General features: G+C 45.9%; 2 protein-coding genes and 2 long non-coding RNA genes across 5 annotated transcripts in view; all 4 read left to right on the plus strand.

The window, feature by feature from the left end:
* The first annotated feature begins 8,514 nt into the window (after positions 1 to 8,514).
* LOC137468658 (uncharacterized) lies at positions 8,515 to 40,991 on the plus strand. 2 transcript variants are annotated; one of them, XR_010996087.1, is made up of 5 exons: positions 8,515 to 8,670; positions 22,282 to 22,492; positions 24,381 to 24,558; positions 33,047 to 33,145; positions 34,447 to 40,991. It is a non-coding gene; the product is annotated as an uncharacterized lncRNA (long non-coding RNA). The 2 variants fall into 2 exon arrangements; XR_010996086.1 differs by lacking the exon at positions 8,515 to 8,670 and having other exon boundaries at positions 22,090 to 22,492.
* A 2,077-nt stretch (positions 40,992 to 43,068) lies between these two features.
* PTGFRN (prostaglandin F2 receptor inhibitor) lies at positions 43,069 to 108,830 on the plus strand. The gene is made up of 9 exons (XM_068180545.1): positions 43,069 to 43,286; positions 71,506 to 71,871; positions 72,731 to 73,150; positions 76,051 to 76,434; positions 79,662 to 80,087; positions 86,837 to 87,256; positions 96,723 to 96,830; positions 103,756 to 104,061; positions 105,307 to 108,830. Exons 1-9 carry the CDS (start codon positions 43,223 to 43,225, stop codon positions 105,471 to 105,473), a joined length of 2,661 nt encoding a protein of 886 aa, XP_068036646.1. The 5' UTR covers positions 43,069 to 43,222; the 3' UTR covers positions 105,474 to 108,830.
* Positions 108,831 to 113,251: 4,421 nt separating this feature from the next.
* Positions 113,252 to 116,579, plus strand: LOC137468660 (uncharacterized). The gene is made up of 3 exons (XR_010996088.1): positions 113,252 to 113,303; positions 114,822 to 114,910; positions 115,927 to 116,579. It is a non-coding gene; the product is annotated as an uncharacterized lncRNA (long non-coding RNA).
* Positions 116,580 to 119,666: 3,087 nt separating this feature from the next.
* The window catches only part of CD101 (CD101 molecule), a 15,102-nt gene continuing 4,468 nt past the window's right edge, over positions 119,667 to 130,300 (plus strand). The window contains exons 1-6 of the mRNA XM_068180546.1: positions 119,667 to 120,249; positions 121,190 to 121,567; positions 122,350 to 122,766; positions 125,486 to 125,863; positions 126,635 to 127,018; positions 127,948 to 128,352. Coding sequence (XP_068036647.1) covers positions 120,198 to 120,249; positions 121,190 to 121,567; positions 122,350 to 122,766; positions 125,486 to 125,863; positions 126,635 to 127,018; positions 127,948 to 128,352 — 2,014 coding nt within the window. The 5' untranslated portion in view covers positions 119,667 to 120,197. The remainder of the gene's footprint in view (positions 120,250 to 121,189; positions 121,568 to 122,349; positions 122,767 to 125,485; positions 125,864 to 126,634; positions 127,019 to 127,947; positions 128,353 to 130,300) is intronic.

The raw sequence follows: 130,300 nt of genomic DNA on the forward strand, positions 1-130,300 counted from the left end.
CTCTTGCTTCCCCCTCCTTTTTTCATCTGAGGACCAGCTGCCTTGTTCTCACCTCCTGTGACACTTCTCTCCATTACTGTCTATTCTAGTTTTCCTTTCCTACAAAATGCCCACTCTGGATGGTTTATTCTTCCTCTTTGAATGACACTTCAGGACTCCACCTATGCCCGTCAGCCTAAGGGAGGAGAGGGGACTTCCAAGGTGTCCTCATGGTTTCAGAACATGGTTCCTCATGATCATGCCTACTCTGAGAAACCCCTCTCCGGGTTGCTTTGCTGTTGGCCTCCTTTGCCAGTGCTGTCAGGAACAATTCCTGGCTCTAGAAGGAACCTCTTGGCTGCCTTCTGCCATGGAAAGTGCACAGCCTGGGCCTCCTCCCCTTTCTGAGTCTCACTGAGCGCATGGTGAACCCTGGGCATGGAGCCCATGGTGCTGTGAGGCCCGGCTGAGGCGGTGTTTGATCCTGCCCACCTGCCTGTCACCAGCATTGACCCCAGTGAGGTGCCAGAGCCTCGCCTGCCTTTGCTTTGGGTGCTATTATTCGACAGTTTCTGCCTCGGGTGCGTTGAGATAGCAGGAAGAGATAACGCACAACGGAGCTGCTCATTGGTTGTGTTTCCCACACACTCTTTCTGCCTACATAAAAACAGCAGGCAAGTGTTTTGGGCTGCTGCCCGGCCTCCCACACGAATGCCTGCTTTCATTTCCAGCCCTTTGGTGTGGTATGGGGCAGGCGAGCGAGCACGGTGCAGAGGCAGAGGCGTGCGAGGAGAGACGCGCTTGGCGTGGTCACTGCTGTCCAGCGAGGGGAGCAGCTCTGAAACAGCACGGCCTGCAGGCAGCCCCAGGCTGCATTTCCCCGTGTGCCACTCCCTGGCTCAACAGCGGTGAAATGGGGACAGGCAGTAAGGCTGGTGCATTTGGACAGCCGGCCCACAGGATGAAATGTCTGGGACTGCTGGTCTTAGCAGCTGGGATTAGGCAAACCCCTCTTCCTCCGTTAAAGCCAGAGTGAGCTTTCCCATGAATAATGGCAATGAAGTAAAGGCAGGCTTGTTTGCCAAAAAGTTCCTATGGAAGGGTGCCCTGGTCTCCAGCTTTTCTTTCATAAAACATGCATGCACATTGTGTGCTTCCACGATGGGCTCTTTGCAAAGCCTGCGTCAGTCCCTTCCCCATTTGGCTGGCTGCCCCAGAGCCCCCTGTGCTTGTTTTCTGGAGGATCCTGCTGGGCAGCTCCTAGAAAGGGCACTGGGGGCTTGCCCTGCTCTGCCTTGGCTCTGTTCTTACTCCTGACTTATCTCACAGTGACTGACGTGTCCTGTCTCTAGAGACTTGCCCTGCCCTGAGCAGTAGGCACATGGCAAACGAGGGAGAGCAAGGGCAGTCTGTAGGCTTGGGATGCCCCTTTGATGCTCCTGTTTATATTCCTGCTGGGAATGGGATTTCTCCTCTTGTATGAGAAGGGAGTAGCTATCAGTTTGTGCTGGCACTGCTGTTTTCCTCCATCTCTGCTTTCCTGGAAGTTTTCCAGCTGTTAAAGGCACCACCTGAGGGAGCTGTGTCTCCGGGAATGGCTGTACTGAGGGAACTGTGTCTCCGGGAATGGCTGTACAGCACCAGGCTGCACCAGCAGCGAGGGCGACTGTGAGGCCCTGTGCTGCAGACACACCGGTCACTGTAGTGACCAATTCTAGCTGGCTTCAGTGATTTCAGCAGCCAGGGCCACTGTAGTACGTGGCAGAATGAGGATGTGGTTCCTGCTGCTCGTAGGAAGTGCTGGTATTTCAAACCCAAAATTCAGCTAGGAAAACCTCCAATGCTCTTCTGCTGACCTTACAGTTTCTACAGACTCTATTTTTCTTTTAGCCATTTATAAATTACAAAGCTTAAGACAAGACAAGCTTAGCCTAAAGCTATCCACTGCAAAAGAGGAACCAAGCAACATGGAGATTTTTAAAAAGCACTGTCAAGAAGGAAACTTGTCTGCACAGCAAGTGACTTGTAGGAGCCTTTAGGCCCTGTAGTGGAAATAAAATACCAAGTGTTGAAGGAGTTGATCAGAATCCAAAGTTTTCCAAAGGAGGGTGTGTTTAATAAGGAAGAAGGGGTGGAAATAAAAGGTGTCCCCACCCTGTTTCTTTCAGACATCTTGTCTTGCCTAGAAATTCAGGTCACAGGTGGACTGCCTTGTCTGATGCTGCAGAAAACAGCAAACATGTCCCTGACTGTTGCTGCCAAACTGCACTCTCTTATCAGTTTCATTCTTGTCCTTCTCGCCCCTCATCCTTGGCACAGGTACAGTTTGGCCGGGCTATGTTCTAGGGAAAAGAGGTTGGACATATATGTCCCTGAATATCAAATGTTACCTGCAGTAGGCCTCCCTGTTGATGTTGGGAACATCGCATCAGGAAAACTGGATTTCCCTTAAATTGGAAAACCTCCAAACTGCATCTCTGAAGAGCCACAGGTGCCAGGGTTAGAGGCAATGTCAACAACATGAGGAGAGGCATTTCAGGATTGCAACCACAGAAGAATCAGCTGTGAATCTCCTTTGTCTCAAAGCATCTGTGCTAGGGAAGAGCATCTGTGACAGAGCACCTTAGGCAAATGCAGGCGTGATGTCTTATCTAGAGATGAAAAAGTGCACCACGACCTGTAGGCACTAAAGCAGCTGTCTCAACTGACTCAACACATGCACACACATGCTAAGCAGCGGGAACTGCTGGTCCTCTCCCTCTCCTGTAGTTTTGAGGGACACGTGCTTCTGAAGGCCTCATGAGAAATGCTACAGAAGAAGGGTTTACAGGCCTAAATTGACCAGAAGGGAAGCAAAAGCTCTGCTTCTCCAAGGTGTGAAAGGAAGATGCCGCATCCTTTTGGAAGAAAATTGCTGCAGGAAGCCGGGATGGAAGAAGTGGTACAGATGATACTTCTCTGTGGGACAGGTGAGGCTTAGCCCAGCTCTGCAGACTGCACTGCAGGCGCTGAACCTCTGTGGGCTGAGTCTGGGGATGGGCATGGCTGCCTGGGCCTGGACACTTGGCCCATGTCCCACGTGGAGCCCGGCTGCTCTGCTCCTTCTCCCAGCTCCCAGTGTCATGTGGCTGCGTGGAGAGCAAGCGGGTGGTGTCACAGGGCAGTCGTGTCTTGGAAGCAGAAACTTGTCTGCAGATGGTGTGGTGGCACCCGGCCAGGAGCCCAGGCCATGGATCTCTGCCATGGGTCTCTTGGCAGCTTCGCAGGCTGAACACCTACCTGCTGCCACTTTAGGGTCAGCCTTTTGGTCAGGGACAGCCCAGAGTGCGCTAGGATGGATGCCCTACCTCAAATGCACCGCTGAAGACATTTCCTGGGGAGAATTGTACACACAAGGAATTCATGCTATGTCCATTTAACACCCAGAGCTGTGGGTTCTGGGCTACAGTCTCTTCCTTGGTTGGTGAACAGCATGGCTGGAGTGGGGGGGGACACAAGGCTGGACTCATGCTCAAGGGGCAGCTGGACCAGGGAACTGCTCAGACTCACTGGAGGAGAAGGGGAATTTGTGGGCTGGCCATACAATGAAGACAAGAGTTTGGGGATGCAGCACTTGTTAGCCAGTTTGTGGAGCACACCTCTAGGCAGGGAGGGCAGTTTACAGCACAGAACAATCTAGCAGCTTCAGAACAATGCCCTGTCCTGCAGGATTTGGCCCGGGTGCTTCATTCAGCAGGGCTCTCAGCTGTCTCCAGGGTTCAGAAGGGGAGGCTGCAGGAGCCCTGCCTGCAGCAGCCTGCTCGGTGCTGGTGTGAGTGTGGGGTGCACAAGAACGTGTTGGTGCTGTCATCTAGTGGGACCACATGAGCAAAACTCAGCCACGGCTCTGTGCCCTTCCTCCCATGCTTTTTACTCCTCCCTTGCACTAATTCACATCATGACTATTAGGGCTGTATTTTGTGGCCATAAAGCTTTTCCTTAAAATAGGCAATGTGAAAGCTGTTATTGTTACAGGCTTCACACACAGTTTATGTCAGGCTTGTTTATCACAGGCCAGGATTAAAGGGAGCTCATCCAAACTCTTGAACTCTGATGGCCCTCACATACTTACCCTCAGTAGAGTGTATTTTGTAGAAGAGAAGAGATCAGCCCAATGCACAAACAGTAATAGTTAACTGCCCATCTAATTTAGATCTCATTTTGCACCCAGAGAGATACAAGTGATCAAGACTAGAGACTTCTCTTAAGCCCTTGACTCCTGTTATTTGTATTTGAGACACAAATCACTATTTTCTGCTCGTGATCTTCACTACAATCAGTTTCAGGTTTTGGTTCCTCCGGCAGCTGCTCAGACATGTTCTAACCACTTCCACAACACATGGCAAACCTCCCTGTCTGCTCCCTCGAAATTTCCCAGAGGGTGCATTGAGAAAACTTGTTTTCTGGAAGACAAAAACCAATGTCAGAGGCTCAGAATTTGGGATGTGTTCAAGGTTGAATGGCAATGGAAGACTAGGGCCATGCAGCTCATTTTAGGTCTCTCCTGGCCTGTAATGGCTTTGTCCTGTATGTGTCTCCTTGTTCCTCACAAAGCAGAAGGAATCCTGGAACATCTGACACTGCTAATTCTGGTGGAGGAACTGGAACGGGGACCACAGTTGAGCAAGGGGCAACAAGGAAGTGAAAGCACTCTCCTCAAATAACCAGCACTGTCATGTTTTTGTTTTTAAAGATGCAGGGATTTCTTAACCTTATTTTAAACAGAATCGTAGAACAACCCACATGCTATTGTTCTCTACCCTTCCTTCTTACCCTCCTTTTTTGGTAAGCACGTTAATCTGCAGGTTATGTCTGTGTAAATAGAGAGAGTTTATTTTCTGAAGTATTCCTAACTTTATTTCTCTTACTCTGTTCTGCTGTGTAAATCACTCCTTACCCCCTGGCTAATTATTCCAACTCATGGTGTCAAGTGTGGAGGCTGCAGAAACTCAATGGTGCAAGCTGATGAAGCTGATGGTGAGTAGAGGAAGGTCTTGATGGGATTCTGTTTCCACACATGGGGATGGTGTGGAGGTCATGCTAAGGACCAAAAAAAAAAAAAAAAAAAAAAAAAAAAGCCCATAAATCTTTGGACTCATAGAATCATTTAGCTTGGGAAAGACCTCTAAGGCCATCGAGTCCAACTGTTAATCCAGCACTGCCAAATCAGCCTCAGCCGCTAAATAATGTCCGTAAGTGCCACACCTACACATCTTTAAAATACCTCTAGGGAGAGTGACTCCACCACATCTCTGGGCAGCCTGTTCTAGTGCCTGACCACCCTTTCGGCGAAGAAATTGTTCGTAATATCCAATCTGAACCTCCCCTGGCACAACTGGAGGTTGTTTCCTATCACTTGTCACCTGGGGAGAAGAGCCCGACCCCCACCTGGCTCCACCCTCCTTTCAGGCAGCTGGAGAGGGCGAGAAGCCCCGAGGAGAAAGTTCCGCAAGGCCAGGAGAGGGCACCTGGAAACAGCTGTTCCGTGCACGGCTCTGCTGTGGGCTCTTCCCTTTCCCCTTTTATTTTATTTTCGCCTCCCCCTCGCCCCACCTTTTTTTACACAAACCCTTGTGAGCCGTTTTCATCTTCCTGGGAGCTCGCAGCTCTGTGCCATCAAAGAGGAGCACAAAGCAACGCTCGGTGTGCGGGGCGCAGCGGGCTGCGCCTCTCCCGCCTGCATCCGCTCTCCTCCTGCCCCAAATTCTCTCCACGACTCTGCGTGTACGCCCATGCTCGCCCCCGTGTAAAACACAGGGGCACATGCAAGTGTATTGTCACCACGCAGCAATTCAGGGGCCAAAACTTGATCCTTTCCCCTGCACCGAAAAGCTCTCCCCCAAAACCTGCGGACTTCAGTAAAAGAGCACCTGCGCTCAAACCACGGTAGCGTTTGGAGGAAGGAGAAAAACGCCCCACCTCACTAAGCAAGAACATCAGGTTGGAAGCAGTGCCGGGCTTGGATGTCATTTTGAGCTGCCACTACACCCTGGCTTTTGGAACACTCGTTGGAACAGGCTGCTCGGGGAAGGGGTTGAATCATCATCCCTGGAGGCATTTAAAAGACCTGTAGATGTGGAGCTTAGGGAGCTGATTTAGTGGTGGGCTTGGCAGTGCTGAGCTAATGGTTGGACTCGATGATCTCAGAGGTCTTTTCCAGCTTAGATGATTCTGTGACTCTTATTCTTTGTGTTCATAATGGTTGAATGTTGCTCCCTGAAAATACAAGTTTTCTGAAGGCTGAAAACACTGAGCCATCAGACTTCAAATCAAAGGTGTCAAGCTGGAGAAATGTTCAGAGCCCTGCTGCACTGTGGGATGGCTGGGAGCAACACCAATTTCAGACAGATTATAAAGCTCCCGGCCATTTGTTTGGAGTGAATTTCGACACATGCAGTCACATTGCAACATCCTCACCTTGCTTTCCTCCTGGGACCATGAGCATCCCATGGTGTTTCCCTTTCTCACGCATGCAGAGATGGACTCTTCTCCTCCCCAGTCACCAAACGTGAGCTGTTTCCTCCTCACTTCTCATGAGTGCTTGCAGATTCAGGCACGTAATCTCTACCAACAAATGCTTTTCACACGCTCTGCTGTGTGGCTTTGTTGTGTACACTTACGCCCTAATTGTGTCACTTCCCTGCAACTGCCTTCCTCACGTGAGCACCCCCTCTTAGTCAATGCAGGACACAGTAAACATTTCATGTGCCCAGATAGTGCTCATATGACTCACATTACGTGTACATCTTCACTTATTAAGCACAAAGGCACTGCCTGCTCTGTGTTAAATTCGTGCTACAGACTGTGTGTATACAGGCACCTTGTCCATACAACTTCAAGTTTAAAAAAAAAAAGATTCGTTTTCTTTGCACAGGCACACACGTACTTTCCTCTCTCTGGAAAAGACAAGCCTTTGTTGTTAGGCTGTCTTTGCTCCTCTGGTCTTTCTTTCCCCCCTTGTTTCTGATTCTGTTTTCTCTAATGCCTGTCTCTCCTGCTTGTTCAGGCTGTCAACTAAAGCTGCAAGGTGCTGCAGATGTGCCACTCGAAATCATGTTTTGTCCGAGGCGTTTTCCTGGGGTGATGTGTGGCTTGTTAAAATGGGCTCTGTGTGTGCTTCCTCAGTGAATCCCCCTGCCCTGTTTTAAGGGTACAAATGCAGCATTTTGACAAAAACACTTTCCTCTTGGGGGATGCTCTGTGCTGTGCTCCAGTGGGAGCTCCCCTCAAGGAGGTGCATTATCCATCCGTGTAAGAGCTAAAACCTGGCAACTGCTTTTGCAGATCCCTGCTGTTGCCAGGATGGACTGGGTGGCTGTACCCAGCCTGCCTAAGCACACCTGTGCCCTGAGTGAGGTGTTGTATGGGTGAGGGGGTGTTGCTCATATGCAGGAGCTGAGGGAGAAGCAGAAAGATGGGATGCAACAAGCGGCAGCGACGATGGCGAGTGATGTGCGTGGCTTGAGTGGCCAGGAGGGGTTTCAGGGTGGCTTGCTGGCATCAGCAAAGGTTTGTGGCTTTTAGGAGGCCATGGCTTGTGGTAGGGGCTCCCTGTTGATGGAATGGGAGCAGGCAACCAGGCTGTGCTGCGCTGGAGCACCAGGGAAGGGGAGGTCATGGGGGTATCCCCTCACTCCCATGCTGTGTGCTCAGCACTGCCCACCAGCCATTCCTGGGAGGTCTCTTGCACCTCGCTGCTGCCTGGTTTGCCCAGGGCTCTCAAGGACCAGCCTTTCTGGGGCTCTTGCAAGTGATGGAGTGTCCCTGCCCACAGCTGCCAGTCTCTGCAGAGGGGCAGGGCCTGAGCCCTGGGCAAAGGGCATCAGCTCCACCCAGAGCTCAGCTACTTCCCCAGCTGTGCTCTGCATTTGAATAACAGCCTCCTGCTGCTCAGAGTGAATTGCCTCTGACTGAGAGACCAGAACTGTGAGGAGGTATGTGGATGACACTGAGAAGTGTTGGCTTTATGGGATTTGACTTGTGCAAAACCAGCTTATGGCTTTGCATACTTGAACAGCAGTGGTGACCTGTCCCACTGCCAAGGCAGCATGCAGCAAAAAGAGCTGTGCCAAGTGTCTCCATCCCTCTTCCCAGTCTGCACTGACCCCAAATGCATCCATGTGTTGTGAGAGGCTCCACTGAAGCAGATGAACAGATATTAACTCACCTGAAAGGGATGTGGTGCAATGTGATGTGGTGTGGGAGGGAGTCCTGAGTTTGAGGATGTCTCTGACTCCTCTGGGGAAGGCATGGCTAGGCTCTGTGGTGCCCCTAAGGGTGGCAGCATCTTGTGCCATGAGAGTGACAGTGGGGGTGAACCTTTGAGTAAAATGCATTCAAAGGTACTGGCTTGTCCCTGCAGTGCTGTGGCAGCAGCACCCTTGATACTCAACCCAATTTCCTCCTCTACTGGTCTCAGCCTGCTGGGTGTCTCACTGGGGTTAGGGTTCTAAATTGGTCATGTGCTCCTCAACTTTTTTGCTGTTTTGAATTTATTCTTTTCTCTTCATAACAGACATGAGGCAAGAAGCAATGTCCAGCAGATGTACTGTGCATCCTTCATGGTCTCCTTGGGACAGCTTCCTCAGAGAAGGGACACCAGTGCTACTTCCAGTTCTATCCCTGTTTTCATGCCTTTGTCCCAGCCTTATGGTGAGTCACAACAGTTAGTTATATTTATGTCTAACAGAGCCAGGTTTTGCATAAGCTGTTTTATTTTTTAGTGAGCGCTCTCATCTGCTCAGGTGATGGCAGCTGGCGCTACCACGATGGGGAGTATCTTCAGCTCGCTTTGCTCTGCCTCTCTTTTCTTGTGTACACTAAAACAATGGCTCTGGCTCCCCACCCCCAGCAGCTTGCTGACCTGGAGACCTCTGGGCATAAACAAAGCGCAGTGTTAGTGGAAAATCGGTGCAGCCCCCAGAAGGTCCTTAGGAAACACGTGAGCCCGGATGGAGCCAGCTGTTCTGTGTGGGAAGGCTAAAGGCTAGCCCAGATGATGCAGAGCAGAAAGGCGAGCCAGAGCTGGAGCACAGTATTTGTCTTGTGGCCGAGAAGATGAGTGGCTTGGGCTGGATGGGGGTCAATGATGCTCGGCTGTGTTTTGTGGAGAGACCTTCAAGGCAAACTGAAAGAGCTGTAGATGTCAGGTCTTGGCAAAAGGACGTTGGAAACCACACAGCCCCAGGAGGCTCATAGGGCAACATGTTGCTGTTTTAACCATTAGCTGAGTCTTTGCACAAGTTTCCTGCCACCTGCAGTTTTATGTTCAGCGGGAAAGGTACAAACCCAGTACACGGGCAGTTGCAATTGCTGTCTGGTATACAGCTTCTCCCTTTGCTTCTGGACTGGCATTGTGGGACAGAAAAGCATTCAGGTTACCCAAGGAGAGAAAATCTCTTCTGTACAGCCTGAGGAGGTGACTCAGATTTGAAAGGTTGTTTTTAACATAATCTTTCTTCTAGGGTCCCGCTTGGCTGTGACTGTGGGTACTGTGAAACACATGTGTTAAGCAGGGTGATTTGTTCGTGCTAACGGGGAGGCCACAGCTTTTTAGCCTCCTTAGGAAATCCAGTTAGGCTCTGCATGAGTGTTTTGGGGGTAATCTGGCTCACACACTGAAAGCCCTCCCTCATACCACTGCCATGGCTCTGAGGCTCAAAGCAGAGGGTGAGGCAGCATCCTCTTTGTGAAGTGAGTTGAAATGGTTCAGCTTTCCTTCAGAAGTTTCTGGGTGACCAGCCATGTTAACACAGCTGCAGCTGTGTCTCCACAGGGATGTTGTTTTTACAAGCTGAAACCAAGAACAATTCCCTCAAAGATGCACCGAGGATAAAAGTGATTATGCGGTAAAGACCAGTGTTGTCGCTTGAGCAGTGCTTTGGCTCAGACCTCTTCCCTCAAAATTGGAGAGCTGTAGGATCAAAGCTTAATTTAGGCTGAAAGGGACCCCCTGGAGGTGATTTAGTCCAATCCCCAATGAACCCCAAATGCAATGAATAGACTGTAAGGCATCATCATGTTTCTGAGTAGAGAAACTTTGAGAATAAATCTTGTCTTATTGGGGTTAAGTGGGACTTTTGTAGTAATATAAGAGGGGCCAGAGGTTTGGCTGGCTGAGGATCACATCCAGACTCTTGTAGGCCCAAGTCATCCTCCAGAACTGTGGTGGTGCTGGTCCAAGCATGATCCCTCAGTTCATTATGAATAATTCTGCTGCCTTCACCACTCTCAGCTATGTCTGTCTGGGACAGTGTGCTCTGTGCCCATCATCATGGTTGTGCTCTTCTGGCTTGGGCTGGATAAATAATGGCCTTTTTGCCCCTCTGCAGTGACTGTGTGGCAGTGCAGTGGAGGAGGCACAAGAGCTGGTTTGACCTCCTGGTGAAAGGGTGGTGGGAATGTGGTGTGTGGGGCAGGCATATATGGACATGGAAGCTGTGAGGAGGCCACCATTGATGTTCCATGGCTTTGCATGGGTGGTGGTTTTGCCTTGCTGTTGCTGCTCCCTTCTCCTGATGGTGTCCTGGCACCTCCCCTCCCACCCTTTTGCAGCCAGGGGAGGAAAGGAGAGTGCTTAGAAACCTGCCTCTTTGCAAAGAAAACGCTCCAGCTAGCTAGAAACAGTTGTGTCCTGTCTGACCCTTGGTAGGAGGTGCATCTCATTGCAGAGAAGGTTAATGCATCTGGCATTTCTGCTCTCTGGATCCCAGAGCACATATTCTTGGAGCCCAAACCCTTCCCCAGACCTCCCAGGTTTCCATGAGTTTGCAACTGTGCTTCCTGCTACTGGTTGGTGTGGACGTATGAAAGGAACAAATGTTAGATGTTATTTAGCACTTCAGTCAGGTCGTGCTGCAGCCAGGAAGCGCCATGGCCTGTAATGGAGAACATATGGGATCCCACACAAACACCCTCACTCGCTCCGTCCTTGTTTCCCTGCCTGTAAAATGGAAATAATAATTCAGTACCTCAGAGAAGAGCAGCGGGCCTTTCTTAATGAATTGGTTTGCATAATGCTCACAGGCTTTCATCCAGGAGGGGTGGCAGGAGAGCGTTGTGTTTTTAGTGGCAGCAGCGTTGCCAGTCTGTCTTCTTCCCTTGCTCCTAGTGGGAAGGAGATGCTGGGTGGCCTGTTTGGATGGCAGGCATTGGAGCACAGTGGCCCCTGACCACACAGGGACCTCTGGGGGCCCTGCTGTACCAGATGGGGACATCGCAGCAGAGTGACCCATGTGTGCCCATCTGCACAGTGGCTACCCCAGAGCCCTTGTGGTAACACTTCTCGGGGCAAGATCAGTCTCACCCAGAGGGGTGTTGGATGGTTTCTCTATCCCTGTAGCCAGCTGTGTCTGCTTCTTAGTGGTTGTGAGGAAAACTGGGTCCCTCCCATGCAGCTGTCCTTGCACATGCGTGCTCTACATCAAATGCTTGCTCCAAGAGATATGAGTAGCATGGAAAAAAAGTAATCTTGGAAGACAGGAATATTTCCCCAGATAGTAACATAAAGTAAAAGCCAAGAATCTCTTTGTTTATTTTTTCCTCTTCCTCCTCCTTTTTTTTTTTATGTGAGAGTTTTTATTTTGCCAAACTTATCTTTATCTTAGAGCCAGTTTTAAAAATTATTTTCCTTTTCCACATTGACCTTTCTGAGGCAGATGAAAGGAACAGCCATTAGAGAAGAGAGCTGGTTAAGCCAAAAACCCCTTCTGCTGTCTCTTTTTCCTCCTCATCCAAGCCACTGTGTCTTTATTTCCTCCATCCTTCACTCCCAGTGTTGATTTCTAGAGAAGGAGATGGGCTTCTTTCTGCTTCCTGGTTGACAGGCTCTAACACATACACACACACACACACACACACAAACACACACACACTTCCTCCCTGTGTTGATATTTCCTTGGTCTCTTTACTCCTGCTGAGTCCAACACACTGATGAAATGAGCTTCAGGTTCAAGACCTTTCAGGAATGAAAGTCTGGGCTCCTGTAACACAGGAAGTTCTCTCCAGTCTTCAGTGGTAGGGGTTGTAAGAAGCCCTCCTGGTGCCCAAATCCACCTGAAAAGCAGGGTGGCTGAGCTGGACTGTGACCAGTGGTGTGTGCATTTGGTCAGAGACTGTGTCTCCCACTATTTCAGCATGGCCTGAAATGCTGGAAGTGTGAGCACTCCACACAGAAATTTCCATAAAACCCCAGCTACTGCTGCTACCTAGCCAGGGAAAAGAAATGTCTGGGAGAGCTTCTGGGGCCAAGAGAGCAAAAGAGGGTCCCCAGCAATGCCCAGGAGGCAAGGATGGGGTCGGCATTGTGGCTGAACTCATCCTGCAACGCTGTGCTGTAGCTGGTGAAAATCTGTCAAAGCTGAGATGCACTGAACAAACCATCTCACCAGTAAATGAAGTGGCATTTTGCCAGAGAAATTTTTGCTCAGCAGAAACCGTGTGGCTGCATCTGATACGGACTCTGTAAATGGCCATTAGACTGTTGCAGATGAGAGTGATATAATTGAATTTAGGGAAAAGGTTTAGAAGGGAGTAAACTTTTTTTTTTTTGCATAGTTTCTGAGAATGACTTTTTTTTTTCTCCTTCAGTTGATAGCTGAAAATGTCAATAGGATGTAGTTAATACCTGGGGACAAAAATAAGAACTAAGGGAGGGCAAATGAGAAGGAAAACTAGAGATGTCCATCTTCACTAGAACTGGGCGTATGTAGCAATAAATGTTCACAAAATGTGCTTGTGAATAAAACATGCAGCCTGTCTTCCTTAGCGATTGTGACCCATTTTATTCCCAAACACTCTGCTGAAAAAGAATTTTCTACCCACAAAGATGTTCACGAAAGCAAGCTATCTTTTGGAGTAATGTGAATAAATATAATTAAATTCTCAGGCTGGTGTTTATTCTCAAAGCCAGGCTGAAGAGCCTTATCAGTTGCATAATAGGCTCGTGGAACAATCCGGCATGATTGCAAATAACTCGTGATGAGGAGGGCATGTCACCTAACCAGAAGCGACTTAGGATGAATTACATGACCAATGGCACAACATAAATGCTGAGTGAGGAGTAGGGTATTTTCAGCAGAAGGGTCTCATCTCAGCCATATGTTAAAATGCCTTCACACAAAGCACTTGTCACAGCCACTGGAGCAGCGAGCCCGCCCGTGAGCAGCCAGGCTGCCGGCTGATAACACAGGGACAGATAGCGGCGCTGAGTTTGTCAGAGGATTTATCTGCAGTGAGCAACTTGATCAGCTTTAATCATATGTGACAGCAATGTGAGGTCTGAAGTTGTGGTCAATCAGTTTGAATTAATCCCTCCATCAATGCCACTGAACTGAAGATCGGGGCAAGTTGGTGTTGTTTTCTCACTTAGCCCATTGCCAGCAGGAATGGCTCTCCCTGCCTGCAGGTGATCCCACCTTTCCTGTGCTGGCCTACATTTCTCTTTGTGAGCCTTCCCTGGCCATGGTATCAGGGGTGGAGATTGAAGTGAACTACTGGTTCACACAGAGTTTGTTCACCCCTGGCTATTGCAAAGTCCTCTCCAGTGGGTTTTTCATTTTTTTTCCATGTGCAGCAGCAAGTTGCATTTCCATACGCCCAAAATGCCTGGGCTTTCCCAGCATCTCCCTGATGGCTATTACACATTAAACTATAATTGCACTGTCAGGGAGTTTTCCTTTCTGATGGTCTGCCAATGCGTTCCTTTTCAAAAAATTATATCTATTGAGGTTAGCAGCTCGGGCAGGAAACAATCCAGACAAATGCAGGCTGCCCCATCTTCGGGCCAATTAATCTGAACCAGATATCCAGTGAGAGGGTGACGGCGGAAATGCTGAATGAGAACTGTGGGGAGCACAGGGCAATTTAGCCAGGCTGTAAACTTGCAATTGAGATGCTTGGCAGCATCAGTCAGTGATTATGGGCTCTGGAGAGGGCACAGGAGGACTCTGCTGCAGTGGGCAAGCGAAGATGGGGTTTACGGGCAGCAACTACAGCGCTGTTGTCCTTCGGGCATGCCAAAGCCAGTTCCATATTGACAAACTACTGAGCATTTCTGGAGGGAAGGCCAGTGAAGTGCTAGGTTGGAATAGCATTCCAGTGGGAATAACCTGTTGGCAAAGTGCAGGAGAGGAGCCTGCATTGCTCAGACCCAGGAAGCAGTTTGCTATGCAGCACAGCACTGGCTAAAGGTGCTTGGTGATGCAGAGAGCACCTGCATGGAGAAATTGATGGAATATTAAGAGCACCTCTTTTAAGGCAGAAACACTTCTAGGGAGCTAGGTGGCTGCCTGGATAGGGCAGTGGGGACTGCAGTGGAGCCCATGGGTAGGGAAGTTGTGAGCAGTTCATTCCTCTGGTCTGGAAACTCAGCAGTATGTACTGACTGGCAATTCCTGGCAACCCCATGGCAGGACAATAAATTAAGAAAACATAGTCTAACTTAAAACGTGGCAAAGCAAAGAGGCAAAGCCATGTATTTAATTTTCTTTCTTCCATCTATGAGGATTTAAGACCTTCTGGCTTAGAAGGAAATGAAAAATTGTTCTGAATGTTTCATTTTGACAATACTGAAATGAAATCTTTTGGCTGCCTGAAGAGTTGCCTGGTCATCCTCCCCCCAATTTTTTAATTTCCTTTTTTTTTTTTTTTTTTTTTTAAATAGCAAAACCTATCCAGGCTGTGACAAGCCCGTGAAGATTTTGGTGCCATCAGCTCTGCATATGTGTCAGAAAAAGCATTGTCAGTTGTATTCAAGTGCAAAGTCAGATGATCAAGGACATGTCATGGGATGGGGGCGTGAATTTCTCCAAGGAGCACCATGAAGTCTGTGATTAGGCTCATAGAATGTTAACCAAGTGGGGAGGAATGTGTATAGGAAAAGTTTGATAGAGAGGTCTAAGAGAAGGAGACTACCCTGAAATAACAATTGCCTTTTCACTACAAGCTGATTTGGAAAAAAAAGAAGGGTTTTTACTCATTCTCTCTCCCTCTATCCTACTCTCCTCTGTTTGATTTGTAGTATAATACAAATAGTGCAATATCTATAAACCCTCTCTCAGTAGTGCCATTCCTGACCCTACATGAGAAAAAAACCTCAAAGTAACAGAAAACCTTAGGCAAAAACGTTCAGGAATGGATAGCATGTGATATTTTGTATAGATTTTAGTCCTTCTAGATGAGTTATATGAAAATGAATTGGATGCAGCAGAGAGGTCAGCAAAAGCTGTTGTTAAAAGGTACTCTCTTTCAAGATACATATAAAACCCTCCATACAGATTCTCTTTATGAAATATACAGCTGAAATGATAGGAGCTGCTATCCAAATTGCAAAGGGTGCACACAGTGGGTCAGGAGAGGTGTGACCACAGGAGAGAGTAACTGAGTGCAAGCACAGGAGGCCACTGCAGAGCACGGGAGGGAGCTGCATCATTCTGTGCAGAAAAGCCACAAAAGTGTCAAAGAAGCAGATAAAGGAGGATGTAAGCAAACATCAAAGAAGGGCTTGTAGCACTGCTTTAGAGAGTTTTAGGGGAAGCAGTCCTGAAAGAGTGACTGGGAAATCTCTTTGTTTCCCTTCTGTTTTAAGGGAAAACAGGCTTTGCCGCTGCTTGCATCCACAGTTCTGCCAAGGAGAGAGGGAAGTGCCCTGCTGCAGGACAGGCAGGCTGTGAGGACACAGCACCAGGCGTGGGGGTTGCTGAGGGGCAGCCAGGGCGCTCGTTTTCTCTCTAATCCCCTGTTCCCCAGTTGCTCAAAATGCTTGTCTTTCAAGCAGTGGTCATTATTCCAGCCTGGGTCTGTGCGGGAAGGAGGCTTTCTCTGGAAAAGAAATGTGGTTTGACCAATTAGGAAGAAAGTAGTGATGTTCTTAGCAGATTTTTGGCCAAAACTCCAGAGAATGAAAGTCTGAAATTAGTCAGGGAAGTAACCTTTGCAATGAAGACCTCTCTCAGCTTATGTCTGCAAAGTTGACTTTTTCTTGAGCACATTTTGATTGCTTTAAAGTCATGTACTGTGTGTGCACTGTACTTTTTTCTGTGGCTTAGCTCTCAAAGTGAGCGTCTGAACAAGGCTTTGCAGTCTGCATGAGTGACTGATTTCCCTGCACAGTGACAAGTCTGGTTAAATGTATCATGGGCTGAGCAAAATGCAGACAGACCCAGAGCCTGACCCCCTGCCAAGGTTAGAGAGGGGCAGAAGACCCTGCACTGAAGCTCCTTGGTGGAGCTCCCAGGGTTGGGGCAACCACAACTTCTCTGGGTGACCTGTTCCAGAGCTTCACCACCCTCACAGTAAAGAACTGCTTTCAATATCTAATGTAAACCTGCCTTTTTTCAGTTTGAATCCATTCCCCCTTGTACATGCTCTTGTACAAAGTTCCTCTCCATCTTTCTTGTGGGGTCCCTTTAGGTATTGGAAGGAAGGATGTGGGGTGGACAAGAGATACAAAAGCCAGAACTCTGGGAGGTGGTGAAATACGAGGGGTATTCTGCTCCTTGGGCAAACAGACATGATGTCCACAGCTACTTCTGGTATGCAGCAGTGCTTCAGAGATATGCAGACCAAAATTCCTACTTTCCTTATGTTTTTCTTTGAAATAGATAATCAACAAAATTAAAACAAGCCTTCCGTTCTTTGCAAACTAGAGATGAAATGTTGATTGCAGCTCCCCACAGACAGCAGTTTTGTGCAGGTGGCCATCACCAGCCCCTGGGCAAGAGGGAGAAGGGTCTCAAGCCCCACAGAGGGATTTCTGGGTATGATAGGGGGGGCTGCCACAATCTCAGCCTGCTCTTGGGCTGTATGCAGAGGCGTGTGGGGAGGGAAGGTGGGTGCCCTCAGTGCCCCCCAAGAACCAGGGCAGGCTGCTTCACATTTTTCCTGCCCAATAAGTCAGCAGAGAAATCCCTACTAGGGCCAGTCTTTCTGGATTTCTTGACCTCTTCCCTTCCACAGCCCACTGCATCCTCCTTCCCCTGTGGGAAGGGGTACAGCATCCTCAGAGGGCTGGGTAGCACCTCAGGACCTGTGGGAGGTCAGCCTGGGGGCCTCTGTCACGTGCTGCAGTCCTGCTCTGGCTGCAGAAGAGAAAGGGTAACGGGAGCAGGCCGTGCCGTGTCTGTCATCCCGTGGGATGGGAAGCTCAGCCTGAACCAAAGGGGCCATTTAGCATTGTGAATTATTGAGTGCTTTGCAATGTGGAGGAGCTGAGTGAGTCAGCTGAGGTCGGGCAACCTGTGCTCCATTTTTAGAAACACGGGCTGACCAGGGACAAAAACACCCCTGCAGCCCAACAAAGCTGCTCTGTGAGGCTGGAGCCCCTTGCAGCCAGGTGGAGATGATGTGGGGGTAGATGGGAGGTGATGCTGGGGGTCTCACTGGTGGCAAAGGGGGAAGGGATGCACTCTCCCTCCAGGGATGGAGAGAGGAGACTGGGCAGTGAGCTGTGAGCACACTGCTGGTGCTTAATATTTATTAATGACTTGGAAAAGTGGGGGAAGCAGTGAAGCAGCAAGTTTTGCAGATGGCATGAAATAATTTAGGATAGAGAAGACTGTGCAGGCACCCAGAGGGACTTACCCAAGGTAAGGGGCAGGTGACCCTCGCTGCTGACACACACGGTGGGGAAGGCTGCCTCAACAGCACTGCTGCCTCTCTGGGTTCTCAATCAACCACAGCTGCCTGGGTGATGGTGGGGGGAGGCTGGGTGTCACCAAACACAGCTCACTGGGAACATCTGCTCAGTCTGCAGCAGCTGGCTGAGAAAAGAACAAAATGGCTGGCTATATAAAGAACAGCATTAAAGAAAAAAAAAAAAGCTATGCTGAAAATACCACCTTTCTGCTGTCTAGGCAGAGCAGGTGAATTATGGACTGGAGACATTCTCTTGTTGCATGAGTAACTGATGAAGAATGTAGAGCAAAATTGAGCAGAGAAAGTGATGGATGCATAAAGGCTGAAAATAGCGACTGTCTTGTTCCACCTGTATCAGGAGAATTGAGGTGAAGTGTTTGAAAAACAAAGACAAATCAGTTTATCCCCCTAAATGAGCCACAATCAAAGAGACATCCATGGACACTGATGGCCAAAATGGCTAATGTGGGCAAAAGGATGAATTCTTTTCTGCTGTGTAGCATCAGCCTGGGGGATGAGAGTGCAAGATACATTGTGCACACCAAGAGTCCAGCATGATTCAGGGTAGGGCTGTACATGTAGGTGAATCACAAACATTCCTGTTTTGTGCTGGGGTCAGGATTTGGCAGGGCAGGTTGACTGGGCTGTAGCTCCAGAGGGTTGCCCTCAAGGCTTCCTGCAGCTCTTCCCTGAGGCATGGCAGTGGTCACAGTGCAAAGGTGATGCTGAGCTGGGAGGGAAGGTGAGTGGTCCCCCCAGCAGGGTGAAACCATCAGCCAGCATGTGGGACCCATCTGATTTCTTCACATAAGAGGGCTGAGGTGCTGGGCTGTGCCACCCAGCAGTGGGGGAAAGAGGCAGAGGAGATTTGGGTTTACATTGAAATGTCTGCTAATTCTTACCTCTCCACCTATTCATTGGCACCCAGGACTGAGGTTTGGTCTTCCACCTGCACATGGGGTGCAGAATCTCTTTGCTCCATAGTTTTTGCTGCTTAGTGCCATTGTCTGCAAGATAAAGGCAATGTACAAAAGTTGTGCCTTGGCAGCTAATGGGGTAAAAGGTGGAAGGTGGAAATAGCTTGTCTCAGAGACATACATGTTCATACTGCTGGAAAGGAGCTGCTTCTCCCCTAGGATCTTAAAGCAGTGGGACTGTAAACAGCATTTGGTCTCTTGCACAGGTTGTCTTCACTCCTCCAGAGCAAGGCAGGGGGAGTCATCTCTCATCATGGACACTCGTGGCACCACTCGGTAAAATCCTTCCAGGGTGGTTAGCTAAATCGCTCAAGCAAGACAAGCCTCTGCCTCTGATACAGTTAGGAAATGTGACCTAGTTAAGCCCAGACGTTTTTGAGTGCGATGAAATGGAAGTGACTTGTGCTCGCTGAAAATTGACACCAGAAATAGAGCGCTTGCTGCTCGCCCGGCCAGCGAAGCACCGAGCCCACACCGTGTTTGGTGGGTCCTGCACGAGGCAGGACCCTGCCACAGCAACCCTGTCCTTCTCCGCACTGTGACAGTCCCACCGGGCACCAGGGATCCCCGCAGCCCCGGCCATTCCCCCTCTGCGCCTCGCTCTCCTCCATGAAATCCAATTAAAGGGTGAAATGAATTTTGGAGTCACTGCTACAGGCTGTGCATGTCTGTGCATGGAGGAGGGGGTGGAAAAGGCCTGTCTGCCGGTGCTGGAGCAGCAGAGAGCTGGCTCTGGTCTCGTTTTAAGCCCAGCCCCACTGAAAAGCTGCTGCTGCAGCTGCAAGGGAACTATAAACGTACCATGCAGTAACGTTATCGCTTTGATGGATGCTGGAGAGGGTTTGAATGCCTTTTTTTTTTCTTTTATGGTGTGGCCTTGTACCTTTGCAGCTTCCCTTGCTGTAACATGCCGGTTTCTTTTGTAACTCAAATACTGCCCCCTCCTCTCTTTTAAATGACATAATACCTTCGTTTGCTGCCCCTTTCCTGGAGGAAAAAAGAATTGCTTTACTATTTGGGGAAAAAAAAAAGCCTTTGTCCTATCCTCTTGCTGTGCCTAGAGCAAGTTTGTCTCTCTAACACAGACTGGCACAGAGGTGTCCAGAAAGGAACACCAGTGCACGCAGTCCAAGTGCCTGGAGCTCCTCTCTTGAAGAGGAACTGGCCTTGTGGGGACTGCAGGCTCCTTGGGAGGGAAAACAAACTTCTTGGTGCTGAAAGTCATTGGTTTTGGCATTTTCTTTCTCAGAAACAGTTTCCTTTTTGACAGAGCTACGCTTGGGGCAGTCCACTCAAATGCACTGCTGATGTCTTGGACCCTCCAAGGGGCTGACATGAGAGTTTTAGGAGTGCACCACAATGATGTGACCTCAATTTGCCATTTTAGAAGGGTTCTGCAAATGGCTGGACGGGCTGATGCAATGGATCCTTTCCCAGAAGGTTCCCCTCCACCCTCCCTCCAGCTTTCCTCCATCCCACCCTTTCTCCCCTGTGTTTTCCCCTCTGCACCCTCAGGCTGTGGAGTTCACTCCTGCCAATTCAGACAGAGTCCAAAAGCACAGAGGGGATTGCAAAGCCATCAGGTTCAGAGGAGAAAACTCCCTGAAGACTGTGAACGTTGCAGGCACAGCCTCTGGCTCGGGGAGTTGCTACGCTGTGGAGTGCCAGAGGCTGGGAGGGTCCTCTGGGGAAAGTCACGCTCCACGCCTTGTGGCTTTTCTGCACTTTTTCCCTGGACATCTGCTCCTGGCCACTGCTGCAGACAGTGTACCAAGCTGGATGCCCACCAGTCTGGTGAGGGGCGCTCCTTATTACACCCTACACTTCTGAAGTTCTCTGATTTTGTTTGTCCTCCTTATTCCATCTCTCTGGCTGTTTCCCTGATAGGAAGACTTCTTCTCTTTCCCACTTGGCTCTGGCCCTGTTCTCATCTTAGACAGTTTGTTTCAACGCTCAGGCCTTGCTTGGCTTCAGCTGTGGGTGACTCATTCCCTGTGCCTTGCCTCAGTCCCACCTCTTGGCTGTCTCTTGGACATCTGCTGTGCGCTGCATCATTCAAATACAGCCTGCCTGCCGACACAGCTCTGTGCCCTCACACAGCCCCTTGACAGCAGAAATTTGCCTTCCAGGGCACAGTGGGCTCTCCCGTGGAGAGCATCAACAGCTAGGCATTAGTGCAGTCCTCTCCTCAGCCTAAAGATAACTTTATCTCCCAACCAGCCTGGAGTCGCAAGTGCAGGAGAGGGATGGAGCAGCACAAGCTCCCGTTGTGCTCACCAGGCTGTCCCTGGGTACTCAGTTAAAGGATTTTTGAGCTCATTGGGTGTTAAAAGCCAGTATGCAGCCAGAGAACTGCTTGCATTGCTGCCCCACAGCTCCCTCCCTACTCTTGCACCCATGTCTGGAACGTGCCTCGCTCAGCATGCTCTGCCTGCCTCTCTTTCCTCATCGCCTGCCCTGCTGCAGGGCAGCACAACTTTTGTGATGAATTCCCTTCTCATGGGAGAAGAAGGAGGAGGAGAGCTGTTTTGCACAACCTGAGGCCCTGTGGAGAAGGGCTGCTTCATCCAAGCTTGTTTCACAAACTGGGTTCCCCGGAGACCCCAGTTCCTCAGGGGCATAGAGACCTCATTGTAGAGAGATGCATTTGTGCCGAAAAAGATGGATTAAGACTATGATTTCTTTTAGTCTTACTTCCAAGTTTGCTTCCATGCAGGGTTTAGGAGTAAGGTGTGCTGGTTATCAAGGCTATAAAATGTAACAAAAGTAGAAGGTTGACTTTCAGGCCAGTATCATTAGCCTAGACAAAATTTGATTAATGTGTTCTCTTTGTTCCCTCCTCTCCTAAAATGAACTCAGACCAGGCCAGTGCTTCCTTCATGGTGAGGGATTTCTGAGGTTCTGACTCCATGGAAAGTTTGACTGGCGTGGGTGTGTGGCCAGTTTTTGAAGACAGCGTTTGTTGAGGGTTTACTCAGCGCTTGGAATATAAAACTGAGCAAACTGAGCATATACATTCACTTGCTGAGCTAAGAGTAAGGGCTTTATGTGTGTGCTGTTCAGACTCCTAGGAGGTTCTCTGCTGGTGCAAACCCAAACCACCTGGCTGAGTTAAATACAAAGATATGCACTTAAGAAACTCCTGTGCAGATCTGCAGTTGAATAACAACTGTGCTGAGAAGAGACAAAACCCAGGTGCATTTCCAAGTGAAAACTTCCTCAGCTACTTAATGTCAACAATATTAATTCCTGTTATAGGTGCCTTTCACCTTGAAGCCTCTACAAATGCTTTGTAGGTCTGTGTGTACATTTGATCGTTTGCCCAGCAATGAAGAGGAGGCTCTGGTGTGGGATGTAGGAGCCATATTCTGTTATCTACAGTGTCCTTGGGCTCCTTCTCACTTCTGAGCACACAAAAGCAGTGTTGTTAGCTCTCTAATTTTTTCCTCCAACCTCCTTCCCCTGCATTTCTCCTCCACATCCCTCCTTGCATCCCTTGCTCCCACTCTTGCCCTTCTGTGCTGCATTTCCTGTTCCTGGACATTCCTCCCTCCTCTCATCTATGACTGCACTATCGCTCTGCCTTGGCAGTTCTCTGCAAAACTATCCTCCTAAAGCACTCCAGCACTCCCCCTTCTTTCCTCTCCACCAGGCTCCTCTGAACTTGAACTCTTGAATTTTGGTTGGATTTGCTTACCATGCCTGTTTTAACTTGCATGCAGCCTGAGACAGCAAAGATGTTTTATCCACGGTGACAAATTGCTGTGTAAAGCTACAGTGCTACATGAAGAGAACAATCACCCTAATGGTACTGCAATCTGAGAGACATTATATGCCAGGGAGAAGAGGTAAAGAAAACAAAGGTCAGTGGTGTTTCATTAAGTCTGAAAGCAAAGAAATGTACATAAAAGGTGTCTTTATCTAATGCTTTGCATCCAGACACTTTCTGAGATCATCTGCCCGGAGCCTCAAGCTCCGGAAGCAAGCAGAGGAAGGACAAACTTCCTTGTCCCTCAGGGGTGCTTAGAGCATACTGATTGTAAGAGCCACCTAGCAAACTTCCTCCAGGCTGAGGCTGAGGTTCCCACCTGCCAATTCCACCCATGGTTACATTTAAGCTGCTTTAAGTGAGGACTTCAATGTCCCATGCCTAACCTCACCCAGCTGATCCTCTGCCATACCTGCTCACTTTAATTTTTGTTTCTGGGCTGGGCTTCTTCATATTTCAGATGACCTTACAAAAGTGAGTACTGCATGAAGTGCTGGGCAGGTAGCAAGCAAGCTGCCCCGAGCTGCTGCTCGTCACCTACCTGACACTTGCACATCATGGTTTTCCACCCTTCTCCAAGCCCAAGCTTCATCTCTAGCTCTTCAACACAGAGAAGAGTCACAAAAAGACACCAAAAATGTAATTTATGATGTGTTCATGCAGCACCTTGCATTGCAGGAGTGAAGTCTTTATGTGCAATGCCTCACTTCTGCATTAAAACATTTGGATAATGTGTGATCTCTCTCCACCCCGGGCAGGAGCAGAGCTGATCTCAGTGCAGAGGGCAGCTTGGAGACTTTGGCCCATTTCTCCACAGACATGCTGGATGGTCTGACTCATGTGGCATGTGTCCATTAGAAACAGGCTTGGGATTGACCTCACCAATTTATTCAACAAAACGGGCCAGAAAGTACCCAGGGGGACAGCACCAGGCCTTGGCTGTGAGATCTTCTATTCAGCAAAATAAGGAAAACCAATTTTTTTGGTTATTCAGCTACTTAAAGGTAGCTGAATATCATCAGTGTGAAACCTTAGATTGTTGAACAAGATAGGCACATGAGGACAGTGGAAAATAGGGACCAAAAGGGACCTTTTGGACCATATTGTCCAATCCCCTGCTGCTTGGGGTAGCTGTGGTAAAGAGCTGCCTCATTTCTGCATTAAAACAAGTTGGGTTTTTTGTCCCCATATAATCTCCTGGAAGTCAATCCCAGAGATGTCCCAGAGACTTCTTGGACAGTCAGGTCCTTCATGTAATTTCCAGCTGAAATGTATTCCTGGCAAATTTATAGGCACTTGTTCTTCTGCCAGCACTGCCCTTTCACTCAAATAGCTCTTCTCTCTTACTGGTACTTCTGTCCAGGGTATTTGTAAGCAACAAATATATCTTTTTCCAGCCTGCATTTTGCTAGACTCAAGAAACCAAGCTCGTTTAGTCTCTTCTTGTAGAAGAAAGCTCTCTCCTCCCAGGTCATGGCAAGAGAGAGAAAGGCACAAAAAAAAGGCAATTTTAAATTAATTCATCTTTTATGTGGACATACAATATTCTGTACTTCTGTGATGACATTAAAATCTTGCTATTTCTATTAGAAATCCTTCATTTGACATGTCTTAGGCTCGCATTTGTCTTTCTCACATCTGCATGCTACTGCCAGCTTACAGACATTTGATCAGCTCGTGCGCTCAGGTCTTTCTCCTCCTCTGTCACTTCCAACTGATGAGCTCCCAGCTGGTAGCAGAAATTCTCATTATTACTCCCTCGGGGCATGACCTTGCATTTTGTACTATTAAATCTGATGCCATCTCTATTGCTTCTGTCCCTTTTTTGCAGGAAAACTGCTCTGATTAGTCACCATATAATGCCTTAGAGACGTAAAGACATATTCACTATATTTTTATTTTTAGAAACTGTTTGCTGTTTCAGTATTTTCATTCAAGCAATGATGCTGATGTCTCTCTGTATTACCACTTCTCTCTAACAGAAACTCCAGGCTGATGTGCAGAAGGGCAGGAAAAAATTGCCTTCCAGATGAAATATATGGCAAGAAGAGCTATATTTCCAAACAATTTCAGGGAAATAATTTTGTAAGTTATTTGTCACTCTGCTGCACAAAATGATCAGACACACTGTCCAATCAACAGCAAACCAGAAACTAACAGGTATGAAAATGTTCTGTTTTATCTAACTATTTTTCCAGTGATCCAGATTTACTGTGAGTAAATTTACTGCATCTTGCTGCTGGGATGCAGCTCTCATCTACAGAGCTGTCACAGTGATGGCTCCCAGCACTTTGGGTTTTAACCATTAAAACTATTTTTATGATGTTCAAAATACTTCAGAAACAACTGCTGTTATTGCCTAATTTTTGTGCCTAATTACTGTGGCAGTGGGCAGCTTATGAAGATCTGTGATGGTGATTAGAATTCATTTACTCTAACCTCTCATTTTCAATTACAAATAATGCTGTGTGGAGATCATTTTACCCAGAGAAGGTCTGGTGTAATTCAAAACACCCCCCACATCCTTAGGATGCTGCAGCCACTCTGAAGTGTCTGACACTGCTGGTGCTTTATGGAAAAATGTATTTCAGAAAATAGCTGGGGAGAGGTGCCCACAGAGGTACTGCAGAATTTTATTTTCCCACATCCAGGTTGTCTGGTGGATGTTTGTGAGGTGTTTCACAGGGCTGTGAGCTCTTTGATGGCTTTGAAGGTGTTTGAGCAGCACCCAAAGCCATGGGGCTTCCTGGCCTGAGGGGACCTCTGCAAAGTCCAGCTCTGTAAGTGAGTATCAAGAATAGTTTGATTGTTTGTAAACCAGAGAAGTCTGGTGTGTCTAGAGAGCTGTACTCCTGACAGGGTATTAAAATCAAAAGCATTTTCAATTTGTTCTTCTCACACAAATGAGGCGCATTCCAGAGGCACATGATGATTTGCCAGGGAGGTTTTCAGATGGCCAAAATTTGTTTCTCTTGAAAGAACCAAATTTCTTTTCCACACTGTGTTCTGCATGTGCTCTGAGGATGCCTCCTGTGTTGGGATGCTGTGGGGAAGAGGTGTCTGGAGGGGACTCTCACTGTGTGTCCATGTTACAGGCTTTGGTGGCATCTGCATGACCTGCTCAAAGCATCAGAACCTCTGTGCACCCTTTCAAGCTGTGCATCATGGGTTTGTGCCAGCAAAGATTGTATTTCTTGCCTTGTCCAGACATGCTAATGAGGCATTCTGACAGGGCTTACCTTTGGAGATGTGAAAGAAAATAGCAGAGGGAGATGGAAGGCAAAGCATCTTTTTGGAAGCACGAGAACTTCTGAAACATTAATCTGGTGAATAACTCCCTGCCAACAGAATTTCACTAAACCACTGATCTGAATCATGTCACAGATGGCATCGTCTTCCAGAGTGTTAGCAAAACACAGGGCTCAACCTTCAGTGCCCCTGCATCGCTATTTCTGATCCAGCACAACAACACGCCTGCAAAAGACAGAGCTTTTAGTAACTGCAAGTCAGGAAAAAAATAACCAGCTCTGTTTGGGATCTGAATAGCTGCCTTGCAGAAGGAGAATTGCCCATTTTGCTCAGTGCAGCAGTGAAGATGGGCTCACAGCATACAGAGCACCACATGCTCTGATAGACTGCTAGATCCGCTACGATGCGTTTTTATAAATGTAAAATCTTGACTGGCATTTCCGAGTGGAAGGTGTTAGGCTTGATAAAGTAGGACCAGCCATGGCACAAATGAAGGAGGAGGAATGGATTGCATGTCAGCCAGCAGCCTCCATTTATGGCATTTCATGGCTGCAAGAAGAATTTAGGCTTGAAACATTGTTTTAACTACTAAAACCAGCAAGACCTGATGCCAGGATGGATAAAGAGTAGTACTCCAGGGCATGTAATCTCTGGTGCCAGAAGCTACATATTATGTCAGCTAATGACGTTTTTGGCACCTGAATTTAGATGCTCATCCTGGCTGTGTATCACCTGCTCAGTCAGAAGAGATTAGTTGTCTCCACCTCCCTACACTTGATTTCTATGCAGGAGGACATGCCAGCTGCAGGTCAAATCCATGGGTGGGAGCTCATTTGGGTGACCAGGACCCTGAGGAGAGCCACAGCACACATCCAAGGCATGCAGCACCTCTCCCAGGCACCTGGAGCCTGGCAGCCTGACCTCAGCTTGAGTTTCACAGGAAGACGAGCTGAGATTTCCTCACCCTGCTTTCCCAAGGAGGCCTCCCAAGGGACTGGTACATGTCTCTGGGGCTTTGCCCCGTCATCTCCTGAGCTACCACTGAGAAATCCTTACAAAAGATGGTCAGCCTCTGTTAGACATCTTTCTAACTACCGCCACCCCCTCAAGGAAAAATATGTTAAAAGCACAATGCTAAAGATTGCAAAAGCAAGCCCTCCTCAAGCAGGAAGGTGGTGGAGGAGAGATAGAATGATGGACGCCTTGTGCAATCTAATTTTTGGGCCCCATGAGTGTCCAACTTGCCTGCTCCTTTAGGCCCTGGAGCCCTGCCTCTCTTAGTGCACAGACTGCAGCTGTGGAGGGGCTGAACAGCGAAGCATGAGGACAGAGGAGGTTCTTGCCAGTTGACCTATGCTCCTTTCTTTGGAGAAAATGGAAAGTGTGTAACAGTTGATATGGAGGCTGAAAGAAGACACTGTCTCACTGAGAAGACACCAGAGTTCTGTCCCAGAGAACTGGACTTTCTCCCTGCCTGTGGTGCCATGTACCTGTGGGTTATCATGGACATCACTTCATCAAGCATTTGTAGGTAATCACTGCCTCTGTGTGCTCTCATTGCCCAGTGCCCATCTTGAAATCAAAGGGGTGCAGTGACAGAAATCAGTGAGAGTCCTGCTCTGAACCTCCATGCATTGTGCCAGTGTGCTGGTCCCTCGGTGGGCAGACCCTGGGCAGCTCAAAGGAGGTGTCAGAAATAGCTGCTTTTTCTCACCAGGTGAGCTGGTGATTATAAATGCAGGAGCTGCTGTAAGCACTCCAGCGTTACAATGGTATTATAGAAGAACCTAAGAGGAAATTAATAGGACCAGAGTAACCAGATTTGAATAGCATGTCTTACAAAAGGCTGAGGAATCCATCAGCCCTAGGCAAGACCTCTCACAGAAGATGTCAGCCCAGCCAGTTAAAGTCAGGCAGCATTAGAAGAAACTGAAGATAATGCCAACCTGCATAACAGACACTGCTGCCACCTATCACAGTAATGAGATTTCATACAGAAAAGCCCATTTCAGTGGCTTCCAGAAGGATTTTCTTTAGCAGACAGCTGGGCACCTGGGCTGATTAAACACAGATACAAGTTTGAACAACTAGAACAGCCTATCACGTTTCGTTGCACCCAGGCAGTTCAAGATGCAGCAAACACATCCAGTCCATTTTAGCTCAGCTCTGAATGTATGCACCCTGTGAGATAACTAAACATTTAGTCCCTGCAATGAACACAGTGCAGCACACACATCAGAAGTCCTTCCATGGGAATGGACACCCCACTCAGGCCCCAGGGGTGGGAACAGCATCCTGCAACCTCTGCCATGAGACAGCAAGAGACAGTATGCATAGATTGGCTGTCACCCCATCCTGCAGGCTGATGGAGAAAAGCAGGACAGTGTCACTTGCTCTTGGTTAGAAGATAGGAGCTGCCATAGGGTTCGTTCTGTACTGAAGGAGTACGTGAAACCAGGACTTGGCCATGAGTGTGTCTACACTTGGATCTGAATTGTAGCACAGCTGTGATGCTTCCTGGCTGCCCAGAGCCTCAAGCACAGCCCTGTCCCTCCCAGCAATACGTTGGTGAGGTTCTTCTACCTTTTCACTGGTTTGAAAATCAGCCACTGCCAGTCTCAATTAAGGCACTGCCAGATGGAGCTGGGGCTGAGTTTGTGATTTTGATCTGCAATTGCCTGGTGACTTGTCAAAAGCAGTAAGGGTCACCAGGAAAAGAGCTGGAGTGAAACCTTGCAGACACTGGACTTGTAGGCAGGGAGCTCTTCAGACCTCACTTCTGCCCACAAAAAGATTTTGTCCGGCTCTCAGAGTGATCTGGGTCCCAGTTTCCTCCTTCTCCACACACTGCCACCCTGACTAATCATGTCAATCTCAGCAAAACTGGCTTCTAGCACCAAGCTTTTTATAATGTCCGACTTTACAGGGCTCAAGCAACAGTGGGACAATCTAGAGAAAAGAAAGGGACAGTGCAATTAATGAAGGGATACCAGAGACAGGGAAGGTTTAAACTTCTCTCCTTGTGAATCTTTGTAAAGCTGGAACTGAGACAAAGCCCTGATTCCTCAAATCTGCCAACACCTGGAAGTCACTGGCAGGCTCACAGCACAGGCAAAATGATTGCACTTTTGCTGTATTATCATCACCAATCCTACCAAGTAAGCAGTGATGGAAGAAAAGCATCATCCAAGGAACGGTGTCCGCCATGCATCTGTACGCAATATGGCTTTAATTGCACTCAAAGGCTGAAAATAAAGGCCAAGTAAATATCCTTTGAAGTCAATACAAAGATATCTGTTGACTTGAGTGGGCACTGGTTGAGGACCACAAGCTGCAGGAGGAAATCTGAATCACTGTGGTCCCATACAGAACTCTATTAAGGAATGGCTTTGTCTCCTTGAGAAGCCACTGGTGTCAGAGCCAGCAGAACTGGGAGCTCATGGCTGCCAAATCAGAAGCATGGATTTAGCAAAACCCCTATGCTGTGGTGTTCCCATTAATTTCTGATCTGCAGAGGAGTTGCATGCTGGTCCATAACTCTCGCCACTTACCCACACCATCCTGTCCCATTTGTAGGGAGTCACCCTTTTAGAACTACGATTTTCCTACTTCTAAAATGGGACCAGGTCATCAGCTGGGGCACCAGCTCAGAATCTGGCCTCTTTTAGATTTTTTCCTCTCCTTTATCTTGAAGAAATGGCAATCCACACTATTTTTTAAAACTGGAAAAACTATCAGATGAGATTCAATTAGCCTCTTTCCACCCCTTGCACATGCATGAAATAAAGCTTCTGTTATTGGAGTTTAGCTGACAATGCTTTTGTGCAAGGAAGGAAAGGCTCCAGTTAGTTTTTCTGTAACTGAAGCCATATGGAATTGAAACTTGTTGAATCAATAATGAAACATGTCTGTGTCACAGAGCAGTTTTGATTCCAAGACATACAATGGACTGTTTGCAAAGTCACATTGCTGGTTAAAAATACATTTACTTTTAATGGACAAATAATATAGGGACTCAGCTACTTAGGAGGATATGGTCTAGTTGATTGCCTGAGAAAGTTAAAAAAATTCCCAACCAGCCTGAGGTTCTCCGTTGACTCATTTTCATAAGACATTTAAGCACTGTGGCAAATGCTTGCCAGCCATTTAGGCAAGTAGCTTAAGATACATCAAGAAACACAAGGCAAAAATCATTTCAGTGTCCTAATTTCCCATCCATCCTTCCCAATACATGCACAGTAGCTGCACTGAGAAGCAGGTGAGTTGCTAATGCAGATTAAGTTGTCCTTTGAGAAGCCACTGCAATTAATCCACCCAGTAACCCCTGAACAAAGAAATACTTCCGTGACACATCAGTGTTTCCAGATTTGGAAAGGATTTAACCAATGCCAAACTGAACTTGCACAGCAAGTGAACTGTGGTGGAGAAAAGAGTGTGCAGCCTCCAAAGGAGGGCATGGAGTACCTAAGAGGGTAAATAACCTACTTGCTCAGTGGTAACTGGTTTTATTTTTAATTTTATTTAGATGCTTGGCAGTAAAGAAGGGTGTTGGAGGATGTCAGAGGTACTTCAGAAAAGCCTGCAGGTGACTAGAAATATCTTCACTTCCTGTTAGCATGCAGGTAGCATGCCCACAGCCACCTGAATTCTGATTATATTACGATACGAGGTATTCCCCCTCGTTTTGGTTCTTGGCCTCAGTGTCACATAGTTTTGTAATGTGAATGTAAAGTAGCATTTTGTGGAACTCAAAAAGCTTTGGTAATTCTTTTCAAAATGCTGAGCTTTTCTGAATGTCCTTTCTTGGCAGTGCTGGGCTGAGTCTGCCCTGACAACATCACATTTCATAATCTCTTGCTTCCTATGAGCTCTGGGTATGAGGCAAACATAAGACCCCTGTGCTCTCTGAGCAGGAGGAATGTTCCATGGTGGTGGGCTCTGGGCTGGCAGCTCAGGTTTCCTCCTCAGGGACTGAGGGAGCATATGCCTGGAGCTGGTTTTCTTTCTTTCCTCTCTGATTCAGTGTTGGGTAATTAAGGACTGAAAGGTTGCCTTAAGTGCAGCTTTGGGAATTGTATTTTTCTGCAGTGGTGTTCCCTCTTATCAGTTATTGCATTGCAATAGGGCCAAAAAATACGATGCAGATATGATCCTTTCTTGGAAAGGTTTAGTATTGCAACACAATAACCATGGAGGCAGATAAGAAGATACTTGGGATTGTGGTGCACTGTGGCACTGTAAATGGAAGTAACCTGAGCCAGAGTGCACTGGAAAGAGGCAGGCACTGGTGGCAAGTAATTCAAATCCCAGCCCAGTGCCTCCAGCACAGAATTTGAGTCCTGTAGCAAGGGAATCAAAACACCACAGGGGACAAAATCATTACTAACCAAAATAGCTGACATCATCCGTGGTGTATGGGAACCTGCCTGTTGGTAGGAGTATATATATATATACATATATAAAAATTTCCTGGTGTGGATTTTCCATAGCAATTTATCACTTTGGCAAAAATAAAAACCTCAACAAAACCCAAACAAATGAAGTGAAAAAACAAAAGCGTGCAATGTCTCATAATAAGTTCTTTCTGTTGTGGCAGCAGCTGCAGTTTCTCCTCTCAGATTTCTTTTCTGTTATTACCCAGAAAGAATCAGCAGCTGCTTAGGAAATATTCCAGAAAGATTCATTGAGAAGTTCCTGGCTGTTTTTCACACATTAATCTGACAGAAGTAATGTCTTCAAGGAAAGGAGTAACTCTCCTGGTCTTTGCTCTTCAGAAATTAGTGGGTTCTGATAATGTGGTTATCTAAAAGGAAATAACAGGAGGAAAAAAAAAAGAAATCACATGTCCTGGTGATGGGAGACAAGTAGGTTTTTTATGTCACAGAGGGGTGTGGGAATTGCTTAGGTTATTTTAATGGTCATGTTTGCATCTCTTCAAAAACTTTTGCACAACCAGACTGCTTCCTTAATGGGCGTATCCGGGGGCAACACCCATAAGAGGGATCGTTTGGAAGAGATGTAACACATGCTCCTCTGAAAGTAGGAGACCTTCAGGACATATTAACTCTGGAGTTATTTCGGTGCTGTCGTGCTCTGTGCTTTAGGACTGGAGCGTGCAGCCACCAGAGTCTGGATGGGGAAGCTGCTGGGGTGGAGCTCAGTGGCACAGTCCAGATCAGGGGCTCTGAGCAGGCACTCTCAGGGCTGAACTTCCCTTTTCTTTCTTGCGTGGCTTCTTTTAGCTGGCATGCCTCGTCGACAGGAATGTTCCTCCCCTAATGTGGATGCTGCAGGAGAGACAGTGCTGGTGCCTGACCCCATTCAGGGATCTCACAACTGGTTCTTATTAAACAGGTCAAGGGATAGAGATGGGCAATCGTGTCAATGCTCAGCATTCCCTGAAAATTTGGCTGGAAGCTGTCACCCTGAGCCTTTTCCCTGCCATTGCCCCGGATACAGGGCAAATCACATTCCCATTCCCTGGTCTCTGGTGCATGAGGGCGCAATTCAAATGTCATCTTTTGAACGATGTTTGCCCATCATTCAACATCAAAGTGTCTTTGCCCTTCCCCTGTCTTTCTGTGTCACAGGCAGCTCTGCCTCTGAACTCACTCCTGGCAAAAATCCAAAACTCCTGTCAGCATCCAGAAGTGGAGACATGGATCTTCACAGAGCATTATGGAGTCTCCAAAGAGCATGGATCTTGCTTCATGGAAAACTTAATGAAAAAGTTGCTCCTTCTTCTTCTGCTGTCATTAGTGACTAGGGGGGAAAAAACTCCCTACAAACCCCAAAAAGTAGCATATGATTCTTCCCAGAAGAAGGACTGAGTGAAAGCAGTTTGTATCTGCAATGTCCAGCACTGCAAAACACTGTCCACTGCAGTATACAAACTCTTGGGAATGTGGGAGAGATAATTGGAGGTTAATAGAGCTTTTACTGCTGGCTGCCTGGCCGATTATTTCTATGAAAAAATCCTGACATTTTTCCCCTTATTGAAGTGAGTTCATGATCATCTATATAAAAGAAAGCTGTATTCTGAGAACACATATGCATTTGCATATGGATGGTGTTCTCTTGGAAATTATTTGAATAAAAATAAAAGAAGAATGAAAACAGGAGTTTTCACTCAAGGGAAAAGTTAATGAACTCACTTCTCTTTCTTTCACTCCCTGATTAAATATTATGTTACCATTTTATCTTTGTGCATGAAGAGTAAAGCCCAATTCTGTATTTTGCCAGCTTCATTCATGAAGCTTTGTATTATTTTTACTGCAATAAAAAACTAAAAATTACTCTTTCCACACGAGAAGCAGAATGGAGAAGAGCAGTAATTCCCCACAGTATGAAGGAAGGAGAAAGCAAAAGACGAGACATCCTCTTTTGTTTGTTTGAATAGGCATGAGATGTGCTCCAACATGTGCTGGCAGGAGCAGCTGGAGAAGACTGGCTACAGAAGCTCATCAAGAAATGCAAAAGGCATGACCTGCTATCTAAGGTATCAGTGAGACCTTCCTTTCTGAAGAGTTTCTTTTCCTTTAATGCTCATTATTTCTGAGAGCCTGTGGGCTCAGTAGCAGATTGTACCAATGTTTTAAAGTTGACTACTTGATCATTCTAATTAGGATCCCGTGGATTTTCAGTGTTGCTAGCTAAGTGAATTTCAGTGCATTTTCAGTCAGATCAGCTGAGTATCACTGGACTTCTTGTTGTGCAGTGGCCAGTTAGCTCAGCTGAGCCAGTGTTACTCACAGGGGGTACCACCTCCTTTTAGCTGGCAGCAGAAGTATCACAACATTTGATAAATAAGCCCATATTTGTATGCCAGTGTATGATTCCAGATTTGGCTTGGCATTTTATTAGCAATTCAGAAGGCTATTGCCATGGATTTGCCAGTCTCTGGATTAATGAAATTTGCTAGGAGTTCCTATCTGAGACAGGAGAACACCTGAAAACTAGTGCTATGTCAGAGCAACTTTGTGGGGAGTGCCCATCACCTGCTAAACATGGCTGGTTTTCAAGCGTTCTTGAGAATAAACAGTGTTGATTTTAATCTAGAAATGGATGCTTTACTGAGGCTTAGTGCCTGAATGCCTTGCAGTCTTGTTTGATTGGTGCTGAGAAGTAAGCAGAGGTACGTGAAATCTCAGAAGTGATATTCACATGCAAACCTCATAATACACAGTGTTCTCAGGGCAGGGTGGGGGAATGTAAATTCCAAGTACGTGAAAATGAAAAACAAACAAACAGGAGAATGGGGAAAGGAGATTTGAAATTTAGAAGTGGACTCCTCTGTTCAAGGATTTCGTCTGTGCTGCTGCTACTGGCCCATTGCTCTAGGTAGCAGAAGAAAGGCTTCTAGCTGCCAGTCAACCATTTTCTTTTTGATAATTATTCACATTGCTGTAGAAATGGAAATTATCTCTATTTTCTCACTTCCCAATTGAAAACTGTAATTGCAGCTGCTCCCTCCTCCTTGTTTGGAAGTTTTGCATGCAGAGAGTCATCAGCCAGACTTCCCTTAAATCAAATCTTCCCATGCAGCCTGGGTTATAATCTAGTGAGCACAGCAGCTGCCTATTTGCAGCAAGGAGAAAAGCAGCACATTTCTCCAGCCACTGGCTAGGAAATTCTTGCTAAAAGAAAGGGGCTATGCCTTGTCTGATGCCTTTATGGAAATGTAAAGGAGTCAGCTTCCTGAGGGCTTTCACAGATATTGCTAATCATCTTAAATTGAAACAGGACTTCCAAAACCAGCATGTAAATCCCCGTAACACACCTTCAATTTCTGTCTCCAAGGCTACCCAGCTGTCCTGATCCTCCGTGACAAGCTCTGGAAATGCAGTGATACTTCCTTTTGCACTACTCCTTCCCTGCTCCTCAATCCCCCCTGCTCTGAAGTCATCTTGCTTGCATGAAACACCACTCCACAGCATGGTGGTGGGTGAGGAGCTGGCCTGAAAGCCCATGGGAAGTCTGAGTGGCAGGGAATGTACCGTCTCTCATCCCTTCCACCAAAGGGAAATGCTGTTTCCCTCAGGGATACAAGAAAATAGACAGAGCCCCTGTGCAGACTTGCCCAGCTTTGCTCACTCTTCTGTACAAGGGCTGGAGTGGAGGTCTCCTTAAAACAATGCTAATAGGATTTATTCATGCTGTTTTTATCAACCCTTCTATAAGACATGCAATTCATGAATAACAGCCACTACTCCCCAGTCACAGAAGTGTATTTTGTGGGACACAGTATGTGTAGGTTCATTGAACATTTTCCAGTGACTTTATATGCACACACTGTGCTCTCACAGAGAGCCAAAATCTGCCCTCTTCTGAAGTCCCTTGGGTCTAAATTAGTGAGACTTTCATATATCGTGATTTGAATCTGAATGTGTTTCCTTGCTTGCAGTCCCTGTGGTCACAGAGCAGGCAAAGGGACTTTGTGCTGTGGTTTACCTTGTGACTTCTGGGGTTTTTGGGACGTTCTGAAGAACCACATGATCAGCAGACACATTCCCTGTTCTGCCAACACAGGAGCACCTTCTAACAGTGCCCATCTTCCAGGATGCAAGATTTGCCAAGGCACAGGTGTATGGAGTGTCCTAGCAGAGAACAGGAGCCCTCAGCTGCCAGCCCAGTTGAAGGTCTGGGGTGAGATACAGCTTCTCTGAGTTACTTCTCTGACCATTATCCAAGACTCACAGAAGATGTGCTGGATGAGCTGATGAGCCTTTTGTACTGCAGATCTCCTCAAAACGCTGCAGGGTCAACAGCACAGTGCCAAACTAGAATCAATGAGGCCTTACGCAGACACTCAAGAATAACAAGTCAACCAGTGGATTTGCAGGCAGACTGTAACAGCTTGTTATCTGATGTCCCCTGGGCACAAACACTGAGACATCTGCAGTTTTTGACCTTTTTTTTTTGTCTCTGCTTGCTCAATAGCTAGTTAGCTGGTCATTCGATGTGAAAACAAAACAGAGGAAAGGAGAGCAAATTACAATAGGCAGGAGATGCTGGACTATTAGGATGTCAAAAGGACTGAAAATATATAAGTACAGAGGTTGCTTTGCTCTCCTTTATTATTAGTGCATTAAGCTCTCTGAGTTGGTTTTTGGAACTCTGTTAAAAGCAGGGTTTTCAATATGCCAGTTGTCACTGAACTTTTATGTTGGTTTTATTTTGCATGTATTTTGCATCTCTATTCTCTTTGCTTGGCACTGCAAGTTAGAAATTAACCTGAAAAATACACTTTGAGACTTCACTGACTTTCCCAGATTTTTTCTTTGTCTGAGAACACAAAGCTCTCTTCATAGCATCTCCTCTAGTCCCATCAAGGGGAGGGAAGTTCCCTAGAAGACTGACTTCTGGATCATGCTTTGTACTGAGATCTCAGTTCCTTGGAATGCAGTGACTGCACTAGCTTATATGTATGGGGGTGTGGAGCCTCCTTCCTGTTTCTAGGCCCTTGTTAATAAAGAGTGTGCCCACATTCTCAGACAGGGGCCTAATCACCAGCCTTAGCCTAATCTCTTAATTAATTCCTGTTAATGTAAATGGACACGAAAAGATTCTTTTAGCTGTAGTGTTCAAGAAATTAGAAGTCCTTTTTTGAATAGACAGTGTGTTTCTTCTTTCGTGGTGTGGTATAATGACAGCACTGTCATGCTGTATGAGAAGGATTTGCCACATCCTATGGCGCTCACTTCTCATCCCTGGACTATAGATTATTTTGAATCAACTCAGGATAATAGGTGACAGCTCAGTGTATATTATGTGTAGCATTTCAGTCTAGCACAGGCAGAGACCTCTTGGCCTCTTGTTTCCATAATTTCTGTGTCTCAGAATGGCCTAAAGTCAAGGTTGGGTTACACACCTGGTATAATAGAAGGCAACAATATGTGAAGTTCTGGGACCTGCCAAAGAAATGCACTGTTCCCGCTTCTGATTTAATCTGATTTATTCTCATCACATGGATGTCCTATTCATTGCAATCAAGGTCAGAAAAGGATTTGAGCCTGTTTCTGATGTGGGAAGACAGCAGTCCCACAGGTAAAAAACACAAAGAAGAGCTAAGTTCAGATTGACCTTACTGAAAAAAAGCAAGATCCCAAAATGGAGTGCAACTGGTCAGTATCGAGAGAGTGAATCTGGAGCAGAGTAAGAATTGTAGAATTATACCTGCCCATGTTATAAACAGAGACTCCCCTCTCTCGTGACTTCAATTTTGCCTTGGAGAATCCATATAAAAACAAATAAATGCCAAGAGAAATGTTTCTATTGTTTTCCTTCTCTGTATCTAATGAAATCTGTTCCTTTAAAACAGAGCAATATCCTCCCCTATGATTTTTTGCAGTCACATCGCAGAGAGAAAACCTGAAAGCAAAATTGACTCCTTTTGATTTTTCCTAGTTCAAGAGAAGAGACATGCCAGTGGGAAGGAGAATAAAAATCACACTGAGTAAATCTGGATTTTAAACTTCCTCTAATGATCAACAGCAATCATACAAATATTTATTTCTGGTTTTATAGTTTATTTGTGTTAAGGCTGACAGCAGATTTTTAATTTGATATTCAGTCTTCCTTATTAAAAAAATTGTATATTTTAGACTGGTTATTTAATTATTTACTTCTGCAGGAGTTCAGAGTGGAAGTTGTTGGGGAGATAATTTCGTCATGTACTGCTTTAGAATGTATTTTCTGCTCCCTAATTCTTTGGTTGTTGAGGTACTAGAGATCAAATCCTGTCTGCACTCAAGTTGACAAGAAGATGTCCAGTAGTTTGAATAGGGTGTTGATTTTATCCTTACTGTTCCTGCCATAGTGGGAGCTGCCATAACATCTAACATCAGATCTTTAACATCTCTCCAGCGCTTTGAAGTGCAGCCCCTCATATTTCATTCACCATTTCAAGCAAGAAGCAACAGAGGGACTGCAGCCCTGCTGCTGTAAGTGCAAGAGGGAGGCAGGAGGTAGGAGGATGTGTAATTTATTGCTTAACAGGTTGGATAACCTTTTTGCATGTGGTTTGCTCATGTGGCGACAGTGACATGATGTGCAACCCACAGCCGCAGGCAGCTTTTTGCAACCTGCCTGTTTTGCAGCTATTATGGCTCTAGCCTGTGAGACCATCAGTCATCTGGAGATATGCTGGTAAATCTGTACATATGCATGGAAATATCATGACACATGGGGGTTTTCCTTGTGTATTTAGTCCAACAAATTTCAACAAGAGCTCAGCACATAGCGTATTTATGAGTGCTTAAGTAGTTAGGAACCCAAGTTCAGGCAGTCAGATTTGAAAAATCTAGTCAGTCTTAGAAAGATGTGCTCTGTTGAAAGGAATCTAGCCTAAAGATGCTCACAAAGCTCGAGAGTTTATGTTGTAAAGAAACCTGTAGCATGTGGTGTTCTTTCTACTTTTCCTGGGTTTCATTATGCCTTCCTGCCTCACAGAACAGCTGTAACATTAAACCCATTGAAATTTGTAAAGTGCTTAGAAATCCACTGAAGGGAGGCTGTAGAGAAGTAAAAGGTACTCAATTTTCATTGCTGTTCTATCAAGCAAGAGAGTTTCCAGTGTGTTTTAATAATAAATAAGAATAAATACCTGCAAATGTAGAATCTGTTCTATGCTCATTAATAGGTACCTTTGGGTCTGTGGTTGAGGAGAATCTCTTTTAAGGAGAAGGTGAGTATAGATTTGAAGATCTGAATTCAGATTTCAATATCTTCTTTATGGCCTTGGCTTGAAGCATTGGGGTGTAGCTTTAGTAGCGTGTGAACATTATCCAGGTCTACCAGAATTTGAATAATAGTGGCAGATTGTTTGACCATTTTCTCCTGTCAGATTTCAACTAGATTTTCAAATAAATCATTCACCAATATTTTTTTCCTCATGGTTGGGTTAGCTCAAGAGCCAGCTGAACAATATTCATCAAATAAATTACTCACTTTTTCCTCATCAATCTGCAAATAATTTATTCACAAATACTTTTACATGAGGCAGCCAGCTCTAGCCAGGACAAATCAAGGTAATTTCCTACGCTTTTGATCACATGCCAGTAGGACTTTATCTTGGACAGCTCAATAGAGACAGGTTTTAATGCATAATACATAAATGGCTAAGCTGAGTTTTTCACAGTTCTTTGTGAGCTTTCTACTATTGCCCATATTTCTGTTCAGCTGCTAAAGGGGAATGACAGGGGGGCATATATTTTCTATCCAGGTATGCTCAGAAACATTTCACAAAACCGAGCGTGGGGCTCATGTCAGCCACAACCATGATGGGGCAGCCCGTTGGCTGGAACACGCACTCTGTTCACTGGAGCAAGGCAAAATTTAACAAGACTTGAGAAGAGGAAATGAAGACGAGTATTGTGCCTGCTTGGAAACACAAAGGGGACCTAGGGGCGGAGTGAAACCAAGCAAAGTGGAATTTCGCCAGCACGCTGGCGATAAAGTCCCTAGCTCTTGAGAAGAAGGTCCTTAAATGAGATGGCACATCCCTGCACAGATGTGTTCAGGACAACATTTGTGCTGTGGCTCCCTTTCCCCAGGGTTCTCGTGTAAACAGCTTGGAAGCCACTGAGAGCCCTCTTCCTGCCTTAGAGGCTGCTGTGTTGCTGACAGGGCAGTGGAGCATGGCCTTACCTGTCTGCCTGCCTACGCCTCTCGTTTGTTGTGGAGAGCTCCTGGCTGCCACATGCCAGGCAATGGCACCAAAAGATTTCTCCCCTGGTTAAGGTTTGCAGCCTGCAATCTGCACTGCATGAGAGGAGCACTTTTGCACCTCTGGCCCTAAGCAGGTTGCTGGGTCCTCATCAGGCTGGGTCCTTCTGCTGTTGATCAGCCCTTCTAAATGTGCTTTACTCTTGCACTCTGTGTTGGATGTGGGCCTTGTACATAGACATTTCACCCCATCCTCTGCTGCTCAGGCAACAAGGTGGGGAGAAAAAAAGTTGTTTATCCATGTTTGCCAAGAGAGAAACTGCAAAAGCTAGCAAGTGTATTTTGGGGGAGTGGTGCAAGCAGGGAGTGGTTGCGTGTGGGCTTCTTTAGGATCAGGGTGTGTTCATGTTTCATGAATATGTGCACGCATAATAGTGTGTTTAATGTAACATTCCAATCTTGATCCTTCCCCGAAATTCTGCTGGCTAACCTAGTTACCCCCAAATGAGAGACACTTTCAGCCTATACATTATGCAGAAGTGTAGGTATGAAGAAACATAAGCAAGCATTTTTACAGCATCATCAATAAATAAATATGTGCTATCTACTCAAATCAACAACATGCTAAACACTGAAAGTCAAATGGGATGCCTTCCTGAGAAACAAACAACTGACCATGTATTTACTCTGCAGCTCATGAATAAACATGGCAAATGCACAAAAACAGAGGAAGATATTTGTCTCAACTTGGAGAAAGCTTCTGGCTCAGACTGGCTCTCATAGCTGAATGATACAAAATGGAATTGGCAAGGAGGAAAAATGACATAATCACATACATGTAACAATCCATTGAAAGTAGGACACACAAAAAGGAGAAGAAAACAAGCTTTGAAGGAGAAGGTAGACTAACACAGCGGTCAGCTTCAGACCTGCTCCTTCTGGCATCTGTGCTGGCGATTTACCAGCCTTGGACAAACGGCTCTCAAATTGAATGAGAATCTCAGACACCTGCTTAAATTGCCACAATGTTCCAGAATGTATTTTAACACACCCTGCTGCAAGGCCATGTTCTGAGGAGAGAAGAGCATAGTGATGAATGGCAGGATAAAGATGCTTTCAGGAAAAACACAGATGCAGAAAGAGATTTGGAGACTCAACATGGGTAATGAACTCCACAGGCTTTTTGTACAGCCCAAGAAATGGTCTACTTCCATTTTTAGTTATGAGAGAAGGGAGAAAACAATGACTGAGAAATTGCTTTTACTCTGTGCACAGCATGTGTGTATAGACCACAATGACATTGTACCCACGTTGGGTGTCTGCAAGTCAAAAAAAAACACTTAGAAACACTTCAGTCCAAAAAATCTGCAGTGACCAAAACGAAATCTTACAATGTGAGGCTTCAAAGAAAACAATCTATTCAGTTAAACAAGAAGTGATAGAAGCACCATGTACAGTTACTTATCCATGAAAATGGGATGGGTGTGCAGTTTTGTAGGCAAAGGCATAACAAGTTCTGATGTCTCAAAGTTGAAGTTAGACAAATTCAACCTTGAAAGAAGCAATTTCCTAGCAGCAAGGATAATTAAACATTGGAATAAATTAGTAGGTGGAAGAAAGCAGTTGCCATTACTTGGAGTCTTTAAGACGTGTTGTATTTCTAACTCACTTTGATCCAGCTGCTGAGGAAAAAATCTATGGTTTTTGTATATGGGTCAGATTAATGGGTTATAGTGGCCCTTCACTCTGGAAGTCTGACTATATGTGGGGGAAAAGCAGTCCTTACTGAAGTAAAAGAGTGAGAGGTACTTGAGAACACAACCCAGGACTCAGGATAGCAGGGTTTCAGGACTAAAGCTTGATGAAGGATCAGGAGTTTAACCAGTGTGGTGGAAGCTGACTGGTAAGGGTGAGACATCTGACCTGCTTTCTGAATTTGATGTAAGGGATGCCTCTTGGTTTATGGAAGTGACATTTTCCAGTGAAGAAAAAGTGTGCTTAAATGCTAGCTAAAGGAGGAGAGCAGAATGACGGAAAACAGGCAGCAAGAACAAGCAGGGATATGAGGGAATTTTGGACATATTTGAAGACAGCCTTGTTTTGATTGGGCAGATTTTTCTCAGTCAAATTTGTGGATTCAGCCTCATTTGCTGTCTGGGAGCTGGGAGAACTTCAGTTGTGCACAGGACCAAGTGTCCTCGGGACAGCTCGTGGCTTCAGCTCTGCAAAGAGGTTGATCTACTCCTTGCAGGAGCTCAGGTAACTGTGGTTGGAGGGTGAAAGTTTTCCTCATCAGTTTTAGGAGGGTCTCATTTCATTCCTATCAGACAACACCCTCTTTCCCGTAAAGCATAATGGAAGGAATAACAAAGTCCAGCCGAAAATCCAGTCTGATAATCATGCTCAGTCAAGAACACAGCACACACTTCCTGAACCTTGCCCAAGCCAAGTCATGCTCAAGTGCAAGGTGCACTGAAGATGCTAGAATAAAACCTAAACCAGCCATCTCGTGCAGGAACAGCTGCCCCAAACCATGCATAGGCTCCAGAGATTCCCCAGAGGAAAATGTGTAACACGGATCCCTTTCTACCATGGAGCCTGGATAACAGACAGCAAGATGTGCCCAAGGAGAGCACAGATTTCACAGAGAACGTGGCAAGGGGACTAAAAGAGCAAATAACTGTCCGAGTTACTAGAGAGCCGCCCAGTGCCTCCACTCTTTGTTTTTACAAACAAACAGGAAATTAAATCCCTGAGCAAAAAAAAAAAAAAAAAATCTCTGAGCAGGCTGGGAAGGAAGGTGGTGGAGTTGGTAGCACAAATGCCATGCTGTAGCAGCCCCTTATTGAGTAAACTGGGATCTCAGGCAGGGGAAAAGAAACTGAGTCTCAAAAAAGGGCAGTGCTGCTTGTGGGGCTGCCTGGCACCGGACGGGGAGGGAGTGGTGACCTTGTCCACGAAGTACTTGGGGCACAGACACACTTGAGAGTGTCTGTGCCCTCCTGCTCCTAACCCAGGCCATGGGCAGGGAGGGCAACATCGCAGGAGCACGGGCAGGCCCACTGCTGCCGTGATGCCCGTGGAAGGGCAGGGGACACGATGGGCACAGCCGGCGCTGGCTTTTGAGGCTACACATGCATGGCAGGGGGCACGAGTGCCCCCCGTTCCTGGGGCGGTCCGCAGCCCAGCAGGCAGCCCCCGGCTGGGGCTGTGCTTGGGGACAGGGCCAGCAGGGACTGCACAGGTGTGCGGTGGCCCCGTGCGCAGGGATGTGACGAGAGGGGGCACAGGGGGCACAGGGGGCACAGGGGGCCCCGCGCCGCGGGAGCGGACACGAGGGGACGCCGCCGCCGTGAGGCGGGGCCGGACGGGCTCCGCAGCCGGGGCAGGAACGAGTGACCAAACAGTGCCCCGGCCCCCAGTGGTCGCTCCCGAGGGTCCAGGGGACACTCCAGCAGGGCGAGCCCGCCCTCCCCGCACCGGGGCTCTCCCAAGCCACGTGTGCGCGGCGGCGGCGGCCCCGGGAGGGAAGAAGGGAGGGAGGCGGCGAGGGCAGCGCCGTCCTCCGCCGGGCCCTGCTCGGCGAGGCGCTTCCCCGCGCCCCGGGGCCCGCGGCCCCGCTCCCCTCCCTCCCTCTCCCGCCTGAGGGGAAGGGGCCGGGCCGGGCCGGGCCGGACCCCGCGCCGCCCCCGCTACCTGCGGGCGGGGGCGGGCGCTGGGAAAGTTTGTCTCTGTGGTTGGCTGCGCCGCGCGGCGCGGCCGGTCGGGGCGGGCGGGCGGCTCCGTGCGCTCGCAGGGCAGCGAGCGGCCGGCCGAGGAGCGCTGCCGCCGCCGGTCCCCCCGGGCCAGCCCAGCCTGCGCGCCCGCGGTCCCGCTCGCCGAGGGAAAGGCGCCGCGCAGCCCTGCCAGCATGGGGCACCGCGGGGAGAAGGCGTCCTGCCTGCCTCTCCTCCTCCTCGTCCTGCTGCTGCTCGGTGAGCCGGGGGTGCGCGGCCGGGAGCGGCGGGGGTGCTCAGCCACCTTGCCCGCAGGTAGCGCGGCGGGGCCGGGAGGGAGCCGCCCGCCGGGCCGTGCCCGCCCGGGGAGCGGCGGAGCCCGGCCGGGCGCTGCCCTCGGCGGGGCCGGGCTGTGCCGCCTGCCCGCCGGGCTGTGCCGGGCCCTGGCCGCGGGCGGAATCGGCCGGCGCAGATCCCCCGGTGCCCGCTGCTCTCTGCAGGGGATCGCTGCCGGGAATTTCCCCGAAACTTTAGGGGGCCTCCCCGGAGCGGCGGTGGGTCCCGGGGTGCTGCCCGGGGGCTCCCCGCCGAGAGGGGCTCCCGCAGGCTCCGGGGTCCCGCGGCGCCCCGGCCGCGGAACGTGGCGATAGAGCCGTAGTTGCTCGTAAAGGAGCCGGTGCGGGGGCTGTGGTCGCGGTGAGGTGAGCGCGCTCTTTCGCTCTGAGACCTCACCTGGCGAAGGTAAAGCCGCTCGTTCGGGCGGGGACCCTCCTTCTGCCTGTCCCCCGCGGTGCCGCCGGCACCCTGCTCGGGTTCTCCGAGCACACGGGGTGCGGTGGAAGCAGCGCTTCCCCTGCGCCCTCCCCGCCGGGCTCCCGGGGTTTGCGGGGTTTGCTGCCTCTGCCGGGAAGTTCTCCCGCTAGGCGATAGCGTGTAATTGTGTAGGTGATGGTTTACGCTGCGTTCAGGTAATTGTGTAGCTGTCGTTAGTGTGACATGTGGCATTGTTCCTTACTGGTGTCAGTGCCAGCCCGGCAGCGTGCAGGAATAAAGACGAGCAAGCTCTACACAAAAGGGTGGGTGGTAGACTGTCGTGGGATTTTTTTTTTCCCTTTTCTTTTTTTTTTTTTTTTTTTTTTTTCCATTTTTTTCCCCGCAACGTTGTACTTGTAGCATTGTTGCTAACCCTGTTACAGAAGTAGCAATGAATGTAAAAGTAGAGAACCAGACGGCTGTTCGTGTTAGATAGCTCTGTCTAGTAGTGTTAGAGGGGCTTTGTGTCAGCTCTGGGCAGCCAGAAGGACATCAGGTGAGCAAGCATGTCCCACAAGTCACTCTACGTAGTTCATGATTCAGAACACTTGATTAATTGTAGGTAATAAGTGGGAGCCTTTTCCAGATTTCAGGTGGAAGACGTAACTAAACAGTGCCCCAGCCCCACACTGCCAACACTCTTCTTTAAACAAAACTCTGTTCGCTGGCTTAGTGTTTGCTTGTACTTTTGACTGCTGTGACTTTTTTTTTCCTTAAGTCTGCCAGAGCACTTTTCTCATTGTTTGGATGTTGAATCTTTCATAGCCAGGTCTGCAGAGCTGAGAGTTGCAGTTGAAAAGTCAGCTTCCTAAACCTGGTCTTGTCTCAGTCTTTTTCCTGAGGCTGCTTGCAGGCTATTGGGGCAGAGGGTGTTCTGTCTAGAAGATCCTACCAGACAGAAGTGTCCACTGTGCTTTCTCTTACTTGCAGCTGACGTTAGTCATCTCGTTTATCTTTACAATATAGGCATGCTGCCAGCTGGGGAAACAGTCATGAGCTGGAGAGCTCACCTTCAGTTTTTCTGTTTAGAAACAGAAAGGGAATAAGATTTTTCAAGAGAATGGTTTAATAGGACAAGCGGAAAATCAAGAGACTCAGATGCTCAAGGTCATGCAGCAAAAAGTAAAAACTATTAAGGATGACGCATGACAGGAAAGTTGTTTCCTTCTTAATTCAAGATGAAATAATTAGAAGAATTTAAAAGTATGCATGCAGAGATATATGGCCATTGTTCATGATCTGGTTTGTCTAGATGCTCTGAGTTGTCTTTTGGGGATTTTTTTTTTTTTTTTGGTAATTGGAATGGTGCTTTTAAAATTGAAAGTGTTTTTGTGTGCAGAAAAATCTCTCAACTGTATTCGTATTTGTAGTGTGTGTTGTAGAGTGCCTATCTTCTGATACCATTACTTGGTCACTTCTATGAAATATTCCAAAGGTTAAGAGGTTTGGAAAGTAGTCATTCTCTCACTCTGGATGGGAGAAGTACGCTTCTGTGTACCATTTCTAGCAGCTCTTTAATGTAGAGATAGGTTGGAGCTTTTGCTGCAAATATTGAGGAATTCTTGTGTAAGGGAGGTGGAGGGAAGGAGCTGAAGCATACACAAGTTTATCCCTTGTGAGTACTTAGACTTGACTGTTTTCTTCAGATATTTACAAAATAATCCAGCAAAAGGATGCAAATGGCTGAAGATTTTGGCTGTGACAAATGAGAATGTTTTATCATCCTTTCTTTTTGATCCAGTACAGTTATAATCTGTTTGGTAAGGAGATTGTGGGATCCTGATAGTAAGGCTTGATCGAGTCTCTCTTTTCTTCCCTCCTCTGGTGTGGTTATGTCCTGAGAAAGGAGGGCACTATAAGAGCATTTTGCTCTGTTTCATGTGTGATTTCACTCTGCAGCCAATCTACCTAATCAACCTGTGAAATGCTCTGGAAACCAAAACATCTCTCCTAGGACAAGACAGCCAAAAACCAAAACAAATATCTGATTGTTACCAGGGCTCCGACAATAAAATAAACAATAAGCATTCCACCTCCTGGATTTTTTTCCTGGTTCTTGTTTGAGGTTCAAGGTAATCATTTCAGTGGATCTGGAAAAAAAATGTTTTTGTTAAAATGCTATGGGGCATTTTAAGTGAGGAGAGCATGTACTCAGTAGATCCTGGGGGAAAACCACTGATAATGGGTTTCCCAGAGATGGCCTTTTTCTTTCTCACCTTTTAGACCTGTGTGGCACTCAGTGTCTGCTATGATGAAAGTCAGTTCCAGCATGCCAGAACCCCAGGAGCTGTGTGTTTAGATGAATGGAGTTGTTTCCTGCATCTCGTGTCTGAAATTATTTTTGTTTCTTTTCCTCAGAAGCTACAACAATTAGTCATTTGAATCAAGGTTTAATTCAAGCTCTGCAATAGAAGGCTTTTGGTAATTAGTGTAAGTTATTGTGATCATGCACTTCAAGGAAAAGCGCGCTTTAATCTTTTCCTGCATTTGCAGCTAAAGTGGGAGCATTAGAAACTGGGAGAGCCTCAAGGTTTAGGGCAGGGAGGCAATGAAAGAATGATTGCCTACGGAGTGTTCAAGGTATGCTTGAGTGGAATCTGCTCCCTCTTCCCTTGCTGGTGCCTGCTCACCTGCGGGTGAGCCCAAGGCTGGCCCTGGTGGCTTTTGCCTGCCTGTTCTTGGAAGGAGGCAGGCTCAGATCCTCACTGGTACTCACAGAAGGCTTACAGCTAGACCTGCCTATCTCTTGTGACTTAGGAGGTGGCTAAAAAGGCTTCCAAAGGGGAATTGCAGCCTGCTGATGCACTAGAAGCACGTAGTGAGTGTTGGAACTGGGTTGGTGGGGCCCTGAATGGCAGGTGGTGGTGCTGAGGAGGAAGTGCTTTCCCTGTGGCTTTGTCATGCTGATGTATTTTCTTGGTGTGTAGGCTGCGGGAACGTGTGGGAATCGAGGGGTGAGCAGTGTAGTGAGTGTTTGTTCCTTTACATCTTGTGTTCTTTAGGATTGGCAGATGATAGCTTAGTCACCTTCTCTGGCTCTCTTGCGTCTTTGTAGGTGCCTGTCTGGGGCTGCTTTTTAGGGAGTGTAGGTGCTTTTTCTGAAATTCTTCGACCTTGTTCCCCAGGTTTCTTGATGGCTACATTTCAGCCTAGCAACAGCTTGCTCTCTTTAGGTAGCCTCTGTTGTATTTGGCTCTAATCCCCAAACTGAGGTATAAACCTGCCTGAACAGGATTTGAAGTAAGCAGTAGGGGTCATTTAAAAATGCAGCCACATGCTTGATTAGAGGGGAATGTGCTTAAGAAATAACATATATCCATCCATCTAGTTATATAAACAAACATTCAGGGACATTTGAGATTTCAGCTTTCACCTTTAATGTATGCATGGGTTGATTTGTTTCTGTGTGGTTGTTTCTTCTTGTTGTGTGTTGGGGTTTTTTTTCCCCCATCTCCATAATCCTTGTCAAATACTAAGCTGCAAAACAGAAATGTATATTTTTTTTAGAAGGGAAATGGGTACATATCTGAATAAGGTATTTTTAGAAAGTGAGCATTTCAGTTGTTTGGTTTTAGTTGCCTTTCAGTGATATATTTTATGGTGTGTGAAGTTCTGTGTTTCAGAAGGAAGGGAAAGGGGACACATTGTCTGAAAATGTGAATTCTTTCAGATTATGTATAGGAGTCGATTGAAAGTTAAATTGGAAAGAACTGGAGGAAGACATTACTAACATGAGCTAGGTCAAAGTAGTGGTTATGTCCGTGTCTATAAAAGCTTCTAGTACTTTCAAAAGAAATATATTAGATGGAGTATAGAGTCAGTCTGTATATTGTAATGCAAATAAAAATATCTGTTTAATACCTTGTTTTTTACTTTTATTGGAGATGTTACCAGGCCTCTGATGTTTGTTCTGCTTTCTCAGATCTGTGATAGTAAGTGATAAAGTCTTATAGACTTTAAAGTTTTATAGAGACCTGTGAGGTGAAATTGTGTAGGCATACCGATGTTTCCATTTCTGTCCAAGAATAATAAGCAGTTTCCAGCATAACCCCAGTTCCTAACCTGCACAAGGTACCTCAAAACGGGATTGAACAAGGCAGGGAGAGACTGTTATAAGCAGGTTTGAAGTTGTTAGAGTTTCCTGTGCTAAAGAAGAAATGAGCTTGCAGAGAAATACTAGCTTCTCAATGGTTCTCAATTTTTCCTTTTTTTTTTTTTTTTCTTGTCAATTGATTCTCCAGAAAACCTCAAATTTCAGTTGTCTTTCACGTCTCAAATATCTACTGAGAGGAGGCTTTAAAAATAATGAGAAACTTTTAATACACCTTGTATTTTGCAAGGGGCAAAGGTGTAAAATCAGTTTCAGACCAAACTGCTTTTGGACAAACTGACAGGTAGCTGCTAAGGTGTCAAAAGTCTTGAATAATGTCTTTCCACATGATCAGCATATGTAAAATAGGATAAGAAGCAAGACAGAAATTAAGGAACTTAAAGTTTCTTAGGTTTTTTGAGTTTCATATCAGAAGCTGGCTTATTCATATATATGTAAGATGTCATAATTGTAAAGCATAACTGATTTCTTCTTAATGAAGTCTGAGACAGAAAAAAAGGGTTGGATTATTTTTTTCCCTCCGTTCCTTCCAGAGTTGGAAGTGGTTTCAAAGCTGGGTTTCCAGTGGAATCTGTAATCAACTTTGGCATTCTGACCGAGTTTAAAGTGAGTTAGGTAGAAGGTAGAACTGGTGTTGCTAAATGCCTTTGTTGAGTCTTGGAAAAGTTATAAAGCAGTGTAGTAATGCTTGTAGATTTGTGCTGATGTGACTGCCATGGGGACTGCTTGAAACCAGTGCTGGAGTATTGCAGTTTGTGCTCCTGTTCATTACCCTGGAATAGGCAAGTTGTGAGGAAAGAGGGGCTGAAGAAGCAGCCTGGGGAACAGTATCTGTTGTGTGCAGCAGTGGCAAAATACTGCTGCAGAAATATGAAGAATTGCTGAAGCAAGCTGAAGTATTTGACTAGTGATAATCTCCACGGCCAGATGGAATTTGCATGGATGCTCTAAACGATCTGAACTGTTAGCTGAGCTGTGGGAAGAAGAGGTAAGAAAGGCAGAGAATCCTGGGCAGGATTTCCTTTAAAAAAGAATCTGAGGGTGGTTTTTAGAATTAATTGACTTGTGAACTTCAGGAATGAGAACTAATTAAAGACTGGAGCTCCCAGGCAATCTGTCACAGCTGCCAATAAGCAGGGCTGGCAGCAATGCCTGTAGTATATCTGTGTGTTACTGTTTGTTATGAGTGCCATCTCTTAAGTGGTTTATTATTCTGCAGGAATTCAGGCATTCATGCTGAAATTTTCTGGGCTGGATGTCTACCACAGGTTGACTTTTTTTTTCCCCAGGAAACACTGCACCTCTCACTCTCTCTTTCCTTAAAATCCTCCAGTATTTCCAATAGTTCCACTTGGGAAGGCACCAGGGAGAATGCTTTTTTTCCTTTTTGATTCTTGCAGGTTCTAGCTATTTCTTCCTTGCCACTCTTGAACCAATAATAATCTCAGCTGCCAAGTTTAGAAGTTGTAGCACAACCATGGTTTAGAACAAGAACTGGAAATTTGGCTGGAGTGTTAACTCTGCATCAAGAATGTGGCTTTTGCTGTTCTTAGGAAAATGTCCAAATTTGGCCACATTGTAGACTTGGAAAAGCATCAGTTTGTAAAAGCTTAATAGGGAATTAGTCTCAGGTCCCTAGAGAAAGCATTCTGTCATTGCTTGTAAGGTGTCAAAGGATTACAACTGCAGTTGGGGATGGAGAAATGGAGCCCTCATTTTTATTCCGGTTTCAGACTTCTGTAAATGTGTGTGAAGGCCTTTCCCCCTGCTCCCCCGCCCTCCACTTCTGTTCTTTTTTTTCTTTCCTTTTGCCAAGTTGGCCAATGCTGGATTGATGTACTGGTCTGTGAGGATCACTGATCAGAGCTGCTGTAAGAGTCTGCTGCTTGTAGCACACAAAATATATATATCATCTTTCTTATATGTAGCTTGGAAAAAAAAAATCAATGTAAACTTTGTGTTGCTTTTAACTTTTGTTCTCTGGCTTCAGTTGTTCTCTTAGGCTTTTTTTCTCAGATATCCATCACCATTCTTTACTTCACACTGGCTGTAAAACAACTCCTGCTGCTGTAGCTGCTCTTATTCCACTCTTTCTGTTTAACAGGCTTGATTAGTCTGGACTTGCCTTTCTGCCTTTCTTAAAGACTGGTTTAGCTGTGCTGCTCAGTGCTTGCTTCGTGAGTGCAATTTGTGTGCTCTCATGCTCTTTGAGTCACTCTTTTCTCACCATATCAGTAGCCTTTGAAAAGAGTTTGGTGGAACCATTGCTGCGGGTCGTGTTGGTTAGCAAGAGTCCAGTTCCGACATAAAGCTGGCTCTGCTTAGGTTTGCCAGTCCTAAAAAGAATAATTGCCAGTGTAAAGGACTTTGTTTCCGTGCATGTTGCACTGCTGGCTCCGAGTGCAGAAATGTAGTGTCGTGTTTCGGTCGGCCTTTGATGCAGTGTGGCTGTGGGGAATCTTTGAGCGGGCTGTAACGCATTGTTCTCCTACACGCATTAAAATGATTGTTGCAAGAGAGGCATCCACAGGGACCTCTGCCAGCTCCTTATTGATGTGTGCAGTTTCATCTATTGACACGCTACCCTTCATTATTACACAGTGAATCCTGTGGCAGTGGAATTCGCTATTAAATCTGCCCCGCAAAAGAGAATTGGCAGAAGCTGCTTTAAAAGCAGTGTGGCTCCTGCATTTGCAAAGAATAGCTTCTAAATATGAAACAGATGCTGAACTGATGGAGGATGCTTCCTAGGTTTTCAGGGTACCAAACTTATTCATTTTGAGCAAAAATTCAGAGTTTGCTTGATTTGTGAATGGTAATTTAAGTTTCAATGCCCATTTTCCCCCTCAGAAATGCATGTCTAATCAGTACATGTATTTGTGCTTGAATGCAACTAGTAATACTGAGGTGAAAATAGGCAATTATTTGTTAATGGAAACTGTTAGAATAAGCAGTGAGGTGTTAGTCTTTCTGTCTGCACTGAAATCCTCTTCCTAGAGGGTGGTAGAGGTGATGTATCTACCTTTCACTTTTGCCTTTGCCACAGACTATTTCGTGCTTTCAGATCACCACCCGTAATATTTAGCCAGATAACATCCACCTTCCCCCAAAAGAGATGTTATGTTGTTTAGAAGCCCAGCAACACACTGTGTGTTGGGGAGGTGGTGTCAGTGGGTGATGTTTGTCTGTATGAAGAGCCTTGATGGTGTCCATGCAGTGTTCTTGCTCCCATCCAGTTAATACGGAGGTTTAAATTAATGCTGAGTAAGAAGTGTGTTGCCATCAGCCTTGTTCCTGTTTGATCTCAGGGCTTGGATCTAGACAAGGCATGCTGTACCTTTTGGCAAACAGAGCTTAAGTGCTTGGAGGTGGCCTCATCAGTGAGAAAATAAAGAGCATGACAGCTTATTGGAGACAAAATCATTCGGTGTTTGGAAGTGGGAAGTAACACTAGGCTGGGTCTTATCACAAAGCTGGGTTGAATGGTCACTAAAGCTATTGACTGAGCCCTGTCTGCTGGCAGCTGTATTGATGGGCACCTGTCAATAGTTGCAAATTTGCTGACATCCCTAGATCTGTGGGTTCATCTATTAAAAAAAGAAAAAGTTGAGAAAATAGCATGTATACCTGGGGTCACTGGGAACAGAAGTATGGCTGTTGCTTGAAATTAGAAGTGGGAGAAGGAAGGGGAGGAGAGATAACTGGAGCAGGGCATGCTTTCCACAGAGAAAGTGAAGTGGGGGAATAGCTTGTTTAAAATGGAAGAATTGGTTAAAGGTATGTCTGCATGAGATGGTGGTGCTGGGGCAGTTATCACAAAACAGCCTTGGTAAAAAACTGCCGGTTTCTCAAAGCTCTGCAGTTGAATCTTGAAATACCTTGGTTTTCTAAGCAAAGTTTTCTGCTCACCACTGGCAGGTAAATGGAATATCTAATTGTAGACTCCTGCAGAGTTTAAAACAAGTACTGAAGTATGATGCATGTGGCTGCAGGGTATGCTGTGGCATCTGAGTTGTTGCTGGTGTCTGCCTTTTAAGTCTGAAAGGGAGGGTTGAGGGGGAGGGTGCAGTTCTGTGAATAGAGTTACTGGGTGGGGATGTCCTTCCAAAATAGCCTAAGAACAAATGAGACTTCACATAGTATTCTTGTTCCTGCTTAGGACCAGAGGCCGCAGGCCATGTGCCTATTCCAGACTTTGCCTTATGAACCTCTAAGGATCAACAGAGATTGGCCAAACCTACTTAGAAAGTAGCTGTTAAATGTGTTTTGAAGTATTTTTCACTGATCCCCCTCTTGATGTGAGCTGTCAGCTTTTAGTTTGTATGTATATAGAGAGATTTTTCACCCTGTCTGATGCTGTAGAGAGACACTTAAACCTCTTTGTGCATCTGGGCTAGGGTAGTAACCTACAGGTGGATGCAGGGCAGTGCATGGGGCACTTGTGTACTCAAACTTGTAAGGTGGGTCCTTTCTTCGCTTTAACAATTCCTACCCCAGAATAAGAAATGAGTCCCCTCACCTGGACTTTGATGGAACATGCATTTGTCATCAAAGTAATGTGCTGGCTTTCTTCTGTATTTTATTTTTTTGGTTGCACTTCTGGTATTGGTGCATTGGGGTGAGAACACACTTTGCATGTGTGGGTTTGGCCCAAGTCCAGCATGAGTTCTGCTCTCACCTGAGTGGCAGTCTGGGCTCAGCACTAATCCTCCAGTGTCAGGGTTGCCTTGTTGCTGTGGGATCTTGATTGCAGTCCGAAGCGGGGCTTTGGTCAGGTGACTCTCATGAGTACACTGATGTTTCTTGGAATTAAAACTCTGCAACCAAGGTTGGCTCTTGAGTGAGCTCGGAATCCGGTTTCTGATACAAAACAGATATGTGCTGGCTGTGGCTGACACATGCACAAGGAGGGACAGCCCTGTCTGCCCTGCTTCTGACTGTTCTGTTTATCTGGGTGAGTGAAGAACTTCGACCTTTGAAGTTATTTGAATGTTTCTTGGCACTAGTTAACACCACCAATTCCTTCTGCCCCTCCCCAGCAATTTCTATTTTCATATTCATTAGAAACTTGAAAGGCTCATGAAGTGACATTTGTTTTCAATACATGAAGTCCAAGGAGATTTTTAACTTACGGTAATTAATGCCCTACCTGTAAGACCTCTGTATTGTCCTGAATGTATGTCACGAGATGATGACAGGAAATGATTGTTTCTGTGTCTTTGCAAGATCTCTAAATTCCTCACAAGCAATTTCATGTACCCTTCTCTTGTAATTTGATATAAAATTTGCTTCTGGTACATTTACCATGTTTCAGACACATCTTCAGTACTTCTTTAGAGGCAGTGATGTGTCTGGGTAAGTCAGGCTGGGTTTGGACTCTCTCTAAAGATGTGCAAAGGGGAGCAAACATGGCTTGCCTGTGTTCTTGTTCTGCTGTGGCATTTCTTGGAGACACCTGGTTCATGCACTGAGCGTAGCTGGGAAGGCTGGTGGGAGCTTCAGGGGACCTCTGGGTCTGCTTCAGCAGCCTGTGCCACAGGAGCCTGAGACTGTCTCCTAACTAGCCTGCCTGTACTGAGGAGGTTCTACTTTTCCTTGGAAAAGATGGCATGTGTGCTTTTATTGAAGTAGGTGAAGGGCAGTGAGTACCTGCTGGGAAACCTGAATAGCACTTGGACAGAATTCTGCTCATCTGGTGGTATACATTGTTGGCATTCTTAGGAGAATAGAATCTCTCTCTTGCCCTCTTTCACAACATCTGTTTCTGTGCATGAAGTCATCTTTTGCCTGCCTTTTTTTCTTCCATTTGAATCCACTTCTACCTAAATAGTCTTCTTTGCAGCATCAGAAGTGTGAATACCAGCAAGGATTTTGTCAGGTCATCTTGGGTATTTTGTTCTGCAGGGAAGTCAGTGTGAGTAGAAGCACTGGAGTGTACACTTGTGATGGGCAGAACTGTGAGAGGCTGTGGGATGTGAGCTGAGCTGTGTTTGAGCTCATTGAAGCAGAATGATAGCAAAAGTATAACAGTAGAGGATTTTTTTCTATAGGATCTTGGTGCTTGTGAAATTTTATAGAAGTTTCTTACTGTATCTGTTTCAGAAAAAGGGCATGTATGCCATCTCTTCTTCCTGTAACAGCTGGTCTAATGAAAGATCTCTAAAGAATATTGCCTTGTATTACTGTGGTTACATAAATACTGCTACTCTGCTACACAGTTATTCTGTGACTTGTAATTTTGAAGCTCTTGTCACAAGTCCCAAGTAATAATAAAACTGAGTTTAAAACCGAATGAGCTCTAAAAATGAAATAGTTGGCAGAACATTCTTTGAATTTATGGTGGGGGTCATGTCGGAATTCCACTGTCCATTTCTGTATTCCCCCTCCTTAGCATCATCTACCTCTGACTGTTACAGAAATTTTTTTTTTATTGAGATAGAATCTAATTGGAATTAGAGCTATGAAGATGGTGAAAGGACTGATGAGGAAGCTATACAAGCGCAGCTGAGGTCACTTGTTCTGTTCAGCCTGGAGAAGAGGGGACTGAGGGGAGATCTCATTGTGGTCTTCAACACCTTCATGAGGGGAAGAGGAGAGGCAGGCACTGATCTCTGCCCTGTGGTGACCGGTGACAGGACTCAAGGGATTGGCCTGAAGGTGTCGGGGGGGGTTTAGGTTGGATATTGGGAAAAGGCCACCCAAGAGGGTGGTTGGGCACTGGAAGAGGCTCCCCACAGAAGTGGTCACAGTGCCCAGAATCACAGAGTTCAAGAAGTGTTTGGCCAATACTCTCAGGTACATGGTGTGACTCCTGGGGTGTCCTGCCTAGGGCCAGGAGTTGGACTTGGTGATCCTCGTGTGTCTTTCCCACTTGGGACACTCTGCGACTCTGTGAATGTTTTCTTTCCTTGTCATTTGACATTTTTGGCATTTAAGGATGAAATAGGAACAAACATTTAATTGACTGACATCCAGGAGCCTGTGAAGTTAGGTTGTTAAAGTCTGTTCTCTTTTACTGACAGAAACTAGGGAGCCTCATTTTAAGCTTTTCCTGCAGGATGCTTCTTGTAACCCCAGTACTACCTCATGGACTTAGACTGACTGTGATAACTGCAATTGAACATTCAACTCTTGTGCATTTCCATAAAAATGCATAAATCCTGAAACAGTCCACAGTAATGATGTTAAATTTGTTATTGGCTTCTAGTGTTGACATTAAAGGATGCAGCTTTTGCCTCTGCTGTTGTTTCAGGCTCTCTGCAGATAACTTACAGCCTTGGCTTACAATACTCTGGGTAGGTTTCACTCAAAGTTTGAGCTGTAGAAATGTGTATCCTTCCTGCAGAAAATAGGGTTCTGCTTATTGAGTTCTGCTGCTTATTGAGTTCTGCTGCTTGTTTCAGGGATAACCAGTTGACTGACCATGCCTGTGACTCTTCCCTAGCAGTCAGCTGTGTACGTATCTTTTCTTTAAGCCAGTATCAGCTAGGAGTAAGAAGTGGTTTTGATGATTTACAGCACCATGCCCAAGAGCTTTCTTTTCCCAGAGAATTTGTAATCTGAATAATGTGATGTGAGTACAGCTTTGTTAGATTTGTAAACTCACATAATGATTAGAAGGGAAGAATGCATCTGCCAGGTGGATTAATGAAGATGGTTCTTTTCATCAGTAGAGAGATTTTTTTCAATAGGATCTCAGAGAATTCTGGGAGAACACACTGATTGTACTGAGCAATTGTAGGTGATGGACAGGTAGTGAATTTCTTGCATTGAATTGCTAAGAGATGAAAGTGAAGTTTGAGCAGGGTAGGCAGAAATATGAATACCTTAAAACTGCCCAGGGAAGATAATTACTCAAATATAAAACTGATTTTTTTTTTAAACACAATTCTCTGTGGTAAAGAGGATATCCTTTAACAATAAAGGCAAAGAGTGCTGCTTTTCCATCTAGGGACAGACTGGACTTCTTTACTTTAAGATTTGCTGGCAATCCCTTGTCCAAGGCTTGCTTATTCTTTGTGAAAGGAATAAAGATCTTGAAATAATCTGTGTTTTGTCTGGGGGAAGGCAAAACATGATCTAGTTGTGTGCTTTGTGCCCTGCGTTTTGACTCCAGGAAGGCTTAGGCTATAAAACTACAGACCGTGGAGGCATTTGTAGGCTGCTCTTACATTCCATTAAGGCAGGTGCTCTTCTGCTTGAATTCTTTGAAACGTCATAATTCAGTGTTGTGGATTTGAACAGGTTTAAGCTCCTGGGAAATGCTCTTCAGTTTATTAATCTCAAAAAACTTGTTATTTTTTCTGAAAAATTAAGTGGGGAGGCAGAAGGTGAGAGCAGAGTTGTATAGTTAACTAGAGCCCTGTAAATTCTGTGTGTACCTTCTATCTAGATCTTCACTAGCAACAGGAGTGCCTTTTAGGCACTTTATTTTCTTGTAACAGTAGTAATACTGATTGCTCTCTAATAATAAACAAATTTTCTATAGGATAGTGGTGCTGTTAGCATGACTTATGACTGTCATTCCAGCAAGACAGAAACCCAGTTGGTTATGTGGTGTAGTAAAATAAAAATTGAGCAGGGCATGTAAGTAGTACTTAGAAGTTTAATGTGTGAATTTATAAACAGTGAAGAAATTAAAAGGGAAATAAACAGTTTTGTTGTATTTATTTATGAAAGGCTTGTCAGGCTTATTGGTATGTATTGCTGACATTGGACATGGCTAGGTGCAGACCCGGGAGGAGGATACTTTATTTTTAAACCATCCATTGAGAAATCTGCGTACATGCATACCATGCTTCTTTCTGAAGGCATAACTACTTTTCTTTTGCCCAAGGGGGCTTAGATATAGCACTGACTTTTTAAACAATGCTATCTTTTCAGATATTATCATGAAGTATATGAGCAAGGAGAAATTATTGGTGCTGCAGAGGATTCAGTCTCTTTCTTTCTTATATTTTTATTTGTTTGGGTTTTTTTAATTTGTTTGTTTGGTTTGGGTTTTTTGGTTTTTTTTTTTTTGTTGTTAATACTTGTGTGATCAAGCTTTCAGTTGTATTTTTTTTTTTTTTTTACAGCCTGAATTAAGGGCTTAGGTGCAAAATGAACATCTCTCCAGTTTAGGTTGGTGTTGTAGAAATACATGTCACATTTCTGTTTTCTTATATATGGGTCTGTGTTTTGTGCTTGCACTTGGAGGGATATGTCAGTTCATGTGGTCTCTAGTGCTAAGGCTGGTGAACAGGTCTTTTTGGCTTGGCATGGCTTCCAGGATGTGTTCTGACACAGGGATCAGGGCTTGCTCTGCTTGTTGAACAGGAGTGTTTCATGCTTTGGCTTTGTGGGCCCAGTCAGAAGTACCTCTGGGGAGCATGGGCTCTCTGTGCAGTGAGTACATCCTTTGTTACCCGAGGGCTCTTTGCCCTCAAGTGGAGGGGACAATTCAGGGAGACAGCTTTCACTAGAAATCCCAGAGGTACTTAAAAGCTGCTACTAAGGCTCTTCCCTGATGCTTTAAAAGCATGGACTGCTAATGCCAGTGTTCCTGGCCAAATCCCTCTACAGCTCTCCAGGTGAATTTTAGCACCCTTGACTTTCTAAATTGGTGGTGTACCTTCCCCTTCTGTTCTTATGGCGTCAGACAGCTACTAGACATAATTTCAACTGATATTAATTAATTTTGTTTGCATCGACACAGGGGTTGGTGGAGACTTCTGTGGCTTAGTCAGCACTGCACTGTTGCTTTTGCAATGTGTACTTGAGGTGTTGTCCGTAGCTGTCGTGCTACACCTGGGCACCAGTGCAGGATCCACAAAATGGCTGCCATGCTGTCCATTGGGATGCAGAGTCTTTTGTTCTGCTGAACAATGTAGTGTGGGACAGAACTGTTCTTCCCAACGCAGCAAATGTGAGGATGCCTGGGGTGCATGCAATCTGCTGTCTGTTTCAGTGTAAGCTGATTATAAGTGTTAGTTACCGAATAATTTCAGCATATCCCAAGTTTCACCCAAATATTAACAGCTACTTATTTTGTGCGTAGGTTGTCTTGTTAAATAGTGTAACCTAGAATAGTTCTGCATGGAGACTGGAGCAGAAAAGAAACAATTAAGCGTTTTCCCTCTGGGTGTCTTTCAAAAATTGTATTCTCCTCCTCCTGCTATTTTAATGTCATGTTGGTTCTCTACCCGCCTTTCACTCTTGTTTCATGCTCAAAAGGATTCCCTCACTTCTGATTTTGGAGTTACTTGAAAATTCAGTGTTCTTTCATTCTTTTTTTGTCTCTGTTCTCACTGCTGGGCCCAGCCAAGTCACCAGCCCAGCCTCCACTGAGGAGCAGCAGTGATAAAAGGGTAGTGCCTCCAAGCTCCTGTTTCCTGAGGCTGTGGAAGAGCAGGGAAGGCTGACACCAAAGACGTATTTAGCCTCAGGTCTTGCCTCTGACAGGTGGCCACGAGTGGAAGCCTAGGGAAGAGCGAACACATTCATGGTCATGTGTAGCTTGGAAGCTTCCTAAATTAGAGGTGGTATCCTCATAGAATCATAGGATGGTTTGGGTTGGAAGGGACCTTACAGATCATCTATTTCCAACACCCCTGCCATGGAGAGGAACAGTTTCCACTGGGCCAGATTTTTCAGAGCTCCATCCAACCTGTCCTTAACGTGCTTGACCTTGGCTAATTCCTCCAAGAATTTGCTGGCTCATGGGTGTTACATCTGGCTACCTCTGAAGTTGGCTTCTGAAATGTTCTGGGTGTTGACACCTTTTAGGTAATCTTGTTGTGTTCCCTTTCATTTATCACCTCTGGTGTTAACTGTCCAATGCATAGCATGCCAATGACAGCAGCCATGCATCTACTCAGGGGAGATACATTTCTTGAGAGCAGGAATAACAGGAAGCATTTTAAGATGTGTATTTGGGCATGCTTAAGTGAAAGTGGGTAGCTAAAGGCTGAACCCCAAACTTTGCTAAGGCTCGAAGTGGTGCTATGCTGTGATAGTCTTTCATTACATATGCGTTTTCTCATGTCTAATGGCATCAAATTCTACCCAGAAGCTTAGATGTGTGTGGCATTCTGCAGTGCTACCTGTTCCTGTGTGTACCAGGGAGGCTTTTCAGGATTGATTGTTGAGACAAAAGACGATACTGCGGCAAATGCTGCAAGTTAATCAAAGCAGATAACAGTGATAACTTGTTGGCATATAATCTAAAGGGAGAAAAGACTTAAAATTTGTGATGGGGAACATGAAAAGACTGCTGGTCTTCTTTGGCCAGGTGCTGAATTGATGAACCTTGCTATTCTGCTTCTGGAGGTAATAAAATGCCTGCATTGAATTCAGGGCAGGGTTTTCAGAGGTGATGGAAGGCTTGGGACTGCTGTGAGCCTGGAACTTTAGAAAGGAGGCTTGGTTCTCCAGGAAATTAATGCTCAGGCATTTTTGATAATTCAGCCTCTTCATTTCAAGAACTACCTAACTTTTTTTTTTTTTTTTTTTTTTTTTTTTGCTTACTCTATAAGTCACAAGTAGAACTGTTTGTTTTTCTCCAGGATTGGGTAATTTGGAGTGGAATTTCACCAGGTGCTTGCTCAATGCTTTGCTGGTTTCTGGATCTATTTTGTGTTGCCCACATGCACATACCTGCCCACCTGTTCCAGAAAATCTCTTCTTCTGTCCAGTAAAATTAATCTTCCAGGAAATTAAACATCAGCCACATGCAATACTGTTTCCTTTCACATGTGAGAACAGCTTTCTAGAGGTAAGATTCAGGGCCACAGACAGCTAATTACACAGCTAATTTGCCTTCAAACTCTTAGAGGCACTGAATGCCAGGAAATTTTTGACTCTTGCATGCTTTTTTTTGGAAATTTTGGCTGTTAAATTTGTTGAGCAGGCATAAGCAATGCTGCAAAGTGTGGATGGATTTCAAATTCTGGCCACACATGTATTCATGGCTTTGGCTCACATTTGTGATTTAGGGAAGAGCTTCTATTTCCACACTGAAGTTCAAATGTAAACAGTCCTTTAAGCATCCTTTATGAGACACAGGTTCCATCTTCATTATCATTTTGATTGTTGACGACTGAATTTCTGAGGTGAGTCCCAGCTTCTGCACTTTGCTTTTTCCTGGGAAGCAATCTGAGTGTGCAGGTAGTATTCCTTGGGATGTAACTGACGCAGAAGTGTCACTCCAGGAGCATATCTGCTGTGCTTCAGGTGTCTTGGATCTTTGGTAGACTGCAAGCCCTGCCAAAGATGCAGTGTGATTTTTGGGGGCTTAGCACCAGCTGCCCTCTGCAGCCTTTTCTGTTTTTAAGACTGTGCTGGTGCCAAAGTAGACAGTTGTGCTAGTCTTAATTTTCTTTGTGATGCAGATTTTTTTTTCTGTTTAAATATTAGTGATGTAAATAAGGAGGCCATCTTGAGTTCCATCTACTAACCTAAAACTATTCTGAATTTTCAGAAGTCTTAATGAAACCAGCAATATTGATTTGAATGCTGTTTGTGAGGCTTTTTCCTGTGTTTCCAGAAGTGTCTTGTGTTGGTATTTGTCCCTTTCAAATAATGAAGAGTGCTGTGGCATGCCTGTTTTCAAAGCCAGCTGTTTTGCAGAGCCATCTGGGGGTAATTTTATTTAATAGTCTGTGTGGGGGTTGCACAGAGACCTTGACTGGAATCCCTGTGTGCCTTCTAGATGTTGTTTTATGTCCCTGACCTCTCATCTTTTTTCTTATCCAGACCTCTTTTCTTCTCTTGCTCCCACTGAACTGCTGACCCTCTGCTTTGGAAGATAGAAATGATTCTGTAATGGAAAATATCTCTTCCTGAGATGGGTAATTTCATGTGTCTCCTTTTTTTTTTTTTTTAATGCTGCAGATGAGACTACCTATCTTTTCTGGGGCAAGAGAGTCTCTCATTGTCTTTCCCATAGCAAATAATAAAAGCTCAGCAGCATCAAGTACTGTAAATACCTTGCAGTCCTGTTCTCAATTACAGAATTAGTTATGTAAATCTTATCTTAAAGGAGGAAGAGCCCTGATGTCTCTTAAATCATACTCTGTGTGCACGCATGTGTGCAATTCCTTGTTGTCCAGGAGAAAAATACCATGCAGGCTCCACAGAGATTAACATACTAAACACTGTTGCTCTGCATGACCTGAAATTGGCTTTTGGGTGCTAATTGGATCTGTAGGCTTTGAGAGAAGGGCTTGGAAAACACTGGCCTCCAGTTTTCCAGCTTTCAGGCAGCAGTATGGATACGGTGGCTGTGTAGGGGCCCAAGTGAAGTCCTCTGGGGGCACCAGTTGCTAGTGCACAAGTTGGGTAACTGTTCTCTGTTGGTTTCTGTCATCTTTGCCTGGCTGTGTATATCTTTGCATTCATCTTTATGTAAAGAAACTGTGATACAGTGAGCACTAAGCCTGAAACCAGGAATGCCTGTTATCTGTTCCTAGCTGATCCTGGTTTTTTAATTTGGTCTAGTGGGTTAATCTGTCCAAGTAGATCTGCTGCAAAAAGACCTGGCAAAAGCTGTGCTACTCCACTTACCTACACAGTCCTACAAGGCACAGGCACTCATTTCCATGCCATAACACCCATTCTGTGTGCATCTGCTGTTGGCATTTTTAATGTTGCTGCTTGCTTGGAGATTATTTACAGTGAAGATGAGACAGTTAGAAAATTAAATTACAGGCAAAAAGGATTGCTCTAAAACACTGAGCTCCATCCCCTGACTGGCTCCTGTGGCTGCAAATCAGTTGTCAAGCGTGGAGCCAAGGTGGGCCAGTGCCATATGCTGCCTTGTTCAGCAGTTCCAGCAGCCTGGCTGCCTAGCCACCTCGTTCCATAATTTCTCACAACAGCAGATGCAGGCAGAGTGAAGCTGCCCTTCAGGATCCCAACTGGAGAGCCTAGGAGCCCAAGAGTGTGTGTGTGGTGTGTCATTTGGAGTTGTGGCTGCTGACTTCTGTGATGGGCTCTGTTGCTGCTTTTGCTGAAGCCTCCAGGATGCCTTTGCTCATCTGGTGAAATACTTGTTAGGAAAAGAGTGCCTGTGTGTGGAGATTTGAAGTGAACCCCAAAATAATTCTTGGGGAGGTGGAGGTTAAGACTAGTAAAATCAGGATTATGAAAGTATTTGGCTTTTTAAATTTCATTTCCAAATCCCCTTTTGATTTAACTTGGCTTTAGACAGGACCTTGTCTGGTATGAGTGGGGTGTTGGGTTAAATTGCAGTGGACAAATGCCACCAAATTTAAGCAGGTAAAGAACACAAAAAACCACCAACAAAAACCTCCTGCAGCCTGCCCCCCTTCATCCCAAACACCAAATAAAAAGCTCACATCTAAAAGCAAGGCAAAACAATCACTCAAGATAACCATCCCCCCCACCAAAAAAAAAAAAAAAAACAACCAAACCTCCAAACACTGGTTTGTTCTTTTTCTTGCTTTGCTTTTTGCTTTTAGTATAATTGTTAACTAAAAGACTTTACATTGGTTTCAGCACTTCTTATATTTGTTAGCATTTTTAAAGTTTTTTTTTTTTTTGTATATTACCTAGCATTAACAATGACTTGGAAAACAAATGATTACTTCATGCTAATAAAAATCAATGCTTTCTGCTTTGGGAAAAAAATGGATGATAGTAATGGAAATTATTTTGGGGAGAGAAGGGAGTGTTTCAGGATTTCCTTTTTAAAATATATATACATTATATGAATTACAGACTTATGAAACACATGGATATTGCTATTCATGCATCTTTTAAAAAAGTCTTTTGACAAATGCTTTTTCTTAGCTTTCCAGCTTTATCAGCTCTGTTGTGTGCTATGTCCTGTTGAAAGACATGCTGGTAAAAAACATAGTAGCTTATGGAGTTCTTATGTGATCTTTCTAGGATTTAGAACTTTTTTTGTCTTAGGTTTTCACTCATTGTATGATTTTTAGTTAATGTAGATGCAGATTTAGAAATTATCTATTCTGATTGTTTACTCCAGTTAAATCCCCCAAAAGTTCAGTTTAATCCTAGTAGTATGCTGCATTCCACACAGAGCAAAGAAAATGGTTTGTCTCTGCCCAGAAGAAATTGCAGTATAGAACAAATGGATTTGGACTGCTATGCTCAGTTCCAACTGCTTTGGGAAAGATTTAAGATAAGAGATAAGTGCAAGTTAATGATGTTGCAGAACAGCACTGATTTTAATTCTGTATATTCCAGTTTGGGGACTTTGTCTTGCTCAAGTTGGCATTAGTAGTAGGTATTTGTTAACCTGTGTCCTTCCTCCCCACTAAAGGAAATGTGAAGATACTGTAGATACAGCATTTCTGGAAATATTTGCAGCCTGGTTTCCAGCTGTGCTCTTAAGCCTTGACTTGTGGGCCTTACTGCTTTGTCAACTGTTTTCTTTAGAATGCAACATATTGAACTTCTCCTCTGCAACACAAATTGCTTCTGAGGAAGAACAACAGAAAATCACCTGTCTTGTGTGGCAGACTAAATACCACTTCCAGAATCCCTGGACTTTTTGGGTCAGATGTCACCAGGTAACCTAAATGGGCTGCTCTGTCAGAGTAGGATAAAAATGGAGATCTGTGAGACAATTTGGAGGACAGTAAATGAAGGCCGTTAGCAGGGGCAGGTTTGTCTGGTGAGACCCAGGAATAAGTGGCATGTTAATTCTGGCATTTCATGGGGATTTTTCCCATTCCCTTTCTCTTTTGCTCCCAGATGCATTTTAGAGACTTGTCAGAAGTAGTTCTTAGATACAGCTTTTTATCTTGAACTGTCAGTCAGTGATAGGAAAAGGGAATAGAGATTATATGTGTTGGCATTGTTTGACATCTAGGGAATCTAAAACATGATCTTTAGTGTTATCTTTGCCTGCTAGGTGGTTTGGTGGTTGGTGTTTTTGGGGTTTTTTTTTGTTTGGCTTTATTTTTTTTTTTTTTTTTTTGGACTGCTGGTACCACAGTTCTCTCTGCCTGCCAAGAGCTCTCTGTTTTACAAGGTAGCTTCCTGTTTTGCACTCTTGGGAAAGGTTTGTATGGCTTCTCCTTTCCCTTCTGCCTGCCATATGCCTTAGTCTACCTTCCAGTATCAAATCTCTCCCCATGGCCAGGACTCAGTGGTGTACAGAGGGATCTGTGCTGTCTGCAGCCAGTGGTAGTGTTTTAAGCTCTATCTGCACATGCAACCTGGTTTCTGCCTCACAGCTTCCTCTGCAGTTTAATGGTCTCTTCTCCTTGTACTGTAGCATAAGTAATCCACAGAAGCACTTGCAGCAAATTCCTGTAGCTTGTTTTGGTACAGGATTGAGATGGGTGTTGTGCTGGAGTGAAAGATGCCAGTCAGCTTGTCCTCAAAAGAAAGGAGCTGTACAGGTGAGCAGTGCTTCATTCCCAAAAGCCCGAGATGGCAGGAGAGGCAATGCTGCCTGTTGCAGCTGCCTTAGGACTGAGACAAAAGGTGGCTTTCATTTTTGTGAGATGGTTCAGTGATTTTTTTTTTCCCGAAATTAATATTTTTGGGCAGTGATCAGATGAACTGCTGACTGTGTGCAGTGATTCAGTGTAATTCATATGTTGAAGTCTTGTTCTCTTGTTGTCCCTGGCTTTTTAGACAGTAAGATCTTCTGACTGCTGTCAGGGCTGGAACTCCTTTCCTATGGAGAAAGGCTGAGAGAATTGGGGGTATTAAGTCTAGAGAAGAGGACTCCAGGGAGATCATATTGTGGCCTTTCAGTACTTAAAGGGGGCTTGTAAGAAAGATGGAGAGAGACATTTGGCCAAGGCATGTAGTGATAGGACAAGGGATAGTGGCTTTAAACTGAAAGAGGGCAGGTTTTGATTGGATATTAAGAAGAAATTCTTTATGATGAGGGTGGAAAGACACCAGAGCAGGTTGTCCAGAAAAGCTGTGGATGTCCCATTATTTGAATGTTCAAGGTCAGGTTGGCTGAAACTTCCAGCACCTTGGTCTAGTGCAACATGTCCCTGCCCATGGCAGGGTGTTGGAACTAGATGATCTTTAGAAGTCCATTCCAACCCAAACCATTCTGTGGTTCTGTGATAACTGAGAACTGTGCCCTAGTGAAAGCCTCATGATTTGTTCAGGTGCTTTTGTAATCCCATAGCTTGGTGGCAGAGGGTGAGGAGATGAGTGGTGAAGAAAGCAGGTTGTTCCTGTGCTGCAAAGTTAACATTCACGTGCTTTTATGTGAATGTTAGTCCACATGGTATACACAGAGTTTAGCCGGGAAGGTACTTGCTTTTTCTCCCTGTGCTGGAGATGTGGCTTTTCTGAGATCTCAGATGGTATGGAGATAAGAGCAATCCAGCAGCCTTGCAGTTTGATAGCTTTTCTGAGGCTCCACTTAAGATGCAGTATGCGTTTCTTCATCCTGATAGAGATAATGGGTTTTAAGCAATTACACCCAGGCTAATTCCTTTTGATAAGAGCTCTACATTATCTAAAAAAAGAATCCTAGCCGCCTGGGAAAGAACAATGTAAATGTGTCTCTCACGGACTCTTTCATTTGCTCTTCTCTGATGTCTTCAGATGATAGGCTGCAGATCTTTCAAGCCATAAAAATCTGTCAGACTTTTTTTTAGGTAAGGGGGTATTGCAGTCAGAGAGGTGTAACACAACTGTTTTCTTGCAAGGTATGGAGGGAGCCCTGTGTGCCTCAGATGATCCCAGGCTAGTGTGGTGATTACAGCTTTGACATAAAGAATCACATTTGGTCGCTTTTAAAGGAGCCCCTTGTTTCTTCCCTGTGAAGGCTGGCTGGTTGTAAAGTCTGGGTTGCTTCTGCTGGTTAAGGCAATCTGAATTTTGTAAAGAACAGGAATAGCCTACCACTTAATTTAGCATGCATCCCAATCCCTGCTGTGTGTGTCTGCACTGGAAAGAAGGGTATGATGATGTCATGTGTTAAGCAGGAATGGTAAGGGATCTCACTTTACTTAGTTCTGGTTTTTTACTTCTCTTTTTGAGACTAATATGGAAATTTTGATAGTTAGCCGCCTTTCTGGAACTTCAAGAACTTTCCTTTTCTGCTTAATCTCTGATTTTTCCTCTCAGACTACACAGTGTAGCATAGAAAATTTAATTGACTGCATTTAAAAAGCAGAGGAAATACCAAAGTAAAATGTTTGCTTAATTGTGCCTCTTCTAGAAAAATCATGTGATTTATATTAAAAAAAAAAATCTGTAACAGTATTGAAATATTTTCAAACATTGTAGGTGTGATTGGTACAACTTACTCTTTCTCTCCCAGACAGTCTTGATGACATTCTTGATGTGTAGCTGCCTGATTATAATTGAAGCTGGGAGGACAGGCCAGGGGAAGAGGGGCAGATTGGAGATAAGGATTATAATCTCCTGTGCTGATATGCTTTGGCTCTCCTTCCCAAGAGGAGAGCCTGTGAATGTGTGGCATGCTGCCTGTCCCTTCACCTGCCTGCTCACTAGGGAGAGTTGCTGAATGCTTTCTATCAGGAGCCTGATAATTTCTTTTTTTGAAAATGGAGGAAGAGTATTAGAGTGGACATGACTCTGATGGGCTAAAAAAAAAAATAGGCAAAAATAACTTTTTTCTTCAGTTTGGAAAATGGCTTTACACATCACAAACACTGTAGTTAAGCAGTTCAGTACAGAAGTGAGAGGTCTGGGATTTTGCTAGAAATATCTTTAATGGTAGGGGATCCATTGCTCACACTCCAGTGTGGCACAGGAAAGCTTGCCCCTGCTCAGCCCATTCACTCCCACAGTGCTGCAGCAAGTGTTGCTTCGACTGGAAATAGATGGAGGAGTTCAGGGAGGGAGGACTGTTGCCACCATTTGCAAAGTTGGCTGCAGTATTTCTTTTCCCTGTCATAAACTGTTGTGAATTTGAAAGGGCTGCTGGGTATTTCCTTCCCAGACATGGTAATGTTCAGTTGGCAAATGAAACAACCTTTTGTTCGGAAAGCTCTTTTGAGATGAAAAGCGTCAGCAAAGTTGTCGCTGTGTCTCCCGTGACTGCCTTGGTTGAGGAGCTGGACTGTGTGTTCTAAGTCTTTCTGATGCAGAGGCTCGAGTGCTTAGTCTGAGCCAATTTACTCATTCGTTAGCTCTTACTTTTTTGACTTTAATTGGCTTCCTACTGCATGTCAGATTGCATTTTCCTTCAGCTGGCGGATGTGGAGGCGACCTTCTTCTCTGGGCTGCTATGAGAACATGTTTTCTTATTAGATAGATCTGTCTAGTGCAGGCTGGAGAAAGCACCTTGTGAAAGAGAGGGCTGAAGCACAAGTGTGTTCTTTGCAACAATAATACCTTGTCAGCCTTGTGGACGACTCCACAGGTTATTTTTCATCTTGTTCCTTCATAAGTGATACATAGATGCAAAATGTATATGGAAATGAAGCTCCTGGAAGATTTTTCCACGTCCCCAGCGCAAGGGGAAACCCTTAACCAGGCCTTTCCTTGGGGAGTTTTACAGCTTGTTGAGAGTTTAAACAGACTACCTGTTCTGTAGGTCCTGCACAATTTTGCTGCCTTGTTTTCTTAGTTATCCTAAAAATGACAGGTTACTATTTATAGTCTGATTGACTTCACAATCCATCTATTCAATCATCTGCTTTCCTTGTTCTCCTTTTTGGAAGGATTTCATTTAATGCCAGCAGTGTGTGCATGTGGGTGGTGGGACAAATTTATAAACCATTGCTAGGGAAAAAGTGCTAGCCCAAAGCTGCCTTGATTATATCTGAACTGTCTTGTCCCTGTCTTACTAACATGGCAGACCCCAGTGTATTATTATTCTACCTTGAGCCACACTTTGTCTGTGTTTCTGGTGGAGTATTTCTTGCATTCCCGTGGGAGAATCCTCTAATCAAGTGCTTGATAAATACCCGTGTGGGCTGTGTGGTTGTCTTACATTTGTTTCTGGTCCAGTCCTGTGAAAGGACCAGTGTTGCCTGGTGGTGCTGTCACCTGTTTCATGAACCCAAGGAATACATTCCATGCCTTGTGTTTGTGTGCTGCCCTCCTTACGGGGGCTCCTTTACATTTTGTTTTGGAAAACAGTTCATTGCAATTTCATCTGCTGGTCTGGTAACTCAATAAAATTTTGTATTTAACAGTTAACCTTGTGCTTAGGCAAATTTGATGTCCAGCACTAACTCAGATCCAGTTATTGAGTTCTTAGTAAATACACACCTTTGGTGGGATCAGTGATACCGAGAAATACAGAATTGTCAAAGTTCTGTTGTTTTCTGTCACTAGTGTATACATTGTTTTGTCCTCTTCCATCTGTTTCTGTAGTTAAATGGGATTCAGATGAATTCATTAAGAACCTGTCACCTTATATTAGCAGTGAAATATATTGGGTGTCATGAAAAATAAATGTTTCCAACAAATTTACATAGTTTTAAGCTCTTGTATCATGATTGCTCTGGGAGGGTGAGAGGGTGTATGCAAGTAACACGGGGCTCTGTAAGAATAAAATATTTGCAAAAGCTCCTCACTTATCTACCACAGTAATCTGGAGTTCACCTTTTGCTAAGAATGGTGTCTGTAGCACTGTCTGTAGCTACTTCTGCCACAGTTACATGAAATGTTAATCCCTAATGCACGGCAAAGAACACCTTGTTTAGTCTCTAGGGGTAGCCTTGCTGCAGGACTAGAGGCAGAACCTTGAATTCACAGCCTGCTGGGTCACTTGGAAATGCAGCTTACCCTTGGAGTGCCTGGCCTGTGCACACTCCTCCTCGCTTATGGGGAGGGCAGAGCAGCTGCTCTGCAGGAAGTTCTCATTCTCTCGTTTGGTGATGTTGCCTCTGCTCCTGCCTTACCAGAATCCTGGATTATTTTAGCAATAACAAATGTTATTGTTTGGAAAGTGTAAAATTCTGTTACACCTCATCCCTCTTCTCTCCTGCAGTCTGTTCCACTGCCTTCCTTCCAGCCCTGGGTTAAGCAGGAATTGCTTGTGGGACTGTGGTGTGGGGAGGGGGATAGTCCTTGGCTTTACAGATCTTTTACAGATCTGGTGAGGACTCCCTGTGCTCCTGTCTTTCACTTTGGTTTGCCTTTTCGTAGGAAGGTGCTAATCACCCCCTACCTTCATTTAGTGTCAAAGGGTCTTTAGTGACCTTGGGAGAAACTGAGCTGTCGGTGCTAATCTCAAACACAAATGTGCAGCCTTGCCACATTAGTCATGCCTTTGTCACCTCTAGATTGGATTAGTGCAGTGAACAGTATGTGGGTCTACAGCTGAAGACAGATGCAGAACAGTGTTGTCTGCTTGTTTTAGTGTCACCAGAGAGTATTTTCTAGAGAGATGTCAGTGCTTGAAGAGTGCCCTCAGTCAGGATCCTGAGCTGACTTCTCACAGTGGTTTGCTGGAAGCTGGTTTGACTGTCAGGCTTTAAAGCTTACCTGCTGCTGTTACTGCTTTCTCTAAGAGGATAAGTTGAAGGATTGAATGCAACTTAAGACTTTGGGAGGAAGTATATCAGAGCCCTGTAGCTTGCTTTATTTTTTGTTGATTGTTTTTCTGTATGGATGATTTTATGATTTTAGGGTGGTGCTTGTGTTAGGAGATGTGTCCTTGAAGACATCTGTCTGTGGAGCAGTACGTTGTCAGTGGAGGTTTTCCTCTCCAAGGCACATGTGAATGGTGCAGCAAAGTCCAGCTTCCTTATTAGGACTAGTCAATCACTTGACCAGGTGTACAATAACAGTCTTCTGGAAGGCACAGAAGGGGTAGGAGATTAACCCCAGTCTGCATTACAAATAAGTTTAATGAAGTACTAATGTTGAATTAGTAGGTCATGGCAGTGAGGAAATTGGACTATTATGACTGAGCCTGTACACGTGAACAGCCTGCAAAGCAAAGAGCATGGTAAGAATTCTGAACTGGGGAGGTAAAGGCAGTTTTAGTCCTTGGTTCAACTGTTTGCTGAACTGTAACTGCAAATAAAATTATGCTTTTTCTCTTGCAGTTATGGTCAGTGTGTACAGTACAGCTGCTTGTGTAGTTTTTAAATGCCCACAGAAATCTTATTCTTTAACACGTCCTTCTCCACACTGCTCTGGAGTGGACAAGCTGTGCTTTATAGCAGATTCCCCAGTGAAGGGTTTCTGTTCACAAGACTCTTCTGCCCACACTTGGACACCCATTGGCATGATGGGCCTAAGCCAGCAAATGGAGTCCTAATCTACAGCAAGAAGATGTGCACAGTGGTAGGAGAGAAAGGCTCAGCAAATATATTGGTGTTCATGTCACTAGCTGGTGGCTTTTCCAGTGGACTTGGTGAATTGTAGCAGATGTTAGATGCTGTACTTTGTGTGTTGGGGGGTTGTTTGTTTAAATTTGTCTTTTCCTCTGTGGTATCTCAGATCAATTTTTTGGCCCAATTGCTTTTGGTGTTGTTAGATGTCTTCTTGGTTGTGTCAAGATGTGTCTTTCAGTGTTCTGGCTTCTGTTCTACCTGGCTGTTAAAATATTTTGCTATGGATATGGTGGTGGTAGATTGCAGTAAGCTGTTTGGAGGCTGAGTTTAGGTAGTACCCATCTCTTAAGAGATTTCTCTGGCTGGAACTATGAATCAAAGCAGTTTGCTCTTTGGAGAAGTAAGGACCTGCCAAAATCCATGTGCAGCTGCCGGGGTTATTCTCTGGACTACAGAGCCAAATCAACCAGAAGAGTCTCTTGCTGTGTCTTTGCCAGGTCCTCTGGCTTGTTTAAGTGGTTCACACTTCTGCCTGGAGCATAACACATTGCTTTGCCAGCTTCTGCAGAAAACTGCTGTTGTCCTTTCCTTCTGGTGAGCCAGTCTCAGAAAACATGTTCTGAGCACTGTGCGTTCCTCTCCTTTGGAGGGAGCCATCTCTGCTCACGCTCCCAGCTTCTGGGCCCTCACCAAAGAGGAAACTTGTGGTTGCAGAAATTCACTCAAGCAAACTGTGTCCGTTATATACAGTTCTTCCTTTTAAATCAATTTGGAGGGCAAGGAATCACACCTGTGTCTGAGAAGCCAGGATCCTTTAGGGCAGCTGTGACTATGCTCATTTTTGGAGAACGTCAACTTAAAATTCTCATGACCCTCAGTCTAGGGGAGAATTGATTTCCTACGTCAGACTCTCTAGTGGTATCAGCAGAAGTCTTATAAAAATTCCTAATTAGGTTATGCCCTCATTGCAGTAATGAAAACCACTTATTAATGTTGTTTAAACATCTTACGTAGCACTTGCCTTGTAGTAGAGAAACTGTTATCCATTGGATCTATGGCTAATTATCTTCTTTTTTTTCTCTTTACAATTTTCTCTCAGTTAGTATTGTGTTACCTCATGTGGTATTAGGTAAGCAGCTAAAGAAAGATTGCCCATACTAAAAATGGTGTGTTTAGAGGCTCCTGCTTCAGTGAGATTAAATGTTAATGGGAAATACTGCTCGTAATAGCTCTTGCTTTCTGCAGAGTGGGACGCCCAAACTTGGCATATTTAATTTTTGGTGTTTTCCTGGTTGAAGCCTATCCTTAACTGTGTGCTGTTCTTCATTCTCCTGCCTAGCTTTCTGCAGAGGGCGCATTGTGAGAGTGCCCAAAGGTCCCCTCATTCGAGTGGTGGGCACGGAGGTGGCGATCCCTTGCAGCGTTAGTGACTATGATGGACCCAGTGAACAGAACTTTGACTGGGAGTTCTCCCGGGAGACTGACTTCGTGCGGATAGTGAGTACCTGGGATTCTACCTTCACCTCTGAGGAGTACCAAAAACGCGTGGGCCGCGGGGATATCAAACTGAGACGGAGCAGCAACGATGCTGTGGAACTTGTGATTAGGAACATCCAGCCAGCTGACCAAGGGAGATACAAATGTTCCACGCCCAGCACTGATGCCACCGTTCAGGGAAATTATGATGCAGAGGTCCAAGTGAAAGGTATTTCTGAAGAGTGAGGTGTGCTTTAAATTTGTTTTTGATATTGATTATAGTTGTACCCTTAAGAATGTTGGCTTTCTGTTGTTTATGATCATTGTGATTTTTTGTTTCTTTTCTTCTTATTATTATTCCTCTTTAATTCTCCTAAAGCCAGAATTTAAAATTTGGAAATATGATAGCAAAGGCAAGTGAGGTGAAGAAGTGAAGAGAGGCTGTTTATAGTAAACACCACTTTTTTTTTTTTTTTTTTCTGTCTAGTAAATATGTAAATAAAACACTAAGTGGTGGGTTTTCTGAAGATGTCTGAAAATATTTCATGTCCCTAAACCTCTGGGTAGAGAAGCTAAGTTCAGGTAAAAACCATAGACTGTCTTCTCTCTCAGTTTTAGTGTCATTCTGGGATCTTTCTGTATGAAGGAGGTAATCTACCTTTTCTCCTTTAGCATGCTGATACTATGGTCTTGTCCTAGCTTTGCTCTATCCCTTAACATTTTTCAGTATAAAATTTGGACACTATTTCTTTTCCCATGTCTTATCGTTTACTCATATGAATATCAAGTTTAATTTTGTATGGAAATAGTCAAAATGATGATGTTTGGATGAGAAAATAAAGTGAGTGGAAGGATAAATGAATTCTTGTCTTGGCTTGTTTAAAGCAGAGCACTTCCTTTAGTGCTTTTTCAGCTGAATTTCCTTCTTCCTGGAATATATTTGTGTGTGGGAGAAGGAATGATTGGCAAGGTGTTGCTCTGTGGTGGTTTTATTGCCTCACATCTGAACAGCTCACTGTGGGTGTTCTCTACTTGATTCTGTTTTATGATGCTTGCATTGTTTGGTTTTTTTTTTTTTCCCCTAATAGTTATTTCTGACGGTTTGTCCGTGAGTGGTTCCAAAGCTCGTTCCTCAACGTCTCTCCGGCTGTCTGAGGGCGACTCCTTCAAGCTGCGCTGCTCAGCGACCACCACCTCACCGGAGCACACTCACCTGCACGTGACCTGGCAGGTCAAGAGCGGGTCCTCTTGGCGGGACATCCTATCTTTGACTCACGAGGGCAAGTTCCAACCGGGCCCTGGCTACGAGGAGCGCTACCGCAGCGGGGACATCCGCCTGGACACGGGAGCCAACGACACGTACCGGTTATCCGTGTCCCAGGCTTCCTCCGCGGACGGCGGGGCCTACCGATGCCTCGTGAGCGAGTGGGTGAGAGGGGTGGATGGCTCGTGGCAGAAGATCCAGGAGAAGAGCGTGGAGATCGCCACTGTGTCCATCCAGAGGACCGGTGAGTGTTCCTGGTGGGCTGCGGTCACGGTGCTGGGCTGCGTCCAGGCTCTGGTGCTTTGGGGTCAGCTGAACGAAGCGAGGGTGCGTTCCAGCAGAACCTGGAGTGCTGTTGGGATAGCTGGCCTGTTTGCATCCATGACATAATTTTTCTAGCTTTATTTTGGATAAAAGGGGATTGATGGCATGGAAGGATTGCCTGGAACCTCTTAGATGCCTAGACACAGATTTTATCTCATCCTTCATTCACTTCAGAGGACTCATGGTTTTTATATTTCTTAAATAAACATTATATTTAACGGTTGGTCACCCACAGTCTTCCCTCTGCTCTCTTATTAACACAGGGTTCTATAGTGCTAAACAGCTGCCCCTCCCCTGTGAAAGTGGCTTGTGGTTAGTGATAGATGTGAAGCTTTTCTGTATGCTGTTTATTAAAATAGCGTGGAAAGATCAAGAGAAGGGAGGAAGGCAGTGATAATTTAACAGGGCAAATTACCCAATGATTTTTATCACTGGTCTGATTGCTTTGCTGTGTTGGCAGGGGTCTAGGACAGTAATGGTTCTGTTAAACACATCATTGCATGCTTGGCTAAGGAAACAAAAATACATGCAGCGCTGTGCTGAGGATATCCAGATATCCCTGCCCATACAGATTTCAGGACTAGATGCACTAAGCACTTGATTGCATTAGCATTATCACTGCTGGTTGGGGGAGGGAGAGCAGGGGTGATGCACCTTATCACTCAATAGGTGGAAAAACAGGCAGTGATGGTCCTTCAGAAATATGAGATTATCACAGTATTTTAGAATTGTTCAGACAGGAAGGGTATCTTTTCATTTTTGTAATCCTTAAATCACTATAGGGAGGACCCAAAAGTCTGGGTTTTGTTGTTTGGCTCATTTTGATGTAATTTTAGTGTCTGGGTGGTACTTAGCCTGTGAAATTTTACAGGATCAATCTGTCCCCTCTTTTTCAGGGTGTCTGTTGCACAGCTAAGCTTGCAGGTGCTCTCTGCTGACATAGGACTTGCCTAATTAAGAACTGTAATTCTTGATTTTGTCACACTTTTGCAGTGTTTGGTTCAAGTAGGTGGGGTTTAATCAGTGGCTGAAAAGAAGCATGAGGCTGGCCAAGACTAGTAGTGGTACAGGTTTTTGATGTGGTTTGGGTGTGTGGTTTGCTTGTTGTGGGGGTTTTTGTTTTTCATCGGGTGTTTTCGCCTTCATTTTAAGCTCAGTCATTAGCAGAATTGGCACTTTGTCAGGGGCATGAAGGCTTTTTAAAAGTTATGCTAAAGGGGATAGGTTATCCTCCAGCAAAATGCTTTATACGCATCCTGTAGAAGGACTTGAAGAGCATCTTGTGCTGACATCTGAAATCTCTGCACTTGCATGCTAAAAGAACTTGAGATGTAAATTATTATATGCCTATGGGTAAACTCTCTCCAAGTCCCTCTATGTGCATATATTGCCAGATTGTGAATGCCCATCACTTTCATGAAGACAGAAATGTTGCTTGGAGAATTGCTACTCTTAACCTTGCAGATGAGCCTTAGTTTGTATTCTGCTATCAGTCTGTTAAATTAGCTAGGCTTTCCTACTGATTCCAATCCCATGATAAGGCAGTGAGGCAAGTCCCAGTGAGGGGTTCATCTGGACTTGGTTTCAGCACTCAGGTGGGGCCTGCTACCCTCTGTCCAGTTTGACTGCTCTGTGTTATCAGGTGGTGAGGGGTGAGAATGAGCATTGCTTGGTTTTATTGGCAATAGTTCTGACTACTCAGTTTGGCTCTAGCCTTCATGTGTTGTGTCTCATTCCAGATGATAGTCTGAGGAAGTTTATGCAGATGGGAAACTATTCTGTAGTAGAACATGGTTTTACATAGAAGTCACTAATCTCAACAGAGACACAGCTGCTGGTTTAAAGCAGCAGGTTTATTCTTGCTTGTGCTGAGAAGAGCCACTGCTGTAGCAGCCCTGTCCACTGGCCTCAGTGGAGACTTTAGGAGCAGCTGCATTATACACTGTGGGAATGGTGCTGGACTGAGACAGATCTAATCTTCAGGCAGTGTAGAACGAGTGAATGAGCAAGTGAAGACATGTGGTAGCCTGGTCTTGACACTGTGATTCCATTGGTTTTCTTTTAATATTCTGGATCTGGTCCTGTTTGAATGCTGGCTATGACCATATGTGATATATATATTAGAAATATTCACAGGCCAGTGGTTGCTAAGTGTGTTTGGAGTGGCTGTTGGTGTTGCTTTGAAGTCCCCAGTGTGTGTTGTTCTGAGCAGTAACGGAAGAAATCACCAGTACAGGGAGTTAATGCTGCCTTTTGTTTGCTTCCATTTCATGTTTTTGCAGCACACCTGATGTTGGTCAGGACTCCAACGTGTGGCCATGGCTGCTTCTCATCTAAATCTGCTCTGTTCAAGGAGCTCAAAAATGTCAGCAGAAGCTATGTTGAGTTCCAATGTAATTCCTAGTGATTTCTGTAGATGCTTGGTCTTCTGAGGCATAGTCCCAAAACACTTTGACCCTCCTGTGAGACTGAAAAATCCTGTACACGTTTTCCTGCTGTGCAAAGGTGATGTGCAGTCTGTGGACAAGACAAAGCCTTCATGGACCAGTTGCTGTTGGGTTATAAAAATGCTGTTCTCCCTCCCTTTCTCCCCTCTGCCCTCATCATACATCCCTTGCTTGACTGATAATGTGTATTGCCCTTGTAATAGATCACTCAGCTCAATTTCCAATAGGCATTTGAAGGTTGGGCTACTGAGCCTGTTCAGAAGCTCCTGTTATAGAATGTGAAGTCCTGGATAACTTTGAGTGAACTATGTTTATTAAAAGTAACAAATAGAAAAATATTTTTTGTTTGAATTTTTGTGCCTCTCTTTCCAAGCTCTAGATGTGGTCATCTCAACCAGCAATGTGTCTGTGACCGAAAGAGACTCCCTGGATCTTACATGCAACATCACAACAGACAGAAGTGGTATTTTCCAAGCAGAGGTGATGTGGTATTTTTCTGCATCACCTGATGACACCTTGTCAGATGCTCAGCTCTTGCTGAGCATGGACCACGATTCTGTTGTCAGTGATTCAACTCTTATCAGCCTCAGCCATGTGGACAGGAACTCCTATCGCCTCTTGGTGCGTGATGTGGATGTGGAGGACTCCGGCTACTACTTCTGTGAAGCTGCTATCTGGGTGCCACTGCACAATGGGAGCTGGCATAAGGTGGTGGAGAGGACCTCTGCACCAGTCAGTGTGGTGGTGACAGCACTGGGTGAGTGACTGTGCTGTCAGACTTCATGGGTAATGTATCCCTCAATCCTTGGCCCCGTCAGAAAAGGGAGAGGACCTTGCAGAATCTCGTCTGCACAAATGTTTGTCTTGTTTGCATCTATTATCTATATGTAGGGATCTCTCTCTCACATATATTTCTCTTCATGCAAATACCCTTAGAAGTAAAGTTACCTGGGAGAATTTCTAAAAATTAAACTCTGGTAAAACTTCTTAAAAAGCCTATTGTTTTACAGATAGGTCTAGATATGTCAGCCTACCCAATCTGTTCTCTAGTTTATTCTTGAGGAGATAATAGCTTCAATTTAAAGGCAGTGAAACTCAGGATGTTGTTGCAGAATGGTGTAGGTAAGTTATGTGCACCTGCTAAATTGTACAGGGTATTGGTGGTATTGGAAGCATGAATGCAGCTGAATGTGAACTGGCAGAGCTGGAGTGCTTGGTGCCTGTTCCCATCTCTGACTGGATGCAAACATCCAGGCCCAAACCCTTTCAATGTACCCTTTTAGATCCTCCTGTCATGAGAAACTGGTGGTACTATCCAGTTACAAAGGCAGAGCTCCTCCAACATTAAAGTGCTGAATGAGGCTAGCATATAGAGAGCCTGTTTTCCAGCAATAAATAGCTGTGCCATAAGGTTAAATCCCATCAACAATGACTTTAAATGTTGCATTTTAGCATTGTGCAGAGCAGTTGAGCCGTGGCCGTCTCCAAGTACACTTGTAATGTGTACTGAAGTGCACAAGTGATTAATGTCATCATTTCTTGTCCTCATTCAGCCATTCACATTGCACATTTAACTTGTGAGTGTTCCCTCCTTTTCCCATTTGTGTGCATGTGTGTCCATGTGTGTACAGATGCACACTCATGTGCTCTCTTGTCGTGCCTGTACCTGTAGGACTTCTCTTTACTCTTTCCATTCTAATTTAGCATCATTATTATTGGGAACAGGAGAAAATAATATCTGCTTTTCAGCAGATGCAGATGCTTGGTTGCTAGGGAGAGGGAAAGCAGAATAAATTTTCAGTGTTTGAGGTTTTCAACTGCATCCAGAATTCACCAACTCCTCCTCCTTAATGGAACTTAAGAGCTCCTGGAGTATTAAGTCATTGAATTGTCAGTGAGGCTGTTCTTTGACAGCTGACAGAGTGGAGGAATGAGGTTTATCCAGCCAGCCTTTTATTCTTTCTAAATCCTCTGTTTGAGTGTCTGTCAGGGTGAAGCGCCTATCTGGAGTGGTGCTATCAAAGAGAAACTCTCTTCTTAGGGTCCTTCCCCTGCCCACAAATAAAACAAACTTAAAGCAATTTTCTAAGAACTTGGGATTCTTGTGGCTTTTTGCTTCTTGTGCCCCTGCCTAGACAAGTGCATCTGGTTTCATAGTCTTTGTTGCTGTGGAAATATTAGTTGGTCTTGAATGCCTTCTTTTTGAGGGGAAGGCGTGGCAAAGGGGGAATGGTAAGGGAGTTGTAGAGTGTGAACAATACATCATGAGGCCCTGGAGTAAACTACTCTTTTGTGAATGAGAAAGGAAGAGCAGTGTAGCTGTAGGATCTAAGGGGCCTTATACCAAAAGTGGGGTTTGGCCATCATTAATAATCTGTGCTTTGATTGTAGCAAAATTCTGTGCATTTTATTTTTATTTTGCCTTAATTACCCTGAAAATGTGCAGAAATCTCCACATGCTCACTGGTAGTAGGTACCACAGACTTTGCAAGCAGTGCTTTTATGATTTATGTTGCCTAATGTCACAGAAACTCACCACCAGTATTACCAGATTCTCTGGGGTCTGGGGAGTATTGCTGCCCTTGTTCTTGCTAGATGCAAGGACACTGGTGAGAGATCTTTTCTGCAGGCTGACAGAGAAGCAGCCCAGCTTGTTTGCTACAATTGTTTTTATCCTTTGCATCTCAAGTCCAAAAGTGCATATGCACACAGAGTTTCCACGGCAGTTCTATTAAGATGCTTTATTATCTTGGCTTGTTGGTGAGCTAAGCCTAAGTTTTAGCCTTGGATTGCCTTCTTTGTCCCAATTATAGCCTCGGTTAATTGTTTCTAGGAGGGCAAAATGCCAAGTAAAACATAAAGCAGGAAATAAATACGGAGTGCTGAATACAGTTAGGCTGTAAAAGCCGTGTGATGAGTATTGGCCAAACAGTTGGGAAGCTGGTCATTTTTCTGAATTATAGTAGACAGCAAGACAAAAATATTCTAATACTAGTAAATAAATATGTATTTCCTCTGTGGTGTGAGATTCTTGCTGTAATCTTTTTCCTTTACTATCTCTGTAGTCTGAGAGAAAATAGTCATGCGGCTCCCTTATCGCTTTTAGGCTTTGGGCAGCCAGCTATTTCAGATTTAAATACAACAGCCCCATTCTTAACCCGTGAAACTCAGGCACTGATTTTCCAGCGTGAGATATTCCAGCCTCACAGCTGCACAGCACATACTTCTCTATGCAGACTGAAGTTTTTTCTAATCTACACATCTTCAACTCTTCTCCTACTTAGTATTTATTGACCTAGGTAGTATTTAAACTGCTGACCTCTGAAATATACTGTGCTCAGCTCTTGGTGCTGCCTCTGGGCAGTACCAGTGGTGTTCCGTGTCCCCTGGTTTGGGTGTCTGGGTGGGTGAACTGTTTGGCTGTTTTTTACCATTCTTAAACTGTTGTAGAGACATGATATGATGGTTAAGTGTGGAAAAAGAAGGCTTTTCAGGATGGGAGATGGCCTCTTATCCTGGAGAGATATTGGGAAAATGGAATGTCTCTGGTCAGTCCAAAGCTAGAGGATGACCAGTGTCCTGCTGCAGGCTGCCACAGGTATTTGACAAGTGCAAAAAATGGCTGGCTGGGCTGAAATTGAGCCCAGAGGCGGGTTCTTGGGGCAGGCCTAAAGGAGGGAATTACTTTGCTCAACAAGATCTATTAGTCCTGATTTTTCTGAAATGGTCTGACTAGACCTATGAAATGGAATGTCTTGTTTGGAAATGCAGACCTAGGAGTACCTGTGTCAGACTGGTGCAAGTCTGAGAACCAGAGTCCAAGTTCCAAGGTCTTGTAAGAAAAATGCATATCGTGGCACTTGGCTTCTTAGCTCAGATGCTAAAACTGGATGTTAGAAATTAGTGTATCTTTTAATTTAGGCTGACATTTTCTCCCTTCTTGTAGCTCCTAACCTGTTTTCTTCTGTGTTTCCTCTCCTGCAGAGCCAGACTATGACGTGTTCCTGAATGCCTCTAAAACACCCAAGTTTTCAGATGACCCCACAGAGCTCAATTGCAGGATCACAAACATTCAGGACACGGAGGCAAACATCCGCTTCACTGTTTCCTGGTACTACAGGCAGCGCCTGCCCGGCGACAACGTGGTGGCAGAGGAGCTCCTGGCTTCGATGGATGCCGACTGGACTCTGCTGCTTGGGAACAGGGGCAGAGAGCGGATTCAGAATGGGGAAATAATCTTGTCTAAAAAGTCTGCTGACACCTTCAGTTTGAGAATCCAGTGGACTTCAGAGAGTGACAGAGGGGATTATTTCTGTGTCATCTCAGCGTGGAGTAGGCACCGCAACAACAGCTGGGTGAAGAGCAAAGATGTGTCTTCTGCATCTGTCAATATTTTCTGGGCTACACAAGGTAGGAACTTTACACCTAGGTGGCTGAGAGCAGGCTTGTCAGCCAGAAAGCCTGCTAATGGGCTTTGGTGTTGATGAAGGTTTAAAAGCATTGTCAACTTGTCCAAAGGCCTTTTATCTGTGGAGGGGAATAACTGCTTTACTTCACTCCTTTATTTTACATCACTACTTTACCTACTTTACCAGTTTTATGCAACAGTTTGGAGTGGAAGTGCAAAGGAAGAGACACCATCAAAGGAGAGTTTCCATCAAACTGCTGAGACTTCCAGGAGCTGGGCTGCAAGTGGCAGGGGTGGCATCCAGCAGCGTTGCTGTGGTCATTGCCCACTTTTGTGGCTTGGAGTACTTCGGTCCCTTTAGGGTGCATCTTGCTGCTAACAGCAGGGTTGTACCGAGGTGAAAAGAGGAATGTCACTTTGTCTTCTCTGTCTGACATTTTGGGAGCTGTGGTTTTATTTTTCTCTTCTACCAGCCCATGTTTAAAAGGCACTTTTGAGGAAGTTCATGGGCATAGTACTACCAGCGTATCAAAAAATAAGTGGGTAGCTGATAAAAGTAATTCAGTGGTTTGCTTGGATCTTGACCTTTTTTAGGGAAAAGTGAGCTAGCTCTAGTCAGTATTTAACTTACTTTGGGGGCATTTTTAGAAGATTAATAGTTACCTGAAGTTGCTTACGTCTGGTTAAAATGGGATCTGTGTTTCCTGCATGTGCTGTAGAGTGATACTGTTTTGGCTCAGAGTGAAGTCATGCAAGAGGGTCTGTTGGAAAGCATCAGAAAGGTTAGGATAACTTAGGACGTAATGTCTTTGTCAAAAATCTGTGTTTAGCTAAGCTGCATTTATCTTGATAGACTAGTTTAACAGTCCAGCTTAGGTATCCACAGGTAGAGAACTATATTTCAGAGACAAGCAATTTAAAATAATTTGAAGTTGTTTAGGGATAATCCCTGAACAGCAAATTGGAAATCTTCTGCTGTGACTGCTTCAGTGGAGAGAAAAGTGGTGGGCTGCTTGCTCAGTTACTCCAAGTGTGTGGTCCAGGGAAAGGTTTGGGGGCTTTTTTTGTTTGTATTTTTTTTTTTTACCCCTGAAGCTGACTTCTCCAGCAGGACTGAGAAGTCTCATTAATGCTGGATGTTGGTCACAATTAGTTCAGTGTTATGCCACAACACGGAGTGTGTGTATGTGCATGCCAGTGTAATGGATTGTTGCCTTCGGAGCAGCTACAGAGACCAGCTGGAGTTGAAAAGTCTCAGCCTGTGTTGACATTTCTGAGGGAAAACAAACTGTGACAGGTGTGAACATTCCCTTGTTTCTGGTTTTGTTCCAGAAACTCTGCTAATTTTGCAGCACAAATGTAAACGTTACAGTCCCTGTGCTGAAAAGTACGTTCTGTTGGCAAAGCTTGGGGTTGGGGGATTTATTATGTGAAAGTGAGCTCTCCCCCTCCTGAAAAAGAATGTTATATGTATATGAGGTGGGGAGGGTGAAATACAGGTTTGATTTTCCCTTCTCTTTCACCCATCAACTCCCCCTTCAGCAGTGCAGCCCCAGATGCCTCTCCTGTGTGCCCTGTCCCCTGCCATATCCTATTCCTGTGAGCTCCAGACTCGGCTGGGAGCCCAGTGCTGTAGCCAGCAACTATGAAAGAGTTAATCTGCTGCTGCCTGTGCTCTCTGACTGTTGTTTTGACAAGTATCTCTGGTGATTTGAGTCCCTAACTGCTCCCAGTGCTTATAAAAGCCAGCAGCCAGGCTCCCACGTGTTTGCCTAAGGAGAGAACAGAAATTTGCCTCTGCCGTGCACAGCTTATGCCTATACGGAGACTTTTCTTCCATCTATTTCATTGCTTGCATCTTCTTTGTTGATTTTAGAGCGCTGCTTTGGGGGAGGACGTTGGAGAAATCTCACTTTGAAAACAATTGTTCTGAGTTCTTGAGAAAGGAGAAATAGTTTTAAATTGTATCTGCGGGTCTCTCAGCAAAGAGGGGTGTTCAGAGCCTTTATTCAAAATGTAAACATCATCTAAACATGTAAAAAACTCTTTTTTTGTGCATTGTATAATAAGTTGTGTATTTGCCCATTTGAACTTGGGGGTTTATTGTCTTTGTTTTCTATTTTATTCTATGGGGGCCAATAATGCTCACACATCTTTCTGCTTACTCAGCTTTGCAAATGCAGCCAATTGCTATCATAGATCACCATTGTTTTTGACATAGCCTGCCTGATATGTTTCTTCCCTTCTTCTACTTTCTCCCCTGCCAAGGTGACAAAGAAGTCATCTCTGTTTCATCTCAGAAATTAAAAACATCAGTTGTATTATGTTTTGCTTACTTAGAGTGCAAATTCCAGTCAGTGAAAATGGGTAAAGGAAGGGAGGAAACCTTTTTTTTACTAGCTCTATAAATGATCTTCAACCCCAAAAAAAAGTTTTATATTCTAAAAGATAATTTTATTTATTTATTTGAATTTCAGTTACATTTAAAACACAGATACTGTTTGCATTGAAAAAAATCAATGCTTTTTTCCTAAACCAGTGTTGTCAACTTCGGATCTGCATGGAGTACTTAGCAGAAGAAAACATTATCTCTTAATTGAAATTCCAAATCCCAAAGGTACTATTATTTGGGGTTTTGTTAATACTTCTGTCTTTAATTTGCAAAATAATTATATTTAACATAATGTTACTTGTCCTAAATGTTTGCCTAGGCCGTCCCATCACACTTAATTGGGAGCAAGGGTGCCCTAATCTTTCAGACAGTCCTGTAAATAGAGAACAGATAATATTTCTGCCACCTACTTTTCTTTATCATTGCTGATGTATCACAGACACACAGTTTCCCTTAGGCACAGAAATCCCCATGGCACTAAGCTGGAGTGTGCATGTGGCAGTTTGGCTGTAGGGACAGGAGTTCCTGCAGTCAGGTGTGTGTTCCTGTGTTCGGGTGTAGGCTGCAGTGCAGCCTTTGGTGTGCCTGCTGTGCTTCCAGAGCTGCTGGGGCTGCACTTGTGCCTTGGGGTGTTGTAGCCACCTCCTACCACAGCAAAGCTGTCACTGCCTTAATGCCTGCTGCATTCCCTGCTCTTGCAGCCTTGTCAGTGCACTGGGGGATGAAGGGCCTTTATGAACACTGAGATTCTGGTCAGCAGCCTCAAGTAGGGCTGTGAGGCTCCAAGGTTGCTGTCAGCCCTGGCCATTGTGCTGCTTTTCCAGCTGGAGTCAGAGCAGTGCAGGGAAGGTATTTGCCGTTTATTCTAAAGCCTCCTTGCCCTTGTAGCTGTTGGGCTTCTCTAGAAATTTGCCTGGAATAGATTAGGTGAAAACTGGTTTTGGTCACTACCCAGGAAATACTCTTGAAGCTGAGCACACACTTTGTGGTAGAAGAGCAACAGGAGAATTACAGTGTGGCTTAACCACTTGGACTGGCCAGTGATGGAAGGCAGAAGCTTGCACTGCCAGGCTCCAAAGTACAGTTGACTCAAATTTTATTTGAGTCATTTGGCTAGGATTTCTTCTGTTGCTAGCCCTCTGTCTTGGAGTAGTGCCCAAGCTTTGGGTATGGTTTACTTAGGAACTCTTCCCCTACTGCTTTCCAGAGTAAACTGCAGATTGCAGCCTCCTGTATATGACCAAGCAGGGTGTGTTTTATTGTGCTTTTCATTCATGGAGCTTTACAAGAAAGAGATGAGACTCCATATGGGACTGGAGGCGTGTATGCAGACAGGCAAGTGTGTGGATTAGTGGTCAAGACACGCATTGCTTCCTTGGCAATTCCCAAAATATTAGAAATGAGACCATAGGCTGCAGTTCTTGGAAGAAAACATTCATTTGACCTCTCTGGCTCATCTTATGCTGCAAGATCTGATGAGTAATTTCTGCAAACATAGGAAATATGAAGAGACTTTCCTTTCCCTCTTAAATTTCTGTGCAGATTACTGTTATTTCTAAGATAAGTGCCAAATTTTTGGGGTACCTTCTTTTTCATAGTGTGCACTCTTATATACACAGATAGCTACATGTATTTCTAGGTGGGGGTGAAGGAGTGCTAATTACATTTCATCTGCTGCTACTGAAGGAGAACAATATTGGCACAGAATCAGAATATTAAGAATAGCGATCCAGGTTTTTCTAGTTGATAGGATATGGAGTCTTTTTGTTGTTGTTGTTTTACTTTGCTACATATGCAGGTCTCTAATATTATGGCACGTACAGAAACATCCCTTTGATCTTTTTTTGACTTTGTTGCAAAAAGAAACATTCAGCACTTGTAGGTGATGGGTTGTGTGTCCCCTGCTCTAGTCTGTTCTAGATTTTTTTATGGTCTAACAGAAGAGGGGGTGCTTCTGCCTTGTGTGTTCATCCTAACTAAGGATCTCTTGGGTTTTTAAAGGTAGAAAAATGCTTTGAAAGAACTTTCATAAGAATGTATCTGCTTGTTCTTCATTCAGCATCTTAATTTCTAACCCCTTTGAACTCTATCACTGTTCTCTACCTGCATCTCTGGCGCTCAGTTGTTCTCTTCCACATTCTACCAATGGCATTTCTGTTGTTGTCCCATGCTACCACCACTCCTTTCTCCTTTTCCTCTAGCAGAAATTCTTAGTAAAATCATTTGCTATTGCCTTCAAATGGAAAACCATTAAAGGATGTCTAAGGACAAAATTTGCTCTGTCCTTTTTGGGGACAAGACACTGCCGTTTCTGCTGCTGCCTGACCTGTGGCTCAGGGAGTAGTGGAAGTTAAGGTGTTTGAAGCCCAGGTAGTAGGGAGAGTTATCTCAGCTGTAGCTGAACTGCTCTGAACGTGTGAGGGTGTTTAATCTTAAGCACATATACCAGAGACCAAATGTACGATTTCCTTTCTGGTGTCTAGGACCCAGTGCTCTGATGTAAAGAACATTTAAATAAGGAGGGATTTTTGCCCAGAGCCGCCTCATATGGCCTAGAAGGCAACAATATGTGCCAGAAAAGTATAACTAGCTGTTTGTGCTTCTGCTTTTGGGACAAAATATAACTGCCTACTGTATTCCTAAAAATATGTGGAAAGCTGATCTATGCTGGGCTCCTAAATACTGCAGCTGTATGAAGAAGGAAATATCAGAGTCTCATAGACACAGAATGAGGACAAAAAAAATGGATTTGAAGTCTGGAATCTGATATCTAATGAGTCTTTTCACAAGGGAGAGGAGAATGACTCTGATGCTATACAACTTCATTTGTGATTGTACCCTAAGTGCCTAAATGTGCAAGTCTTGTATTGTCACTTGCTTAGTGGGTGGAAGTGTGAGGGGGGTTTGGTGTGGAGTATCAAATAATTCTGTGCTCAGCTAGACCACTAGAAGCATCTCAGCCTTCACTGCTCCTGCTGTTTCTTTATATAGTTTTGTACTGTGATCTGCTTTATACAGTGCTGATTTAAAGTTGTCATACCGTGTTTCTCATCTTGTGGGCTGTGTTTACTCATTGTGAAAACTGCTGCTTGAAGGCAAAACACTCCAAAATGTAATCTTGACAAGTATCTTGTTGCTCTTGTGGGGAGGACATAAATATTACTGCATTTAAGTTCAGTTTTGGGAAATGTATTTCAATCTCAACATTGCTTATTTCCCTTTTCCTGAGAAGTTTTGTCTTGCATAAAGAGGTTCTGTGGAGCTCTTGAACAGGCCTACAATCTTTTTTTTTTTTTTTTTTTTTTTTTATTAAAGGAGGGAAGGGAGAATATGGTGCAGCAAAGTAAGTCTACAGAGTTGGATTGGCTGTATTTTTGCAATACTTGTTACTTCTACGTATTCTGCCCCAGCCCCCGCTTCCTTAAGAAGAACCATGATGTACAGGGTGTCTTTTCATTACAATGCCAGGAAACTAGCAGCTCCCTTTCCTTTTATCTGATTCTGATTTCAGTCACTCCTCATTTTCTGAGTTTCTCACTGTGAGCTTATATTTTGTGTGTCTTGGAGCTGTTCTCTGAGAGGTATAATTTTCCCAAACCCTGTAATTAAGGAATTCTTGGGATTGAGGAGCCAGTAGAAAATGGAAGGAAGTTAAGCAGTAAGTGTTGCTGGAATTCCTGCTGTCACATGGGAAATGTCAAGATTTCTGGTAGGCTTGTATGAAAGTAAATGTATGAGAACCAAGGGAAGGAAAGGCTGACATGGAGGCAGAGGTGTGTGTAAATCTATATGGGGATGCCTGTGGTGGAGACTTCTGTTACCACCAACTTTTGTCATGTGTTTTCAGCTGAATGTGTCTGGATTGCCATTAGGAATGTCGTTACTGTGGATTTTCAAGGGAAATAAAAGATGCTAGACTTAGTGATGCCAATTCAGCGAGTGGCAGCTTTTGTCATTAGTCATGAGTATTTTAGCAGTGCCCTTGTTACCCTGTCACTGAGGGTGCTCTTCCAGATCCAGTATAAAACTGTGACTCTGAATCTTGTCTAATATCTGTATTCCTGAATAAAGCAATCCTGGGGATCCTGTCTTGTTACAACCTGTGTATTTTATTATCTGTTCAGTATTTGGTGTTTGTTTGAATTTGTGCATCTTGACCCAAACTGTTGTGTACTTGTTTGTGTGTGCACTGTTGAGTAGCATTCTGGGCTGTCCACATGTTTAGATAAATGTGCTGGGATTTGTTCCTCCAAAGGAGAAACTTTGCCTGTCTGTAATCTTCTAGGTTGAATAGTGCTGTAGAAATACCCGTACCCGTTTGTTAACCCTCTCTTGCTGCTCATTTCCTTCCCTCTTCAGATTACACACTTACAGTGGAGGCGGTGAAATTGAAGCCGTTCTTTGTAGCAGGCCACACCTTTGAGATGACATGCAAAGTGTCCTCCAAAAACATCAAGACGCCGCGCTATTCCGTCCTCATCACAGCTGAGAAGCCCCTCACGGACCAGTCGAATCCCAACGGAACCACTCGCATCATCTCCTTGAACCAGGATTCAGTGGTGCGGCTGGAAGACTGGACGGACCAGACCCGCGTGGATGGGGTGGTCCTGGAGAAGGTCCAGGAGAACGAATTCCGCTACAGGATGTATCAGACCCAGATCTCTGATGCCGGGCTGTACCGCTGCGTGGTGACCGCCTGGTCTCCGGGTGGCGGTGGCATGTGGCGTGAAGCAGTGAATGGCTTATCCAACCCTATCCAGATAGACTTCCAGACATCAGGTTGGTACAGAACCTGGCAGCCATGTGTCTAAGCCAGAGAGGGAGAGAAGTCTGTGATGCTTTCCCATTGATTTACCTGTGTCTCAGAAATACCTACTCTTTGGAACAAATGGTATGATGGCTGAGAGCTGTGCTTGTCTTCTTTGGTGGTACTTGTGTCCTTTGTGCTATTGATTGTTTACAGAAAGATGTTTAATGAATTGGCTGTAATCATAACCCCTGGGTTTTTCTCTACTAATGCAGCTTTTATGGTCCTGCAGGCTCAGAGCTCGTTCTCAGTATGGAGCAACTGCTGCTGCATTTGCCAGCTGTATCACTAGATTGTTAGTAGCGGCTGCTCTGGAAGAACATTAATATAAACTGGATTTCTGTTCCAAAACAGACTCTATTAGCATAGCATTAAATTCCCTGAGCACACCTCACTGTTGATGTAATTGCAGAAAATGATCAGGTCAGGGTAACATTTCAGCCATCTCAGTAAGTGTATCCTGCCACTGCAAGACCTTAGAGGTCCCTCGTGGCTGAACTACAAAGGTCCACAAATTGGGAGGAATTTCAGTACCCAGGAGGAAATCCTATTCCTCAGTTGCTTGCTGAAACCCTTACCTTCAGCTGTAACTAAGCCTGCCTTTTGAGACTTTTCTATAGAAACGTGCCTGTCCTGATACTATGTTGGAGGGAGGGAAAGATGGATGGCTTTGATTTGGATCATCAGAGATGCATATTAACTCTGACTTCTGTCATGTTATATTGTTGGGAAGTGCAGTGGGAGCTGTTTTTATAACACTGGTGCACATATGAGTGAAGGGCTCCTCTCATGATTTGATAACCAAGCTGGTGGGGTTTTGAGCTGGTGGGGCTTTCATACTCATATTCTGCTGGTAGTAGGAGGCTGCAGCATATTTAGGGGATGTGTCTGTATCTAGGCAAGAGCAGCCTGACTTCTGGCTGCATCCACAGCTAAGGTAATTATTCTAGATGATGTGGTTCCTAAGGTCTGAACTTGCTTATATGGCACACTGGGAAAAGGACAAGGGCTGATCATAGGAGGACAGCCTGGCAATGAGGACATCACTTCGGAGGAAGCTTTGAGATGTAGATTTGACAGAGGACATTGACTTAGCTTCTTTGAGTTTTAGGTAATTTCTCAAGATGGTTTAGTGGGCTGCAGTTTTAGCCTTATTACTCTTCATATCTAGGTCAGGCACAGTGGGAGAGTAGTATTTGCGGGGGGGGGGTGATAAAAGAAACCAGCAAGAATGAAATCTGCACAAAACCCCACCCTTCCCCTCCAAGCTCTTATGCAGAGGCTTTCCTGCATAAAAGTGGTGGTTTGTGCCTCTCCCTATATTGCTGATCTTGTGTCACTTTGAACTCCCATCCAAAAAGTTTGTTGGGATGCTTTGACACCCAGGGTTCAGAGGGAAACCTGTAAGCAATGCAAGGGAGGGAAGCGTGCGTGTTGTTGTCTTGACTTCTTTTTGCTGTCAGCCTCTCCTCCCAGCCCCTTCACCCAGATAGGATTTCTGGAGCGTGGGGTGAAGAAAGGGAGGCAGTGTGTAGTAGTGCCCTGGGAATGTGTGAATTCCAGGAGCAGGGGGAGGGATGGTCCTTAAGCTCTGTCAGCCTTCCATTCTTCACAAAAGAATGAAGAAAGAAATGAGATCCCAGGCACAATTTACTGGAGTGCTATTTTCCAAAATAATCTTGGCATGTAGCAAAATCTGTTCTGAAATACCTGCAATTTTCTTTAATTGATGGATGAACTTTGTGTCCTTCAGTTGTTACTCAGATATCCCTGCTGGATATTCACCTCTGGGCACAATGAGAACATATGATGAGCACAGGTAGAATGGACTAACTGTGGAATTATTATTTGGGAAATCATCTGGAATTAAGTATACAAGCCAGAAGATGTTTGGTGGGTGTGTTACTTTGGTTTTGTTTGCTGAAACCTTCTGTCTTTGATGCAGACTGAGTCAGGGAGCCAGAGGTAAATGGCAAAGCTGTGGAGCAGCTATGAAAGCATAGCTCAGATATCACACCCTTCTCTTGCATCCTGTGGCACAAGCAGCTGTCAAACTTGTTCTTCAGAAAAAATAAGTTGGTGCCAGAAATTCCCTAATGGGCATGGTGCAAGAGAGATCTGCTGTGGAAGCTAGTTATTTGTCGGGAAAATTTCCTCAAAATTGGAGGGAAGATATTAACAGGAAAGGTGCAGGAAAAAAGAGGGGCATGCAGCTTTCCAGGCAACTGGAAAAAAAACCCAAAACCTGGGGAGCACCAGTGTGATAAATCCTGAGTTGTCGGGAGGGTGGGGTGTGGTATCTTATGAGTGTTTGTCCCTGATAGGAAAACTGTTAAGGAGTCAATTGTACTGATTTCTCAAAGTGTAACAGAAAGACAACTTATCTATAACTGCTGGAGGGAATATAATACAGCAGTGTAATTTTGAAAAATAGGATGTGTTCCAGTCTCCTCTGAACTTTGAAATCTTGGGCTTGGGCAGCATTTTCAGCTTCCATCCTGGTTGTTGGAGTGGGAAAGGGATCAATAAGGAAGCAGCATTTTCAGCAAAAGGAAGCCCTTAAAGGGTTTTATGTGAAGCTTTTAGTCCTAGGAGGAATTTCTTTCTCAGTTGTTTTTATTGATTCCCCTTTGATGGGGGATGGTGAGGCTTGCTGGGACTGGAAATCCTTCTCTCTCATTTGACTCTCTCCCAGATCTCTCCGAGCTGAGTGATGTTTCAAAGAGGAGTTTTTAAGCGTGCATACACGTTGTGCAATGTGATCTCTCTGAGTGGCAGGGGCCTGTGAGCTTTTCATATATGAGCTGGGGACTACACATGTGAAACTTCAGTTTTTCCTGCCACAATAGGCTTGAAATGTGGCAGTGCTCTGAAATGTTTTTCTGTGAACATCTGTGGAAAATGTCTTGCTCAGATTCTTTCCATTCAAGGCAGAGCTTGCTGGCTGCAAGCAAAGATCTCTCTTCTTTCTCTACCTGCTGTTGCTGAGGGATGTATTTATTCAATTTGGTAATGATCTGAAATGTTAATGTAGAGGCATTTGTTTGAAACACCCTGAACTAAAAAAATAGGAAACATGGATTTTATCTACTGGACCATATGACCTGGAAGTGAGGGTGGGGGAGTGTGGTGAGGAGGAGCCTACTAGGCCATTAGTTTTCAAATACTCAATCAATGGCAGATTGTTCTCTGCTGGATATATTTAAGGACCAGAGAGGATCTTGTGAATCTTCTGGTATGACCTCATGGATAACATGGATCGCTAGACCAGTTTTGTAAAATGAATGCCTTTTGTATGTCCAGCTGCTGTATGCAAAATAAGCTTATCTGGTGGGCAAGGAAAGCTGTCCCATAGGAAGAAATTAATATTCCTCAGTGCTTTTTTTGTTTGTCTTCCCAGTGTAGGACAGAGAGGTTCTGCCATGTATTTTTTAAAAGGTTGCCCAGTGATGTGAGGAACAAGAGCAGCTGCCAGTGCCTGTCTTGAAATGTTCTCTTAATTTCATTGCACATTTTCTACTCCAATGCATCCTCTCTCCTCCCAAGCTATTGGTTGATGCATGTGTACAGAGCCTTTCTTTCAGCCTGGAACACACCAGTCTTCTGTCCCTTGTGTTCTTCTCAAGCTAGTGTATGAAGACAGCTTCATAAACTCTGTTTTGGCATATGTCCTTTAATCTTCAAACCCTTTCATCATGAACTGGGCTACCCAGGTTAGTGTTTAGAATGTCTTTACCTGGTACACACTCTCAGGGATTTCCACAGAAGTGTCTTATTTTCCTTTCCCTTGAAGGAAGCAGGGAGAAGGAAGCTTTTAGTCTCATGTTGAGAAGTGTGTTATGAGAGAGATCCATTTGGAGCTTGGCTGTGTTCTGAACTGTCTCTGCTCTGTGCCATTCAGCAGAGGGTAGAAAGTTCTGGAGAGGCAAAAATAAAAGAACTTGTAAGGGAAATATCTCAGTGAAATCTTCAATCTAGATTACATCTGCATGTGAGCTCATTGCACAGCAATGTATTATCGTTCACTTTGGAAGAAGCTGAGATAAACCAAGAGCTGCTGAAATATGAGCTGAGTATTGATGTTGAACTTGCAATTAAAAAGAAATGATGCCCTGCAATGACCCCGAGAGATACTCAATTTCAAGAAGGGCGAATAGAAAGATTCTTAAAGGAAAGAAAGCTTAATCACGGAAATGAATGAAAAGCAGTGCAGCAGAAACTCTTTGGCAAGAAAGGCTGGTATTTTCCAGCCACTGTTAATGGGCAGGAACATGCTTTGTCATTGTGTGCCTTTGTGCCTGTGTGCATTAATTTGTAGCTGGAAGTAGAAACCACAGACTAAATACTGAGGGCTGCTTCCAGTAACAGCCATTATGAGGCTCGGGGTAAAGCTTGTTAGGGAACAGCTTCACAAAGAAACTGGGAAAGGGCAGGGGTCTGGAAAAGTGAAGGTGAAGAAGCTTATTATCTGGAGAAAAGCAGGTCATGGAATTCTCAGTTAAAGAGTGAATGATTTGGTGCCAGGGCAGAGATGAGTAATATTTTGGATGATGCAGAACTCGTGGGTTGCATCAGTTGTTTTTTCCCCGTTGTGGTCTGTGGTGCTGTCTGATTGGAAGCAGGAAGCTGTGTGCAGGAATTCCAGCCCCCTGTCAGTAATGGACTGGGCATGGGCTTCTTGGGGGGAACAGCCTACCCCAGGGCTCTGTCGTCATCAGATTACTTGACCTTTCTCTTCTCTACTTGGCTGGGAAATAAAGGTAGCTTGTGTCTGTGGGGAGACTACCTTATTTCTGCAGAGAAGTACAGGGTAAAATGATAATCAAAGAAGACAAAACATCACCTAGGACCCTAGATAATTAGGACCTCTTCTGTTACAGAACTGGATTTTAACTGGCTCTTAGTTGTTCTCTTTCATTTCCCCATTTTTCTTGTAGATTTAAAGTGCTTGGATTACTGAGCAGGGAAGGAAAGCAGGGACAAAATGGGGTGACATCAGGTGAAGAGGGCTTAGAATTTGTCTCCAATTTGTCAATCCTTAAGTTGAATAAATTAACTCAATCAACTTGAACTCCTCTTTTCCACCCTGCAGCCCCTTCAGTGTGAATCTTATTGAGCACAAAATATTAAACAAATCTTGGTTCAGCTTGCAAACACTTTTTCCTTTCATTTTTATGTGTAGAAGAATAAGCATAGCACTTTTTAGCTGAAAACTGTATCACTATAGGGTCTGGCTCCTGGAGTGACCTTCCTGGTGACATGAGATCAACAGTTTGAGCATTGAGATCTATTATAAAAGGGAGCATTCAGAAAAAAGTACACTGAAGAAGTCCTGATTCTGGAACCTGGTTTCTCTTTAAGCACTTCTGGATTTGTACTTGTAAACTTCTAACCTCAATTTCTTCACTTTCTGTTTAAAGTTGTGTAGTGTTTTTCAAGTTCAGGAATCAAGAAATGCTCTGAAAACTCTTACCATCCTGACTGCAGATGCTTTTTAATATAAAATTGTTATTACTTTAATAAAGAAGAAAAGTTCTTTTAGGTGTTTTATCTAAGCTTACATAAGACCTTATTTATAGTGAGGAACATATATTTTGGATGATTTTAAATCAAAGTTCTCAGCAGAATATGGCAATTTATGATGCTTAGCTCTTAGAATTGGGAATGCTGGTTTGTTTTGTAAATCTGTGCTCTTAGCTTCCAAATTATCTGAGGGAATAACACTTATCTTCAAATCTGAAGTTATTAAAATCCAGTTATTTCTCAGCTTTCAAGCTCATGAACAGCTTTTCAGCATTTACCTTTGCTTTGTTCTTGATGAGTTTTACAGGTCATGCTTGATCTGTCAGCCTGCAATTGAAACTAAACTCTGGTTTGTTTATTCTCCCGAGTGACCAGTAGGTGCCAATTACAGTATTTCAAACTGTTGAATGCAGGTGGCAAAGATGGCCAAAGCCACATCATCTGTTATCTGCAGAGTTCTGTTTTTCTCGGTGTTAATGTAGCATGAACTCATACCTCCCTGAAGGAGAGAGTTCCTGTCACCTCCCCAACCCTTCCAGTGACACTGAGTGCTCGAGCTTGACGGTGCTGAGACCCTGAGCCAGTGTCACCAGCCTCTGCTGGCAGTTGCCTGTTTTACCATGTGCCTGTATCTGTAATCTTGGCAGTGAGATGTTTGGCCTCTTTTTTGTGTGTTTTGTTTTTTTGGTTTGTTTTGTCTTGGAGGGCAAAAACTTGTGAAAAGTACTTGGGTTTTGTGTTCTGAGCCTTGCTTGGTGTGGTCCAGATCCAGGGCTTCTTGAACATTGGATGGGGGAATGGGGCACTCAGACAGTCTCCTGCCTTTTCAGGTATTTTTAAGGGAAGAGTAAATCTCTGAAGGTGCTTTATTCTGTCCTTTCATGCCTGAGGGGAGCCTGAGCCCCAGAGCATGGGTCATGTGGGCAGAAAGCCTGAGATACACCCAAAGAAGACATAAAACCCTAGGAAGTTGCAGCCACACAGTTTTCAAGACTGAACTGAGAAACTTTCACTGTAATCAATCTTGCTTTGGTTAAAAAAATAATTAAATGTTGTTTTCCTTCTTCAGCTGAAGAGGGAAGAGCACAACCCCCAACACCCCAACACATCTCTTGACTCTTTATTGATATCCAGTTCTAGCACAGGACAGTGATTTCTCCCTGAAGGTAGAAAAGTTAATTTGCAAGAGATGTTACCTGCTAGGGAAATACCTAAAGGGAAAGAACTGTTTGTGTCTTACTAAGGGGAAAGCACAATCCTGAAATGCCAATGCAGCTGATGCCTTGGAGCCTTCCTGCCTAGGAAGTTTTGGCTCTTCATGTGGGAGGCCCAGTGGAGAAGTGCTTGGTGACCCAAACTGAGGAGTGTGTTGGGAGTGCTGCATGTCCATGATCCACAGCCTTTCCTGGCTGAGTGACCAGCCAAACTCAGCTTTTACCCTTGTGATATCCAGTGGCCAGGAATGCTCTGACTCTGCTCCACATTCGTGGTTTGTTGGTTTGCCAAGGTTTGAAGGCAGTGTCTGTTCAATGTAGGAGGTACCTGGACTTTCAGCCTAGAAATAAGGCCTGAAAAATCCCGTGTGTCCTCTGTCTTTCCTTGTTTAACCTTCCAGGGCAGGGGTAAGGCCTGACAGAGTTGGAATCACGCAGTTCATCTCTCTTGCTGAGCCCCTCCCAGCATCCAGCCTGTTTGCATGCCCGTATTCCTGATGTGATGTCACCTCACATGCTGCAGGATATATTTAGGATAGACTCTGGGTTATGGACAGTACCAGGATTATTATGGTGCTGTTGTGCCTTCGATCAGTGACTGTGCTGGGAATGCAGGGACGTTCCTAGCAGATTTTGACAGTCTCTTTGTTTCTTTTCTCTGACAGTTCACACACAGCTCGAGACTTTCCTGCTTTTAGTTGGCTGGAGTGCCCTGGTCCATGCTGCCTTTAATCCCCTAGGACCTTGAACTTCTGTCTGCCCAACTCTGAACAAAAGGATGGAAAATGTCTTGATTTATCTGAGGACAAATAATCAAACAGGCTGCAAGGGGAATATAGTTAGGGGTGTGTGTGAATGTCAGGAAGCAAATTGAATTCACACAAAACCAGTTTAGACTGATGCTGAGGAAGCATTCAGATTAATCTTTGTTCATCTCCTAGGAAAAGAATCCCATCATTCTGAGCTTAAGTTAGAGCTGCAGCCTGCTTGTGAAGTCACTACCTGAGCAGCCAATCTCAGTATTCTGGGTCTCTTGTTTCCTTAAAAGTGTTCTAGCATAAACATGTAGGAGTCTTGGTTGGTAATCCATGTATAACCTCTACTGTATCTCTACCACCCTTTTATCCTTATTGGGGGGGTAATTTGCAGTGTTAATTTTAAGAAAGATCTTCTAGTGTCAAAATGGGTATCAAACTCTCAGATTGTATGTCTGCATACTACCCTTGTGTACAAAAGTACACCTGCTTCTGGGGCAGAGGAGAGGGCTGGTGGAAACTGGAGGAGGGGGGATTTCAGAAGCTGGAGAAGTAATTATTGTGTTGTAGTTGGAATTAATTTCTTAGCGTGCTGTGTGTTTTCTGTTGACCAAAACAAAGCAGGCCCTTACAGTCTAGAGAAGTTGGACCAAAAATTATAGCTCTAGCTTCATGATACATCCAGAACCCCAGTTTGGTTTCTTTCCAGAATCTCAGTTTGGGAATGATGTGTTAAGTGTGTGCCATGTGGTGAGCTATCAGTTTAGAAACCTGTTGAGAGGGCAAGGTATAAGTGGGTTGTTTTGGATGATTTCCCGATGTGTTCTTCATTAAAAGCATTGTTTGCCACTGGTCTTCAGTGGATTTGAAATGTAGGGTTCTTGTACTAAAAGAGTAGCAGGTAAGAGAGGAGGAGAGCAAATAAACAGCTTTTTCTTTCCTCCCAAGCCACCCTTCTCTGCTTGTTGTTGCTGCTGCTGTGCCAGAAGTAGGTGAGCCAGGTAACAATGGGAGTCTAGGGAGCGTAAAAAGAGTCTTAATCTGAGTCCCAAGAGTTCTTAATCTGAGTCCCAAGTTTCTTCTTGGGTTCCCTGGCTCTTTCCCCCAGAGTGATCCTGGAGGTCACTGTTGGGATCAGCTTTCCTTGATTAGTAAGAGAAATCACAGAGGTATTTTGGTACACTCTACAGTTTCTGCCCTGTGAAATAGAGAGCATTAACAATGCCGGCATATCTGAGGAGTAGTGATTTTGTTACTTTTGCACTAGAGATGCAGCTGTTGTCAAAATTCGGGGAAGTTTCGGTTTCTTAACCGATGTATGTCAGAAATCTTTCAAAACATCACAGTGTTGTCATGGTATCTGAGTATTTCAAAACAGCCTAATGGTTTTCATTGATATCATCACCACTTTGCAGCTGAAGGAGTTACTGTACCCTTGGGCTTTGAGACATCTAGAGAAAAAGCTATCTGTGGCAGAGCCTGAAGGAAAACCCTCAGAAAAGTATTATCAGATGCACTACTTGAATTGTCTCTTCCAGTGTAGAACCATTGGTATTGTTAGGATACTGTTTTGCTTTAACTTGAATTCCTGTTGACAGCCTCAACAAAAAGATGCATTCTGGATTAGCCTGAAGATCTTAACTCCCATGCTCTTAAAGGAGTCACCAGTGGAAGACCAGCTCCTTTTGTGCTGAAGAGTAGAAGGCAGATTTGGGCAGCAGCTTCTGTGTTGGGTAAAAGGTCTGATGGTTTGGGTACTTTGTCTTAGTACAGGATTAAATGGCTAAAAATGAAAAACTATTTTACAACAAACTTAAATGGTTGTTTATCCCTACTTCAGAGATCTGTCTCCACAAACTAGGAGAGAATACTTCAAAAATGTTCAAGAAAGGTGTTGGACGGTGAAGTAAAGCCTGTCATGAATAATTGTGGTTACTCTTTTCCAGGTCCTGTGTTCAATGTCTCGGTGCATTCTGACAGCCCAACGATTTACCAGGGTGAGGTGGCAGATTTGCTGTGTATCATCACAACGGAAGGAATGCCACTTGAGCCAGGTATTGCAGCAAAATTATTTCACCTGTACATCATTTGCCTTCAGAAGTTACAACCCTATATCTTTAGAGTGAGGCTGGAGAGTTGAGAACCAACAATTCTGTAGAACTAGATAAAAACAGGACAGTGTGCTTGCTTTTACATGCTTCAATTTAAAGCAAGGTTTGTTTGTTTGTTTGTTTGTTTGTTTGTTTTTCATTTTACCTCCTGAGGGGAGAGGGGAAAAATGTTCTTACCATCAAATCCCGCTCTGCTGTCCTCATCAACTGACCCCACTGCAGGTAATCTCAACCTACAATCATCAGATAGGCCATGAAAACCATTCCTATTCCCTTTAAATAGAAAGGAGGTCCATTGGCTAAACCATTTAGAAGAAAATGTTTGTCTGTAAAGAAATCTTGGACTACTGGCCAGTCAGCTTCTCACTTCAGAGTGAATTTGAGGCTTAAGGTAAATCTAAAAATCATAATAATTGACTGCTGCAGCCTAAATGCCAAAATGAATGTTCATTGCCTTCAGAGTTGAGCATCCTTTCTTATGTGGAAGAAAGAAATACAGTACCTAGTTCCTGTGAGAAGGGTAACAGACACAAAAGCAAATTTTTATGGAGAGCTGAAAAGTTCAGAGAATTGCTCAAAACCTAGCTGCTTGCCAAGCATTGTCTGAGCTGCTTTTCATCAAAATGCTGTGAGAGTAACTCTCTCTCTTATACCCAAAATTTGGGTTTGGAGTCATTATGTATATGGATATAAGCATCTCTTTAAAATAAATCTACTAATATATATGTAAATATAAAAATATGTGAATATATCTAAATATAAAGTTTTCATGATTTATGCCAAACTTAAAAGCCTACACATAAACCACTACAAAAGAGGTGCTGTGCAGAAAATATTACTTATGGTGTAGTGGCTGATGAGATGAGGTACCAGGCTTAGTAAAGACCCATCACTTTGAAATTACAAGATGTCTGTTCTACATTAAATCTGAGCGTGGCAGGGAAGCAATTTGCTAGATTACAGTCGTGTGCTGCCTGTGAAAAAATGATAGAAGTCTGTAGATTGGATTATTGAAATGCTTGGTAGGGAGGAAAAGCTTGAGTAGACTTTATTGCTGTCAAAAGACTCATACCCTGGGATATTGGGCACAGCAAGCAGCAACGTGTGCCTGTGCATCCACCTCAGCCTGTCCTGTGGCTTCTGCTCAGCAGGAAGCCTCTTCCACATTGAGGTGTGCTCAAACTCTTACAGGTATTGTTGTGAGGCAGTACCCAGAGCATCTGCCTTCCTTTTCAAAGCAATAATTGCTGACAGGGAGCAGCTGCTGCTTCTGCTGGTGCTCGACAGCCTAAATAAGCTCGGTGTTGCCTTGTGAAAGAGGCTTCAGCATCCCTGGCTCACTTAAAACTTGAAAACTGGAACACAAATTCCACCTGAATATGAGGAGGAACTTCTTTACTGTGAGGTCTGCCACACACTGGAACAGGTTGCCCAGAGATGTTGTGGGGGCTCCTTCTCTGAAGAGATTCAAAAGCCCTCTGCACAGAATCCTGTGTCATGTGCTCAAGGATAACTCTTGAGCAGGGAAGTTGGATCAGATGACCTCCAGTGGTCCCTTCCAGCCTTACCCATGCTGTGAAAAGAGGCCACTTAGTAGCAGTGGGGCTCTCCTGTCAGTGCTTTGCTGCAGCTGGGTTTGGGATGGGTTTGTGTGTGTTTGGTACCTTGAGACTGGGAGGAACATGGACTGTATAAGGATAATCAAAAAAATTGAAGTAAAAAAGTGTTGTCTTTTGAGGAGCTGATCATCAGCACAGTTAAGTTTTAACTTGGCAATTTCCCAAGGGTTTGTGGGTGTCTGTTGAATTGATAGATTATCCCTGGAGCTGGAGATGATGCTGTTTCCAGCAGTCATGGGCAACCAGAGTCTTAAATGTCAGCACTGTAATCTGTTCCATAACTGGGTAATGTCATCTTGGACATGGCAGACCTCTGTGGTGGTTTTTTATCTTGTTTCTTTCATGTTGGTGGTTTGTTTGGTTTTTCTTTTTCAGTCTATAATGGAGCAGATGAGACACAGACAAGTAAACCTAGAGTGGAGTAAAATGTGGCATTGTGGCAGGCTTTGAGAGGGCTTTTCAGTCCATGCTCTGAGCCTCCAGTTGCAGGATGAGCAGGATTTGGGGCCTAAGAAGTCATGCTGTGTGATGAAACACAGTCCTTGCTGGTCCTCTGGATGAGACTGGCAGAAGAACTGCAGGGAACAGCTGGAATTGATGCAGGGTGTGCAGACTTCCCTCATTCATCTGCCTTCTTGGCCTTGGGAGCTGGAGGGGGCTAATGGAGCAGGTTAGAGGAAGGGTTTAAGGGCTCGTATGGTAGCAAACATGTAGTTCCTCACTGGTAACCTTATTCCTCTGGGTCCCATCTCTGATCTGTCTTTATGCTGCGTCAGTATCACAGTTTAATTCACAACCAGGATGGAGGACTTGGTTTTTAAATTAGTGCCAAATGTTAGACAGACTGTGAAAATAACAGGGCTGTCTCATCCCCCTGGGACATGAGGCACACTGTTAGGGAAAGCCTACACCTGGCATTTAGAGAAACAAGGCAAGAGTTATCAGTATCTTCTGGAAGAAAACAGATGACTGCAGTCCAGACATGGTCATTCCATTTGGGAATGTGATGAGAAAGGAGAAAAGAGCAAATGCATTTGACTCCCTTCTGAGGGGCGTGGTGGCTTTCAAGGCCATCTGTACTTCTTGTGTCTGACCTGCTGCAGGGCTGTGGTGTGGGATCCCCTGTGAGCAGAGGAGCAGAATGTTTCCTAAGATGTCCTATTAGATGCACATCCTTTGAATGTATTTGGCGTGCCAGCCTGCTCTGCTCTTGTGCACATAGACACTCAACTTTGCAGGCATGCATGTGGATTAGTATGTATGCCTCCTGTAGTACACTGGTGTCAGGTGCCACCTCTTCTCCCCCTTTGTATGCACAATTAGAAATATAAAGTACTTCCAAGAAGCTGAAGAAAAGCTAAATGACCAGTTATCTTCATCAGTGCCATTTGCTAGTTAGATTGATCCTTTTTTCTTTTTTTTCTAGAGGCTTCACTTATGGTTTGAACCTTTTTCTGGTAGAGGCAGCTCACAATGCTTTCAGTGTGTGTTTTGTGTATCCACCCTGTGGGAAATTTTCAAAAGGGTAGAAAAGATTTTGGCGTGACTGCTACATGCTTTAATTTCCTCTGCTTCTTTGAGACCCTGCTGAAATCGACTAAGCAGGGTCGACTGTGTTACTAAGCCCAGTACATGGCAGCAACTGCTCCATCTAAAGAAGTGCTCCTTTGGTTTGGCAGCTGTGGTTGGTGTTTTGAATTGATACGAGGGGAATATATGTGTGTGTCAGTGGGGAATAGTAGTTCTTCTGTGCCCTGAAGATATAAAAGCTGCTTCTGATACTTCTGTTGAATACACATTTTCACAAATGATCTCTGTAGACTTCCCAGATCACCCATTCTTGGGCTGTGTGCTTAGGGATTTAAAAGTATTACTTACTGTGTCTGAAAGGAGATGTGGGGCTTTTTTATCTGCTCCAGCCAGACCCAATGGGCACTCTGGAGAATTTAACAAAACCAGCTTGTTTATGGCTTGAAGTGGTTTGCTCAGCTCTCTAGGAAGCCCTATTCAACCTCATTTAAATGTAGTAAACAAAAAGGGTCTCAAAATTGTGATTCAACACTGTAACAGGATGCTGAGAGAGCTCCATTCTAAGCAGTGGAAGTGTATGGTTCCTAAGAAGCTGGTCTAGAAATAGGATTCCCTCTTTTGAGGAGTGATTGGTCAGGGAAGTAGCTAAGACCCAGACAGCTTAGCCCTGTGTGTCAAATCGAAATGAGCATAAAGATGTGCTTTACATGTTGATGATCCTCACTGGCTGAGGAGGGGAGGAAGCACAGCACCACTGTTAACTCTGCTCACAGGGCCCTAAAGTGGCCAGCTCCCACTGCCCTCTGTTCCTTTAGGGTTGCATGTCCTGGTGGCACTGAGGTCCTTGATGCCCTTGTGGGCACTGGGATGTTACGCTTCACTGTGGGGTACCTTGGCCAGGTGTCCCACATGACTGACTGTGGCACAGAAAGAACTAGGGAAAGAAACATTTGTTGAGTGTGAGTGTGGTTCTTGAGTGGAGTTTTTGTAGATTTGGGTCAAAAATTGAGAGTGACTCGTCAACGTTGATGCAAGATGTGTGGAATGGGGCAGATGCCTAGTGTGTGACCTGTTTTATGTCAGTTAATCTACATATTTATTAGCACTTGGGAGCTGCTAGGCATGTTCATCTCTGATATTTAGAGAGCACCTGATTTATGTCCTGGCTTTGCTAAATTTGCTTGTGTTTTTATTGCACGAAACCCAGAGATATATAGAAATGAATCAGATGACTTTGCTGTATTAAGCTATTTCAAGGAGGATAGTGACAGAGTGCTCAGAGCCAAATCCTCCCTCTGACTGCCTGTAGTGAGTCACTAATTGCAAACTGTATACTGGCTAATAAAATATGTTGGCATAATAATGTTGTCCCACGTTGTAATTACAGAAGATAGATTCAAATATTTCAAAATGACAGCAAGTGCCTGTACTCATGTGAAGGAAGGGAACCTCAAATTATCTGAGATGCAAAAGAAGGAGTTCTTCAAAGCTGCCTGAAGATCTGAAGACTAGATTATTATTATTATTATTATTATTATTATTATTATATCTGAATTTATTGCTTAATACCTTTCCAGCAAGGTCAGTGATATGTTAAGTATAATTTGACTTAGCCTGAAAGGTGTCCACATGCTCCTACAGCACCTGGAAACACAAGAGCAAGTGTCAGCCTTGGATCTTTGGAAGGAATTGGTCATTCCCAGCGTGACTGCCTGTGGACCAGTGCTATTACCGTATTTGGCATAAACAGACAGCAGGGATGAAGAGTGGTTTCTGTAAACAGAGCTCTCTCCAGCAGAGGCCCTGTTTCCCATACACACTTGGATGAGTGCACAAAGCAGAGGTCAAAGTTTGGTCTCTTTGACTGAACATGTGTTTATGGTAATTTTTATTAACTTTGGTTTCAAGGGAAGTGGTCCGAGTGCTTTGCCAAGTAACTCATAGTAGCATTTGTAGGATGAGAGGCAAGAGGGGTTTGTCTGAGGGCTGCTGGTCCATGTGACCTATGCTGAACCCCATGTAGGGCTGGGACACTTGCTCCTGCTGTAGGGCTGCAAAGCAGGCCAGGTGCTGTCCCGAGGTTTTGTGCATTGCCCAGAACACCAGGCTGTGGCAGGCAGGGCAGGAAACTGCCTGGTTTGGTCAGACACTGTCTCTGGTAGGAACATGTGCTTTCTCATATTTTTGTTTTGTTTCTGTAGATGTGTGTAAAACCAGTGCACCTTAGGAAGGAGTTAATTATACCCCAAATACTGGTTTGTCTGGAGTTTTTTTCTGCAGTAAGGAGGACTGTACCACATGGGCAGCTGATAATATACTTCAAGTAAAAGAGCTGAGGCTGTCCCTTTACTTCCCTTTACTTTACAATATGGAGGTTCCCTTCTTTTCCAAAGTGCTAGCTTGCCTGATGGACTTAAAAATCATCTTCACTTAGATCTATAAACAATTTCAGTACAACAGCAGACTTAGGACTTCAGTTATTCCATTAGCCTGGAGGTCAAATGTGAAAGTTTAAGAGAAAATCAAACTCAGCTAGCCAAAAGATCAGTTTCAAATTTCAGATTGCTAGTATTGTATTTTTCAGAGCTCTCAATACTAGAAAATGGAGGTTTGATACATTCCCAAGAATCACTGGGACTGCATTAGGTGTGCACACACTGTACCAGTACTCCAAACTCAGGACAGAAATAGTAATTTCTGTTTCCACTTTGGGCCCATAGGTTTGCTGATGTGCCAGGAAGGAAGACCTGTGAGGAAACAAGTGAGCAGGCTTTCTTGTCTGTGCTGTGGGTCATGCCAGGTTTCAGACTCTGACAGGTATTGCTGGGCTTATGACAGCAAAGAATAGTGGTGATTTTGAAAGTAGATACTCAGCTACATCTGCCTAATGGGCTTAAGACTGAGATCTACTAATGAGATCAATAGGACCCTGCATGAGCACACAGTGAGCTAGATGTGCTGGCAGACTCTGACTACCTGTCAGCTGTGTTAAAAGTGTAAGTTCCTGCAAATCCATATTATAGACTGTGTCTTTGGGTGGTGAATCTTGTACAAGGCATCATGTCTGATGTGTCACAGTAACCCACAACTCTGGGAAACATGTATAAAAGCAGCACAGTCAGGCTTTGCTCCTGAATGTTTTGTGTTGTTGCAGGTAATTTTTTGTGCACTGTGCAGAATCTGTGTTCATTTAGGCAAACTCTAAATGTAAGGAAGGGGCCTTCAGGATAGAGCCTTCTGATCTTGTGGTTGTATAGGCCCTCATGAAGACAGGGACTGCAAATCACTCTCTGCTAGCAAATATCTAGCACTCCCACTCCCTTTCACTATAGGAGCAGCATAACTGTAGAACTTCTTATGATACTAAGCCTGCTTGGTAAAAACTAAGATCAGAGTTAAATACAAATTTCAGGATTGCAGGCAGAAAGACAAGAAATCAATTCTGTGTCATCCCTGTGGTAAGTCACCCTTTCTGTACAGCTCCATTCTTCCTGTCAATGCATTTCATTGCAGTTCACTGCTTGAATCTTCCTAGAAAGGACATGTTCAGGGGACTCTCTCTTTTTCTTTGTTTTCTTTTTTTTTTTTTTTTTCCCTCTGCTGTCAGACCAGTGCTGGCTGTGCTGCTTACAGATTAACCTTTCTGCTGAGAAATGGCACTATGAATGCTTTTCAGGACTCACCATCACGTCTGAATTCTTCTTTGTCCACAAACACAGATGATATGTCCTTTGATGTCTTCTGGTTTGCTGTGCGCTCCTTTGCCCTGGACAGAGAGCCCATCTTGCTGGCCTCGCTGGACCGGAGGGGGATTGTGACACAGAGCAGGAGGAATGGGAGCAGTGATCTCAGCCTGGAGAGGATCAGCCCTCTGGAATTCCGGCTCCGCGTGCATGGCTGCGAGGACCATGACTTTGGGAACCACTACTGCGTAGTGACCCCGTGGGTGCGATCTGCCACGGGCGTGTGGCAGCGGGAGCCTGACATCAAAGCCAAACCCATCTTTCTGTCTGTGAAAATGGATGGTGAGAGACTGAAACATGTGTTACTCAATTTAGGTTTTAACACCTTATTATGTCTTTTTGTGGCAAACATTCCCCAGAGCTACTTTTAAAGGTGCCTCTGGTAATCTCATTAGATTTTGTCATCTTTTTTTATGGTTAGCAATTTCTGATTCAAGATTCTTTAGAGTAGAAGAATCTGTTCTGCCTAAACAATTGATAGATATAAGATTGGAGCATTTTCTTTCCTGATCACCTCTTGGTGATGTTTTCCATAGCTGAGGCATCTTCCAGTCAAGGGCGCAGTACTCTCTCCAAGTGTTAACCCCTCTGCTGCCTGCTGGAGGAAGCCTTGGTTTGCAGATGGGGTGCGTGAATTAGTCACTTTGTGGTTAGTGTCAAAGCTGATAAGAGAAAAATCAGAGCTGTGACTACTTCCTCCCTCTCTAATGACAAGACATGTTGCTCCCTGCACTTTATGCCTTGTCTGCTTTCCACCCAGAGTTGCAAGTGTTGCTAGACTTCATGAGCAGGAAGTTGCACACTAGATGCTGCATTCAGAATTCAACTAAGGAGTAAAATGAATACAGGAGAGGTTTTGAACTAGTTGCTTTCTTGATATTTCCAGGAGAGGTCATTTTTGGAAATTCCATGAACTTGAAATGAACAAGAAGCTTTTGTTCTCCCCACTGCGCTGATCACTATTATAACTGTACTTTCCAAACCCTTTTCAGTTCTTACTGCCTTTTAACTGAGCAGTAGGTACTTCAAAATCAATTTTTTTTTGTTTAGGCACCAGCTTTGAAGGTTGATTAGATAGGGTAAATATATAGTAATTCTAATAATTCAAAGCACAAAGGAGTCCACTCCTTGCTTTTTGGAAATGTATTGCAAAGAATGCAGCCACACTCTGCCTCTGATGGGGAAACAATCTAATATTTCGTTTGGAGAAATGTGAGAGGATAACTCTTGAAATAAACTCCACTTTGCTATCTCACTCCAAGGCTTTTCTAGTGCTTCCAGCCTCTTCAAGGCTTTGAAATTATAGAGGAAGAATTAGGGTGAAGAGGAAAGGGAGAGACTAAAAGACCAATTTTTCAAATATGGGAAGATGAAAATCAAGAAGGAAAATTAGTGTAATTTCTTTCTGAAATAATTAATCTGCCCTGACTGAATAATGTGGAATTTTCTCCTTTTTCAGGCAAGAAGAAATAAAGGGGATGTCTGAATTTCTCAGTGATATCTAATGACTCTGCCTTCCTTTTTCAGTTCTGAATGCTTTCAAGTACCCCCTGTTGATTGGCATTGGTCTGGCTACTGCCATTGGACTCCTATCCTGCCTTATTGGCTACTGCAGCTCCCGTTGGTGCTGCAAGAAGGAAGTGCAGGAAACGAGACGAGAGCGTCGCCGGCTAATGTCGATGGAGATGGACTGAGCGCTGAGCTGGACACATTTGCATTTCGGGAGTGACTCACAGGGCTCTTGGATTGTGTTGAGACACTTGCTCACAGCCCAGACAAGACAGTGTGTTTGCTCTCTGATTTCAGCCTGGACCTCAAGCTTCTCCTTGTTACACGTCATGTCCTGAGAGCAATCAGGCCATATTTAGCAACTTGGGAGTTCTCCTTTTCCAGCAGCACTTTCCGCATATGGATCATGTCCTTCTAATGTGCAAACTGTTGAGCCTTCTTTCACCAGGACCCTGTGACAAAATTCATTAATGTTTTGTTTGTTTGTTCATTGGTTTTATTCCCCCTGTTGTGGTTTTGGAAAGATGTCCCTGGATGAAAGCAAGGTGGGCAGGATGATGAATGGGAAAGAGGCTAGTAAAAAGAAAGTGTTAGACTTTCATTGTATTAACCAATCTACCTTTCCCCTCTATCCCCATCACACCATCCTGTTCACTTTCACTTTCCACTTTGGTATCTCAGAAACTTCTCTGTGTTGGGTTGAAGGCTGGGGAGGGTTCCTGTGCTGGAGCCATCATGAGGTTGTTCTGGCAAAGAATTGTTTTATGGTTGTCAGCATGCCTTCTCTTCCCTGGCTTTCCAAGAGATTGCAGTTAATCCTGACATGTAACTTACCTGGTGTAGGTCCTTGAAGCACTTTTTTAAACCTTTTATTTTCAGTGCTCAAATCTCTTAGCTGTGGTGAGTAGGGACTAACTTGGCAACCCCAAAGAGTCAATCCTCAGACAAGCTTTTGATGGATGTCTGCCTATGGCCACCTTCTCCTCCACCCTTCCACCTTCTCTTCTCCCCACTACAGCTGCTCACATTGTGCCTGAGACCCTGTTCTGCTTGTGGCAGGGGGGCACGTGGTATCTAGGGACAAGGCTCAGCCTTCTGCTGGCCTCAGCAGGGAGGTTGGAGACCTTGCTCCCCGGGTGATGGAGTGATTTATGAAAATAGTAAGACATGGATCTTCATCTGCAGTTGGCCAACTGATCATGTTTAGAGACTTGTAAACTATGTATTACCAAATGCACAGACCAGACTTCAGTGCTGCTTCTGCCAGTCTCTCACTGGTAGCCCTCGAACCTGTGAGCAGAATCTGAGATCTGCAGTAGCTGCAGTGCAGCTCAGGGTAGGAATAAGAGCAAGCCCAAGAAGGCAGCAAGAATCCTCCAGGTTCCTAGGGCCCTGGTCTTGAGCATGGGCCTGCAGCAGGGCTTTCCCCATGGGCTTGAGACCTATTCCTCGGTGCTATAGTATGGAACTCCTGCTTTGGTCTTCCAAATACACTGACCTGGCTCCTGAGAGGGAGCAGCATCTTTGCCAGGCAGTTCTGTCTTCCCAGCACAGCTGGTGTTCTAAGCAATAAAGGTCAGAATAAAGATACTGTGTACAAACAAACCAACGAGGAAGTAGGACTTCACCACAGTCTGATGTTGCAGCTGTGTTTTGGCTTGCATCAAGAAGGGTGAGAAATGCAGAGATGAGGCCAGGGCTCAATCCTTACCATGGTTTTTAAAAGATGGTAAAGAAGAGCATTCATGGCAGGTAGTGGCTGTGGTGTGCTGTTGCCTGATTAGACATTAGTTATGTCCTAGACAATCTACTCTAATAGCTCATCCCACTGCATATTCCAGGGGAGCTGCAGGTCTGCTATCTGGCCTATGAAGGTTTTTTGTGGTAAGTTTTCTTAGTGTGGATTCATTTTTTTCTGTCTTGCATTGTGACCTTTGATCTGAGGCCGATGTGAAGGGGTTTTCCAGAAGGCTGCTCTGTGTCCTGTGTGTGAACATGCATGTAGTCACATCTGTATGCATAGAGGTGGCCAGGGATTTTTGGAAGATGAGTATGAAACATCTTCAAAATGGGCTTAATTTGCAGAGTTGGGGCTTGCAGGTTGTTATTTAAGACATTTCATGCAGTATTCTGGAACTGGGAGCCCCAGACCTATGAACCTCTGAAAGACTTTGGCCTGAAGGTACATAACTAGTTTTCTTTCTAGCCTGATGTTTTTCTTTCTGGAAGAGCTCTGAAAAGGCCTCTGTTGCAGGAAGACTTACCTGCCTTTCCTAAAGAACAGGGCAGAAACAGTCTCCAGCTTCCACTGTGAAAGCCCAGAAATCTGTAGCAAGGGAAGGGAGTTCAGGAAAGGATTCACTCAGATACTATTTTGACAGCAAGAATTTTTCTTCCTCTCCTGTCTCCACTGTAGTGAAATCTTGCTTTTTCCTGGGATGTTATGAAACACTATTCTAATGTTTGGGATGCTGGCTGATCTAGCAGCTTCTTTCCTGCATTAACATCTACTTTCTTCTCAGAAGGCTTGTGGCATTGGGGCATCTTGGGAGGGTGGAAGTGGTGGTGAAGTTCTAAGCACAGCATCAGTCACTTTTTGTCCTGGCAGACTGACTCCTTGTCTATCTATGCCCTTGGTTAAGTTTTAGGGAGAGAGGATCATGACTGTAATGCAATAATTAGGGAATAGATGAGCAGGGAACCGCCAGCTCTTCCCAAACATACAATATAGCACACTTCCTCCCTGCTGGAAAAAAAACTCAGGGTTATTTTGGTCAGGGCTCCCTTCTTCTCTAGTGAAAGGTCCCCATGTCCTTATCTAATACTAACCTTCCTCCACAGCCCATAACAAACCATCTTTGTCACTCCAAGTGAAGGAAGTTTGCCACTAGCTTGTACTGCTGACAGCCCCTTGGAAGGCAATGCTGCATCCCATCCCACCTTGTATTTGCTGTAGTTGGAAGGCTAGAAGCTGATGGGCTAGACCTAGCCCCCAGGTTTCCTTCTACTTGTGCCAATTTTGTATTATCCCCTTTTTTAAAAATAGAGTGTGAATCTTCTCTCTAAGGGAAAAAAAAAATTCTAGGTAACTTTTCATGTTTTTTATTATTATTATTATTATTTTGTGTGTGACCAGGGTTTGTGTGAGTGGAGGTGTGTGTGCATCTGGTTGTGTATTAAACCTGCAGAGTATCAGAAGAGTAAGCTGCCTGTGGTGCAGTACAAGCATCCATATCCTCCCTGCTGCAACCTGTGGTATTGTCAAAGTATCCTAAGGGCTCACATTGATCTTCCTCTGTTTGCATTGCCACGTCTCATGGTTAAGCTGGTAAATTCCTCCAGGCACTTGGAATTTCGATCCAGGGCAACCTTGAACATCATACAGCAGAAGGGCAAGATATTTTCTTTCTTTTGTTTTAATTTCAAAGTTATAAAATAAACTTTTGGGCACAATTCTGGAATGCAGGTACTGAATAGTTCTAACAGTGCTGTGTCAAATGTTTCTTTTTATGTTTAAAATAAAGAGCGAGCCTTTTTGATTATGTCTGTGCTGTGGGTCTGGATGTTTGAGCTATGGGTAGTTCTTTCCTTGTTCCCTGCATGTATGCAGACACTATTGTTGAAGGTATAAAATGTAAACCTCACAGTCCTGTTTCCAGCACTGTTTACCCTGTAAAATAAGCATGAGCCCTATTTTTACAGAAAGTTTTAAATATTTGTCTATGTTTCTGGCATGAATTGGGAAGCATAGTTATTTTCTGAGTCTATTGTGTTTCTACCCCACTGTAAGTCACCCTTTTTGTTGGGAGTTTTATTTTGATTAGCTAAGGACAGGAGTCACAGGTGGGAGTGTATATTTAATATCTGCTGTAAAACTTGTTGTTAGATGTTGAGTCTTCCTTGACCCCTTCATGAGGATTCTCATTTCCAAGGTACCAGGAGAAAAATCAATAGTGTTGGAAGAAAACTTCCTTCTTTCTTTGCCAATAGCTGAATTTAGGATGTTTTTTTTTTTTTTCCCCCAGTAGCCCTGCAAAGACACTGAAATTATACAGTAAGGAGGTGACTTGCTGCCATGGTTTAATCCCAGCTAGCCGTCAAGCCCCACACAGCCACTTGCTCACTCCCCTACCAGTGGGATGAAGGAGAGAATTGGAAGGGTAAAAGTGAGAAAAATACATGTGTTGAGATAAAGACATTTTAATAGGGAAAGAAAAAGCCATAGATGGAAACAAAGGAATTCCTTCCCTGCTTCCCATGGGCAGGCAGGTGTTCAGCCATTCCCAGGAGAGCAGGGCTCTTGTCATGCATAGTGGTGACTTGGGAAGACAAACACCTTCATTCTGATTGTTCCACCTTGCTCCTCCTCCACCAGTTTTATATGCCCAGCATGGCAGTGTCTGCTCTGGGGTATCCCTGGGGTCAGTTGGGGTCACCTATCCTGGCTGTGTCCCCTCCCACCTCATTGTGCCTCCCCAGCCTACTTGCTGCTGGGGTGGGGTGAGAGGCAGAAAAGGCCCTGGCTGTGTGCAAGCTCTGCCCAGCAGTAAGGAAAACATCCCTGCATTATAAGCACTGCTTCCAGCACAAATCCAAAACACTGCCCCATGCGAGCTACTGTGAAGGAAATGAACTTTATTCCAGCCAAAACCAGCACATTTGCTTTCCAGCAGGAAGTTGTTTGAGGCAGCAGTGGTTTTGTGAGACCAAGGCAGGCTTTGGCAAGGTGAGTTTGTGTTTAGAGTGGTGTATGCTCTGTCTGAGCAGGCTGCAGTGCAGGCCAGGTGACAGCAAATTGTGTACCTTTGGCTTCTTTCTAGATGGAAAGATGTGCTCTGCAGAGTCTGCTTGCAGGAAGCTGGGAGGTGGCACCAAGCTCTAAATCCTTAAGGAGCGACAGGAGCCATCAGCTGAGATCCAGGAATGTCATGAATGGTCCCTCAGCAGAGCCTGTGACAGCTGCAGGTGCCCAGCACACACAGGTACAGCAGGAAGGAGTGGTGTGCTTGTGGGAGGGACAGCAGTCCTTGGCCTCCAGCAGGTTACAGCTCACAGGTAAGTTTGGATTAGCTTTTATGAAATTCACTTGCCTCCCCCATCCCCTGGGGTGACCTGGGTCCTTAATACCATTCTTGTAAATGTGCTCGGATTTTGTCCTAAGAAAGAAAGCTGAAAAACATAAGTCTGGAAATGCAAGGGGGTACTGGCAAGTAAGTGCCTGGGTGTTGCAGTGAATGATGGGAGGTGTCAGTCTCTAACAGTGCTTTGTACCTGCTCTGGGCTCAGCTCAGCCAGCTGCTGATAAAGGTATGGCCTGCTGCCATAGGGGCAGTCTGAAAAGCACTTTTGTGCCAGCGCCTGAGAGTTTAGCTGCCTTCATAACACCAGGCTCAGGCAACATGCTTGGCTATCCTTTTTCTCTGACAGACCCTAGTGGTGCTGGTATGGCTCTGGCTGGCTGCCCTGCTCGGGTCAGGGTCAGTCCAAAAACCCTCTCTGGGCTGGAGCTGACTGGTGTCAGCAGGATGCATGAGAAGACCTGTCTCCACTTTGTCATGTGAAGCTGAAGCCCTGTCATGCAAATCTTCCAAGGAAATGTGTGGCTTTAGCCTTTCCTGTGGGACTTCCCACACTTCTGTGACTGCAGGGAGCTGAGCTCTGCACAGCAGGTATCAGGACAAATGGTGTTTCAAGAGAGAGTCTTTAGTGACTGATTGAAGCTGTGGGATGTGCTAGCTGAAGGAAAAGCCACTTCTCATTCTTGTGCCAAATACACCTTAAATGCCACGTGTAGCTTTCAGTCAGACAGCCTTTTGCCAGGGGTCTCCTTCTGCTACTGAGGGAAATGGCATTGTGTTGTAGCCAGCAGATGACTGATCCTGAGTTATGGAGGAAACCAGGCCCTGTGGATTTTCAAGTCCCTCAGGAGAGCTGCCATAGACACAAGCTGTTCTCCTCTCCCTGGCAGCAGAGTTGCATTCCATGAAGTGCCAGAAGCGTAAGAGCATGTCTGCTTCCACTTCTGCCAAGGGGGTAGAAAGGCAGGGCTTTGCAATACAGGCTTTGTGAAAGCAAGTGATCATTATATATATATATGTAATAATTATATGGTATAATTATATATATAAAAATATATATGTATACATGTATATATATATATATATATATATATATATATATATATATATATATATATATATTTGCTCATCTAGGAGTTTATAATCTCCAGTGTGTGCTGGGCTTTAGACCAGACCACAGACTTAGTCTGAGCACACCTCTGTTGTCATCAGAGGCGGGTGATGAAGCTGCAGACAAATGGGCACAAAATTCTGTTTCTTCTTGGCAACTTACCCTAGGTTATGCCCTCTAGTTCCTGGCTTCTATGATCCTGGCAATAGTTTGACATACTTAATGGATGGTTAGGAATGCCAAAGACACTAAGTTCCTAAAAGTTTCCTAAAGGGTGGAGCTAGGAGAGAAGGGAGGATGAGCTTCCAGAGCTCCTGCAGCAGAGCTGGCAATATGAACATACCAGTTACTGGGCATCTGAGAGCCCAAAGATGTCTGAGAGTACAGCACTGGTGTTGCCTTTGTAGCTCTTGTTGCCTCCATGCTGACTTCAGCTCTACAAAGGCCCTGTCTGGGATGCTAGGACTGTGGCAAACAGAGAAAATATCCATGCTGCTTAGCATCTGCTGGGATGTATGAAATCTGTGTGGTTACAGCCAAATGCATGTTCTGAATGCAAGTGCAGTAGTTGTAGCCTCCCCTTCAGTGTTCAGGTACATCCTTTTGCTGTCCTGAAACTTGTTTGCTGATTTAATCTGTGCTTTCTTCCCTCCGCCTTATCTCTCCTGTTTTTCATGCTTCCCTTCAGGAGCCTTTTCTTGCCTTTGTCTCTCTGCATCTAAAGGAGGATGGCCTTTTGTGCTTCTCTCTCTGGAGGAGAGCAGGGGTACATTGTTATAGTGTGTTCTTGAATCATCTGCTGAGAGCTCAGGCTGTAGAACTCCAGCCCAGTGCCCACTGCAGAATCACCTGTAAGGCTGGCACCCTGTGCACATACACACAAATATTTTGTAGCCGCTTTCTTTATGAGGACTCCAGGCAATATGCAAGGAAAGTAAGCTTTTCTGATGGGGAAGTGACTCCAAATAGAGATTTATATTCCCTTTGCCAAAGCAGAAGGGACAGTTTTTCTTTTTAAGAAAGATGGTTTAGCCTTTTTTCTCCATCTGCTTGCTATCATAACACAAATTCTGCTCAGTGTCTAGGAGCTCCAGACAAGCGACCACTGTGCTGAACATTTTCATTTTTCAGGATAACGACGACGTGATTCATTGTTAACACCCAGGATAGCTACCCTGGACTTGAGAAACAGGTAATTAAAGAATGTAATTTATCTGAGCTACTCGAGATACGCATCTCAGAATAAGAACTGAAGGCACTTGTTTCTCACTATTGCTGTAGAGGAAAGCACAGCTCACCCAAGACATGAGAATTAGGCAAGATACTTGTATAAAAGTATTGGGCAGACAGGTAGGGGCTGAAAGAAATGAGGTAATAGCAGCTCCATCTAGTGATGGACTGGGGAGGAGGGAAGAAGTCCCAGCAGGGAGCAATGGTCCTTATTCAACCCACAGACAGGTGCTGGGTCCTCAAGTTCTCTCAAAACATAGCTTATCCATCCATGAAAACACTTGCAGGATGGATTCTGGTCTCCATTTTGTTATTTGTATAACACCTCTGCATTTGTGCAAGAGCCCTTGGATGATGGTTCTCAGGATGAATCCAGTCTACTCTGTGTTTTTTATCCTTTTGCAGGCTCCTAGACTTCAGCCAGGCAGCTTCTCTGCTGTGTGGCTACTGGAGTCAACCATGCCTCATACTGAGGTCCCTGGTGTATTATCCACGGTGTCCAGTCCCTCTGCAGGTGTCTTTCCTCATTCCTCATGGCTGTGCCCAGTGAGTGACCAGGCTTCTTGGAGTATTTAGAGCAAAATCATTGCCATAAGGTGAGTCTTCTAGTTAAAGAAAAAAAAAAAAAAAAAAAAAAGATAATGTGTCTTTCTACTTCATTGCGGTTTTAGCCTTCTTCTGCAGGGACAGACCTTACTAGCTGGTTTTTGTCACTGTCCACTCTCTCCCCTGCCCCCATCCCTGTAGGCTGACAAAAGCGTGGCCTCTTCCTCTGGCTCAGAAATGTCCATCTCTGGTTTTTCAGGGAGAGCCCATTCAGCTCAGACTGGTAGAATTATCAATTTCATTAGAAATAAGATGTTAAAGTCCTTTTGAAGTTGATGGCTTTTCCTGTAGCCTTTCAGGTCCGTGCTGAGATGTCTTTGCCTTGTGCCATTATCTTTTTTTTCCCCCCTCTCTTCTTTCTGTCTCCTACAGTTCCCTGCATGGATGAATACAGAAAAGGTCTTTTCAGAAAAGGTCTATAAAGGTCTTTTGTGAGTTGCTATTCATTAAATTCCCTTTCCTCGACCCGACTGTGTACAGTGTTAACAAGACAGCTCTCAGGACCCTTGGGCATGGCACTGCTGTCTTTAAACCTTCCCTTACCTCATGTCAGTGGTGGCAGCAGCGTGTTGCCAGCGTGTCACCTCTTCCCAGCTCGACTGAGACACACATTTCAGTGGTGAGAGGTGTTCTCCAAGTCCCTGCGAGGAGCAGGGGAGTACTGCAGTCTGTCTTGTGTGGAAGGTGTCAGGCAAAAGGAAGATAGCTGCTGCTGTGTTGCAGTCCTGAGCACATCCTTTATCAAGCCCTTCAGTGGCAACATTGAAGGGGGAGTTGCTTGCACACTGAGGCTGACAATCCGAGCACAAACAAGTGAGATGCACTGTGTACATTTGCAACTCTTCCTGACAGCTCTCTTTAATCAACACAGTGTACCCTGCAGGCTTTCCCTGGAGTTCACTGCAGCTCCTGCCTTTTGTTTGAAGGGAATTTGTTTGTCCCAGAGTAAATATAACTTAGCCTTTCTGCACCGTTCTGTAGTGCAAATGGAGGATGGCAGCAGCAACAGCCTCAGTATTGCCTACAATGTGCTCTGCTCCTGTGGTGCCAGTGTGACAGTGAGGGCACTGTGGGGTGGTGCTGTTCAGGGTGCTCTTCCTGAACCTAAGGAGGATGAAAAGGTGACATATAGGAACCAGAGCATCTACTGCATGACCAGGTAGCTAAACACACCCAGCCCATCATGTTAATACTGCATTGGGAGGCAAAGTTCCCCTGGCAACCCCTCAGGCCCCAAGCTGACTTTCTTTGGACACCTGCATGTGGATGCTTGAAGAGAAGAGAGAAAAGATGCTTTTGGAGCTTCAAGAGGAACGGAAGCTGGCAGTTCTGGGATTTTAAAAAGGGCCACTCTGGCTCTGCTGTTGGGCATTGAAAAGCCACTGCTATTCCTGTGATCTCAGATGAGTGGGAAAGAGAGAGTTCTTTCAGGCAGATGAGCAAAGCCTTTGATGGTAGGTGAGGTTTAAGTGTAGTTCCACCATGGCTCCCTCACTTTGTCATTTCAGGAGCACAGCTGTGAAATGGTCCCGCGTTGTGGGCAGTGCTGGGCTGGCCCCACTCCTCTGGTGCAGAAAACACTCCAGTGTCCTGGCTGGTAAGGATGGAACTTTCTGTCTACATAGATGGTGGGGTTTTATGTGGTGAGGTTTCCTCTGTCAGCCCCAGTGCTGCTCCGTGGGACCTCCAGCTCCTCCCTCTTCAGCCCCAGTCCTGCAGTTGCCTGCCTACAGCTCCTGGATGCTCTGCTCACTGCAGTAGCCTTAGGGCAGGGAAAAATCCATGCACTTCCCAATTCACACACTGACACTGGAGAGGCATGTGCTTCCTGAAGTGCCTTGGAACCCTCTGCCTACCTCTAGGGCTGGGAAACATGGTTTTGTGCATATTCCACTTGGGTTTGTTAGGAGAGCACCTCCCTCCTGGCAGGCACTGGTGCAGTGGATTTTGGGAATTGGAGTTGTCATTTTCCCAGCCTAGATGTATTTAACAATTGGTTGCAGCAATGGGTGTTTAATTCTCTTGCTAGCATTTCCAGGCCAGCTATTTAATTTTTTTTTTTCAAACCCCTTTGCTTCTGGAAATCCTGTAATCGAATCCAAGCTCTGTCAATCTAATTAGTTTTGAAGAGCAGAATCTCCATAACTTAAAGACCTAAATAAGCAGCTTAATATGAAAACCTAGTTTCTCTCCCAACACGTAACACCGTCCTGTACTCCCCCCCAGAAATTCTTCCTGAACAACAGCCCACTGTGGCTGCTCTCCTATCCCTCTGTTAACCTCCCTCCTCTCTTCCCCGGCCTCTGCCTGGGCTGTGTCCATCGGGAGCTGAAACAACCAGGCTCATCCCTCTGCTGCTCTTCTTCAAAGAGCCTTTCATGATGCTGCTTGCGTAAAAGATGCTGATGCTGCTTCAAATGCCAGCATGGAGCAGGCCGGGGGCGGCGCAGAGCAGCTCCTGGTGCTGCACAGGAGCCAGGTTGGGCAGGGGAGCTGCACTTGGAGATTTCACCATGACGTGATCAGGCCCTGCGTGTGCTGCACAGGGGGATCACTGGGATTTATGGAGGGCAGGTTGTACTCTGATTTGATTTGATTTTTTTTTTCCAGTAGAAATGATGGTGCAAATAAGAGCAAACACCAGTTCATTGAAAAAGAGTTGTGTTCCCTCTTGGCTGTTTGCTACTCAGCGTGGCCAGAGTTCTTAGAAGCTGCAACTGTACAAGACAGTAGTTTCTTGGCTTCTCAGCCACTTCTGCTCTTAGATTTCAATTTCTCTTGTTTTGTTTGTGGTTTTAATTATTTGTTTTCAGTTGCTGTAGGGTATTGTGTTTTTTTCAGTGCAAACTGACCCCAACATCCTTTCTGTGCTGCTGTGGGGTTTTGCTCCTGAAGACCCTGACCTTGCCCTGTGTTGGAGCCATGTCCCATGAGGGTCATGCAAGATTTGACTAAAGGAAGCAAACCTTCCCACCACTATGAGAAAAGGTTGTTATTTTATTCTCTTGTGTTAGTCTTCCCCTTTTTTTTTTTTTTTTTTTTTTGTGGCTGTCTGGTTTTCCTGGGACTGACAGGCTCCACAGCACATCAGTGGGGAGATCTGTATCCACCGGGTTCTCACTTGGCTCCCACAGCCCAAGGTGAAAGCCACGTGGCAGCCAGGTGAGCTCCCAGCAAAGTGAGCCTAGCTCCAGCAGGAGCTGGAGGGAATTTGGGCATTTATGCTTTGTCAGGAGGTTTCTGGCTGTGAGAGTGTGCCCAGGGGAGCGCGGCTGAGCCGCCGGCCTTGGGGAAGGCAGGCAGCAGGCCGGCTTGCTCTGTAATTGGGGGCAGTAACCAGCTGCCTTTGATGTCTGAGCCGGGCTGAGAAAACCTGATGGCAGACTTCAAAGTCTGTTGCTCCAGCTCCCCTGATTATCTATAGGCTTCTGGTACGTCCCCCAAGACTGCCAGATTATCCTGGCTAATGCTGTGCTCTTCCCTGTGCCCCCCCCACCCTGCCTGGCGCCAGCCTCTTGCTTTCAAGGCTGCAGCTTCCATTGCTCCCTGTCCTCCTGCCTCTCCACATCACTGTGGGCATACGGCAATGGCATTTCTGGGCAAGAGACAGAGCTCCTGACACCTGTGAGGCAGAGGCAGCATTTTTGGAGAGCTTGCCTATAGCCTGCACCTCTGGGCTGTATTCCCCCTCCCCATTTGGTCACAAGAGCAAACTGAAATGTGGGGAGCTCTCTGCAGCTGCTCTTTGCAAGGCACAGAGGTGTTTACAGGCACACAGGCTGAAAACCCTTCCTGTGCAAAGCTGGATTTGCCTCAAATATGGTTTGAGGTCTGATTTCCTTTGGATGGTGGCATTTGTTGTGACTTTTCAGTGGAAGCCAGCAATGAATGTGATGGCTGCAGGCGCAGGAAACCACAGCTTCCCTAACCCCAGTCGCCCAAATGGGGTGAGGGAACTCATGGGAGCCATATAGCCAGACTGGGATCTGGGTTTCAGCCTTTCCTCTGTGCTTGCCTAATTGCTTTTGGGTGTCAACAGATTCCTCCTCCTAAAATAAACACTGATTACTGGGTCACCTCCTTCATTCTCAACAGCTTCCTCTGCAGCCTTTCTACCCTGATGTGGGGCTGACCCTGCCTTATTTCCATCTCTCCCCAGGCTCCCTGCAGTGTGTGAGTGTCAGCACTTGTCTGGCCCAGAGGTTTCCAAGTCACTGTGGATGTTGCTGATGGCTGCTCTGCTCTTTTACGCAGAGCCTCCACCTTGCTGCACTGGGTTTGGTAAAACTTTCCATGCTGCATTTTTCTGGAAAGCTTTGACCCAAAGTGGCTGAGCAACATCCAAAAAGGGCACCTTTGAAGGTATCCAGGGAGAGGCAGGAGGAAGGAGAATAAGTATGGAGGCATGCAATTAAAGATGGTCATCACCAGTGTAAAAGACAAAGCCAGTGGTCTGGGCAACCCAATCTCCAGCTTTATGCTCTGGAGGGGGAGGTAGCTGTACCCTGCTGAGGTGTACGGAGAGGTGGCCCTGCTGTGGTGCTGGCAGTAGCCAGGCTGTTCCAGGAGCTAGAGACCATGAGTGCTTAATCCCTATGGGCCTGTGCAGCACTTCAGTTCACCAGGTGGGGTCCTGAGCACATGCACCTGGCTCAGAGGAGGAAAGTCCTCTGCTCTGTGTAGGTACAGGCAGGGATCCTCTGTGCTATCCAAGAAGCTTATTTCCCTGTCGTTTCTGTCTGGTGTCATGCCTGGGAAAACAGGGCAAGGGAATCTTTCTCCCCATGGATTTTGACTCACTGATGCAGCTTTTAATGGCAATTCTGTCTCTGTAAAGAATTCTCTGATCCCCTTCCTTCACTCTGCCCTGCTGTATGTCTGGTTGCACTGATTTCCCAGGGAGGAGGAGTGTGAGTTTTAGACTGTGCAGTCCCAGGAAGAGGGAGCTGTTGGTTTTGTCCACAGAGCATCATTATTGCCAGGGAAAGGGTTGGGCCAGGCAATCCCATTCTCCCCAGTTTCTCTACTGCAAATGTAAGCTGCGACTCATGCATCATTAGAGTTGCAAGCTTGGAGTTAAACTGTCCCCGAGTGTGTGTTTATCTGCACACTCACTGTCGGAAGCTCACTGAGGTTGAACTCCAAGTTTCCTTTCCATTTACTCTGTCACTGTAGCAGAGATGTTTTCATGCTTTTCCCTCCTCCAAAGTGGTAAGTGGGTTGGCTTGCTGTCAACAGGATGATCCCCCAGGGCAGTGCTGGCAGTGGGTTGCTCTTGGAAAGCAAACCTCTCCATCCCTTTCCTTCTGAAATGGGAAGGTTTAATCCTGCAGCATGGAATGTAAGCCTACCACACAGTTGTGGCTCTGTGCATGGCTGTGTCCTGCTGCCACAGGGCACAGACCCTCCTCAGGGTACAGGTGGGATCCTGCAGGGACCTCTGCCTGCTGCCACAGCCTGTCCCCTGGTCTGGATTTGGTTTTCTGAGGAGCTGATGAGGAGCTGGCTGATGGAGGGTCGAGCCTTGCAGCAAGAGGCCTCTGCCTCCACCCCCCAGCCTGTCATAGGAATTGGTTTTATAAATGGGGAAAGGAGGGGCCTCGTGTTTGTTTTGGGTCGTTACATGAATCTCATTCCCTCTGGAAGCCCCCTGGGATCTAGCAAGAGGAGTTGTTTTATGGTTGGTTTTTGCTTGTGGATCCCTAAGCTAATTAAGTCATTCAGTCAATCCCTCTGGCAGCAGCAGGAGCAGCATGGCTCAGGGATAAATGCTTTGTGCCACCTGGGGGAAAAAAAGCCCAACAACCCCAGAACAAAGAAAACAACCCCACCCCAAAAATCCCCAAAACCAAAAAAAAAAAAAAAAAAAAAAAAAAAAAAAAAATCCCAACCAAACTAAAAACCCCAAACAAATAATTTCAACCGTGTCTCTGAACCTAGCTCTAGTGTTTTGGTTACATGCCTCAGGGACTGGGTTTTCCCTGCCCAGGACGTGCCCTGGATGACCAACCATATGCCAGAACACCCCTGGCACCTGCCAGCAGGAGCAGCAGCGTGTCCCAGGCGATGCAGCCACAGCACTTATCTCTGGGAATGTGCCAGAGCCCCTGGGACTGTGCTGGAGCCTCCTGCCCTCAGCCCTCCAGTGCAGCTCCCTGTGGTCTCATTGCTCCTGCCAGAAGTGTTGGGCCAGGATCTCTCACATCCATGGGATGTGCATACAGGATAGAGTTCCTGGCCAATTCCTGGCTCTGTGGATTCTCCTGACCGTGTAGTGGATGGGCTGGTGGGGGTGCTGTGGGAGGGATGCCCCACTGTACCCTGAGGCAGAGCTTGGTCAGCCATCTTCAAAGAGCACTGTGCCACCCTAGCCTGCACCTAAGGCATCATGCTGCTGTCTGCAGCCATGGGAAATAAATAGCTGGAGCAACCTTCATCCCTAGAAATCTGCTTCCACCCCTCTCTGGAATCCAGCCCCTTGTCCCCTCCTTGCTGTTAGCAGGGAGCAAGCTACTCCATGCAATAAAGGGGAAGGAGTGAGACAGAGGTTTAGCCCATGAGCTGCTGTTGGACAGCAAAGCCACTGCCAGTAGGTGCCCACAGGTGGGAATCTGGCATGGACACAGTGGCAGAAGGGGCTTTGGGCATTGTCACACTTGCCCAGGTGGCCTGGGGACAGGGTGCAGGCTGTCACCTCCCAGAGGGTGTTACTTTGCTGATGCACCCCGCTCCGTAACTTCTCCCTGTCATTCTAAGCAGAGGAAACCACCACTGACAGACAGTTTCCTCCCAGCCACTTTCTAAATAGCGGCGTGGCTGTCGCCATTGCCCGTGAGAACCCATCACTGCCCCTCTGGGAGAGGATCCAAGCAGAGCAGATTCCCATGGGGCTGGCACAGTTCCTGGCAGCTGCCCTCCTCTTCCTCCTCCTCCTGGGTAAGTGCCTTGCCCAGTGGCTGGAGCTTTTTTGGAAGTGTTGTGGGGAAAGCAGGGCATAGGGGGCTCAGCCAGCGCTGCTTTGGCTCAGTTGCCATGGGAAGAGATGCATCAGCATGTGCTCCTTTTGCACTGTGTTTTCGCTCCAAAATGAGAGCCCAAACCCTAAGAGGGTTTCAGTGAGGGGACATACTTGTCCCCATTGAGTGGCTGATTGCAGTGTGGAGGGCATTAACTCACTCCCTCTCCCATTGGGAGGGAATTTCTGAAGGTTTCCCAGGCAGCCGGGTCACCAGCTCTCTTCCCTAGCCACCACGGTTGTTTTTTGACTCAGGACCCATGTCCTGTGAGCATTCTGCTTGGTGTGCATGCTGAGCACCAGACAGAGCAAATGTCACCGCTGGGAACTATATGGAAGGAGGGGGGGTCTGTGAGTGGCAATCCCCAGACCCTCTGCAAGCAGGAATGGAAGGAGCTCTCTTGATGCTTCCTGGTGTCCCCTGCCTTCAGAGGAGTTCTTGCTGACACCCTCTCCTGTCCTTTCCTCTGTTTCTGCCTATGGAGCATCTCTGCAGCAGCCAGCCCACTGCTGACCTCCACTGCCCCGTATGCCTCAGCTTCTGCATTGCATCTCCTCCTCTGGCAGTGATCAGCTCTGCACCCCTGCTTCCTGTCCCCCACACTTTGTGCAGGACCTGAGAGCTTGGCCCTCTTCATTTTAAGACACCACAAGTTTCCTCCAGTGATCTCAGCCTGGTTGCTGCTTCCTCTGCAATGCTGCCTGAGAGAGGCTCTTCAGGCAAGAACGGGCTCGGCAGCCCTCTGGCCACGATGCTCTGGTTTCTGTCGTGTGTCCCCCAGTGTGGCAGGAGAGAAGAAAGTTCAGGGCTCTGTTGTCACAGGGCTTGTTCTTGTAACTGCACACCGTGTGTGCTGACAGGTCTGACCGCTGGCCAGCGGGTGGTGACTGTCCAGAGGGGACCCCTCTACCGCGTGAGGGGGTCCCACATCACCCTGTGGTGCAAGGTGAGCGGCCACCAGGGCCCGGCGGAGCAGAACTTCCAGTGGTCCATCTACCTGCCCTCGGCCCCTGAGCGGGAGGTGCAGATCGTCAGCACCGTGGACCCCTCGTTCCCCTACGCCATCTACACCCAGCGCGTGCGCAGCCGCGGCATCTTCGTGGAGCGGCTGCAGGGGGACGCTGTGCTGCTGCACATCACCGAGCTGCAGGACCGCGACGCCGGCCAGTACGAGTGCCACACGCCCAACACGGACGAGAGGTACTTCGGCAGCTACAGCGCCAAGACCAACCTCACAGGTGGGTCCTGCATGAGAACCCTGCTCCCTGTGCGTCAGGTCTCCATTGTCCCCACAGGGACATCTCATCTGTCAGAGGGACATCTGGGGAAAGGGATGATGAGTGGGGCTGAGGTAGGCATGCCCAGATATCCCCTTGCATGTTCCCTGGTTATTGCCTTCCAGCCAGAGCAAGGGGAGGGAAAGGAAGCCTCTGCTCTCCCATGGGGAGGAAGGAGTTTCCATGCTCTGTGCAGTAACTGTTGTTGTCTTCTCAGGTCAGGGTGTGGGAATTGACCCAAGTGGGATACCCACAGAGGGAGGGAGGTAGCAGCTCTTGCAGACCACTGGGGAGGGAAGGCAATAGGGTGGAGATACAGAGGGAAAGGCCCAACTGTGAGCACACTGAATCTACATGGTGATTTGGTACTTCCATTTGGTGTTCAGCCGTGTTTTCTCCTTCATCTTGGTGTTGCACCAGTCTACATTTGGGATAGTGAGGGGATAGATTCTAATCTCCTTGGGGTTGCCTGATTAATACTGACTGTAGTTTGAAGAGGGCACTGTAAAGAGATTCACAGTTTTTCTTGTTTGCTGAGATTTTAGTCACTTCACACCTCAACACAAGGAAGCCTTGTCAGTCAGCTACAGAAGATTTTTCTCCTGTGCTGTCAGATCCCTTAGGCTCTGGTTGCAGTTTCTTGGGAGTTGTCCTATGCAGGGACATGAGCTGGACTCAGTGATTCTTGTGGGTCCCTTTCAACTTGGGATATTCTATGATTCTGTGTTTCTCCCCATGCTCAGTGATTCCAGACACACTCTCGGCTTCCATGGCACCCCAGGACCTCAGTCGCATGGAAGGGGATGTGGTGGAGCTGACCTGTGAGGTGTCCAAGTCCACTGCCCAGCACACCCATCTCTCAGTTGGCTGGTACCTTCTTCAGGGAGCAGGAGAGCACCATCCCAAGGAGATCCTCACCCTCTCCAAGGACTTCATCCTGAAGCCAGGGCCCTCTTATGAGCAGAGGTTTCTGGAGGGGGATGTGCAGCTGAACAAGGTTGGGAACACCACGTACAAGCTCATCATCAGGGGAGTGAAGCCATCTGACCAGGGGCAGCTGTACTGTGAGGCAGCCGAGTGGATTGAGGATCCTGACAAGACATGGAAGGACATCTCCTGCAACCAAACAGAGAGGACTCGGCTGGCAGTTTTGAGCCAGGGTAAGGCCTTTGCAAACTCATGTGTTGGCTCCAACTCCCCTGTGTGTTCCAGGCTCTACAGCAGCAGATTTCAGTGCCCCTTCACCTGCCTCTGCCAAAGCCCAGGGACACACTGGTGAGTCTGGCTGGACACTGAGGGGGTGAGCTGGGCTGGGCTGAGCTCAGGGTCATGGCAGCCCCTGGTTCAGGAGCTGTTGGTGCTTTGGCTGTTCATTCAGACGAATCCCCGATGGCAGCAGCAAGCCCACAGCCTCAGAGACCCGTGCGAGGTGTTAGCAGGGGGCGCAGCGTGTGCCCACAGCAGCCTGGATCCTTGGCAGTGCTAAACTCCAGAGTGGAAATCAGGGTCGTCACACTGCCCTGAGGCTCCCGTGGCCTTAAAAAAGTCAGCTGCTCTTCACTGTGCCTCAGCACAGGCACAGAGGGACACAGGGATGGCCTGTGTGTGCTGCACGGCTCTTGTTGGGGGTGGCTTGTCTGTCCCTGCTGCCACCAGCCCGCTGTTTCCAGAGCAACTGGTGCTGCTGTTTATTGGGCCTTTCCTCTGAGCACCCTGTCTGCCCTGCCTCCTGCCTCAAGCTTTTGCTGGCTGCGGTCCCTCACCCTGCTCTTCCCCCAGATGCATGTGGGTAGCTGTGCCCAGGAGAAGGGAGACTCTCTCAGCAGTAAGCTTTAGCTCAAAGCTGCCAAGAGAAGGTTGTGGCTAGTTGGTGTCCTTTAACATAGTGTGCAGTAAATTGGAGCAAGTGTCCCACTGAAACCCTGCCCGTGGAGGTGGTGTACCCTGTCCCCACACCTCAGGGTGTGTGGAGGAGGCTAGAGAGCAGAGCTGGGGCAGTGAGGGGAACTGATGTCTCGTGGGAGGGTGGTGAGTCAGAGCAGGAAACCAAAGAAACAGATGGGTGAGAACTAAGCACTCTGTACGTGGCTCAGGGGAGCAAGGTACCAGGAGGAGAGGGAAGGAAGTGTGGTCTCTTGTCACTTTATTTCCTGAAACCTGTCTGACTGGCAAAGCTTTATTCCCCTCCTTGTGCACTGTTTGCAGCAAAGGCTTTCCAAGTCTGCTGCTGCTTGGGGAGCAATGGCAGTCAGTGCACTTCTGTGCATCCTTTTGTTGAAGAGGGCTTGTCATGACTGGTAGTGCATGGATTCAGGCACCAGTGCCATGGATCATTTAGAAACCTTGTCAGAGTTTGGTATTTGTCCTGTGGTAACTGTTAAAGGTAGAAGGGAGGTGATGGTGGTGAGAGGACTTTATGGTGGCAGTGTTGTTGCTCCTGGTATTGCCATGGTGGGACAGCAGTGGGTGTGCAAGCCCTCCATCAAATTTGCAGGGCTGGTTTCTTCCTCTGGCACCCAGTGGGGGAACCCAGGGCTGAGCACCCTGTCACTCTGAGAGCCGTTGACCACTCTGACCATGGCTAACTGCTCCAGCGGTTTCTATAAACTCTGCAGCAAATATTTAGGAATGCCAAACATATCTGCAGCAGCTGGGATTCCTGTTCACAAACTGTTTATGAACCAGTGTTTAAATTCACAGGGTACTGTGCTTTCAATATATTATTTGAGCCCTTCCAGTTGTGGTCTGGGAGCTGCTCTGTCTTACTTCCAAACTACAGCATGTAACCTTTCCCTTGTTTTGAGACTCAGGGGGCACTGCAGTGACCCAGGGACACAGTGGTGTGAGCCAGGGAATGAGGGCTCAGTCCTTCCTCCAGGTTTTTGGCCAAGCCAGTGCTTTGTGGGGTCATGGCACAGAGTTTTGGGGTACTCAGTGGGTCTTCTGCTTGCAGCCACTGTCCAGTCAGGCTGATGCCAGGAATCAGGGGTGTTGAATCCCAGCAAGGAAGGTGAATGGTATCATAGCACCCAGAGGTGGGGTCCCTACCTCAGACACAGCTGACTGACTGCCCAAGAGGGTCTGCTAAGGGGAAGATCATTTTAGGCTCCCCCTGTCACTGCCTTCTTTGCTCAGCACCTCCTGCTAATTGGTATGGGGGGCAGGATCTACCTTCTCTTTCTTCCTTCCTACCTCCCCATAATGTGACAAGTCTTGACATTTCTGCTTTCTATAGGAACTTAACCCAAATCCTCTCCAGCTTGGAGAGCATCTCTTGACCACAACCCACAGTAGCCACTGGGGATTTCAACATGCAGGAACAGCCACAGTAAATTCAGACAAGCCACTTGATTGCCAGGCCTTCGTGCACCTTTGTCTACCACAAACAGCAGAGTTAAAACCACCACTATGATAAAACCCCTTTGTGCCCCTTTTTGGCTTACAGGATAGGCGTTCCATGAGGTAAAACAGCTCCAGGAGGTGAGACAGAGCAGCACCTGCAAAAGCTGATGCCTCTGTGTTAGGGCAGCCCTGAGTTTGGATGCCTGAGCTGAGCAGGGGGAGGCTGTGGCCAAAGGCTGCCCCAGTGAATGCTCTGCTCTTTTGGGTTTATCTGCTTTTAAGGGGGGAGCTCAGCTCCCCAGGGCTCTGGCACTTCCTCCACCTAAAATTGCTGTTTAGTGCCTAGAGCTGGCAACCCTCTCCCCAGGGTCAAAGTTTTCCATCATGACCACTTTTCTTATGAAAAAAAAAAAAAAAAAAAAAAAAGTTTTAACAGAATTCCCTCCTTTTGCCCTCTGCAAGGCCACTGGTGCTGCCAGGCAGGAGGGCAGCATGGGTAGGGCCACCTACCGCCCTCCTTGTTTTGTTTGCCCACAGGCAGAGACCTCTCCGTGGACATCGCTGCTGCTGAACCCTCCCTTTCTGAAGGAGACACCTTGCAGCTCAGTTGTGTGGTGGGAGCCCCAAAGAGCAGCAACTTTAAAGTGATCTGGCTCCTCAATGACATGGAAGTGGCCAGGGTTGACCCCCATGGGGTATTGATTTGGGAGGAAGAATACGAGGAGAGAGCCAAGCTGGGGCAGCTCCGAGCATTCAAGCCAAGCAACACGGTTTATGTCCTCACCATCTCTGAGGTGGGGCTAAAGGACAAGGGTACATACCAGTGCTCTGTGTCAGAAATGAAGACTCCTGGGGACTTGCACAGCATCCAGACCATTGTGTCATCAGGCATACAAGTCAACGTGAAGCCAATAGGTTAGTAAATCCTAATAGCTGCTCTTCTGGGTAAAGTCTGCAGGATCCTTGACTGGGGAATGCTTTAGGTCTGGCCTCTTCTTGACAAGGACAGGAAGAGTGCAAATATGCCACAGTTTTTAAAAGATAATGGGAAAAGCATTTGCTTTAGCACATATTAGCATGATAGACTCAGTAGCTGTCAACAAAGTGTAAACCTTTAGTCCAGTCTCTTCTCAGTAAATTTTGGGGCACATAGGTAGGATTCTGAGGAGTCTGGGTCCTTCTGTGTGTTTGGTACTGAAAACTGTGAGCAACATCTGCTGCTACTCCTGAAAATCATAGGAAAACCCAGCAGAACAGGTACATCTGGGGAGGGGGATCATTGCCATTTCCATCAGGGTACTATCACTGTTTTGGATGGATGATTTGTGAGAAACCACTCTAAGAAAAGTGTGTAGGAGGCTCTTGGTTTCCTTGTCATAGCTAGATAATGGTTATTCTGATGTAGCAGGACCTGCCTGCTGGGACTCTGTTTTTAAACTAATTCTTTATGTATCATGTCCCAAGAAAGACATAAAACAGAAAAAACTCCCAAAACAAAACAAAAAACTGCAACCACAAAGCCTTCTCCAAATGTATAGGGAAAGTCTGGTTGAAAATTTCAGGCAATTCCCCAACTCCTTTCCTTTTCCAACATCAAGATTTATCCAGTCTTTCCATTTAATGCTACAGTATCTCTGGCTTTTCCTAAGGAGCCCAGCATCCTAAGGTGGTAATTGTCGTTTGCAGAGAGCCGCGTGCGCCTGTCTGTGTCCACCAGCACTCCACGGGTGATGGCGGGAGACCCCCTGATCCTGCACTGTGAGGTGCAGGACGCCACCGGCCCCGTGTCCCTGCGGTGGTGGCACCTGCCACCACAGCACCCGGGGCACGGGGTGCTGGTGGCCACCATGGAGCAGGACGGCACCCTGAGCCTGGGCAGCACCTACCAGGAGGGGAGGGCTCGGGGGAGCCTTCGGCTGCAGAAAGAGAGCTCCAGCATGTTCACCCTGGTGATCCCCAGCACGCTGGACGAGGATGACGGCGGGGAGTACAGGTGTGAAGCAACGCACTGGGCCCGAGGCCGGAGCTGGACAGGGAACGGGGAGACAGCAGTGACGGTCAGCTCCATGGGTGAGTGCAGCCATCCCTGTTCCTGGGCTGGAGGCTGTGCTGGAGAAGCAGGTGGACACATCAGTGGGATACAGGCCTGCTGTGCTCTGAGCTCTGCTGCTGCTGCAGGGTGACCTAGGCCCTGCAGTGCTTCAGTTTCCCCATTTTTACCAGGATGCCAGAGTCCTCCATGGTGTGCTTTGGGAGAGAGCAGTGGGAGACAATGGCTAAAACGCTTGGAGACCTGAAGGGCAGTATCTTGCTCAGCAGGCCTGTCTCCTTAAACTGGAATACAAAATATCTGTTATAGTAGCATAATTACTTGTAGTAATTAAGTTCCACAAAGCTACTTGCTGAATTGTCTGGTGGTATTTATCAGAGATACACCCTGGTGCTGGCCTCTGATTGCTTCTCCTACCCTCTTCTCTGAGTGCAGAGCTGCTAATCTCCCGGGTGTGCGGTGACCATGTCCTTCCTTCTTGGGTACCTTTATGGAGAGGCAGCTTTTGGCTGTGATTTAGGGTGATTTTCCTTTCTTGTTGCTGGGCTGGGTGCCTGAGAGCACCGGTGAGACTGCAGGAATTGTTAAGCTTTTGTGGAGGGTGGAGGGAAGCAGCAAACAGGACAGCAGCATCAGCAGAGGATCCCTGGCTCCTCTGGTGTGGGTCTGGGGCCCCTGGAAAAGAAGGTACTCAGAGTTTTCTGGGAAATTGGGGGTGGGAAAGTGGCAGGTAGGAGAGGGCCAGGGGCTGCATGGGGTTGGCAGAGCACAGTGCAACTAAATGGAGAGTGGTACTGGCAGAGGAGCAGCAGCACTGCTGGTGCCTGGGGCTGCAGGGATGGGGCTGCATGGGAAGGGTGGTGGTGGGGTGGCACAGGGCAGGACTTATGTCCCTGTGCCAAGGGCAGGACTTGTGTCCCTGTGCCAAGGGCTCTCTCCTCCCGAGCAGGTCTCGGTCTGCACGCCATGCTGAGAAGCCGAATTGCCACCGTCAGTTACGGGCAGAGTTTTGAACTCTTCTGCCAGGTGGACGCCAGCTACTCCCTGGAGGAGGTGCCGCTGTCTGTGCGGTGGCTTTTCCAGCCCAGCCCGCCCACGGGTCTCTCGCACGAGCTGGTCCAGGCCTTTCCCAATGGCACTGTGCTCTGGGGGACAGCACAGCCACACTTCCAGGGGAAAGCCCAGCTGTCAAAGACTGACACCTCCTTCAGGCTGCACATCCACAGTGTCTTGCCTGCCAATGAGGGGACATACCAGTGTGAGGTGGAGGTCTGGAGGAGGAGCATCCTGCCCCTGGGGCAGCCAGCAGCCAGCACCAGCTCCAATGCTGTGGGAATAAAAGTGGTGCTGCCAGGTAAGCAGAGCCTTCAGCAGAGGTCTCTCCTGCAACTTTAAATTCATCAAATGTGACCAGGGGCAACCAGGGCCACTGATGTCTGGGGTGTCCCCAGCAGGGTCACCTCCCAGGGTTCCAGGAGATGGTGCTGCCTGTTCTGGTGTTTCCTCAGCATCTGACAAAACCTTGGAGGCAAATTTGGTGTTGGCAAGTGGCAGTACCTATTTGTTGGCAGATTACACCAAGCATATATGGATCAGCCTTGCCACTAGGATTTTAAGCCTGGTTGCTGGAAAGAAGCAGTGCCCCCCTCCAAGAAGCCCAGCTGAATGTTTGGGGTGCGAGGTACACCCCATGGTGTGGGCTTCTGGGAGGCAGTGGAGAGAGAGCAGCCCCTGAAGCTGATGCTGGGATATGCCTGTGTTCCCTGACCAGAATATTGAAGGTCTGCTGAGAGAGCACCAGGCCTCTCTGCCGGGCTGGCAGCCAGCACTGAGCCTCAGGGTGCCAGGGGCTCCATGGGGAGGTGTCTCCTGCCGGGCACAGCTGGGCTGTGCCCTGCCCGGGCCTCCCTTTTATGGGCAGCCCTGCAGGCAAGGTCTGCGCTGCCATCCCTCCTGCCAACATCCGCTGGGAGCTGTGTCCTCTTATGGAAGAGAGATGCTTCAAGCAGACCCCGGCCCCCCAAGCCACCCTGCCGTGCTTCCAGCAGCACCCCGGTGTCAGCGTGCCCTGCTCCCAGCTGGGGTTGCTGCAGGAACTGCAGGGTTTGTCCTGGCCAAAGCCCCTGGGCCTCTGCAGGCAGGCGTGAGAATATGGGCTGGTTTGGTTTTGCTGCCCTCGTGCCTGTTCTGTCAGCAAAGGACAGTTCTTGCACTTTTTTTTTCCCTTGCAGTAAGTGCTCCTTCCTCTAAAATCCTCGGATTCTCGGAATCACAACCCAGCAAACTGAAATGATGCATTTTTCATGTATTTTAACTGATGGGTTTGCTGTGGTGTAAGCTAATACATTTCCTACCCTGTCTGGGCTCTTTTCTCTGGTGGTCTCTCCTGTTCCACTGATTCCTCACCCCTGTGGAGCTGACTGCTGGGATGCTCTGTTGAACACTGGAGCTACCACCAGCTGGGGCAAGGTGGCCAGGAGGCGAAGGGGTGACAATAATCAGCATCTTTGAGTGCACATCTCTAGTGGAAATGGCATTAAGATGAGCAGGTGTAATTGCAGAGCATCTATACAGAGGAGAGATGGTAGCAGCATGAGGCTACAACCTTTGGCTCCAAATGTGTAGCAGCTGCCGCTGGAGACTGCAACACTATAAAGAAGGTGGGAACTGGGAGAGGGTGATGCACGGTGGGAGGTTCCTGCTGGCTCTAGTGCCACCTCTCTTGGAAAGGCAGCATGAGCCAGTAGAGGATATTTGGGAAGGCAGGGAAGTCTGGGGAGGAAGCTGACTCAGGCAGCAACAGGGTTGAGGGGAAGCTGCAGAAAATGAAGCTGCAAATCATGAACATCACCAGCCTGCTTTTCCTCATATAAAATCTTATAGTTGGAGCCTGCAGAGATACTGGAATTCTTGAATTTTTGCTTCAGCATTTTGTTTACTAGATGTCAGTTGGTGCTTTAGGAGTTTACATGATGCTGTGGTCTACGGACCATCTTCAGATGGGAGGTACATCCATGAAAGATTATTTTGCTTTGACCAGTCTCAAGAGAGACAGTGAAGACCTCTGAAGTGGATTGCTTGAGTTTTGAGAAGAAATGCTTGAAGGAAGGGGAAATGTGCAAGCTTTTTGCTGCAGTGTCCCCCTTCCCCCTCAGCCCCAGTGGGAGAAGCTGCAGCTCCCTCCTGTCCCAAAGCCCTCTCCACAACCTGCTGCCATCACATCCCTTGGGAGAGGACTGGAAAGGAGAGCGCCCTGCTGAGCCTGTGGCCAAGGGCAGGGGTCTGAGACATTCTGAGGGACC

Source organism: Anomalospiza imberbis, chromosome 2 (genome assembly GCF_031753505.1).
Source record: "Anomalospiza imberbis isolate Cuckoo-Finch-1a 21T00152 chromosome 2, ASM3175350v1, whole genome shotgun sequence".
Lineage (NCBI taxonomy): Eukaryota > Metazoa > Chordata > Aves > Passeriformes > Viduidae > Anomalospiza > Anomalospiza imberbis.

What these genes read in the sequence shown, in the direction of transcription:
- PTGFRN (XM_068180545.1), top strand. Translation starts at nt 43,223, where the DNA reads ATGGGGCACCGCGGGGAGAAGGCGTCCTGCCTGCCTCTCCTCCTCCTC. An exon ending in CCTCGTCCTGCTGCTGCTCG is followed by an intron (nt 43,287 to 71,505) that starts GTGAGCCGGGGG and finishes TCTCCTGCCTAG; the next exon opens with CTTTCTGCAGAGGGCGCATT. An exon ending in TCTGTCTGTGAAAATGGATG is followed by an intron (nt 104,062 to 105,306) that starts GTGAGAGACTGA and finishes TTCCTTTTTCAG; the next exon opens with TTCTGAATGCTTTCAAGTAC.